General features: G+C 36.3%; 1 protein-coding gene across 1 annotated transcript; it reads right to left on the reverse strand.

Annotated features, from left to right (window-relative positions):
- Positions 1-21,883: 21,883 nt before the first annotated feature.
- BLTP3B (bridge-like lipid transfer protein family member 3B) lies at positions 21,884-116,275 on the reverse strand (the record flags this gene model as incomplete). The annotated part of the gene is given in 22 exon segments (XM_079714798.1): positions 21,884-22,451; positions 22,453-22,560; positions 24,255-24,448; positions 32,971-33,079; positions 33,397-33,650; positions 38,446-38,596; positions 39,274-39,416; positions 43,745-43,917; positions 44,227-45,725; positions 47,106-47,299; positions 54,926-55,067; positions 57,780-57,898; positions 58,428-58,610; positions 60,125-60,208; positions 65,093-65,273; positions 69,793-69,963; positions 71,855-71,995; positions 72,838-73,027; positions 76,877-76,968; positions 78,128-78,166; positions 79,648-79,810; positions 116,232-116,275. Coding segments are annotated over 22 exon segments (4,416 nt in total). The 3' UTR covers positions 21,884-22,409.
- Between the last annotated feature and the right edge of the window lie 1,621 nt (positions 116,276-117,896).

Below are 117,896 nucleotides of genomic sequence, written 5' to 3' on the forward strand. Positions count from 1 at the left end.
GGAGCACAGGCTCCGGACGCACAGGCCCAGTGACCATGGCTCACGGGCCCAACCGCTCCGCGGCATGTGGGATCTTCCTGGACCGGGGCACGAACCCGTGTCCCCTGCATCGGCAGGCGGACTCTCAACCACCACGCCACCAGGGAGGCCCAAGAAAGATCCTTTCTTGAGATGAGCAGAAGACTTGTCTCCAGAGGAGATACTTAAACTGAGACTTGAGAGATATATGGCAAAGGGAAGCAGGAGGTGGAAAAAGAGTGTTCCATGAAGAACACTGTTTGGAAATCTGTACACTTTGCTCTTTAGAAGGCAGTTGGGAATTATACTCTCAGAACTAAATCCCTATGTTACCTCCTGCCATCTTTTTCTTTACCTCTGCTCGTATCTTGTAATAATTCACTCACATCTCCCAATCATGTTTGTATTGTTTATGGAATTTAAGTGTATTATTGTTATTGAATGTTCTTAATTTCAAAATTATATAAAGTATTATACAAATACTTTTTCTAAAAATGAAGTTGCTTTTTCACTTGCATATGTTCTCTGATTCTTTTTTTTTTTAAATAGGAGTTCTTTTCCCATTTTTTTTAAAGTCTTTATTGAATTTGTTACAATATTGCTTCTGGGTTTTTTTATGCTTTGGTTTTTAGGCTGTGAGGCATGTGGGATCTTAGCTCCCCCACCAGGGATTAAACCCACACCACCTGCATTGGAAGGCGAAGTCTTAACCACTGAACTGCCAGGGAAGTTCTTCTGGTTCCTTTTTTAATTGATGATATTTGCCCACTTCAATGGAGCTTCCCTCTTTCTTCACATGAAAAAAAAAACTAAATAAGTAAACCATGGCCTATACGTTTTTTAATGTCTATGTATACTTTTTGGATCAATGAATAAGAATGGGAGTTAGCTGCATGAAACAACTTGAAAATAAAGCTAAGCTGAATGAGAAAAAATGAATAGTTAAGTCTAACTATAATTGTCCAGCATACATATGCTTTTTAATTCTCTTACACTAACAAAGAAACATGTGCAACTAATTCTCTATTTATTTACCACAATCCAAAGTCCTCCCACCTTCCATATTCATGGACCATCTTCTTCCTATTACCCAGCTGATGTCCAAGCCTGCCAACTGGGGGACCAAGCTGGGCTGGATTTGCAGCCAAGAACAGAAGGGGAGTAATTGTGAGATTTTCCTGGACTCAGTAGCTAACATTATCTGACTAAATGTGTCTTCTTCTACATTGGTACCTAAATGCTTTCCAAAGCACTTTTTCTGTTATACCACAAATTACGGTTTTGTAATTTAAACACACACACGTACCTAGAACTGTGGTCAGAAGACCTGGGTTTCAATCCTGGTGTGACCTCTTCTTAGCTTAGAAAACTTCTAGAGCCATCAGTCCATAGACAAGTGTAATACATACCTTTACAAGTATATCAGTTTGCTATGGCTGCCATAACAAAGTACCACACACTGGGTGGCTTAAACAACAGAAATTTATTTCTTCACAATTCTGGAGACTAGGGTCTTCAAGTTGAAGGCAGGGTTGGTTTCTTTTGAGGCATCTTTCTTTGGCTTATAGATGGCCACCTTCTCCCTATGCTTCACATAGTCTTCCCTCTATGTGCATATGTCCTAATCTCTTCTTATAAAGACACCAGTCTTATTGGATTAAGGCCCATTCTAATAACCTTATTTTAACTTAACTACTTCTTTAAAGACCATATCTCCAAATACAATCAGATTCTGAGGTACTGGGGGTTAGGACCTCAATATATGAATTTAGAAGGGACACAATACAGTCCATAAGAGGGTTGATGGATGTTTTGTGGATCAGATTAAATGAGATTTTAAAAGTGAAGGCATTTGACTCTTAGTAGATATGCAATAAATGCCAGTTAAATCTAAACAAGTAATTTTTTAAATATCCATTTTATATTATTATTTACTACAATTTTTATAGTATCCATATCTAATGTAATGTTATCCAGAAACATTTGATGTTGAAATTTTAAATAAGAAATCTGTACTTCCTATAGGGATACACAACTACAATTCTGTAATAAAGTAATTCAAAATACTTGAGTTAATTCCTTCACCGCCTTTGAGAGTCAACAGTAATCGGGGAGAAATTACTTCCCTTCAGTATCCATGTGATCATATTGTTTATGAGGATCATAAAAATTTTCTCTTTGGGGGAATTCTGAGTATTTTAAACATCCTAGTAATTGGAATTAATTTTACTCAAGGCTTTGTTTCTAAATTAGAGTCAAACTTTTAAGTTTCATAGCTTGATGCAGAAATCCAAAATGTGTATAAACATGTATGTGTATGTATGTGTTTCCCACGCATGTAGAAAAACAGTAAAATTAGAAAAATACTGTGGTAGTATTAATAAATACATTAATAATCAATACTACATCAATAAATGCATTATTACTATAATTCATACATAAAAGTATATGAAACTCTCAGTACTTTTGCAGGGACCTAGTCTAAACAGGAAAGAGGAAAGATAAGGACCTCTGCAATACTCTCTCAATCATGGAATTGCTTTTCTTAAAAACTATCAGCCCGGTTTTTTTTGTTTTTTGTTTTTTTCTTGTGAAACATAAACATTTAAAATATGTTATAATTTTGTAACTATGGTACAATATTTCTTCATTTTCAACACTCTGAGAGCTGCAAACCAAAAGCCAAATACAGATGGCTTAGCCTTCTCTTTTCTCTGAAAGACCATGACAAGTGGCAATTTCTATGTGTTCAGAAACTTAGGAGCCTGAGAAGTCTGTGGCAGCCCAGTTTTATGATGATTTTCAGTAGCTATGAAGTGTCCATTTAATAAACAGGATCACATGCACTACTAGAAAAGTATAGATATTTACTTGACTCAAATATGTTTGCTCTAAGAATATGAATGAAGGAGAACAAAGAATTAAACCATTTACAGAATAGGCGAACTGAAAGAAGTATTTTACTTGTATGTTTCCTGGTTGGAATATGTTGTTTTAGGTGAAGGAACCTATAAGCAAAGATGATTACTGCAGCCCAACTTGTTAAGAAAAACATTGTAAACACCTAGAGTCTAGAAAAAAGAAAAAAATGAAATTATTTTCTAGTATCTATAATTATGGAAGCGGCATAGAGAAAATTCCAGAGAGTCCAGGGAATTTGGGAAGGATGGGGAAAGAAAATACTGAGACATTCAAACTGCTAGGGTAGGTAGGGACTCAGTGAACTACTTCTCTTAAAACACTATGAAATGGGCTTCCGTGGTGGTACAGTGGTTAAGAATCCACCTGCCAATGCAGGGGACATAGATTCGAGCCCTAGTCCGGGAAGATCCCACATGCCACAGAGCAACTAAGCCTGTGCGCCAGAACTACTGAGCCTGTGAGCCACAACTACGGAAGCCCACACGCCACAACTACTGAAGCCCGCATGCCTAGAGCTTGTGCTCTTCATTGAGAAGCCTGCGCACTGCAACAAAGCCCCAGAGCAGCAAAATTTAATTAATTAATTTTAAAATTAATTATTAAAATAATTAATTAAAAAAATTATTATTTTAAAAATTATTTTAGTAATTATTATTTTTAAAATAATAATTATTAAAATAGTTAATTTTTAAAAACACTATGAAAGAGATCAACACATTAAAAACACCCCCCACATAAAACATTTAAAACTCACTCCACTGTATAACCTTCTTCTCTAGATATACACCACTTCATACTTGTAAGAATGTGGTAAGGTAAAACAAACAAACAAAAAAATCCTCCTCTCCCATTCCCTTTTCCCTTTGTTCCTCACCTTCAGCAACCCATCTCCCATGATAAATAAATAAATAAATAAATAAAGTATCCCATTGCTCAAAGGAGGTATCTGGTAAATAACCTCAAGTTCTCTTCCTGGCTTTTGGCTTCCAAAATCTTAGGCCCTTAAGAGAAGGATGAGGCATTTCAAATATGAAGAGAGGGGGAATTGAGGATAACAGGGTTCCTCACCTCACCCCCATCCTGGGATAGAAAATTGAGACCACCCACACCCATACAGCTTAAATACTGGTACTGGGAACTGAGGTCACCTGTGTCAACATGACTTTTAAATTTACTCCAGGGAATTCTTTCCCAGGAAGACAATTCTATGAACCAATGAATAATTTCACTGTTTCCTTCAGGAACTTCCTTAAAATGAATTTATCTGAACAAAATCTTTGCTCATCTGGGTAAATATCCCCTTCTTAGGATTGTAGAGGGGGGATTGTGTTTTAATGGAGAACTTTGCACTGTTTAGAGCATACTCTTCTGGGTTATGTTATTCCAATTATGTGGAGGTTCTGTTCCTTTTGTTGCCTGTAAGCTATTTCAGATCTCTGTAACTTCTAGATAACTGATAGCAACGCAGAATAATTCTTGCCTATATACCGGCAAGTAAATTGTCCAATGAATGTCCACTAATGTTTTGGAGTAAAGATCTAGCAGAGGTGCCATCTTATAGGACTAAAGAGGTGTAGTATTTCATCTTCCCATTTTCCTATATTCCTCCTAATTCTTTTTTTAAATTAATTTTTATTGGAGAATAGTTGCTTTACAATGTTGTGTTAGTTTCTACTGTACAGCAAAATGAATCAGCTATACATACATATACATATATCCTCTCTTTTTTGGATTTCCTTCCCATTTAGGTCACCACAGTGCATTAAGAAGAGCTCCCTGTTATTATAAAGTATGTTCTCATTAGTTATCTATTTTATACATAGTATCAACAATGTATATGTGTTAATCCCAATTTCCCAATTCCTCCCAACCCCCCATTCCCCCCATGGTATCCATACATTTGTTCTCTATGTCTGTATCTCTATTTCTGCTTTGCAAATAAGATCATCTATACCATTTTTCTAGATTCCACATATAATAAATGCTGGAGAGGGTGGGGAGAAAAGGGAACCCTCATGTACTGTTGGTGGGAATGTAAATTGATACAGCCACTATGGAAAACAGTATGGAGGTTCCTTAAAAAACTAAAAATAGAACTACCATATAACCCAGCAATCCCACTACTGAGCATATACTGAGAGAAAACCATAATTCCAAAAGACACATGCACCGCAGTGTTCATAGCAGCACTATCCAAGTGAAGATGTTAAGAAGTTCAGAATAGTGGTCTGAGCAGGAGATATATTTTTGGAAGTCTTGGCATATAGAAGATATTTAAAACTACAGTGAATGAATGGCATTACCTAAGAAAAGAAAAATGAAATTCCAGCACACAAAGGTGGGATAGAGAAGAAGAAAACAAAGGAGATATAAAAGAAACAAGCAATGAATTAAGAGGAAAACCAGGAGAGTGTTGGAATCACGGAAGCCAAGAGCAAGAAGGGAGTATTCAGTTGTGTCAAAAATTGCAAAAATTCTCATAAGTTAAAGACATGCACATTTTCATTAGATATAGCAACATAGAGGCTAATGATAACAAAAACTGTTGCAGTTGACTAGTGTTGGTGGGGGTGGAACTTCAGGTTGCAGTGGAATTGAGAATAAAGAGAATGTGAGGAAGTGGAGACAGCTTGTTTTAGATAACTCTTCTGAGAAGTCTGGCCATGAAGAAGATTGGAACAATATCTTGGAGATAGACTGGAGAGACACAAAGGCTCAAGAGAAGTTTTTTGTTTTTTAATTTAAGGATGGGAGATGCAAGTATATATTTTTTTAAAGATGTATCATTCATTCATTCATTCATTCATTTATGGCTGCATTGGGTCTTAGTTGCTGGCACGTGGGATCTTCATTGAGGCATGTGGGCAGGATCTTTTGTTGTGGCCCACAGGCTCTTTGTTGCTACACGCGGGCTTCTATCTAGTTGTGGTGTGCAGGCTCTAGGGCACGTGGGGCTCAGTAGTTGTGGTGTGCGGGCTTAGTTGCCCCACAACATGTGGGATCTTAGTCCCCTGACCAGGGATTGAACCCTTGTCCCCTGCATTGTACGGAGGATTTTTTACCACTGGACCACCAGGGAAGTCTCCACAAGTATATGTTTGAATGCTGATAAATGATCTAATAGTAAGAGTTTGAAGATGTGAGGGAGATGGGGTTTAATTGAAGGAGTGTCTTCAGAAGGCTTTAAACCCATCATTAGATTGAGAGAATGGAATTTTGATATTTTCACCAGTAGACAGAGTTATTGAGTGCTATGTGCCAAGCTCAGTTCTCTCAGTGCTGTGAGAATGAAGAAGACAGCCAATAAACCTGCCCTCAAAGATTGTAATTTCTAGTGTGGAAGAATGAAAACATGTAAACAAGCAAATGAATACACAAGATTATTCTGAATATTGATAATTGCTATAAAGCAGTCAAGAGAGAGTCCATGTGTTAGAGCCAGACCATGCTCTGCAAGCCTCCGTGTATTATCCATCAGCCAAAATCAAATGGGAGCTTACAAATCTTATGGGATCCAGGCAAGACTACACTTCTCTTTCCTTTAAGACTCATAGCCTCACCACTGCCTTTATCTCTGGGACCAAAAGAACAAACATCCTTATACCCTTGATCCCTATTTATGTCATTCATCACAAGCCATGGTCTCCTTACACATCCCTCACTCTCCAGCCATTAATCCCTATACTGATCTGTACATCACCTTTCCTGATTCAATCTTCCATCCCTCTCCAGCACCCAAAACCTTTCCCCCGTGAGTCCTTCTGGAACTCAGTTATCAGCAAAATCATATTTCCTTAATGTCTCCTTTAAATATTCCTTTTACTGACTTTATCTTACTGAAACCCTTCTCTCTCCTAAGGCCCCTGCTTCAAGTAGTGGCAGTTTTTCCTTCCACAGTCTTCATATCACAGAGCCTGGAGGTGGGGTAGGTGTTCTGTAATTTATTAGTGCTTCTAGAACATTTTCCCTCTCTCCTCTTTTGAAAAAGTCACCTTTGAATCTTGTACCATCAGACCACAGCATCCATTACCCACTCTTGTTGACATTACCTTCCAACCCCACAGTTTACTCCTCCTTGATCCTTGAACATTTTAGCTCCTGGATCACTTCACTCTAAGACTCCTCCCGTCGTTAATCTTGGGGATTTTAAGATTCTCCCTGATGAACCATCCAACGCCCTGCCCTTTCAGTTCTCTGGTCTCCCCTCTTACAATGACATTGCATTTCACTCTTTGTTAGCTACTCATTCCTAAAATCATTTTATTAATAGATCTTTCATTACCATTAATTAATCTCTACATAATCTCAATTTCAAACATCCCATCCTCCAATCATTACCTTATTTCTAGAATCCCAACTCCAAACACCCTTCAGTACTATTGGGATCTACAATCCATTGATCCTACCACTATTTTATCGTCTCTTACCCCCTCATGTCCTTACTTCTCTCTCTCTACTCAGGTATTACAGGTTGAATTGTGTCCTTTCTAAAGATATGTTCAAGTCCTAGTACTCCCCAGTACCTGTGAATGTGATCTTATTTTAATATAGGGGCTTTGCAGGTGTAATCAAGTTAAGATGAGGTCATTAGGGTGGGCCTTAATTCAATATGACTGTTGTACTTACAAAAAGAGGGAAATCTGAACACTGACACACAAAGGGAAGACAACCATGCAACGACAGAGGTAGAGATTTGAATTATGCTACCACAAGCCAAGGAATGCCTGGAGCCACCAGAAGCTAGAACAGGTGCATGGCCATGCCAACACCTTGATTGCACACTTCTAAACTCCAGAACTGTGAGACGATACATTTCTGTTATTTTAAAGCACGCAGTTTGTGGTATTTTGTTACAGAAGCCCTATGAAACCAATATCCCGGGTTAAACTATTGATATATATGGTCAGATGATGACATCATGATAAAAGTTATTAAATGGCCTAATGATGAAATCATTCCCGTGCATACACTCTGAGTTTCATTCCCTTTCTCTTACTTTATTGTACTTGGCTAAACAATAAACCCTGATTAAATCCCATTTTCAGCTTTCTTCATGACCACAGTTGCACAGTAAAGTGTGGCTTAAGAAAAACACACAACCATGTTGATCGATCTTACTTAAAACACATGGTGATTAAATGCAACTGGACCTGAATGGTGCTTGCAATCATATTGTCTTTCTCTACTCCATTCATTCTTTCTCCTATAAAACTATTTCAGGGACTTCCCTGGTGGTCCAGTGGTTAAGAATCTGCCTTCCAATGCAGGAGATGTGGGTTCGATCCCTGGTTGGGGAACTAAGATCCCACATGCCGCAGGGCAAGTAAACCTGTGGGCCACAATTAGAGAGCAGCCTGTGTGCCGCAACTACTGAGCCCGCGCACTCTGGAGCCCGTGCACCACAACTAGAGAGAAGCCTGAGAGCTGCAACGAAGACTTGAGGCAGCCAAATCAATCAATCAATCAATCAATCAATCTTTTAAACACAGAAACAAAAAAACAAAACTATTTCATATCTCTCTCTCAAAATCTCCAATAACTTCTCCCTAATCCTCATTCTTAGTAAATGTGCTCACTATTACAATAACCTTCATAAGAAAATTTCCACAAGCTCCCATGACATCATCTCATCTACGTGAGTTTGTCCCCATGTTCTTTGCCTTCTATCCATGCTCTTGGCTAAAACCAGCCTTTCCCTTTACACAATATACTATCCCCTCTTCCCTAATCAAAGAAATTGCTCTAAAAATGTCCTTTCCCTCCTCTATCATAAAACTTTCCCTCCCTACCAGATCATTTCTATTAGCTATTATTTCTCCCTTCTTAAAAAAACTAATCAACCACCACTTTTTCTTCCACTTCTCTTCCAGCCATAGCCCTCTGTCTCTCCTTTTCTCCACAAAATAACATTTATTTCAGTTTGCCATGACAGTTGCAGTTTACACTTAATTATTTAATTAAATCTTGGTTTAATTATTAATAGTACACTTTTCAAATGTGTTCGTTTGGATTGTAAATTACATAGCTAGCTTACCTTTTGATGTAAAACTCCTTGAAAGTGTTGTCTGTGCTCATTCTATCCAATGTTTCACCTTTCATTCTCTCTTGTGCCCCATTTCAAAAAGGTCTTGTCCACACTACTCCATTGAAGCTGTTTTCAAGGTCACCAAACATGTCCTTATCCTTAAATCTGATTGTCAGTTTTCACTCCTCACCTTTTTGAGCTTTGGGCAGCATTTAACATAGCCAACCATTCCCTCCTTCTTAAACAATTTCTTCATTTGTCTTTTAGGGCACCAATTTCCGGTTTTCCTTCTGTCACTGCTTCTTGGTCTCCTGTCCTGGTTCTTCCCCACCTCTCTGAACTCTGAACAGTGGATCGGCAAACACCTCAGTCTTCAAACTTCTTCTGCTTTTTATCTATAATCATTCCCTCTTTACTCTTCTCCTAATCTACTTAGCGAAGGAACTAAAACCCATCACACCTCCCCCACAACACACACTCAGAGTAAAGAGATGATCAAGCCACAGTAGATGGTTCTTAACTTTGTGTAAGGAAGAGAGTTATCTTCAGGGATTTCATTTTGCTGAATGTGGGTGTGCATCACAGCTGAATGGTTCAGGTGCAGAGACGCTGAACACTCCACTAGACGTTTTGTTGTTGTTGCTGTTGTTATTTGTGGGCAACAGTTACTTTATTATAGAAGAAACATGTAATAAAACAATGTTATTATACAATGACAACATCACCATTTTAAAATCTCTAATGAAATAATGGATATAGGCAGGGACCACCAATCACTACGAAAGCCATTAGGTGAAAAGTCGATGAGAAAGTATAAATTTGAGAGATTAGGCTATGAGAATTTTAATCCACTAAGGAAAGTAAGTATTACTAAAAGTGGGGTAAACAGGCTTTATGTGCATTTGCTATGATATAATATGAAGTATACAGAGCCACCTATAAAATATTCTTGCCAAAAAAGAAAAAGAAAAGAAAAAAATAAAAACAAGGACCCGAATTCAACCAAGATTCTATCACTGACTTCCAGTATTTTTTAAAAAAATCCTTATTGGACTATAATTGCTTCACAATGGTGTGTTAGTTTCCACTGTATAACAAAGTGAATCAGCTATACATACACATATATACCCATATCTCCTCCCTCTTGTGTCTCCCTCCCACCCTCCCTATCCCACCCATCTGGGTGGTCACAAAGCACCGAGCTGATCTCCCTGTGCTATGCGGCCATCTCCCAACAGTTATGGTAGTGTACATATGTCCATGCCACGCTCTCACTTAATCCCAGCCTACACTTCCCCCTCCCCGTGTCCTCAAGTCCATTCTCTACGTCTGCGTTTTTATTCCTGTCCAGCCCCAAGGTTCTTCAAAACCAATTTTTTTAGATTCCATATATATGTGTTAGCATATGGTATTTGTTTTTCTCTTTCTGACTTACTTCACTCTGTATGACAGACTCTAGGTCCATCCACCTCACTACAAATAACTCAATTTCGTTTCTTTTTATGGCTGAGTAATATTCCATTGCATATATGTGCCACATTTTCTTTATCCATTCATCTGTCGATGGACACTGAGGTTGCTTCCATGTCCTGGTTATTGTAAACAGAGCTGCAATGAACATTGTGGTACATGATTCTTTTTGAATTATGGTTTTCTTAGGGTATATGCCCAGTAGTGGGATCGCTGGGTCATATGGTAGTTCTATCTTTAGTTTTTCAAGGAACCTCCATAATGTTCTCCACAGTGGCTGTATCAATTTACATTCCCACCAACAATGCAAGAGGGTTCCCTTTTCTCCACATCCTCTCCAGCATTTATTCTTTGTAGATTTTTAGATGATAGCCATTCTGACTGGTGTGAGGTGATACATCACTGTAGTTTTGATTTGCACTTCTCTAATGATTAGTGACGTTGAGCATCCTTTCATGTGTTTGCTGGCAATCTGTATACCTTCTTTGGAAAAATGTCTATTTAGCTCCGCTGCCCATTTTTCAATTGGGTTGTTTGTTTTTTTGATATTGAGCTGCATGAGACGCTTGCAAATTTTGGAGATTAATCCTTTGTCTGTTGTTTCATTTGCAAATATTGTCTCCCATTCTGAGGGTTGTCTTTTCATCTTGCTTATGGTATCCTTTGCTGTGCAAAAGCTTTTAAGTTTCATTAGGTCCCATTTGTTTATTTTTGTTTTTATTTCCATTCCTCTAGGAGGTGAGTCAAAAAGGATCTTGCTGTGATTTATGTCATAGAGTGTTCTGCCTATGTTTTCCTCTAAGAGTTTTATAGTGTCTGGCCTTACATTTAGGTCTTTAATCCATTTTGAGTTTATTTTTGTCTACGGTGTTAGGGAGTGTTGTAACTTCATTCTTTTACATGTAGCTGTCCAGTTTTCCCAGCACCACTTATTGAAGAGGCTGTCTTTTCTCCCTTGTATATTATTGACTCCTTTATCAAAATTAAGGTGACCATAGGTGTGTGGGTTTATCTCTGGGCTTTCTATCCTGTTCGATTGATCTATATTTCTGTTTTTGTGCCAGTACTATACTGTCTTGATTACTGTAGCTTTGTAGTATAGTCTGAAGTCCAGGAGCCTTATTCTTCCAGCTCCATTTTTCTTTCTCAAGATTGCTTTGGCTGTTCAGGGTCTTTTGTGTTTCCATACAAATTGTGACATTTTTGTTCTAGTTCTGTGAAAAATGTCATGGGTAGTTTCTTAGGGCTTGCATTGAATCTGCAGATTGCTCTAGGTAGTATAGTCATTTTCACAATGTTGATTCTTCCAATCCAGAACATGATATATCTCTCTGTTTGTATCATCTTTAATTACTTTCACCAGTGTCTTACAGTTTTCTGCATACAAGTCTTTTGTCTCCTTAGGTAGCTTTATTCCTAGGTATTTTATTCCTTTTGTTTCAATGGAAAAGGGAGTGTTTCCTTAATTTCTCTTTCAGATCTTTCATCATTAGTGTATAGGAATACAAGAGATTTCTCTGCATTAATTTGTACCTTGGTACTTTACCAAATTCATTGATTAGCTCTAGTAGTTTTCTTGTAACACCTTTAGGATTCTCTATGTATAGTATCATGTCATCTGCAAACAATGACAGCTCTACTTCTTCTTTTCTGATTTGGATTCCTTTTATTTCTTTTTCTTTTCTGATTGCTGTGGCTAAAACCTCCAAAACTATGTTGAATAATAGTTGTGAGAGTGGACAACCTTGTCTTGTTCCTGATCTTAGAGGAAATGGTTTCAGTTTTTCACCATTGAGAAAGACGTCGGCTGTGGGTTTCTCATATACGGCCTTTATTATGTTGAGGTAACTTCCCTCTATGCCTACTTTCTGGAGGGTTTTTATCATAAATGGGTGTTGAATTTTATCGAAAGGTTTTTCTGCATCTATTGAGACCATCCTATGGTTTTACTCCTTCAATTTGTTAATATGGTGTATCACATTGATTTATTTGCATATATTGAAGAATCCTTGCATTCCTGAGATAAACCCCACTTGATCATGGTGTATGATCCTTTTAATGTGTTGTTGGATTCTGTTTGCTAGTATTTTGTTGAGGATTTTTGCATCTATGTTCATCAGTGATATTGGCCTGTAGTTTTCTTTCTTTGTGACACCTTTGTCTGGTTTTGGTATCAGGGTGATGGTGGCCTTGGAGAATGAGTTTGGGAGTGTTCCTCCCTCTGCTATATTTTGGAAGAGTTTGAGAAAGATAGGTGTTAGCTCTTCTCTAAATGTTTGATAGAATTTGCCTGTGAAGCCATCTGTTCCTGGGCTTTTGTTTGTTGGAAGATTTTTAATCACAGTTTCAATTTCTGTGCTTGTGATTGGTCTGTTTATATTTTCTATTTCTTCCTGGTTCAGTCTCGGAAGGTTGTACTTTCCTAAGAATTTGTCCATTTCTTCCAGGTTGTCCATTTTACAGGCATATAGTTGCTTGTAGTAATCTTTCATGATCCTTTGTATTTCTGCAGTGTCAGTGGTTACTTCTCCTTTTTCACTTCTAATTCTATTGATCTGAGTTTTCTCCCTTTTTTTCTAGATGAATCTGGCTAATGGCGTATTAATTTTTTTTATCTTCTCCAAGAAAGAGCTTTTAGTTTTATTGATCTTTGCTGTTGTTTCCTTAATTTCTTTTTCATTTATTTCTGATCTGGTCTTTATGATTTCTTTCCTTCTGCTAACTTTGGGAGTTTTTTGTTTTTCTTTAATTGCTGTAGGTATAAGGTTAGGTTATTTGAGATGTTTTTTATTTCTTAAGGTAGGATTGTATTGCTATAAACTTCCCTCTTAGAACTGCTTTTGCTGTATCCCATAGGTTTTATGTTTTCATAGTCATTTGTTTCCAGGTATTTTTTGATTAACTCTTTGACTTCTTCGCTGATATTTTGGTTATTAAGTAGTGTCTTGTTTAGCCTCCATGTGTTCGTATTTTTTACAGGCCTTTTCCTGTAATTGATATCTAGTCTCACAGCTTTGGTGTCAGAAACAATACTTGATATGATTTCAATTTTCTTAAATTTACCAAGGCTTGATTTGTGACCCAAGATATGATCTCTCCTGGAGAATGTTCCATGAGCACTTGAGAAGAAAGTGTATTCTGTTGTTTTTTGGATGGAATGTCCTATAAATATCAATTAAGTCCATCTTATTTAATGTAGCATTTAAAGCTTGTGTTTCCTTATTTCAATTTGGTTGATCTGTCCATTGGTGAAAGTGGGGTGTTAAAGTCCCCTACTATGATTGTGTTAACTGTTGATTTTCCCTTTTATGGCTGTTAACATTTGCCTTATGTACTGAGGTGCTCCTATGTTGGGTGCATAAATATTTATAATTGTTATATCGTCTTCTTGGATTGATCCCTTGATCATTATGTAGTGTCCTTCTTTGTCTCTTGTAATAGTCTTTAAAGTCTATTTTGTCTGATATGAGAATTGCTACTCCAGTTTTCTTCTGATTTCCATTTGCATGGAATATCTTTTTCCATCCCCTCACTTTCAGTCTGTATGTGTCCCTAAGTCTGAAGTGGGTCTCTTGTAGACAGTATATATACGGGGCTTGTTTTTGCATCCATTTAGTCAGTCTATGTCTTTTGGTTGGAGCATTTAATACATCTACATTTAAGGTAATTATCGATATGTATGTTCCTATTACCATTCTTAATTGTTTTCGGTTTGTTATTGTAGGTCTTTTCCTTCACTTGTGTTTCCTGCCTAGAGAAGTTCCTTTAGCATTAGTTGTACGGCTGGTTTGGTGGTGCTGAATTGTCTTAGCTTTTGCTTGTCTGTAAAGTTTTTAATTTCTCCATCAATTCTGAATGAGATCCTTGCTGTGTAGAGTTATCTTGGCTGTAGGTTTTTCGCTTTCATCACTTTCAGTATGTCCTGCAACTTCGTTCTGGCTTGCAGAGTTTCTGCTGAAAGATCAGCTGTTAAGCTTATGGAGATTCCCTGTATGTTATTTGTTGTTTTTCCCTTGTTGCTTTTAATATTTTTACTTTGTATTTAATTTTTGATAGTTTAATAGGTGTCTTGGCATGTTTCTACTTGGATTTATGCTGTATGGCACTCTTTGTGCTTCCTGGACTTGATTGACTATTTCCTTTCCCATATTAGGTAAGTTTTCACCTATAATCTCTTCAAATATTTTTTTCAGCCCCTTTTTCTCTTCTTCTTCTGGAACTCCTATAATTCAAATGTTGGTCTGCTTAATGTTGTGCCAGAGGTCTCTGAGACTGTTCTCAATTCTTTTCTTTTTTCTGTATTCTGCTCTGCAGTAATTATTTCCACTATTTTATCTTCCAGGTCACTTATCTGTTCTTCTGCCTCAGTTATTCTATTGATTCCTTCTAGAGAATTTTAAATTTCATTTATTGTGTTGTTCATCATTGTTTGTTTGCTCTTCAGTTCTTCTAGGCCCTTGTTAAACATTTCTTGTTTTCTCCATTCTATTTCCAATATTTTGGACCTTTACTATCATTACTCTGAATTCTTTTTCAGGCAGACTGCCTATTTACTCTTCATTTGTTTGGTCTGGTGGGTTTTTATCTTGCTCCTTCAACTGCTGCATATTTCTCTGTCTTCCCTTTTTGCTTAACTTAGTGTCTTTGGGGTCTCCTTTTCGCAGGCTGCAGGTTTGTAGTTCCCATTGTTTTTGGTGTCTGTCCCCAGTGGCTGATGGTAGCTCATTGGGTTGTGTACGCTTCCTGGTGGAGGGGACTGGTGCCCGTGTTCTGGTGGACGAGGCTGGATCTTGTCTTTTTGGTGGGCAGGTCTGCATCCAGTGGTGTGTTTTTGGGTGTCTGTGACCTTGTTATGATTTTAGGCAGCCTCTCTGCTAATGGGTGGGTTTGTGTTCTTGTCTTACTAGTTGTTTGGCATAGGGTGTCCACTCTTGCTTGCTGGTCATTGAGTGGAGCTGGGTCTTAGCGTTTAGGTGGAGATCTCTGTGAGAGCTTTCACCGTTTGATATCACGTGGAGCCAGGAGGTCTCTGGTAGACCAATGTCCTGAGCTCAGCTCTCCCACCTCAGAGGCACAGGCCTGACACCCGGCTGGAGCAGTAAGTCCCTGTCAGCCACACGGCTCAGAAGAAAAGGGAGAAAAATAGAAAGAAAGAAAGAAAAAAACAAAACAAAATAAAATAAATAAAAAATAAAAAAGTAATAAAAAATAGGAAAGAAAAAAGGAAGACAGCAGCCAAACCAAACAACAACAAATCCACCAATGAAAGCAAGCACTGAAAACTATACTAAAAAAAAAAAGAAACAACAACAACAAAAAACCGAACAGACAGAATGCTAGGACAAATGGTAAAAGCAAAGTTATACAGACAAAATCCCACAAAGTAGCATATACATACACACTCAGAAAAAGAAAAAAGAAAAAATATATATATATATATATAAAGGAAGAGAGCAACCAAATCAATAAACAAATCTACCAATGATAATAAACTCTAAATACTAAGATAAGCATAAAACCAGAAGCACATTTGATGCAGAAAGCAAACCACAAGTCTACAGCTGCTCCCAAGCTGGGAGAAATTTCCTTCTCTTCTTTGTTCGCACAGCTCCTGGGGTTCAGCTCTGGATTTGGCCCCACCTCTGCCTGTAGGTCACATGAAGGCATCTGTTCTTTGCTCAGACAGGATGGGATTAAGGGAGCAGCTGGTTCGGGGGCTCTGGCTCACTCAGGATGGGGGGAAGAAGGGGTACGGAATGCAGGGCAAGCCTGTGGCAGCAGAGAACAACATGACATTGCACCAGCCTGAGGCGTGCTGTGTGTTCTGCCAGGGAAGTTGTTCCTGGATCATGGGAACCTGACAGTGGTGGGCTGCACAGGCTCCCAGAAGCAGAAGTGTGGATAGTAACCCGTGCTTGCACACAGGCTTTTTGGTGGCTGCAGCAGCAGCCTTAGCATTTCATGCCCATCTCTAGCATCTGCACTGATAGCCACGGCTCGAACCCATCTCTGGAGCTCATTTAGGCGGTGCTTTGAATCCCCTCTCCTCCCACCCCAAAACAGTGGTCTCTTGTCTCTTGGGCAGATCCCGACTTTTTCCCAGACTCCCTCCCGGCTACCTGTGGTGCACTAGCCCCCTTCAGGCTGTGTTCACGCAGCCAACCCAACTCCTTTCCTTGGGATCTGACCTCTGAAGCCTGAGCCTCAGCTCCCAGCCCCCATCCGCCCTGGTGGGTGAGCACACAAGCCTCTCAGGCTGGTGAGTGCTGGTTGGCAGCAGTCCTCTGTGCGGGAATCTCTCCATTTTGCCCTCTGCACCCCTATTGCTGCGCTCTCCTCCGTGGCTCCGAAGTTTCCCCCCTGCCACCCCGTCTCCGCCAGTGAAGGGGCTTCCTAGTGTATGGAATCTTTTCCTTCTTCGTAGCTCCCTCCCAGAGGTGCAGGTCCCATCCCTATTCTTTTGTCTCTGTTTCCTCTTTTTTCTTTTGCCCTACCCAGGTATGTGGGGGAGTTTCTTGCCTTTTGGGAAGTGTGAGGTCTTCTGCCAGCATTCCGTAGGTGTTCTGTAGGAGTTTTTCCACATGTAGATGTATTTCTGATGTATTTGTGGGGAGGAAGGTGATCTCCATGTCTTACTCCTCTGCCACCTTGAAGGTCTCTCTTTTATTTTTAAAATTCTCAGTCTTGATGGTTGTAATTCAGTATTTGAGTTTTTTGTTACATCAATAAAACAATTCTCCTAAGTGGTTGCAAGAAGAAGGTTAATCACCTCACTGTACTCTCTTAAACTCCAAAATGCTCAGGTATATTTCTTCACCTAAACAATCAAATATGTCTTCAGTAAAAGTGAAGAATTAAAGTCAAGAATGAGAAATTTTACTTACCATTCAATCAGCTTAATATAAGTTATTGGAAAGAATGAATTGACTTTTGATTGGTGACACAAGCAAAGTGAAAATAAAACCTAATGTATAAATTATTTACTACTGCCTTTTAGTCTAAATGGTTTCAAAATCTTTTAAAACCCCGATTACTCCTCTTGGTGATTTAGTGATACATTTTTTTTTCTAAGACTAGAAAAAACTATCATACTATACAAATAGAAAAAAAAAGACATTTAATTGATTTCATATGTCTTAAAATTTTTTTCATAAGAGTTTCAAATCCTCAGACCCACCAGCCCAGTAGTGTAGGCAGCACTTATATTGAATTTCAATATTGTAACATTAACATGAATTTCCTTCCAGTGTACAATAATCTATTAGATAATACCTAACAGTTTAAAAAAATCATCATGCTTACATTTTTGCTTCATGTTACCTTAATTTTTGTACTTCTCAAAAAAGCAGCAAAATTTTTTTTAAATGTGAAGTATTATAATTTAATGAAGAAATCAGTGTTTAAAAACATTACTTCTTTAATGTTTCTATATATATCCTGCATAATTCCAACTTTGGGTATTTTATTCTAAAAGGAAATTGAAACATAGCTCAAAATTTATTCTCTTTAGCATCCCTGGGTGCAAGGTAAAATGAGACTGTTAACACCTTAAGGAATTAGGCACAACTGATCCTGTGTATCAATTTCTCAATATTGAAAACTATTTCAGCCACTACTTTTTTGGCCTTATTTCCATTCTGTTTAGCTGACAGGACCGGCAGATCTCAACAGCCGCAACACCATATGTTACAATCAAAGCCAGATGACATTCTGGCACTGCAGTGGCTGTATGAATCGATGTGCTAATTTTCTCTTTTGTGATGATTTGTGATAAATCATCTAGAATTTCAGGTATTTAAAATTCAGAAGGACATAATATGGCAAATTTATCCATTCTCCATCTTTTTCTTTCCCTATGGACTCAAGGAGTCTGCCACTTTTAATAAATACCACCTCCAACTTTTATGCCTATGTTCCATTTCCCCTCAATCCAACTGAGAGGAAGAACTCAATATCTGAAAAACATCTTTGATACCCCATCCATTCATTTTATTCTTTCAACAACTTTACTGAGAACCTACTATGTGCCAGGCACTGTATAGGCACAAGGAATACAAAGTTGAACAGTGGCAACAAAAACACACACAATTCCTGTCCTCATGGAGTTTACAATGTAGAGGGTCTACATTAATCAAAAACATATAAAATTACACAGGTGTTCAATGCTAAGCAGTGGTATGTGTTTGCGTGATAATGTATAACAGTGGGTCTTACTCTGGTGAAAGAAATTAGGGAATGCTTCCCTGAGGAAGTGATGAATGAGCTAAGATCCAAAAGACAAACAGGAATTAACTAAGCGATGAAAGTACTTCAAGCCAAAGGAATAGAATGAACAAAGGTTCCTATGGTGGAAGAGGCACTTTGATTCTCACTTATTCCAGACAGTTAAAGTGCAATGAGGGTAGAACACAAAGAAAGTGAAACATGGTGCAAAATGAAACTAAGAAGTAATAATAATAACTAACCTCTATTAAATGCTTTTTAAGGTGATGTGCCAGTCATTGTTTTAATGTTTTGAGACATTAACTTTTTCAACGTTCAGAATTATAATATAAATAGTGGCCCTAATACATAATCTCATAGGCAACATATTTTTGTTTTAATCATAAGAGCAATGAAATGCCATTAATGTTTTTTAAGCTAGAGGTGAATCTGGGGGTAGGTGGATTGCCTTGATTAAAACTGCACTTCAAAAAAGAGAATTCTCCCTGCCTATTAAAATAAATCAGGAAGGCCAGAGTAGCTTAGGAAGCCCAGTTAGGAGTCGACTGCAGTAATGCAGGTTAAAAAGTGCTGATGGTAGCTTAGATTAGGAAGGTGGTTAAGTGAAGAGAAGTAGACAAATTTACAAGGTAAAATGACAGGACGCAGTAGTGAACTGATTTGGGGGTCGGGGGTTGCAGTTAGGGAGAGGAAGGTGTCTAAGAGGAGTTCTAGGTTACCAGCTTGGAAACCAGGGTGATGGTGGTACCTCAGATTGGATACGTTAATAAAAACTTAAAGAGGAAGTTTTAACCCCTGTATTGACAAGTACTGAATAACAATAACTACAATAAAAATCCAAAAGGAGCTTCTGGTTAATTTTTTCACATATATTTGCCTGCAATCTTATATAGCCATTCTTACATGGCTTAAATAAAAATAATGTTTCATTACAACTAGTGTCACATGGTGATCTTTTGAATTCTAGGATAAAATGAGAAAAGAAAAAAAAAAAACAAGATGCCAAGAAAATGTTTTTCACATATGTAAAATTAAAAAGGAAAACACAAATATCATTTTCTTCCCCTGATTACTAACATCTCTGCTAGGGATTTAGCAAAGACATGGCAACTTTATATCTATTTTGTGGTCATTTAAAAACTCTGTTAAGTTTATTACAGGTTGATTCCTATATTTCTCACACAGCTAAAAAGGTTGTGGTTAACTTAAAAAAAATTCTCCCCTTATCTTTTAAATAGTTTGAATAATACATACATCACACACACACACACTTTAAAAGTATTATTATTTATGTTTAAAAGAAAAGCAGATAAAAGACCAATAAGTGATTCCTTTCCCCACCTCAGTAAAAATCTGTGAAATAAGGAATAAGATAAAATAAAAGCATATAATTTGGATTTAAGTAAAAGAGCAGGTTATTGTGATTTCAGTCAAGTCACTTGTTCTTTCTGAGCCTTAAGGTTTTTATTTAACTTTTAAAATGTGAATAATACCTACCTCCCAGGTTTGCTGTGGGAATTACATAATGCTTTTGGAAGTGTTTTATTAATTTTAAATCTCTATAAAAATAGTAATCACTATAAATTTTTAAAAATCTAACAAAGCATACAGAATATTCAGATCCACATTAATTATCATCTCTACTATTTATATGATTTTCTTGAGAAGGCCAAATAAATTGAAAATAAGAAAAACATTCAGCATCTATAACACTAAATAATTATAATACATCATAAATTTAAAATTCATATAGAGCAAATAGCTCAAGTCTGAGAAACACTGAAAGCTCTGAAGAAGTTAATGTCCCATCAATCCTGCTTTTCTATAATAGAGACTGCTTTTGTTGACTATATACCTACAGATCAAAAGTACTCTACTAAGGATATAAACTATACATTTAAAATATTTAATTAGACCTTTGCTTTTTTTTTGTGTGTGTGTGGTACGCGGGCCTCTCACTGTTGTGGCCTCTCCCGTTACGGAGCACAGGGTCCAGACGCGCAGGTCCAGCGGCCATGGCTCACGGGCCCAGCCGCTCCGCGGCATGTGGGATCTTCCCGGACCGGGGCACGAACCCGTGTCCCCTGCATCAGCAGGCGGACTCTCAACCACTGCACCACCAGGGAAGCCCTAGACCTTTGCTTTTAATCTAAAACTATATAATAGTCTTAGATTAAAATGGTTTAACAGGATTTTTAAAACACTCTGAGGTAAAATAATAACAATTTAACTTGTTCTTTGCTGTATCCTTAGCTCCCAAAACAGGGCCTGTATTTTAAATAATGTAAATTAAAATGGACATTATAGGGAAAAAAAAAAGCCAGTACCATTTTCAATAAAATCTAAAATCACTCCAACACTTAATGTAAAATGAAACATGTATTTCCTTCCAAGTACTTAGATAGAGGGATGGCTATATAAGTCATACCAAACAAGCAAAGCACCATAAAGTGTCCGAACGTGGTTGAAAATTAGAAAATTTTCAAGTATCTTAAAGAAAGAGCAGTCCAGCTATTTCATGTTCTATCTTGGATATATTTATGTTTAAGAATGTGAATTTTAAAATAGACCCCACTTAGTTTAATTCTATCAGAAATATATTTTAAATTGTTAAAAGCCTCTGTTTCTTAAGTACTCATAAACTTTTATTTCATAATGCATGATTGAGATTCTCTCTCATGTTGGTTTCAAACTTAACAATCCCTAGAAAATAAAATTCAAAATTTACCAGTTTTTCCTATTATAGAAGATAATATATAAGTCACATAGAACTTTAATCAAAACTAGCATTATAAATTTGACATGTGCAAACATCCACCTGTTGTGATACTACAGGAATGGTATGAAATTGCTTTATGTATGTGAAAAGAAAATTCTCTGAAAACATACCCTTCCTTAGAGGAAAGATGAAGGTGAAGAACTAATATAAATAGTATTAGTTAAAATTCTTATAGTTACAAATGCTGCTAAATTTAGTAGGATAGTTAAATTACTCTTTTACTTCTAACAATAAATGTTTAAAGGAATGTACAAATAATGCTTTTTAAATCAGCTGGCCATATACTCTAATGTCTTGCTTTTTTACAGTTTGTGCTTTTTATTTTAACATTTGTGCCATCTTCTTTGTTGAAAATTATAGCTTCAACTTACACAGTTTACCCATCACTTAAAATGATTCTTTTTCACATTTTCAAGTTACTTCATAAGTGCAGTAGGGTGATGATTTTCTAGAATTTTCAAACCGAGCCATTAGATATTTATTAATTTGATTGGACTTTTTTTTACAGTAATTAAATATAGATTTAAGTACATAATTTTAATAACATTTAAAATGTAAGCCTCCTTTTATTTTACATTAGCCCTAAAAGCATCTGAATCTTTGTAAATAATAGTAAATTATTAACAAATAGTGATAAATAGTGGGAACACATAGATTTTAATTTTTCTTTTTAAAAAATGCCTATAATGTAATATCAAAATTAGGAAATGACATCTTCTATTCATTAGGCAGGTAATTATTTTACAGTATGCGTCGACTTCCCTATATCACACCAGTTTAAAAGAGGGTTTAAACTCCAAAACACAAAACAACCAAAAGATTGTAATGCCCGTACCTAGTATTTTCTAAACTGGCTTTGGAATAGTCACCACTGCATCACATTCTATTTCATTTTATTGTCTTTTCATGAAAAGGAAAGTCTTCCACTAATTGGTAACATCACAGTATAAATATAACCACCATACTCCAGAGCTATAATTTGAGTTTCTGACTGCCACTCCTGCTATTCAACTGTCATCTTCTTTATATGATGGAGAAGAGCATCTTTTTCCAAGTGAGCCTCTGCAAGAGCTGTTTTAGCTTTAGCCAATTCCTGTTTAAGAGATTCATTCTCTTCCATGAGCTGAAATGATAAATTTGGAAAATAAGAAAACTTAACCATTTTCAGAAAACACAAACTATTTATACAGTATCAAAGGTGTGACACATGAGTCAGTAAAATTACCCAATGCTGGTGAGGATGCACTTAAGCCGAAAACTGCTTTGAGAAGTTATTTGGAAACTCATACCAAGCACTTAAAAATGTCCGTAAGTTTTGACCCAGCAATTCAAAACACTAATTAACTTCTAATTTCCAAATCTAATAGTGATTTTGTTTAATTTCAATTTCTCTTAAGATGCTGCTGACTTCACCACTCCTTGCTAAGCCTCTCTCCTCTTTTGCCTTTTATGCTACAGTTCTTTCTTGTTTATCCCTCTCTACCTATGGACTTTTCATCTCTTCCTCAGCTGTTTAAGAACCCTTAAATTTTTCATATTCTATTAAATTCCATAATTGGTCGCCTTCTCTTATCACTGGAGCCACTCTCTTAGATGATCTCATCTACTCCTGTGGCTCCAATAACTATAAATAGCCTGATCCAGCACAAGCCTCTCTCTTGAGCCCCAGACCCACATTCTGAATATCTCATTAGACATTTTCATCTAGATGTCAATAGGTCTCCCCTCATTAAGACTTGGTTCAAGCATTTTATCCTCTTAGAACCACTCCCTAACACCTAACCAGGAAGATGTGATAAAACTTTCTCCACAGGAAAACACATTTACACAGATATATTAAAATAAATTCGTTCAATTTCAAAGAGTTCTCAGACCTTTTAGTACCAGCTTAAGAATGCCTGCCTTACAGACCAAGTTGGGTATTTCACTATACTTCCCAAACTCTAGTACATATAACACATAAAACAGTATGTTCTGACTACCGTTTACATGCTCCTGTCTTTCCCACTAAACTTTGAGTTTCTTAGTAGACAAGGAGTGGTATACTGTTACAATTCTATAGCCTTAGCTTAGAGTTGACATCCAACAAATCCTGTTAAACAGATGAATGAACTCATTCTGTGGTTCTGTTATAGAGAATTAAAATTCTGCTAGACAGAATTTGATAACAGCAAAAAATAAGAAGCAACTCAGATATTAACAAATGTTAAGAGGAACCTTTAGAAATGACAATACATCCACACCCATATTAATCTGTCACTAACAATAAATATGAAGCATCGACTATACTTGAATTAAAAAAACAAATAAAATACATATACGAAGCATACATAGCAATATGGAAAATATCTGTTAAACAATGTTAAGTAAAAAAAAATAGTTATATACACTAGAATAGTAATTGTTTAGAAAAATTATGGAAAGAGCCTGGGAGGAAAAATTTAAAAATACTGACAGCACTGTAGGAGGTTACAATATGATAGAGTTGTTTTAAAATATTTTTCCAAAGTTCTGAAATATAATACTTTCGCAACTTAAAAATAAGACATCAAAATGAATATATCTTCCAAGAAGCCTTCGTAGATTCCAGAAACTGGCACTGTCCCACATTTACTCCTTTATCTTCCATCAGACTACAAACTCTGTGAAGGCTGGGAATGTCCATACCTTGCTCAACATTGTATCAACAGCATCTAACACAGTGCCTGGCATATAACAAGCACTCAACAAACGTTAAATAAGTAAATAATGTCTTAACTATTTAATATTTATTTTAATTGCTGAAACTGAATGAGAATGAACTAGTTTTTCCATTACCTGTTCCCTAGTAAAGTCAAAGGAGCACTCAGGAAAGTTGACTGACCGAGAAGGCCAAGGAACCTCTGGGCTCGTCTGAGTGGCTTGAGTGACACTGTGTTGTTTTTTCAGATCACACTTTCCACTGGTAAGCAGCACTGAATCACTTCTGACATCTTCTTTCAAATCATTTCTAGTGTTAAGCATCTGAGAATCTAATACAACAAATAAATACTCAGATAACATTTCTAAATACTTGATAAATCTTAAGTTCTCTTGTGAAAAACTAATTTAAAAATGAGTATCTCTATTAGTAGGAAGACATTATGAAACAGAAAAACAATAAAGTCAATAAAACAAAAAAGCTCATTCATTGAAAAGATGAACAAAATCAAAACCAAAAGCTCATCTGTTGAAAAGATGAATAAAATTGATAAAACCTTAGTTAGATGGACCAAAAAATAAAAAAGGAAACAAATTACTAGAATCAGAAATGAAAGAAGGGACGTTACTATCAACCTAACAGAAATTAAAATAGTAAAGGAATACTGTGAAGAACTGTATACCAATAAATTAGATAGCTTAGATGAAAGAGAAAAATTCCTACAAAGACACAAGCTACCAAAATAGATTCAGTAAGAAATAGACACAAATACAACACATAAAGAGATTAAATCAGTAATCAAAAACAAGTGATGGTGCTTCAGGTAGAGCCAGATACTGGAATTCATATGATGTCCTCAGGAGTGTCAATTTAGGAACTTGACTCTCTCTACTTCTCAGGTCCACTTTTCTTCTCTTCTGGGTTATTTCAGTCATATGATGGCAAAGGTAGCCTCTGGTGACCCCAAACAAGTAAGTTTTACAGCCTGTGACCCCTTCTCTCTCAGTGTCCTTTTCAATTTACAAAAAAAGACTCAGAATGCTTGGGTCACAGTCCATTCATATATCACTCAGTGTCCCAAGGGCTGAAGTCTTTTCATTGGCCCTGCTGGGTCCCATCTCCATTTTTGTGATAGGGTCATATGATTGCTAAGTCCACCAAAATCACATGCAACAGTCATGATAGAAAGGCAGTTCACCATATCAAATTATACTGAGCAGACAAAAGAGTAATACTGCTCAAAATAATTTTTCCCCTTAAAAAGATTTCCAGAAGGGGTTAGCTAAGTCAAAGAACAAAAATATTTTTTAAAGCTTTTGTTCATATTGCCAAATTACCCTCCATAATGGTTCTATCAATTTTACCCCTATTCTGTATATATAAAAATGGAATAGTTCCATCAACATGGATAAATGACATCTAGTTGAGTTTTGGTCTGTTCTTGGGTTCATTATATTACAGTGGTCTCAAATCAGAAACTACTTTTTACAATATTGTCCTGTACTGATTATGTTTTTAGTAGTACTAACTAGGAAAAAAACTACAAAAACTGTTGTATTGGTTCAGACTAGCATACGATTCAGCTTGGCAGTGACTGTAAGAGAAATCCTGCATGAAAAAGCCAAATTCTCCACTCTTTCAACCTCAAAAAATTAATAACACCCCTAAAATTCTACTTGATTACAAATTTATAACATACTTTTGGTTTTCAAACTTTTAGAGGAGCAAAACTCTTCTTTTAAATGAAATCTGACATAGAATGCTAATATGAACTTAAAAAAAAAAAAGCTGAGTTACATAGGCTGTAGTGAGGAAAATAGAGGGCCCAAGGCCCATTTTATTTAGCCTATATCTCACTACTCATGGGATCCTAAGAATAATGAAAAAAACACTGACCAAACTATTCTGAAACCCATTTTATTTTAATCACTGGGAGGTGGAATGAGGAGAGAAAAGGGAAGGAGAGGGAAAGAAGAGAAGAGGAAGAAATATGGGAAGAGAAAAAGAAGGAATGAAATAGAGGAGGAGGGAGGGGAGAGAGCTAGAGAGTGGAGGAGACAGAGGAGTGAGGATGGGAAAAGAGGAAGAGGGATGTAGCTGTAACTGGAGATAAAGACAGAGAGTTAACTGTGAGTCTGTTTTGCATATGCACTCATTTGTAGTACCTTTTAGATTCCACATATAAGTGAAATCATTAGTATTTCTTTTTCTCTGTCTGACTTATTTCACTAAGCTTAATATTCTCTAGGTACACTCATGTTGCTGTAAATGGCAGAATTCATTCTTTTTTATGGTAATATGAGTAATATTTTTATGAGTAATATTCCACAGTGTGTGTTTATATATATATATATATCTCATATCTTCTTTATCCATTTGGGTTGCTTCCATATCTTGGCTACTGTAAAGAGTGCTGCTCTGAATAGAAACAGGCTCACAGATATAGAAAACAAACTAGTGGTTACCAAGAGGGAGAAGAAAGCAGGGAGGGGCAAATGAGGAATATGAGACTAAGAGATACAAACTACTAGGTATAAAATAGATTAAAATAGATGAACAACAAGGATATATTGTATAGCACAGAGAAGTATAGGCATTATCTTGTAATAACTTTTAATGGAGTATAATCTATAAAAATATTGCATCACTATACTGCACACCTGAAACTAATATAATATTGTGAATCAACAATACTTCAATTAGAAAAAAAAAAGAGGGAGAGATAAGTAGGGAGGAGCAGGTAGGAAGGGAAAAGGAAGAGATAAGAAGGGGAGGAATGGGGAGGAAGAGGCAGGAAGAAGCAAGGGTAAAGATCGGAGAGACTGGAAAGGGATAGGAAAGGAGAGAACCTGTAACTGACAATGGGGAAATTATAGTCTATTACTACAGAAAGACATATTTCCTTTTATTTACTTTAAAAGAGCTCCTTTCTAGTTTTTAAGACAGATTTTGATGAACAAATCCATGCCCCTCATGGATGAAATGTGCATCTTATGACAATGTACACTTTTCCCCTCGCATAGGCTCTGCTAGTTACTTTCTAGATCTTGTACCTTGGACAAGACATTCAATTTATCTAAACTTTAATTTCTTCATTTGCAAAAAGGAGATGATAAGAATACTTGCCTTAATTATCTCAAAGGGTTATGGTAAGAATTAAGTGAGTTAATATTTAATATAAAAGAACTTTACAAACTGGAAAGCATTATTCAAATATTAATTGCTGTTAGTACCACAGTAGGTGTTCAATAAATATTTGACTTTATTTTTTTTTTTTTTTTTTTTTTTTTTTTTTTTTTTTGCATTACGTGGGCTTCTCACTGCTGTGGCCTCTCCCGTTGCGGAGCACAGGCTCCGGACGCGCAGGCCCAGCAGCCATGGCTCACGGGCCCAGCCGCTCCGCGGCATGTGGGATCTTCCCAGACCGGGGCACGAACCCGTGTCCCCTGCATCGGCAGGCGGACTCTCAACCACTGCGCCACCAGGGAAGCCCAATATTTGACTTTAAATCGAGGTTTTAACAGTTCTCTGTTTATTCAGACAGAAGATGTCTATTCATTTGTCTTCTCTGAGTGTCAATAGGCACTCTTCCAGGTTTAGGTTTTACACTTCTCTTTAGGTTTAGTAATTTAAAAATTCTTCCCTCATTCCCAGTGAGGAAGTATTATGGCAATGATTCTAAGGCTGTATATGTCAAAGAGTTGTTCATCACAGACCGTTAAATATACAGTGTCCCATCCTACCCCCAACATTCCAATATAATCTATTGGGAGGTACTCCCTCACAACACTTTTGCTGGGAGTCAATGCCACAATGGCCACTGCCTCAGATGGGAGTATGCCAGGTACTAGGTGTGTTGGGTGCAAGACATGTTGAGAGACAGGACACTACTATTAAAAGTAATTAACAACAGATGGCATAGGATATACACACATACCATATATATATATATATATATATATATACACACACACACACACACAAACACATACACAACAAACATTTTCTGTCTTTTTCTCTTATAACAGTGTTATTAAGTTACTCAATTAGTCATATTTCACTGGAGCAACAAGAAATTGTAGTATACCTTTGTAATTTTCTGAAAAATTATTTTAACTTTCTCTGTACTGAAAAACTAGTCTTTCCCAAGAAGTGTGGAGTACTATGATAAGTAGCAATAAATAAATAAATACATACATACATACATACATACAAAAAACACCTATTCCTTCATGATGAACTTTATTTAATCACATCCAGAGCAGCTGTAAGTATACCTCATAGTACACTAAAAGAACAGGAAGGAGTAAAGAAAAATATTAGGTAAGCTGCTATTATCACAGCAACAAACACCTAAAACTAATTTTTGAAACACCTACTAGTCAGATTATTCTGAATGCTCCTGTTTGCTAAATAAATTTGTTTTAAGGGAGAAAAACTCAGCATACCTTAAAATTTCTTTCCTTATTTTTCTTTTTTGGCTGTACCACGTGGCTTGCAGGATCTCAGTTCCCCGACCAGGGATTGAACCTGGGCCACGCAGTGAAAGCACCGAATCCTAATCACTAGACCACCAGGGAACGCTCATACCTGAAAATTTCTTAAAGAGCTACTTGAGAAAGTAGGGCCATTCAAATTATTTACCCAAAGTGCTTCAAAATTCTAAGAAGCAGATAAAACTGTTAAATACTTGTTTATCATGGCTAATACATTAATTTGAGTCGCAATTATGATACATTATCATACAAGCTTTATGTGCGGTACATTAGACTATGTGTTACATTACGTACATCAAACACTAAAGACCCTCATGCAATTCATTTCCACATAAGAAAAATAACATAATGTAATCTGCTTCATGATATTGCTCTTAGGTATACACTGAAATAAAACATGAGACACTCTGTATAAAACAAAACATACTTGCTTATGCTTAAAATATGTTGTTCTTCCCAGAGACAATGGAAAACTACTTTAAAATAAATTGTCTTAAATTTTGTACAATGCTAATATCGTGAATAACACAGCAAAATTTTCCATCATCTCAATGAGCTTTTGAAAGGTACATCAACAATTTACAGGACTTCCCTGGTGGCGCAGTGGTTAAGAATCCGCCTGCCAATGCAGGGGACATGGGTTCAAGCCCTTGTCTGGGAAAATCCCACATGCCGCAGAGCAACTAGGCCCATGCGCCACAACTACTGAGCCTGTGCTCTAGAGCCTGCGAGCCACAACTACTGAGCCTGCGTGCCACAGCTACTGAAGGCTGTACGCCTAGAGCCCGTGGTCTGCAACAAAAGAAGCCACTACAATGAGAACCCCGCACACAGCAACAAAGAGTAGCCCCCACTGGCCACAACTAGAGAAAGCCTGTGCGCAGCAACAAAGACCCAACGCAGCCAAAAATAAATAAATATATTTTTAAAAAAGTAATGCTTAAAAAGAAAATTTTATGTACATGAGTACTGCTGCTAAATTTAAATAATACCGAGTTTTGATGCCCACTTAAAGAAAATCTAGGATAAGCTTTTCTCTAATATTTCATCACTACCTAAATGGCTTTGCTGAAAAGATCCAAGTGTCACTGTAAAAACATGAAATAAGAAAAATTATATTCCTAAAATGTAAAACATTTGATAAGGAGCAAGAGTTTTCAAAAATGTAAGAAATGAAGTGTATAAATATGTGACATATTCTGAAAAGATAAATATGTGATTTTTTTTTTTTTTTTTTTTTGGCCACACCATGGGGCATGTGGGATCTTAGTTCCCCGACCAGGGATAGAACCTGTGCCCCCTGCAATGGAAGTGCAGAGTCTTAACCAATGGAACGCCAGGGAAGTCCCTCATGTGTGATTTTTTTTTTTAACCCATACAACTTTAAAGACAAATCCAAATGGAGTTTCCATATTGAAATGATCTTCATGCAAATATATGCCCTTGCTGGACCATTGATTCACTTTTGCCTTAGCTACTACATTAAAATACAGTTCACAATTGGTAAAATATGTATTGATATTTGACTAATTGTAAAATATAGGTAAGAAATATAGGGGAAAATACAGAGAAAATTTTTTCAAAGCACCTTGATTTTAAATTAGTTTTTACTCATTAAATTATGTTTATTTGATTCTTTATTTCTCCATTATATGTATGCAAGTAGATATTTTTCTTCAGATATTATAAACCTCTCATTTAAAAGAAATATTTGTTTTTGTTTTCTTTAGCAAATAGTAGTTAATCTCACTCAGTTGCCAATAAGTCCCCAAGAGTTAGAGCAAGGATTGTTTTAAATTTTGTCAAGTATAGATATTTTATTTGGGACTTCCCTGGTGGCGCAGTGGTTAAGAATCCATCTGCCAATGCAGGGGACACAGGTTAGAGCCCTGGTCTGGGAAGATCTCACATGCTGCGGAGCAACTAAGCCCATGCACCACAACTACTGAGCCTGTGTGTCACAACTACTGAAGCCTGTGCGCTTAGAGCCCGTGCTCTGCAACGAGAAGCCCACGCACTGCAACGAAGAGTAGCCCCCACACTGCAACGAAGACCCAATGCAGCCAAAAATAAAATTAATTAATTAATTTAAAAAATATTTTATTTTCTGCTACATTTTTATGTCAATGACAAACTTTATTGAATTGATATCAGAGAAATGGCCTGCATGAACTCTATGTTTTGGAATCTGTTGATATTTTCTTTGAGACTGAATTAATAGAGAAGTTTTATGGGTATATGAAATTACCCATTTGTTGAATTCAAATATCTATATATATATACACACACACATATTTATATTTATGTATCTATACTTGTACTCTGAGAGGCATGTAAAAGTTTCTCTATGATTGTAGCATCTCAATATGATATGATTCCATTTCTCTTTACTTCAAATAGGTTTGCTTTATATTTTTCAGTTATGTTGTTAGATGGATAAAGGTTTATGACTGAGGTATGTTTTGGGGGATCTTTTATCAATATGAAATCTCTTTCTGAGGCCAATGACTTTAAGAGGGACCTCACAAAAGAAGATATATAGATGGCAAATCAGCATATGAAAAGATGTGTACATCATATGTCATCAGGAAAATGCAAATTAAAACAACAGCATACCACTACACACCTATTTAGAATGGCCAAAATCCAGAACATTGACAACACCAAATGTTAGCGAGAACACAGAGCAACAAGAAATCTCATCCACAGCTGGTTAGAATGTAAAATAGTACAGCCATTTTCTTACAAAACTAAACGTACTCTTAACCATAAGATCCAGCAATCACACTCCTTGGTATTTACCCAAAGGAGCTGAAAACTTATGTCCACACAAACACCTGCACTTGAATGTGTACAGGAGTTTTATTCATAACTGCCAAAATATGGAAGCAACCAAGATGTCCTTCAGTAGGTGAAATAAACTGTGGAACATTCAGACAATGGAATATTATTTGGCTCTAAAAGGAAATGAGCTATTAAGCCTTGAAAAGATATGGAGAAACCTTAAATCATATAACTAAGTGAAAGAAGCCAATCTGAAGGCTTCCCTGGTGGCACAGTGGTTGAGAGTCCACCTGCTGATGCAGGGGACACAGGTTTGTGCCCCAGTCTGGGAAGATCCCACATGCTGCAGAGTGGCTGGGCCCATGAGCCATGGCCGCTAAGCCTGCACATCCGGAGCCTGTGCTCCGCAACGGGAGAGGCCACAACAGTGAGAGGCCCGTGTACCACACACACACACAAAAAAAGAAGCCAATCTGAGACAGCTACATACTGTATGATTCAGGTCTGACTCTGGATATCTCTTGAAGGTAGAGCTGATAGATTTTAGGTGACCTACTATTTTTTACTTCAAAGATCAGGCTTTTAATTTTCAAGGATTTCTAACTGGTTATTTTCCATAAAAGCTTGTTCTTGTTTTGAGTTCAAGATCCTATCATCTGTCTGAGGATATTAATTATATTTCTTTAAAAGTCTCAACTTTTCTTCAGCACTCTGAAGCACTGGAGCACTCTGTTCTGCTTTTGTGTAAGACAGACCTGCAGTTTTGGGATCTAAAGCATCTGGGAGCAAGAGCCATACAGCAAACCGAACTTCTCACACCTGAGCTATCTTTACCTGAGTTTCTATCAGTAATTAAGATGACATTTTGATCTTTGTTGGCCTGACTTCTATGTTTGCTGTAGCTGTTCCCCAGCTCCAGAGAGGAAGGACTCTTCAGTCAAGAGTGCCCCACAAACTGCTTCTACCTCAGCAATAGTCTTCTCTTTCATGGTTTCTGGCTACAGATTTTTCTGGTTTGCCTCTTATCAGTCCCTCACATTTCACCCTCAAGTAGCTACTAACAAAGTTAGGACTAGAATACCTAGGTCTACCAACTCAAGCTCTTTCCACTACTCCACACTACCTTAGAAGACACAGTCCTTACATTAGAGACCTTAGAAATCTTGCTAGAATGGAGATACAAGCACTAAAACAGAACTAAATACATAGCAATATACTATAAGTAACTAATGTATGGAGAATAAGTACTCAAGAATATTAAGAAGTCACATCAAGTTATAGAGAAGGGTTCATTGAAAAGGAGAAGATTGAGATAACCCTGGAAAGACTTCATTCAAAACACATTTGTAGAACAGATACTAAATCAATTGTAGATGAGTTATCCCTGAGCGTGAGGTTCATACATGGATGATATTTTATCACAATGTACTCACAGTGTCCCTAAATCATCTACTACTACATATGCATACACATATAAAGTAGCATATAAAAAGTATGAGTGAAAAAAAATAATCAGCATACTAATAATGACATATTTCAGTTAAATGTTCACTTAAACTGTTTTCATATATACCTCTGATATGAAAAGAGCCATCATCATTTCTCTCTACCACAAGATGATCAATATGAACAGTTACGGGAGCTGGTTCAAGGGATACTGTACTACTACGAGGACTGTCATCCTACAGGAAAGAGAAATAGTATTGCCATGTTGTTATTAAAGTAAAAGATAAAAATAATCATCTTCAATTAATCATTTTCTTATACATTACTTCACCCAATAATATTCTTAATGAGTTTGAAATATATCTTTAACATGCTTTAGTTCATACAGTGAGAAAACTGCTCATTTTATTTTGATATTTTCTAATTTCTATGAAAAACCTCTACATCATCACCACAAAGACCAACAAGTTCATATTTCTAGACATGAATCAAAGTCCAGGTAGGCAAAGTGAACATTTATAACACGAAAATATAAAAATATTTGTTAACATACTTTTAAATTTATTTTTGTGTTAGAAACTTGTATCTTCATTGGCATCACTGTTGCAACAGTTTCATCTTCCAAAAAATGTTGAATATTCATAAGAGAAGATATAAGAAACTCAGTGCTAAAGTTTTCTATATGGCACTGCAGAAAGCCATTCTTTTCTGCAAGCAAAGAGTGTATTACAGCACCAGGCCCACTTTCAAATCTCAGAGTAATCTCAGGAGAAGATTTAGAATGAATTACAGCTTTATGATCTGAACCTATGAAAAAAGAACAAATAAAAATTATAACTTTGTAGCACTACTCAAAAATGTCACTCTCAATTATTGGTCATTAAGAGGTATTGTCACTTTGTATAATGTTAAAGCAATAATAAACTTTTAATATTTGCTCTTAATTTAAGATATTTACAACAGTACATATACCACATGTACCCAACCTTAATTTTCCCAATTTCCATTTTTATAGACAATCTTCTACTGCAATAACGCTGTCTTGTCTATACTTTTCTAAAATATTTATTTATTTATTTATTTATTTATTTGTGTATGTCTGCATTGGGTCTTCATTGGTGGGCATGGGCTTTCTCTAGCTGTGGCGAGCGGGGAGCAGGGGCTACTCTTCGTTGTGCTGCGCAGGCTTCTCACTGCGATGGCTTCTCTTGTTGCGGAGCATGGGCTCTAGGCATGCAGGCTTCAGTAGTTGCGGCACACAGGCTTAGTTGCTCCACGGCATGTGGGATCTTCCTGGAGCAGCGCTCGAACCCGTGTCCCCTGCATTGGCAGGCAGATTCTTAACCACTGTGCCACCAGGAAAGCCCTGTCTTGTCTATACTTTTATATATTTTTTTATTTTTTTGGTTACATGGAAAAACATGCCATGATATAAATCTGATGATGCATAACTCAGATATGTTGAGTGTGTACATATCTATACATTTATAATATAATGGACAACTGTGATGAAGAAACAGTCATGGCATTTAAAGTGACTCAAGCCATTTCTCAAGTAGTGACAAAAGTCTGAAGTTTTGTACATTCTTCACTAAAATTGGGCCCTTAAATAACTGGAAAGGTAAATAGAGAAGACCCCATTAAAATGTTACTACTAGAAGACAAACTTGATACTAAAATTACAGCAAAGGAAATATATATATACATTTATTTATGCCTTGGCCTTGTTCCAAAAAAGAACTTGAGGTGGCTTACAGAGCTATAAATCATCGAGTTCAAAACAAATTTCTTGAATTTCAATAAACACCCATATAATATCTTTAAAAATAAAAGTTCCTAGTGGAACTTCTTAAGTGAATTGGCCCTCATTGTAACTATTTTGTTTATTTTACATTACCTAGCTCCAAAAAGAATAGGAGAAAACATGCACATGGTATGTGCAAGAGGGAGACGCAAGAGGGAAGAGATATGGGAACATATGTATATGTATAACTGATTTACTTTGTTATAAAGCAGAAACTAACACACTATTGTAAAGAAATTATACTCCAATAAAGATGTAAAAAAATAAAATAAAAAAATAAGTAGGGAATGGAAAAGTAAAGATAAGTGGAAAGATTATTAACTCAAAATACATTATTTAATTTTCTGTGCCAAAGGTAGACCAAAAATAACTTCCAAGCAGCAAAAAGAAAAATACGATCAGTTTCACACACAATTCATAGAACACGTGAGTTAAAAACAAACTGTTCTGGAAAGGTGAAGCTGCTTCAGTTATTGAGGGTCAAAGTTATCTGTCCCATGGGCACTCATAAGAAGACCCCATTTATCAAATTCATGATGGAAAGATGTTTAATTTTCCTCAGTATGCATGTGAATCCTCTAGTCTTATAGAAGTCAAATGTATATATATTTGTGAAGGGGAGAAAGGTGCAAGAAATTAAAGATATGTATATTTATGCACCAAGGATAGATCTCCACACGCAACATAAAGTGGAGAGTTGTTTTCAAAACTTTTATTTCAGGTAAAAATTGATATTTAATTAATGTTAGCACTATTTATTAACAATTCAAACTAAATAAATGGTATAGATACTAGAAAAGATCAAAAATACTCCTAGGGAATTCCCTCGTGGTACAGTGGTTAGGACTCGGTGCTTTCACTACCGGGGCCTGGGTTCAATCCCTGGTCGGGGAACTAAGATCCCACAAGCCACGTGGGACTTAGCTGCCAAAGGGAAAAAAAAAAAAAAAGACTCCCAAGGAATTCTTTAAACAACTAAGAACTCGATATTTTAATTTTTTAAAATAGAAGGTAAAAGAAATGGTCACAAACTGATGATGGTTAGTGTTCTTTCCTGTACCAAGAAAAACAAGAGTTAACTAACTTGTCTACTTAACAGTAAGAGCAACTGAAAACAAACAACTTGGTAAATGTGATTTTATTTTGCCTTTTATCTATATATATATTTATATGTCTATCTACACACACACACACACACACACACACACACACACACTACTCACTCCAGGGAGCTGACAGCCATAAATAATTTCAAACAAAAAAGAGTATTTAGAACAGAGATAAAACGAAACAAAATTCTCTTTAGTCAAAAATCACTCCTGCTTATTACCTTTTATGCCATGAAACTTACATTAAGGTCTTCCTATTAAAGGAATCCAAAGTCCACCCATTATAGAAAAACAAAAACAAACAAAAGCAAAAACAACTTTGCAATTTTTTTTTTCTTTTTTTTTTGCGGTACGCGGGCCTCTCACTGTTGTGGCCTCTCCTGTTGCAGAGCACAGGCTCCGGATGCACAGGCTCAGCAGCCATGGCTCACGGGCCCAGCCCCTCCGCGGCATGTGGGATCCTCCCGGACCGGGGCACGAACCCGTGTCCCCTGCATCGGCAGGCGGACTCTCTACCACTGCGCCACCAGGGAAGCCCCAACTTTGAAATTTTAACTGTTCATGTCAGAGTGACAGTGTATATAAACTGTAGATCAAATACAATCTTTGTTCATATGGCTTATTAATGTCTTAAATGTTCAAGCTATTCTTTTTTCCTTTTCCCTTTATTCCCTTTCCCTTTCCTTTCCTTTCTTTCTTGTTATTTTGTTTATTTTTAAACAACCAAGACAGCTGTGAAAAAATAAGGTATTAGACAGCACTGACTGTATAACCCATACATATAAGGTACTTCAAAATGATTTCTTCGGGCTTCCTTCATGGCGCAGTGGTTGAGAGTCTGCCTGCCGATGCAGGGAACATGGGTTTGTGCCCCGATCTGGGAAGGTCCCACATGCCGTGGAGCGGCTGGGCCCGTGAGCCATGGTCGCTGAGCCTACGTGTCTGGAGCCTGTGCTCCGCAACAGGAGAGGCCACAACAGTGAGAGGCCCGCATACCAAAAAAAAAAAAGATTTCTCCAGTCAGGAACAACATGAAACAAAGTAATAAGTGGACATGGTATAAGTGGGCTATAAAAAGAAGTAAAAAACTGTGAAAAAAAGTGTTTGTGTTGGGTATAGAATAGGGTCTAGATTTTGAAATTTTACGTTCAATCATTTTTGGTTGATTTTCCATTGACTACAAAACCTTTCCAACTATATACTTATCTTCCTCCATTTTGTATTCTATTGGGATTTACACTTGCTAATATGAAATTCTTGAATTGTTTTTTAGGAGATACATTGTAAACTGCAAGGCCTACACATAGAAAAAAGCCAGGAGCCAATTTTTTTCTATGATGCTGGTTTATAGACATATTACTTGCAATTCCCAGGATGTGAGGTGATAGCATACTTATTTGATATCATGCAGGACTATATGTATTTCAACATGTTATATATCAGATATAGCATTCTGTGTATATAGCAAAGAAAAATATTCCAGTTCAGTGACTTTTCAAAAGAACATTGTCATTTAAATTTCTTAGTATAACTATTTTAATAAATTCATTTCTTTAAATAACTGAAAACCGTGAGTGATAATTCCACATAAAGTTCGAGAAAGGGATGGTTTAATGTGGTATTCCTCGTCATACACTGTGTATCTTGTTGCTTATATCCCTCTATGTCTAAGTGAATGTGTTGATTTTAGAATGAAAAACCACAAGAACAGGATATGTGATTTTACCAAATATCAAGTAACGTGCCAGACTCAGAAAATGTTTGCTTATAAGCAAGATAATGGAATACAAAAATTGACACTTATTCTAGTGTGGAACTAACTTTGACCTTTTAGGATTACTTTATCACTCTATTTTATTTTATTTTATTTTTTTTGCAGTACGCGGGCCTCTCACTGCTGTGGCCTCTCCTGTTGTGGAGCACAGGCTCCGGACATGCAGGCTCAGCGGCCATGGCTCACAGGCCCAGCTGCTCCGCGGCATGTGGGATCTTCCCAGACCGGGGCATGAACCCGTGTCCCCTGCATCGGCAGGTGGACTCCCAACCACTGTGCCACCAGGGAAGTCCCTATCACTCTTTTAATACAGAAAAGATTTTAGTTTTCTCAGACCTATCATCTCAAAGAATGGGACGACTGAAAAAGTAAAAGATGGAACTTAACAGCAGAAACAAAAAGAAATGAGGGAGTACCTCTTCAACAGGTTATGTTTCTAATAACTTAAAGTACTTTACTGAAATATGGTAATCTAAAAGAACAAATCTCTTGCATTATAAATAAATGTCATTTTCTGTGAATTCATTTATATCAAAGACAGAATTGCTGATGCGTCATATGGGTAAAAAACAAAACAAGTTTAGGCTTCCTTGGTGGCGCAGTGGTTAGGAATCCACCTGCCAATGCAGGGGACACGGGTTCAAGCCCTGGTCCAGGAAGATACCACATGCCGCGGAGCAACTAAGTCCGTGCTCCACTACTGAGCCTACGAGCCACAACGACTGAAGCCCGCATGCCTAGAGCCTGTGGTCCACAACGAGAAGCCACCGCAATGAGAAGCCCGCACACCGCAACAAAGAGTAGCCATTGCTCGCCACAACTAGAGAAAGCCCCCACGCAGCAACAAAGAGTCAACTCAGCCAAAAATTAATTAATTAATTTTAAAAAAAAGTTTAAATTATGTTAAAGTCTTACCTACTGGACGATTACAAAGGTAATGCCGTAGACTGATATTGCCTAACTGATCTGGTGTCACTTGGTCCACTTGAAGACAGATTTCCATATCTTCCCCTCGGATGTCAATTTCTCCATTAACACCAATAATTTTAAACACCACAACTGACATCTAATAAGGATTGCATAAATAATATTAGTATACCAAATAATTCAAAACAAAATTTAGGAAATAAGACAGGAAACTACTATAACCTCTGAAAATACAATTGTGACTTAATAAACCAAAAATATATTTGTGATCAACAGAAAGCAGTTATTGCACTACAGTGATAAACTTCCACTTCCTTTCTTCCTACTTAGTCAAGAGAATATTTTTAGGTCACAAAGATTAATTATATGACATTTCTGTGTGAAACTATTTTCACTAAATGCTGAACTTATTTTCCAAGTCATCCATAAGAATATTTCACTGGGTGAAGATGGCTTAAAATAAACCAGTAACATTTCTTTTGTAGACAACCCCTCATAAGGACTGACCACCATCTTTACTATCAAACTTTTTCAAAGTATATTTAAATTGAACTAAGATCAAAATATAAAGAATTGAAAAAAGAAACATAGAACCATCCCTCCTCAATACAAAAAAAAAAAAATTTAGAAAAGTGAAATTCAGAGAAAAACGATTCAGTAAGAGCAAAGGAAAAATTTCAAGAGTAGAAAGAGCAAAGTAAATCACCCACAATCTAAGTCAATTCATTTTACATATTAATGTCTTTAAATGTGTACATATTGAATATGAGATAAAGTTGGTGGCATTTCTCTTCATAGAGTGTCTCAAAAGATTACCAGGTCGTCATGATTTTCTTGAGCACCCTCTGAATTTGTACTGATGGCATCTGGAGAGGTTTCACCATAATTCTGTAGGTTTGCACTGGCATTTGCCTGATCTGCTGGGCTCTGGTAATTTGTAGTTGAGTTCTTTTTAATACCTGAAATAATACAGAAGTAAACTACTAAATTAAAATCAGTTTACACATGGTCCAACAATGTTACATTTATCTAACCAAAACAGATTATTTCTTCTACACTTTCTCAAGCACAGCCATGTTTAAAAGACAATAAGCAAAAAAAAATTAAACTGTGCCTAGTTAGCAAATAATAAGAAATAACTTTCCACAATAAAATGTTAGAGATACTAAGCCCTAAACTTAGACGGTATGAAAAGAAATCTACCACAGCCAACCACAATCTGTGTTCTTCCCATTGCAGGTGTGGTGCTGGTGTTACTAGCAGGTTCCTGGTCAGCCAGCTTTGCCTCCTCTATTCTACCTGACATTCAGTGGTCCCAGTCTGACCACTTCATTTCCCTTTTCAGTATCCTACGGTTCATCTACATGAAGTTAATGCTACTACTGTCAATATGATTGTTCTCCATCCTTATCGACCTGCCTTAATTTCTCAACATGCTATATTTCAATATTTCTCAAACTGTCTGTGGTAAAAGGCAATTTAAAAAAAAATTTGTGTCCATAACACATCAATACTTTAAAAAAATACTATAAAAATAATTATTGAAAATGAATCTAGAAAAATCAGAAGAACCAAAGACACAAAACAAAGCCTCAATTTTTTTTCACTTCAATCTTGCATGGATTCTGACTTTATATTAAAAAAAAGCTAATAATTCTGAAAATGATTTCAAAATGATTAATTCACTGAATGATACAAGCAATCAAGTTACTCTTTCACTAAATCCTTTTCCTTAAGTGATAGTATTTTACAAAGCTTTCCTTTGTTGCTGTTGTTGTTGTTAAAAACAGCTTTAGGGCCTCCCTGGTGGCGCAGTGGTTGAGAGTCCGCCTGCCGATGCAGGGGATACGGGTTCGTGCCCCGGTCTGGGAGGATCCCATATGCCGCGGAGCGGCTGGGCCCGTGAGCCATGGCTGCTGAGCCTGCGCATCCGGAGCCTGTGCTCCGCAACGGGAGAGGCCACAACAGTGAGAGGCCCGCGTACCACAAAAAAAAAAAAAAAAAAAAAAAAAAAAAACAGCTTTATTATGTCTTCATAACACAGTGCATGCATTATAGAATGAGTATCACTTCCATTCACTGAAAGAACACTCTGCTGAATGCAGCTTCCAAGTAGCTGGTTAAAAATTTCTTTCTTTTCAGATGTACATTATAATTTGATATCTGTATACACTACAAAGTGATCACCACCAAAAGTCTAGTTTACCCTCCATAACCATACAATTGATTCCCTTCATCCATTATGACCATTCCCCTACTCCCTTACCCTCTGGTAACCACCAATCTGTTTACTGTATCTATAAGCTTGTTTTTATTCTGTTTTCATTTGGGTTTTTAAAAAAATATATCTCACGTATGAGTGACATCATATAGTATTTGTCTTTCTTTGTAATAATTTTTATTATTATATTTACTACTATATAATTAGGTTCTAACCCAGTGCCTGACAAAACAGTAGGTGCTCAATAAATTATTTATTGAATGGATGAATAAAATTATCTTTAGGGCCAGGGAAAATGCATAAATACAATTGTGGTATGAGGAGATAATAAACTCCCATTTCACAGGGAGTTCCTAACATTGTCAGAGGTTAAGATTTCACAGATAAAGTAATATTTAAGCAGATAAAGTAAATATTTAAATATTTAAGTAATATTTAATATTAAAAAATAATATTTAAGTAATATTAAATATTTAAGTAATATTTAAGATAAAGTAATATTTAATATTTAAGTAATATTTAAAGTAATTTAAAGTAATATTTAATATTTAAGTAATATTTAAAGTAATATTTAAGATAAAGTAATATTTAAAGTAATATTTAAGTAATATTAAAGTAATATTTAAGTAATATTTAAGTAATATTAAAGTAATATTTAAGTAATATTTAAGCTAAAGTAAACAGAAAGAAAAAAGAGCACTCTAGGCACAGGTACAAAGGCTAAAGAAGTTTGTCAGAGTGAAGAGATTGACAGAAAGACTAAAATATACTATAGTATAATTAAAGTGTAGTAAGCACGTGGGAAAACAGCAGAAAAGGTAATCTGGGGCCATATCACATGGAGCAACTGTCAGCAATGTTAAGTTTTTTAAACTTAATAGCCTTATAGTTGTTAGAAGTTATCAAGACTGAAATGGAAATTGACATGATAGTATATACTTTTTTTTTTTTTTAGTATATACATTTTTAAAAGAATATTCTGCCTGTGGGATGAAGTATGAACAAGAAATTGACAAGAAGAGAATTGGGGAGACTAGTTAGAAGCCTGTGGTGGAGTGGTACTCCAGCTACACATTTGTTCATTTATAAATATGCATGTATATTCAAAAATATGTACTCACAATATACCTGTGTACGTGTATATATGTGTGTGCATTAGTGTGCATATGTATAAACATACATGTATATAAAAACACAAAGAAAAAGGTATGGAATTATGTCAATATATACCAAAAGTCAATGGTAGTTACTTCCGGAATGGGGAATGGTATCAGGGCAGAGTAAGGGTGGTATTAAAGTGATATTCTAGATATTCCCATGACACCTGATTTCTTTTAAAAGAGAAAGTATTCATATATTTCTTGTAAAATTAAAACAAAACAAAAGAGAACTCAGAAAAAACAAGTCTTTTCCCAATGAAAATCAATTCCTTTGACAGAAAATTATTACAGTTCAGGAGAATAACGAATGTACAGTCACATATCGTCTAAGTGTTACACATAAAATTAATGCCCTTGTATTTTTCAAGATCCTAAAAACAGCCTACTGCTGGAATCTATTCTAAGACAGCTATTAGAAATGAAGACAAAAATTTATGAACAATGATATAATTATAGCACTTTATAGCTGTGAGAAAACTATAAACAATCTAAACATCCAGTATCAGGGAAACAATTAAAAGGTCAGGGTACATTCTTATGACAATTTAATATAGACAAGTGATAAAAAGCAGGTTGAATACCAAATATACATATATGTGTGTATATATATATATACATATATATACATTTATAAGATAAATTATAATTGATCTCTCTAGATTGTGGGACTTTTGGGTTATTTTATTTTCCAAATTGTAGTTGTTTATATTTTCCAAGTTCTCCACATTGAGTGGTAGTCACTTTTATTAATTATTTAATTTTCAGAAATAAGAAGAAAATCACTGACGCTTTTTACGAGTAAGTAGAGATATTTTCTACAGGAACACTGTTTTTGAAGCATCATTTGATCACAAAACAGAAATCCTCTATTAAAGTAGAATTTTACACCATAAGGGGGCAAGGGAACTAGGCAATAGAGCTATCAGTGAATCTAGAATAGATTTTTATGACCCATATCAGTAACTTGTCTACATTTAACTGGTAAAGTATGCTGGAAAGGGGATTGCTATGAATTGCCTATAAAAGTGTTGGGTTAAGGCTTTTAGTTTACATATAGTAATCATTTCCCAAGTCTGGAGTACTAGCATAGCATACTGGTTGGTTAAAAACTGAGGTTCCTGAGTCAGACTAGCTGAGTTCCAAATCTGCCTCTATTACTTCCTGACTGTATATTCATTTCTCTAAGCTTCAGTTTCTAAAGCTATGAGCCATTCCTTACCTAAGCTGTTTTCAACTACATCAATAGGTTTATTACTCTTCATATAAAAAGTAATTCACATTTGCCTCTGGTCTGTTATGCTTTAGGGTCTGTGGCAACTATTCTCTGGCTATGGTCCATGGTTTTATTCCTGTTCACAAAGTCCCGAATGCCTTAGTGATGGGGATGCATCTAATACTAAGTCATTCCTAGTGGTCTGTACTAGGGCATTAGTTGCTTCTGAATAAAATAGGGGAATCATGTAGTTCCATCATACACTATCATGTATGAAAGAGAATTCTGGTTATGGGAATCAACAGATCCAGTCTGGAAAAATTCCAGTCATAGGACCACATAATTGAGAATTCATCATGCAAATTAAGCCTACCTAATCAAAATTCCAGATATAGGAGTCCCTGTGATAGAGGCTAGTAGAATTAATGTTGTCTGCTTTGTGATCTAAATGACTGTATATAAATAATTGCTGGATGTCGTCCATAAAAAGGAAGGAGTATCTGGTTAAAAGAAGCAACGAAACAACCATTAGAAAGTTAGGTACAATGCTCTTTGTATTGTGCATGTATGTGTGTATAAATAAATAAGTCTTTTTGGGCTGTGATTGATTATTGAATATAAATAAAAAAACTTAAACACCACTTCTAAGATTTGTGTATATATAATATGAATTCTTAAACTGTATTGCTTTACCTTTTTCCAAAAATATATGACTATCACTTCCATCACTTTCTAACAACTGTTCTTCCAATATCATGCTGTCAAGTGAAATGGTATCCAGTGAGGTTTGTGAGGGGCTTCTTATGTTCTTATAAGAAACAGAGAGTGGAGCCATGCTGGGTGGGCAACGTTCCTTAGGCTTTCTACTGTTAACAAACAAAATTATCAGAAAATCATCACATAAAAGGAAAAGAATTCTTTCTAAAGAATACTTCAAACAAAATAAATATATATTTATATAGTATACACAATTTTTAAAATTATATAAGCTTAAAGTATTTTCATATTTTGAAAACCCTACTCTTCCATGTGTTAACTCTAACAATGCCACATTTATCATGGTTTTCTGTCCAAAGCCCAAATATACTCATAAGTACATGCACATGTGTGTGCACACACACACACACGCAAATAAAACAAACCCCCCACCCCGAATTCTAATAGTCAGTTGTTACCTTAAAGATGACTGTGATGTAAGTGTTCTGACTGTGGGTGCTTCTTCTTTACTGATTTCCATGGTCTCAGAGAGTGAAACTGTTTCTGGAAGCAAATCTTCAGCTTTAAAGATCGACTCTATGGTTTCATTTCCTTTACTAGTTAAACTATTTGAAAGTATGTTCTGATTACCACCATTATCAAATGACAGGATACTTGAGTCTTCTCTGTAGTTTAAGACACTATTTGAATCTGTATAAGACGAATCCTTTTTGCCATTTGTTTCTGATCCAATTTCTCCTGAGCCATTTTTGCAAACAATTCCACTACTTTCATCTTCGCTTATTTTCCCTAAATTTTTATCCAATAAATAATCCAGAAAAGAAATACCTTTTTGCAGATTTGTATCACTAGCTGATTTAAAAAGCAAAGAATCCTTCAAAGGGACATGGCTAAGGTCAATACTCATAGATCTGTTGTCTGACATATGATTAACAGTTACACTTCTAATTTGTTTTATACCACTATTAACTTGTTTTCTTTTTGAAGACAAAAATTCTCCATTTTCTGTAGGCAAATAATCAGGAACCACTGGACTCACACTTTCAGAAACAGGAGACTTAAGACTATTTGCTTTATCTACTGGATGAAGCAAAAGAGCCACTTCCGCACTTTTAAGTAAAATTCCAATGCAAATGGATGTCTGACTAGCTGGATTGCCAGTCACAGCTTCTACATCTTTCCTTAAATTCTCTGAAAGCAAAATAAGTGACTCGTGGAGGAAAAGCAGGAGCAGATACTGGTAGTGATTGATCTGCATACTGACATGTTTATGAATGTGAACCAGGACATGAATATCTGCATCTGATGATGAAGAGGAAAATCTTAAAAATGTATCTGAAGGTTTCTGACTACCATTTGTCAAGGGATCAGACTCTGTACTATAATACTCCTTCAAGAGCTTTTTCCGCTTCCATCGGCCAGTCAGATCACTAGACTCACTTTGTGATGTATTTAGAGATATCTGATTACAAGTCTGCAGCAATTTTTGTGACAATGCGTACCTTTTTGGTTGACAAATCCAGATGGAAAGAGGGAAAGAATCTACAAAATTTATTGGTCGTCCTTTTCCACTTTTCATCCCTTCATAATCTATCCAAAATTGAGAAAAATACACAGCCCAAACATCCGTGGCAGCAGAAGTTTTAAGAGTGTATTTATTCAACTTAGGAGTAACATTTCCTTTATAAACTTCATGCAGTTTGCTATCTTGTTCATGAGCATGTCTCTGGAAGATTGGATGCAGAAGATTAAAATTGTCACCAGATTTGGGGAAACTGGTATATGTTTTACTGAAAAAATCACAATCTTTGAAGTCTTGAAACAAAGCTTCTAAATCAGAATGTCGACAGTTTGAACAGTATCTTGTATTTGTAGCAATCATTTCTGAACTCTGAATAGAAATTGCATGTGGTTGATCTTGATGACATTCAGATTTCATTTCAGAAGGAATGACAAACTAGAAGAGAAAAAACATTAATCTAGTCTGACTTACAAATCCATATATCTTGAAGATAAAATAATCAAAAGCATGACTTGGTTCAGGAATTCTTTTGGACATTGCCCCAAAACACTGATTTTCTATCTTGACATAAAATACTCTCCCTCCCAAATCTTATTAAACCAAATGAAAAAGGCTTAAATGATTAACAACTAAGAAAAGAACCAAAGGAAAAAGCCCCATAAATAAAGAATAAAGTACATAACACACATATACATATTTTTAGACAATATATCACAAAATAAAAGGAACAAAACTGAATTAAATCAATTATTAAATGCTTACTATGCCCTGAGTATATATACGCCCTGAGTAAATAAGAAAGCACAAAGTTTGGAAAAGATTATTTTTTGTTACGATATTTTAAATCCAAGCGATTTGGAGGATGACTAGATAAGTAAATGGAATGACTAGATAACTGTCATTAGAATCACTTTTCTGGGAGAAAACTATTAATAAAATAAACTTAGGAGTATAGGTCAAACGATTTAGTAAAATTATTTTCTACAGATGATTAAGCCCAGTCCTCAAAATATTCACAACAAAGAGTTCAAACTGACTGGTTTTAAAACTGAAACTTCCCATATTCACAAAATGTAAAGATCATTATGTAATTGTGCTTTAAATCATAATTATAAATGTTATAAAGTGTGTCTCTTTATATTGAATATTTTAAGGTCTTTGAAACGATCTTTAAAACATTTCTGCAATGCAACTGTTGGGTATTCTTAATCTCATTTTACAGAGAAGAAATTAAGGGTATGTAAATTTAGTCTACCAGCAACAGAGCTAGAAACTGAAATATTCATCCATGCCCAAATCTTATTCTATTTACTACACTATACTGTTTTTTTTTTTTAGCTTCCTTCCTTTAAAGTTTAAATATCCATGGAATTCTGATTATCAACTGCTTGGCTATAATAAAACACAACTTTCTATTATCTTTGGATATTAATAACAGAATAAATGTAACAAATAAAACCCAGATATAAGTTAAAAGTGTCACTGTATTATTTACCCTTCTTAAAAAATTTTTATCAGCTCCAGTAAGAAGTAGAAAAAAAAAGACATTTAAATTTATTTCTACTGCTTACCTCCAAATGGATGAGCAGGGGGGAAAAAAAGAAGAAAAGTAGAGAAAGAAGGGGTGGGGAAGGGCGGGGAAGCAGCCTCTTAAAGCTTCCATAATTGAAAACTGAAATTAAAATTCAAATTTCAAAATCAAAATTAATATTGCAATGAAGTTGACTTATATTTGAGCACCCATCTTAAATCCTGGAAGTAACTTTTCTTCTGTAAAAATGGTTTTGTTCTCACAGCCACTTGTTTATATGGTACCTTTAGCATTAAGCCATCGACTCGAATATCAACATGCTCATCAGATTTTGAATTGTCATTCAACTTGTACACAGCCATAAACTGATTAAGACTCTGCTTCAAATCCAACAGAAACTGATTTAACCATAGAATACTTCTTTCATCCACAGTAAACTGTAGAGCATTCAGCTGGCTATAAAGGTTGGGAGATGGAACTGTGGAGAAAAAAAATTTTTTAAGATTTTTAATAAAATGATAGTTCTAAATCTTCCCTGAGAAAAGAAAATACATTTTAACCAAGTTTTAATCTTCTTAAATTAAGATTAAAAGGTTTTGCAATGTTATTTACAAGATTAAAGTGATACTACATGTAGATGATAGCAAACACATTTGGAGAGACAGAAAAAATCTTTCATTGCTTCACTAATGGAAAAATATGCAGTTTAAATGCAAATCAATTAAGAAAATGGTAATAGGAACTAACATATCGATAACTACCTTAAATATAAATAGATCAAATGCTCCAGCCAGAAGACATAGACTGGCTGACTGGATACAAAAACAAGACCCAGGGCTTCCCTGGTGGCGCAGTGGTTGGGAGTCCGCCTGCCAACGCAGGGGACACGGGTTTGTGCCCCGGTCCGGGAGGATCCCACATGCCCTGGAGTGGCTGGGCCCGTGAGCCATGGCCTCTGAGCCTGAGCGTCCAGAGCCTGTGCTCCACAATGGGAGAGGCCACGGCGGTGAGAGGCCCGCGTACCGCAAAGAAAAAAAAAAACAAGACCCATATATATGCTGTCTACAAGAGACCCACTTCAGACTTAGGGACACATACTGACTGAAAGTGAGGGGATGGAAAAAGATATTCCATGCAAATGGAAATCAAAAGAAAGCTGAAGTAGCAATTCTCATATCAGACAAAATAGACTTTAAAATAAAGACTACTACAAGAGACAAAGAAGGACACTACATAATGATCAAGGGATCGATCCAAGAAGAAGATATAACAATTGTAAATATTTATGCACCCAACATAGGAGCACCTCAATACATAAGGCAAATGCTAACAGCCATAAAAGGGGAAATCGACAGTAACACAATCATAGTAGGGGACTGTAACAACCCACTTTCACCAATGGACAGATCATCCAAAATGAAAATAAATAAGGAAACACAAGCTTTAAATGATACATTAAACAAGATGGACTTAATTGATAGTTAAAGGACATTCCATCCAAAACCAACAGAATACACTTTTGCCTCAAGCACTCATGGAACATTCTCCAGGATAGATCATGTCTTGGGTCACAAATCAAGCCTTGGTAAATTTAAGAAAATTGAAATCATATCAAGTATCTTTCCTGACCACAACGTTATAAGATTAGATATTAATTACAGAAAAAAATCTGTAAAAATACAAACACATGGAGGTTAAACAACACGCTACTAAATAACCAAGAGATCACTGAAGAAATCAAAGACAAAATCAAAAAATACCTAGAAACAAATGACAATGAAAACATGACAACCCAAAACCTATGAGATACAGCAAAAGCAGTTCTAAGAGGGAAGTTTATAGCAATACAAACCTAACTCAAGAAAAAAGAAACATCTCAAATAAACGACCTAACCTTACACCTAAAGCAATTAGAGAAAGAAGAACATAAAAAACCCAAAGTTAGCAGAAGGAAAGAAATCATAAAGATCAGATCAGAAATAAATGAAAAAGAAATGAAGGAAACAATAGCAAACATCAATAAAACTAAAAGCTGGTTCTTTGAGAAGATAAATAAAATTGATAAACCATTAGCCAGACTCATCAAGAAAAAAAGGGAGAAGACTCAAATCAACAGAATTAGAAAGGAAAAAGGAGAAGTAACAACTGACACTGCAGAAATACAAAGGATCATGAGAGATTACTACAAGCAACTATACACCAATAAAATGGACAACCTGGAAGAAATGGACAAAATTCTTAGAAAAGCACAACCTTCCGAGACTGAACCAGGAAGAAATAGAAAATATAAACAGACCAATCACAAGCACTGAAATTGAAACTGTGATTAAAAATCTTCCAACAAACAAAAGCCCAGGAACAGATGGCTTCACAGGCGAATTCCATAAAACGTTTAGAGAAGAGCTAACACCTATCCTTCTCAAACTCTTCCAAAATATAGCAGAGGGAGGAACACTCCCAAACTCATTCTACGAGGCCACCATCACCCTGATACCAAAACCAGACAAAGATGTCACAAAGAAAGAAAACTACAGGCCAATATCACTGATGAACATGGATGCAAAAATCCTCAACAAAATACTAACAAACAGAATCCAACAGCACATTAGAAGGATCATACACCACGATCAAGTGGGGTTTATCCCAGTAATGCAAGGATTCTTTGATACATGCAAATCAATCAATGTGATACACCATATTAACAAACTGAAGGAGAAAAACCATAGGATCATCTTAATAGATGGAGAAAAAAGCTGTCAACAAAATTCAACACCCATTTATGATAAAAACTCTCCAGAAAGTAGGCATAGAGGGAACTTACCTCAACATAATACAGGCCATATATGACAAACCCACAGCCAACATCATTCTTAATGGTGAAAAACTGAAACCATTTCCTCTAATATCAGGAACAAGACAAAGCTGCCCACTCTCACCACTATTATTCAACATAGTTTTGGAAATTTTAGCCACAGCAATCAGAGAAGAAAAAGAAATAAAAGAAATACAAATTGGAAAAGAAGAAGTAAAACTGTCACTGTTTGCAGATGACATGATACTATACATAGAGAGTCCTAAAGATGCTACCAGAAAACTACTAGAGCTAATCAATGAATTTGGTAAAGTAGCAGGATACAAAATTAATGCACAGAAATCTCTTGCATTCCTATACACTAATGATGAAACATCTGAAAAAGAAATTAAGGAAACACTCCCATTTAACAATGCAACAAAAAGAATAAAAAACCTAGGAATAAACCTACCTAAGGAGACAAAAGACCTGTATGCAGACAACTATAAGACACTGATGAAAGAAATTAAAGATGATACAAACAGATGGATATATACACCATGTTCTTGGATTGGAAGAATCAACACTGTGAAAATGACTATACTACCCAAAGCAGTCTACAGATTCAAAGCAATCCCTATCAAACTACCAAGGGCATTTTCCACAGAACTAGAACAAAAAATGTCACAATTTGTATGGAAACACAAAAGACCCCGAATAGCCAAAGCAATCTTGATAAAGAAAAACGGAGCTGGAGGAATTAGGCTCCCGGACTTCAGACTATTCTACAAAGCTACAGTAATCAAGACAGTATGGTACTGGCACAAAAACAGAAATATAGATCAATGGAACAGGATAGGAAGCCCAGAGATAAACCCACACACCTATGGTCACATTATTTTTGATAAAGGAGGCAAGAGTATACAATGGAGAAAAGACAGCCTCTTCACTAAGTGGTGCTGGTACAACTGGACAGCTACATGTAAAAGAATGAAATTAGAACACTCCCTAACACCATACACAAAAATAAACTCAAAATGGATTAAAGACCTAAATGTAAGGCCAGACACTATAAAACTCTTAGAGGAAAACATAGGCAGAACACTCTATGACATAAATCACAGCAAGATCCTTTTTGAAGCACCTCCTAGAGGAATGGAAATAAAAACAAAAATAAACAAATGGGACCTAATGAAACTTAAAAGGTTTTGCAGAGCAAAGGAAAACATAAACAAGACGAAAAGACAACCCTCAGATTGGGAGCGAAAATTGTTGTAAATGAAGCAACTAACAAAGGATTAATCTCCAAAATTTACAAGCAGCTCATGCAGCTCAATATCAAAGAACAAAAAACCCAATTCAAAAATGGGCAGAAGACCTAAACAGACATTTCTCCAAAGAAGATATACAGATTGCCAACAAACACATGAAAGGATGTTCAAAATCACTAATCATTAGAGAAATGCAAATCAAAACTACAATGACGTATCACCTCACACCAGTCAGAATGACCATCATCAAAAAATCTACAAATAATAAACGCTGGAGAGGGTGTGGAGAAAAGGGAACCCTCTGGCACTGCTGGTGGGAATGGAAATTGATACAGCCACTATGGAGAACAGTGTGGAGATTCCTTAAAAAACTAAAATTAGAACTACCATATGACCCAGCAATCCCACTACTGGGCATATAACCTGAGAAAACCATAATTCAAAAAGGGTCATGTACCACAATGTTCACTGCAGCTCTATTTACAATAGTCAGGGCATGGAAGCAACCTAAGTGTCCTTTGACAGATGAATGGCTAAAGAAGATGTGGCATATATATACAATGGAATATTACTCAGCCATAAAAAGAAACGAAATTGAGTTATTTGTAGTGAGGTGGATAGACCCAGAGTCTGTCATCTAGGGTGAAATAAGTCAGAAAGAGAAAACAAATACCATATGCTTACACATATATATGGAATCTAAAAAAAAAAAAGATTCTGAAGAACCTAGGGGCAGGACAGGAATAAAGATGCAGATGTAGAGAATGGACTTGAGGACACAGGGTGGGGGAAGGGTAAGCACGGATGAAGTGAGAGAGTGGCATGGACATATATACACTACCAAATGTAAAATAGATAGCTAGTGGGAAGCAGCCGCATAGCACAGGGAGATCAGCTCAGTGCTCTGTGACCACCTAGAGGGGTGGGATAGGGAGGGTGGGAGGGAGACGCAAGAGGGAGGAGATATAGGAATATATGTGTATGTATAGCTGATTTTTTTTGTTATGCAGTAGAAAGTAACATACCATTGTAAGGCAATTATACTACAATAAAGATGTTAAAAAAAAGAATGCAGTTTAATCTAAAACTAACTGTATAAATAAGAGGTATTGTTTTGATTTCTTTTCCTATTGTTACAGTTACCAAGAAGCAAACTTCAAAAACTTTACCTTCTTGGGACTTCCCTGGTGGCGCACTGGTTAAGAATCTGCCTGCCAATGCAGGGGACCCAGATCCGATACCTGGTCCGGGAAGATCCCATGTGCCATGGAGCTACTAAGCCCGTGCACCACAACTACTGAGCCTGTGCTCTAGAGCCTGCGAGCCACAACTACTGAGCCTGTGTGCCGCAACTACTGAAGCCCATGCGCCTAGAGCCCATGCTCTGCGACAAGAGAAGCCAACGCAATAAGAAGCCCTCACACTGCAACGAAGAGTAACCCCTGCTCGCCGCAACTAAAGAAAGCCCACGCACAGCAATGAAGACCCAATGCAGCCAAAAATAAATAAATAAATTTAAATATATATATTTATATTTATATATATAAACAGAAACATCTTATTGGGATGTGGAGGTGCTTATCTCTGAGGATAGTAAGGAAGTGGGTTGCTGAAGCAATCATGTCAAGGGAAGAAAAGGGAGGGAATCTCAAATATAGATTGAGTGATGATGGCAGCCACAGAGAGAACTAGAGAGCAAATGTAGTCCAGGATAGAAGAACCCTGACTGCATATCTGGGATAGAGGAAGAAACCTGGTACACTAAGCAGTAGAAAGATCTACTTGCAGTTTCTAACAGGGGTCTACTTATGAAATAGATTATTATATAGCTATTAAAGATATTTAAAATGAACTTGTAGAAACTAGGATCATTAAGGGAAAAGGACAGGATGTAAATCAAATATGTTAAAGAAACGCATACATTAAAAACAGGACTAACAACACTATACTTATTGTTATGGTCTGAAATGCATCCCCTCAAAATTGATATGCTGAAGTTCTAACCCCTAATACCTCAGAATTAGCTGTATTTGGAGATAGGGTTTTTAAAGAGGCAATTATGGTAAAAATGAGTTCATATGGGTGGGCTCTAGTCCAATATGACAGGTGCCATAAGAAGAGCTTAAAAAATGGACACACACAGAGGAAAGACCATGTGAGAAGACAGCCATCTACAAGCCAACGAAAGAGGTATCCGAGGAAACAACCCTGTCAACACTCTGACCAAGAACTTCTAGCCTCCAGAACTGTGAGGAAATAAATTTGTTTTTAAACCACCCAGTCTGTGGTATTTTATTATGGCAGCCTTAGCAAACTGATACACTTATGTTAGTAGAAGTTGTCTCTAAATTGTAGGCTCATAGGCATTTTTAAAATTTTTGGCATTTTCTTTTTTTTTTTTTAATATAATGAATGTATGTTACATTTACAATTATAAAAAAAGGTTATATATTTTTAAAGTTGGATCGCTTAACAGAAAGACAAAATGTGAGGACTGAAAATGGATCCCTATACACGGGGATTCAGTATACTATGTTCTTTACTTTTATATCTGTTTGAAAATTTCCATAATAAAAAGTTGAAAACAGTTAAACGTAAGCAACCAATTTCACTCCTAGGTGGCTAAGATTTAAATTGCTGGGAAGGAGTTTTATATTTTTATCAGAAAAAAACATATAGATTATAGAATGGGATTATAATTCCCTTGGTGCATGTTAACAAAACTGATAGAAATAAACCTAGATTAGAAGTCTGAAATCCTGGAAACTATAGGCTTTAGACTGAAGAAAAGTTACTAGTTCAATGAATGAGACATTATTTAAGGAAAACAATTTGGGGGGTGGGTGTTGGAAACAATGGGATTATCCAATTACAGGTAAATAGTTGTGAATAACCTGGGGAGGCAGTGAAATATAGTTGGGGGGGAAAGGTAGGAAGAATTTTGATTTAGAAGACCTATACTTGAGTTTCAGCTGTGCCATTTTATTTTTCATAAGGTGCTGAGCAAATGCCTTAACCTATCTTAATTTTCTCACTGTTTCAGTCAAGGAGGTAGAAGAGAAAACAAATTTGAAATACACAAAAGAATACTGAAAAGCATGAAGATGGTGAGGAGATTAGATACTAAAAGGTCATTACAAATGAGGATTAAAATGATAAAATAGTTTGACATCTCTTTCTCCAAAGTAATTTCTTTCTCCAAAGGATATATATTTTTTTATTTAACAACAAAGGCATGAGCATCAGAAATTCCCTTTGAAACTAAAAACCTATATTAACTGAATATTAAACAAATGAGCTAAGTAGGTCAAAGAATCTGAAGTTCCACTTTAAAAAATTTTTTCCCTCCAATAATATAACCTATTTCGTTTAAACACTTTTTCTCAACTATGATTTTCAACCAAAATAATGAAAAAGGTACCACATAAACAAAGGTAAATTTTAGTTTGAAGAATTAGATGAACTGAGACAATAGCAAAGAATACAAATGTATAATCATAAAGTAGCTTACAAATAAAAATTCATGTAATTCAATGTTTCTAACAAAAGACAGTGCCAAAAGTTGTCCAAGGTATACATTTGGGTATCAAAACCTAGCCTCCCAAATTCTCTATAACTAAAAGGATAACTTCACTATTCATTTTTTAATGAAACAGAGTTTTATGTAGCTGAAAAATAAAGTTTTACTGAAGAAAAAAAAATGACCTTATTCTACAATAACCTAACCCTCATTCATTCTTTCATTTAACAACAGCTACTAAGAACAAAAATGAGTCAAACCTCAGGGATAAAATGAAGCATGAATACTACATGGTTCCTGATATCAAGGATGCTACAAGCTAGTAAGGGAAAAGAACATATGAACAAATAATAAGTAAGTAAAAATGCTATACTAGAATTATATACTAAACACAATGATTACAAGGGCAAAGAACAATGGACTTTTTTCTTTTTTCACATTTATAATACTTGAAAACTTAGCAAGAAAAAATCAACTTCCCAAGTAATGGATAAACAATAACAAAAAAGGAAACTCTCTTACTTGGAAAATCCTTTCCATCTGGATAGTAATATTCTGTGAATTCTATATAGACAGCTGACATTTCTTGTGGAAGATACAGGGATTTTTTATTGCAAGAAATCATACTTTTGGGGGAAGAACGACATTGTTCTGCTGTAGAGACCTGAAAAAATAAAGTTTATTGAAGTAACACTAAACAAAGCCCTTTCCAAAGAATTTATGCAACATGGACAGTACTTCAAACTCTTAAAACTACTTCCAATAATTAATTAATTGCCAATGTAATCTTTATCATATATTTAATTTCATATTAAATTATTTTAAAATAATACCAATTAACTTATTCATAAAACTATAACCTCTTTGGATTCTTATTAATTACAAAGTCAACTCTGTACAATTTTCTTTGCAAACTTACTACTTTGAGCCTTACAATAACAGAATATTTCTGTAAGACAATACAAATAAGTTAAGTGGCACAGTCAGGACACAGATACAAGTCCTCAAGACTAGACTGCTTCCCAACTATGTACTTTATAATAGTTCTTTACCATAATTCATTATTATGAAAAATAATATAATTATATACAGAGTTTTAGTTTAGAATAACAGAAAAATTACAGAGACAGACAGTGGTGATGGTTGTACAACAATGTGAACATACTTAATGCCAATGAACTGTATACTTAAAAATGGTTAAAATGATAAATATTATGTATATTTTACCACAATAAAAATTAATTTAAAAATAACAGTACACTATAAATGCTCCTGTCAAATAGTTTGAGCTCTTAAATTATTTTTCCAAAAAGACTATTAGTTTTAAGATTCATGTTACACATTTTTCACTCTCTGCCCAAAACAGCTAATCTATAATCACATCAAAAACTTGTATACTAATTTCTCCAAAGTTCAACCAATAGCATTTTATCAGTTTCATTTATTTATGCTTGTTTAGCAGACCCAGGGATATATCTCAAGGTTATTTTTTTTCATTCACTCAACAAACATGGATATTTCTCATGTGAAGTGGAATGACTCTTCAATGTTTTACTTGTTTCCCCTTGAATAAATTGCTAATCAAACCTTTGATCATTTGTACAGTCTTCATAAATTGAAGTCAGTTCCTTACATTGTCTAATAAGAAGCTTTTCTCTGCATACATGGAAACAAATTCTTTTCAACTCCAGAGTGTCAAGTTATTTTATATAGTAGACAATAGCTTTTTTCCTTTTTCTTTTAATAGTTAAAAAGTTATTCAAATTGGGATGAACATACTATCTTATTTTCTTCCAGTTACTTTTGTTTGTTTTGTTCTGATGTATTCGTGTATGTGGGATTTCTTTATTATATTTCATTCTCAATCATATGGGATTATGGGTGATTCCCCTTCCCCATTTCCATATGAATTTATTCAAATATAATGCATTATATAGAGAACATAAAGAAAGAAGCAATTTCACAATAAGAAAGTAACTCTTAAATCAGGGTATCTCAGAATTGGCACTATTGATATTTGGGGCCAGATAACTTTGTTATGGGGGCTGTCCAGTGCATTGTAGAATGTTCAGCAGCAACACGGATCTCTACCCACTAGATGCCAGCAGCAACCCCCTCCAGCTGTGACAACAAAAATTGTCCTGAGACATTGCCAAATGTCCTCTGGAGGGCAAAATTGGCCCCAGTTGAAAACTACTGAGTAAAATGAAAACTTTTCAGATAAAACTAAGTCTCAAAGACACAGACATCAAAATATACAAGAACAATTCACAAATGATAATACATACTTGAAATCCTTTATTTAAAAAAAAAAGGGGTCATATTTTTACCGTGTTGGTCTCAAAGATTGTGATGTTAGACCATGTTGTACCGATTATAGCCTGAATAAGAATGTTAGTATAAATAGGACAGAGTTCTTAGCTATAAAATTATGTTCACAGTATAGTCAATACTTAGTAGTTAATTAAGCAAAAATCGTATTTTAGTTTATTCCACTAAGCCCTTTGTGAAATAAGGAATCTGGCCTACAAAGAGAGGTCTGGCCTTTGTCCCTACTCTTGGGAGGTAATTCTTTTTTTTTTTCATGTTTTCATCTTAAATTTTTTTTGGCTGCATCGCATGGCAAGTGGGATCTTAGTTCCCCGACCAGGGATCGAACCCATGCCCCCTGAAATGGAAGGCAGAGTCTTAGCCACTGGATTGCTGGGAAAGTCCTGGGAGGTAATTCTAAAACCTTGGAATTTCCTATTCATGGTAGACCCCTGAGACCACAGCTGATAGTTTATGCTCACAAGATGACTCAGAATGGGACTGACCACACTTGATAGTCTTAGTAGTGTTTAAGACCACCTGTAGAGACTGAGTTCAACTACGTGGGCAATATTTCATACATATTGTTACATGTTCATTCTGGGAGGCTAATGTGTCCTAGGGACAAGGAAATCCTGAATTTGGAACCCTTTGAAACTCCACTCTGTTCTCTCTTCCTATGGCTGGTTCTAACTTGTATTCCTGCCTTGTAATAAATGTGACTCTGAGTATAACTGATTTCAGCGAGTTCTTTAAGTTTTTCTAGTAAATTCTCGAATCTGAGGGTAGTTTAGGGAAACCCCAGAAACTACAGTTGGTGTCAGAAGTCTTGTGCAGACTTGGCAGTCTGGCAAACTGTGCCCTTAACCTCACAGTTTGCCTAATTCTGGGTAACCATATAAGTGAAAATTAATGAACTGGTATTTTCTATTCTGTCTAATTTAGCCATTTCACAAAACTGTTCAAGATGTTTTTAAATAAAATGGTGGTACTGGTTTATAAGAGTTGTTTGCAGGAGATTCTAAAGGTGTTTATCAGAAGATTTAATTTAAGAAATAAAACATACCTGGTATATATTGAAATCTGCAAGTCTAACCACAACAGAACTAGACATTAACTTAACTTTGGATTGTTGAGGTAACACTGTAGGCGTTTTGGAAGTCCCTTTCAGAGTTGAGTCTTTCTCTGTGGGAAACAAAAATTCCTTTTAATTTATAGTAAAATTATTTTTACCAGTCACTCTTTTATTACTAAGACAGCTACTAGAAATATAGATGAACCCTAATTTCTCAAACAAGGTAACATATGTGGAAATACTTTATATATAAACTGATATAAGAACATAAGTTATTATGATGATTACTCTTTTATTTTGTGATAATTATTCTTTAAATGGGAATCATACTTATATCACATTGAAGAAACTCTCATACAATAACTTTTGGGTGGAATTCGTGTTAAAAAGAGAAATCACCTGTCATTTAAGAGTCTGAATTATTCTACATGGGTATTACTTTTATTAGTAATATTAATTTAAAAAGTGCTTTGATCTATAAGCCTATGATCCGAATGAGGTACAGGCTTTTTAGACATTAATTAAACACCATATTTATTTACAGAAAATATCATATGGGGAACACACACACACATTCACACACATAACACACCCAATTAATATTAGGGGAATGACATAATGTTGTTAGAGGTAAAATACCTGTTTGTGTGTGCTGGGGAGAGGCATGTGTTGGGGATTTAGGAGGTGAACCTACATCATGATCCTTTACAGCCTGTTTAAGCATTTCAACGTTGCACTCAAATTCATGTAACAACTCGTTGGCCCAACCATTTTTTATTTTCGTTGCATCACTAAAATACATCCAATGATTACAACTATCTCCTGTAAAATGAATAACAAGTATTTCACTGAAAAATGCACACTTTTCATTTACTCCATTATAGCAGAGCTTCTAATGATAAATATTCATTTTCTCAAGGGATTCTTTAATCTTCCAATAAATTTGAAGATTTCACCTACCACAGACATTAATCTTCCTAGAAAATATGAGTAAAACATTTAGAATGGAGGGAAAGAGTGTCAAAAGCAAATAACCTGGGAGGGTTTCTGTTTAGAACCCATCTTAGGTAGAACATCACTCGAAGTTTCAATAAGAAGCAGCAATGCTGGTCAACCTTCACTGAATGCTCAACCCCTGGCATGCCTCCATTGAATAGAATCCCAGTAAATACCATACAGGAAAAGGTCTCTTCATCAGAGATTTGTTGTAAAGTGAGTAACTGCAGCCATATATATATATATATATATATATATATATATACACACACACACACACACACACACATATATGTATGTATATGTGTATATATATCACATATAGGATTTTTGGAGGAAAAATTTTAAATCAGGATTATTAGGTTTATCTGTAGCAATTAAGAAAAGGAGTATCTACATAAAAGGTTTAAGAAAATAAAACCTACTTTATGACTAAAAGTTTTACCTTCTAAATAGGAATGATTTCTAAGGTACAAATTATTTTCAGTATATGTAAGTCACTTATGAATCAGGAGGTCAGACTGTAAGACAAAGCCCTTCAAACAAAACTCTAAACAAATAGTACAACCTTTAAATTCTACCAGGTACTGACACAGAAATGACAAACACTGAGAAATTGAAATTTGTGAAGAGAAAAATTTTATCATATTTTAAAAGTTCTAGAAAACTCATTATAGTTATTTGTTTTTTCTTATTTGTATGAATTAAAAAATAAAAAGACACATATCACCAAAATGCAGAGATGGGTATAAAGTCCAATTACTTAATTTGGCCATAAACATCCATATTTTTGTTTTTATTATTTTGGGGGGAAAGTGCCTATCAATATGTGATTATTAAAGAACCTATTAACTCTTAACTATAGATGAAATTTACAAAATACAAAAAAGTTTTTAAAAAAAGGTTCCTGGAATCCTACAATTGAACTAAAATCACTGTTATCCTTTTGCTTTATTTTCTTTTTTGATTTTTGAATATATATAATTAAAAAGTTCAAAACATTAATAACTTGCTTTTGTCATAATTAACAAAATAGCACAAATATATGTCTTCTATATTCTAATTTTTTAACGTTTTAAATCAGTTTACAATATTTTCAATTTCTAACAATTATATTTACTAATAATCTATATAAACCTCAACATAAGATGCATGAATATTTTCCATGGCAATTATATTTTCTTGGTAAGATACTGCCGGGGGGGGGAATAATAAATGCCTTGATCTCTTTTCTCCTTAAAAAATTAAAACAAAATAATAAAATAACAACAAAACAAAATAAATTGGCTATATAATTTAAAAGCAAGATTTACATCTTTTAAATAAACTGTTATACAAACCTGCTTTGTGATAAGGATAATAATCTATAGTTAGCTGTGTAAAAGACAGTTGCATAGCCCCTCCAGTAATACGTCTGTTTGACTCTGGGAAAAGAAAAAGATGAAATTGAAAGAGAGACAGAGAAAGAAGTATTAAGCAAATATAAGAAACATTTCATTTACCATACCTGCAGTCCAAGCAGTGATAACTGTCTCTCTGTTACCAAGGTTAATACAATAAGGATTTTAAGAAATGCAATTCAGGGATTTCCCTGGTGGTCCAGTGGTTAAGAATCCGCCCTGCAATGCAGGGGACGCCGGTTCGATCCCTGGTCCGGGAACTATGTTCCCACATGTTGCAGGGCAACTAAGCCCTCACGCCACAACTAGAGAGCCTGCATGCCACAACTACAGAGCCCACGTGCTCTGGAGCCTGCATGCCACAACTAGAGAGAAGCCTGTGCACCACAATGAAAGATCCTGCGTGCCACACCAAGTCCCAATGCAGACAATAAATAAATATTTTTTTTAAAAGGAAGAAATGCAATTCAACCTAGTAAGTATTTATTGAGCCCCTATCCCCTGCAAGGTACTAAGCTAAAAGGTGAGGATACAAGAATAGCAGAACTTTTATATTTACAGATCTAACCATATGCCAAACATTGTTTTATATTTTTTAAGTGTACTTATTCATTTGCTCTTCATGGCAACCCTATGAAATAGATACCATTAATATTATGCCTATTTTCTAGATAAGAAAATTAAGTAAATAGGCCAAGGTCATACAATCAGTTGGTGTAAGGCTGGTTTTGAAACCAGGAAATCCTAACCACTGCCTTATATCATCCTGCCTCTTGTTGAAGAAGCAATTGAATCTACTAGGTTAGGTAAGTTTTCTAAAGTCACATAGTTATGTTAAGATTGGAAGTATCTAAAAAAAAATATTTTTTTCCATTTCAAATGTTCTAATTCTGTAAATATTTATTGATATAATCCACGTAAAAAAAGCTCTTGGGGTTCTTAATAGTTTTTGAGAGCGTAAAGTGGTCCTGAGACTAAAAAGCTTGAGAATTACTAAGCCAGGCTTATCAGAAAAACTTAAGATTGCTAGTTTTTTACTGCCATTTAATTATGGATATATTATAATAGAGCAAAAGCATGGATCCTCGCTCTTAGAATAAGCTTCTGTCATCTAGTTGGGCAGAAGCTTAGATAATTTCTTAGATATGGTATTTGGAATAGAATCTATGCTTTTAGAATCTATCAGACAAAAAATAAAACAACCTCCCCAAAACACCCTTAAGTAAATGTAGTTGGTCTTATTTAAATGCCACTGAATAGAATGTGTCATTAATGTTTGCCCCTTTGTTTAAAATGTGATTCTTCAAAATAAAATTTAGAGATCACGTCTCTCACATTTTTGAAATAAATGCTATTTGGCAGGGCTTCCATTTGTCCTAGTCTTTCTATTGCTTTTTGGGATGTCAAAACACCCTTAAACAGCTCTTTAGGGTTAGAAGTTCTCTTTTTTTGGCACTTTGCCTTCCCTTCTAATGCTACTAAAGGTTGGATCATTAGAAAGTTGACCGATAGATATATTCCACCCAAGGTTATCACCTCAAGGTGAGGCTATGAAACTCCTTATATGGATAGCCATATTCCTTCTACCTGAAAATAAAGCTTTAGAAAAATAAAACTTTAGGGCTCTGTACAACAAGGTTTGTACCACTTATTATATTCCAAGTAATTTTCTAGATGCTTTACAAATGTTGACCCATTTAAATCTTGTAACAATCTTATGAAGGGCCAATGAAATTGAAGAACATAGAGGTTAAGTTACTCATTCAAGGTCACACAGCTGTTGCATGGTAGAGAGTCCAGACAATCTGACTTCAGACATGTGTCATTAACCAGGATAGTATGCTGAAATAGTCCTTTAATTGGGGATAATTTTAAAAATAATATTTCAAATTAAGAGTTCCTTGATTTTTGTGGACATAATCTTAATTAAATTTACTTGTGCTTTGGACAAATACGCTTATGCTTATAAAACTTCTGAGAAGAGATTCAGGAGCAACTGAAGGCACAGTGGATAGAAGTTGCAAAGATTTGGAGTTGCCAGAAATCTAGTTATGCTGCTCAAACTCTGCCAGTAAAATACCCAAGAATGGCAGAAGTATGAGAACCCTGGTTCTCTGGTACTAGTGACAAATACCTTTGAAATTTCATGCTTTCTTTTGTAAATGTTCTTGAATTCTGCAAACTATAATACTATATTTTAATACAAAAATCATGTTTTAAATGACTCCTCATTGAAAATAAATGATGCTCCAAGAAGAAAAAAAAAAAAAAGATTGGAATTATCTAGAACTCAGTTTCTGTTTTGTTATGTCTGTTCGTTTATTTTGTTTTTTAGATTCCACATATAAGTGAAATCATACAGTATTTGTCAATAGGTGATTGCCAGAGGGCAGGGGGATAGAGGAAGAAGAAAAATAGTTGAGGGAGATTAAGTGGTACAAACTTCCAGTTGTGAAATAAATGAGTCATGGGTATGAAATGTACAGTGTGGGGAATATAGTCAATAATTACATAGTATCTTTGTATGGGGACAGATCATAACTAGACTTATCACGGTGATCATTTTGAAATGTACAGAGATAACGAATCACTATGTTGTGTAATAGGAACTAACATAGTGCTGTAGGTGAACTAAACTTCAAAAGCAAACAAACTCATAGAAAAAGAGACCAGATTTGTGGTTACAAGAGGCAAGGGGTGGGGGAAGGGAGAATGCGATGAAGGCAGTCAAAAGGTACAAACTTTCAGTTATAAGATAAATAAGTACTAGGAATATAATGTACAACATGATAAATGTAATTAACACTGCCGTATGTTGTACATGGAAGTTAAGAGAATAAATCCTAAGAGTTCTCATACAAGGAAAATTTATTTTTAATTTCTTTAATTTTGTATCTATGTGAGATGATGATGGTCACTAAACTTACTGTGATAATCATTTCATGATGTATGTAAGTCAAATCATTATGCTGTCTGCCTTAAACTTATACAGTGCTGTATGTCAATTATATCTCAATAAAACTAGAAGAAAAAATAAAAATAAAAAATAAAAAGGTAAAAAAGAAATCCGAAGTAGATGAAAAGCCAGTGTAACTCCAACAGAAAAATCAAACATTAAAACAACATAGACAAATCAAATACAAATTAGTATAGAGCTATGTACACACTCTCTATATTAATTTGTTAACTGCAATTTATCTCAACTGGCAGAATTTCTAGTACAGATCTATAATCCCTTATTTAAAACCCTTGGGGCCAAATGTTTCAGAATTCAGAACTGTTTTAGATCTTATTAAAGTAATGTACGTACATCTGTGTATACATACATATATATGTATGTATAAAAACACAACACTGCCAGCAGGTTCTGAGGCAGCACTAAGTAACAAAAGATAGTAATTCTGCAGCAAAACTCAAGTATTTACACTAAGTGGGTATAAGAAAGATGATAAATAGCAACGTGCTCATTTAGATGAAGTTTTGCCAGCAAATGAATTCTTTACAACCTTATGAAAAAGCATTTCAGACCCTTCCGGATTTTAGAATAGCAGAGAACTGATTATAGATCTTTAAGATGAGGAAGCTATTTTGGTGGAGGGGTTTTCTCCTTAAATAACATCATTTAGCTTATTCTATGAGGGAATATAGAGGGAGGAATATAAAAGAGCTGAGAAAACACTTTTCTGGTTTTTTGCTGATCACTTAACCTTGACCCCTCATTTTGTTATTTTGGTTTAACTTTTTTGATTTTCCTTTCAAATCACTAAAGCAGAAGATGCCAACTACAAGCCAAATGACACAAAGGTAGACAAACAAAAGACAGCAAATCTCTCTCCAAACTCCAAATCTTCCTTACCTTTTCTGCTCCACCCTTTTATTTGGTCACTGATATCTGGCTGCCCTTTCTGAGAAGGCAAGGTAACTTCTATTGCTAAGTATAGGAGCAACAGAAGTTACAGGAGTTGGTCTCAATATTCACTCTCTCAGCTTTAAAAATTCAGAGCAACAACTTTCATAGACATAGATTCTGATTCAGGTCTGAGGCTCCAGGTTGGATGTCTCCATTTAAAAAAGATTCTCAGCTTGATTCTCATGCTCACCAAGGTGTGAGAAACACTGTCCTAGAGGCAGGACTACCTGACGAATCCTTCCAACACTTATGGGCCAGAGACACTCTCTGGAGGAGAAAAAGAAATGCCCAGCACCTAGAGTATGGAACCACAGATTTTCAAAGTGACCAAGAGCAGCTCGCTGTTAACCCCATTACCTGTATTTACTAAATAGGGAAAAATAAGAGAAGCAAAAGCTAAAAGGAAAGAAAAAACCTTCTTAACTGGGATTTAGCTTTCTGACCAAATTTAGGGAGGATCTGGAGTAAGGAGACACAAGAAATGTTAAACAGCCACATAGTTGTGTTTATATGCACATAGGGTCAGAAAAATGTAGATAAACCATCATGCTGAAAATACATGTGCATTGCTTTTTGGCCTTTTGGCTAAGATCAAGTGAAAATACATGTGCAAATAATTATGAATTGAGTATGGACTAAAATTTAATTTACAGACAATTTCAAAATTATGAAAAAGTTAATTCAAAGGCAAGTCTAATTTTTCATCAACCTCTCAGGATGTCAGTCGTGGAAAAAAAAAAACGAATTTTACCATTAGCATTGACAGCTAACAATTAATTATGCTGAGGTACTAACTATTAAAGCAAAATAAAATTTTATACCAATATACAATGCTTAAAATTACACCTATCATCTACATACCTCAATGAATGATAAAATTATGACTAGTTATCTTAAGAGTACAGACTACATATTGCAGATGACAAACAATCCAGATGTGTAGTAAGTTCTAGAAAAACCAAAAATAGTTTCAAATAGCAGCTTTTATTATTTATTACCTTTCTCTTTAGCATGAATATCATCACATATGTGTAGATCTAGATGAGAAATCACTAAATGATGGGAGGTTTCTTTAACATCAAAGTCACTGAATAGTTTCACAATTGCATCATTTAGATCAGGAGCATTTGAAGTCTGTGGTGTCTTCACTTGCTGGGCAGATGGGGCTACTGTAGAGCTCTAAAAGATTCAAAACTGCCTTAGCACTGCAAGTTAAATATTTGACATTCCCCACTCAAAAAAACTTAAATATTTTTAGTAATAAAGTCATAAAAAATAAGCAAATACATTTTCTTTTGTATCAGTAACTCAGTTTCCTAAAATATTTTCTGAATTATGTAGGAATAAAACTAAAACCTAAAAACTGGAGAACTGTAAATAATTTGAATATAAACCCAATACGTTTTAATAAATATTTGAATAGCTATATTTATAGCCCTTCCTGTTTTAGAAAATATATTTTTAACTATTAAAGGAAGCTTATTTAAATATTATTAGTTTTATATATTGAAAAAGAAAACAAATGTGAGCCCTGTATACATCAGCTATATACACTATTGTATGTCCTGTAGAAATAAATCATTACTTTGTAAAAGCACTTGTGATATTATTTAGTACTATACGTGCTCTCATGCCTCTTAAGAGGTGTGGTATGTCCTCTGAACTTGGATATCTGAAGAAGCCAGAAAGCAGAAAAGATTTATAACAGATTGTGAATTCACATTCTTTTCTCCCCAAAGAGAAAAAACAGAATACTGTTGAAGTATAAAGGCATCTGTGAACCTCCAACAGCCTAAAATAACTCTGCATACATAAGAATACTGTGAGATGATATGTACATGTTAGCCATAGAACTATACATGAAACTCTGGTAACAATTAACAAAATGAAGACAAGATTTTTTATTAAAAATATTTTAAAATTTTCTAATTAAGAACAGTTCATTAAAAGTATAGTTATTTACAGAAAATTAAACTACTATATACATATAGCTTGTACACAATATACATATTCTTTTTTTGTTTTGCCGTACGCGGGCCTCTCACTGTTGTGGGCTCTCCCGTTGCAGAGCACAGGCTCCGGACGCGCAGGCTCAGAGGCCATGGCTCACGGGCCTAGCCGCTCCGCGGCATGTGGGATCTTCCCAGACCGGGGCGCGAACCCGTGTCCACTGCATCGGCAGGCAGACTCTCAACCACTGCGCCACCAGGGAAGCCCATATATTCTTAATAGTAAGAACTATGGTCATACTGTAAAAGAATTTCAAAGTGTACTCGGTAAATGAGAATCTATCAATGAAAATGATCGGGGCCCACAGTATTTAAAGAAAAGCAAAGATGAAATATAGTTGTGAAGGCTTAAATTCTAGGGGCTCAAGTAAGCTTTTTTACCAATTAACTGTTAAACTGATTTCCATCAGAAAAATCACTTTTTCTTATGTTTTCCCCCATCTACTTTCAAAGCCTTCCAGACTATTATTTATGTCTATGATGGTACTCTTTTGAAAGAAAACACTCTCCTGTATTTCTTTAATCATGTATCCTCTTTTTCATCAAGACAAATACTGATACAAATAAAAACATAAGCATTAATCTCCCTACAAACACTCTTCTTCATACTGAGGTAGATTTAGGTTTTTGGATGCCATTTGTGGGGGGAAAAGTGGGCCACTATAAACTCTTTTGCCTCATGAATAATCTTAAAAAACTCTTAATTTTCAAGTTTGTAGAGCTCTCAAGTTATAAAGTTGAGCAAAGGAAAACTGTCACCTACTTCACTCTCTAATGCACTCTCTTGGTACCTCAAGTGATCAGGACATTCTGTATGATAACTAAAGTAGTGACGTGACAACTACTACCCAAGAAAGAAACTCCACAGTAATGTGAATGGTTAAGTACATCTACTATAAAATATTATGGTGTGACAAAAAATACTAATTACAAATACTAATGACATGGAAGAAAACTCTAGCCATTTGCTACTACATCCTTACTAAAACTAGGAAAAAATGCAGATGCTTAGACAAAAAATCTGTAAGGAAATACCTCAAAATGCTAACACTGGTTTTGTTATGGTGGTAGGATTACAGAATTTTGTCCTTGTTCCTAGTTTCCTAATCTGTATCTTTATCTAGCTTCCTAATCTACATTCTATTTTATATAAACATATCCACATATTGCACAAGGAAGAGCTACAGTAACATCAACACTTTGTCTATTGGTCTTTAATTTCAATTACCATCTCTGTTAATGACATCCTAAGCTACATAAATCCATATTGCAAGCCTTAACAGACTAGTGTTTATGTTTATGACGGTAATATTGTAAAATATTATCTCCCGTACTTCTTTAATTATTTTTCCCACTCCAAAATGGAACTCATTATTACCTTTTCTCAGCCTTACCTCCCCTAATCAAACCTGCTTCCTTCTGCATTTACTCTATTGGCTAATGGAATTACCAATTATTTGAAAAGTTCTCAATTCTTCTCTCTTCTTTATCCTCAACTGGTGAAAGACTCAGATGTCTTTCCCCAATTTGGCTTGTTTTTTCTTCTTTCAAACCATTACCAGAGGTCCAAGTCCACCCCTCCCCCAGAATCGCAATCTTCCTACTCTTCAGTCTACCCTCTATAATACCACCATGTCATACTTGACTTTTGTTTCCTATTTAAAAACTTCCATTGGCTTCTGCATGCCTATAGGAAAAGTAAACATATAATGCTCATCATGTCTAGTTGCCACTTACTTCTGCTTAAACTCAGGCTACCTGCCTAGGAAAACTCTATTCTACACTATGGTCCAGTATTCTGTTCATCAAACTTTTAAAATTAGGTTCCCTTGAAGAATTATGAAGACATCTTATTGGATAAATATTAATTATTGGTAGAATGATACAGGGTTCACCATCAATTCTCTGTTTTTATCGTTTAAAGCTCTGGGAAACTTTGTTCACATAAATAAGTAGATTAGAATGAAATGGATTTTGTTTTAGCAATGTGACACGATTCTTTGAACTCTTTCAAGTTACATGCCAGGATTCACAAAGTGATCTATTGTAAAAAATTATTTTTAATAGTCTAGCAGCTGACATTTACTAAACTTCCTTCAAATGTGTTGAAAGCAAAGAAGTGGGAATCACCTAATTTTTAGTCTGTCATGGGTCATTCACTTCCAACATGGACAGCAATATTTCAAATTGCCTGTCTTATTTTCCAGAGGTTTTTGAGTCAAAACCCTCCCTTCCCAACCCCCCACCCCCAACAAATCCATCAGAGTAAGAATGAGGATGAGTAAGAAGAATGCCTTTCATTTGTAAAGTAGGATACTAGGATACGAGTAATTATGGAAAGGGAGAACCAGTCTGACAACTTAACACACGAACATTCTCAGTAGCCCAAATTTAAGAAGCGTACACATCAAAATGGAAGATGTGAAACAATTTCTTTAAAGCTTGGAAAGTTGTCATATATTCACAAGGCATGTGCACCTCACTCTCAAAAACAATGCTCTAGGAACACCAAACCCCTTATTTTTATCAGAAAATACCATGCTCCTTAACACCATCATACTTTTGCAGATTCTATTTCCTCATCCAAAATACCCTTTCCCTCACCTGAAAACTTCTACTCATTTTTAAGACTTAACTTCATTATCCTCTTTGTGAAACCTTTCCAAACTCCACAAGCAGTTGATTAAAACTTCTCTGTGCTTCTATAATCTCCTCATCCCCATTTTTAATTCTGCACTCTAGCATATACATTGAACTGCAACGATTTGTTTTATATTTGATTCCCCATTACACTGAGATCCTTGAGGGCAGGATCAGACAATATTTATTTTTACATCCACAGCATATAGCCCTGCACCTTATGACAAAGCAGACAGGCAGTAAACAATGCCAATTTGATAGTAACAGGAAAGCCCATGCACCAGCCAGATCACCAAGTTATATATCTAAGATGTAATTACTCTGTTTCTAATGAAATAATTCATAGAAGTATGATTTCACAATATCCTTTAAGTCTTTATTGGATAGATATAAAAAGTCAATCATACTTATAAAATTATCAAAAGACGCTACACATTGGGATTTTCAATGTCCCTTCTACAAAAATCTTCATGTCAAATTCTCAGAATTTACTACTAGGAAAGATTAGAAAATCTTTTTCTTTTAAGAAAAAACTAGTAATGCGTCTGATTTTAAGAAAGTGATCAATAAATAGCTTCCCCCACTTTCGTCCCAGCCATCAGACAATTCTAACAGTTTTGTGTTCAACTTCAGCAATTCCCTAGGGCTTTAGTTTCCTATTTTAATATTAATCTTTACATTCTTTCCCTTGACTATAACTACCCAGGTTTTTACCTTTTGCACTTACTTTAGTAATTTTTAAATTGTATTTTTTTAACTTCCTGAAAAGAAGTATTTATAACATCAAAATACTTTTATGTTATCAGTAACTCTGATGCCAAGCACAGACCTCCAAACAAGATAAGCACTATATAGACAGAAATACATTTAATATATGCTTTTGTATAGATACCATGTAGGTAAAATTAATATAATAAGATATATAAGAAGATTCTTGGACTCAAAGTATTATAATCTATTTTGCATAAAGAAAACAACCAACCATTCTGATTTTTAAACCATTTACATATAAACTGAAGTGTTTTTCCTATTAACATATAATAGCATACCTGTGTAGGTTCAGGAGCCATACTCTTCCTTTGTTCTGTTGATTTTTCTATTGCTTCACTAAGAGATTTTGCATACTGTACCATAGCCTTCAACTGGGAATCCGTTAAAACCCATAATAAGTCATCCAGCATTAGAACTAACTTTGTTGCAATGACATTGCAGTCCTTCAACTGTCAGGAAAAAAATGATTCATAAAATTAAGACAAGAAATAAAACTTATAATGCACTTGTATCTTTTAAAAGTTTTAAATTTTTCAATGGTTTAAATATGAATCCTTCCTTATTCACCAAATATTTATTGAGTTCCTATAATATGGAAGGAATATCTCCTAGTATTGGAGATACAGTGGTAAAAAAGACTGACAGATTCCTGTACTTTAACAGGAACAAGTTATATAGGTACAAGTATTTATATAATTTAATTTTTCATTTATAGCTAATAAATCATATAATTACCTATGTTAATTCAACCCCAGTTGACCCTTGAACAATGCGGGGGTTAATGCATATAACTTATAGTCGGCCCTCTGTATCCAAGGTTCCTCCATATCCAAGGTTCCTCCACATCCACAGATTCAGGCAACCTCAGACCACGTAGTACTGTACTATTTACTATTGAAAAATATCCACATATAAGTGGAACCATGCAGTTCAAAACTGTGTTGTTCAAGGGTCAACTGTAATTCTAGTAGAAAAACGGGAATTAAAATTAATTAAAGGGACTTCCCTGGTGGTCCAGTGGTAAAGAACCTGCCTTACAATGCAGGGGACGCTGGTTCGATCCCTGGGCGGGGAACTAAGATCCTACACGCGTGGGGCAACTAAGCCCATGCACCACAACTACCGGGCTCGCACGCCTCAACTAGAGCCCACGTGCCGCAAACTACAGAGCCCACGTGCTCTGGAACCCACAGGTCACAAATACAGAGCCCACGCACCCTGGAGCCTGCGCGCCACAACTAGAGAAGAGAAAACCCGCACGTCACAACTAGAGAGAAGCCCGTGCGCCACAACGAAAGATCCCATATGCCTCAACTAAGACCTGATGCAGCCAAAAATAAATAAATCTTAAAAAAAAAAATTTAATTAAAGACTGAAATGCTATTTTAACCATATTTCACATTTTAGAATATCTGTATTGTCATACTCTGAAAAATTCTTTTCAATTTAATTTAGTACAGTGATTTGTGTCTGGTACTAGAAAACATATTGTTGAGATTTTAATTGAGCCAAGTTTTTTAAAAAGTCATTACTCCTCCTCATTAAATTTCATCACAATCCACAGTGGACTCTCAAATACTGACATCCTTAAGTAGCTATCGTCCCTATTTATCTAAATTACCAGTCATATCTTAACCTTCTAAAACTAGTTGTTTTGGTTACTAATAGTGAAGACTTTACCGTTTACCCACTCCTGAGCAAGATTCAATAAGGAGAAATAAAATTATAAAACAGTTCATGTTCAATAAATATTTGGTAACTGAGAAATCTATTCAGTTTATCAAAAATAAAAATCTGCAGGCTTCCCTGGTGGCACAGTGGTTAAGAAACTGCCTGCCAATGCAGGGGACATGGGTTCGAGCCCTGGTCTGGGAAGATCCCATATGCCACGGAGCAATTAAGCCCGTGCACCACAACTACTGAGCCTGTGCTCTAGAGCCTGTGCTCTAGAGCCCGTGCTCCGCAACAAGAGAAGCCACCGCAATAAGGAAGCCTGTGCACCGCAACGAAGAGTAGCCCCCACTCGCGGCAACTGGAGAAAGCCCACATGCAGCAATGAAGACCCAACGCAGCCAAAAATAAATAAATTAAATAAATTAATTTTTAAAAAAGACCCTATTTCCAAATAAAGTCACATTAAAAAAATCTAAATATTAAACTTAGAAACCTAAAAAATGTTATCATTACACTAGATTTCTTCAAATATTGCTTGAGGCACTATAGTTCCTTTTATTTTGCACTGTTTTAATATGCCAATATTTCAGCTAAAAAATAATTTTAAATTTCTCATCAATTCTAATAGTTACCACATAAATCATAAAGGTAACCCTGTTGACTTACTCTTCTTTTAAGTGTGACTCTGATTTTTGATTGGTTGGTTATTAATCGAACAGGAGCACACATAATTTCAAGATGTGAGCTTTGGGTAGCATCTGCCTCTATTCGAATCATCTGCCAATTTATTTCCTTAAAGGTCAAAACCTAAAGAGAATATAGAGATTAGCTTCACTTGCACAAAATAGAATAAGAAAAATGTAGATTTGTAAAAACAAAATTATTATAAAAATGTATCTCTTCACTAATTTTCATATGACATTCTAGATCTATTCACTATGCTTTAATTTTTTTTAATTGTAGAATTCCAAATTCAGTAACACATCTTCATAATTATATTCATCATCTGTAAAGCTGTTAACAGTTTTATTCTAAGTAATTTAATTTTAATATAAAGCACAAAGAACACTTGAATTATGTAACCAAGAAGACTTTTAAAAACATATTTTAGTTATGTATGTTTAAAATTCAATTCTGAGAAGCTAAGAAGTTAAAATAGGACTCATTAACTCTGTAAGTTGAAATATTACAGTAAAAACATTAAAATATGCACATTATATAATTAAATGATTAAAAGCAGTACAGAGAAAAGTATAGTTAAAGGGCAAAAGTAAATCTAGTAGTATGTGAATATAAGCAACCATAAAAAGTAATTATTTTAAATATACTTAAAAAAAAATTATTTATTAAAAAAATTAAAAAAAAAATTTTTTTTACATTTTTATTGGAGAGAGTGGTATGGACTTATATATACTACCAAATGTAAAATAGATAGCTAGTGGGAAGCAGCCACATAGCACAGGGAGACCAGCTAGGTGCTTTGTGACCACCTAGAGGGGTGGGAGGGAGACCCAAGAGGGAGGAGATATGGGGATATATGTATATGTATAGCTGATTTACTTTGTTATAAAGCAGAAACTAACACACCATTGTATAATCAATGACTAAAACATTTTTTAAACAAAGAAACAAAAGGAAAAAATCTTTACCTCTCCTCTCTGTGGATCCTGAATACGAGCAAATCTTAAATCTCCATGTTCCCAGTTCGCATTTACACTATAGATCCGTAGCTGGGAAAGTTCAAAGGATGCATTGAAGGCTTTTGCTCCAATGCGGATGACAATGGAATTTACAGAAACAGTAATTCCCTCAACTACTTTTTCAGCAAAACCGTATTCACTGGGAAAACAAAGCAGAACAAAATATAATGCACTAAAACCAAAATAAAATCATTAGAAGTGAAAAAGTTTTGTTAATATTCTCACACAAGTATACAAACTGCCATAATAGTATTCATTTTTGTTTAACAAAACACATTTTTGTTAAAACAATAATCTAGTCTGGTTACATGTAAGTTACAAAAAAAAATGTTCTTCTCAAAATGATAAAAGGTTTTTAAAATTGGAAGTTACTCTCTAAATTATTATAATCACCTTCCAAAGTTGCCTATTCTCAAAAAGCATTAGTGCAGACAACTGGCATCAACGAAGTAAGTAAGAGGGCTAAATTCTTGACACAAAGAAGGTTGCAGAGGCCAAGTGGAATATAATCTCATAATTTAGAAATAAGGTCAGAAAAAGTTCACATTCTCTAATTCAATTCAGCAAGTATTGAGCATCTACAATGGGAATGATGCTAGGACATAAAGAAAACCAAAGTAGAGTAGTGGTGTTACAGGGTTTGCAAGTTACTTGGGTAGGAAAAAAAAAACACATATCCTAGCAACTGAAGCATGAGGCAGTCTGTAATTAAGTGTTTTTAAAAAGGAATCATCAGGGGCTTCCCTGGTGGCGCAGTGGTTGAGAGTCTGCCTGCTAATGCAGGGTACACGGGTTCGAGCCCTGGTCTGGGAGGATCCCACATGCTGCGGAGCAACTAGCCCCGTGAGCCACAATTACTGAGCCTGCGCGTCTGGAGCCTGTGCTCCGCAACGGGAGAGGCCGCGATAGTGAGAGGCCCGCGCACCGCGATGAGGAGTGGCCCCCACTTGCCGCAACTAGAGAAAGCCCTCGCACAGAAACGAAGAGCTAACACAGCCATAAATAAATAAATAAAAATTTAAAAAAAAAAAAAAAAAAAAGGAATCATCAGTACACTTGGTAGAGGAAGAAACTGTTTATAGTTAATGAGAAATATATCCAGGAAAGAAAGATGAACTTTCCTCAAGGAGGGATTAAAAGGAAGGGAAATCTTAGAATAGGGAAAAGCATGAGCAAAGACATGGAGAATAATAAAGTAAAGGTCACATTTCAAGAATGGTAAGTACAGTATGACTTGAATATAGAATATCAGTATATTTTGGCAGGGGGGTGGTGAAAGTTTGCCAAATTGGCACCTTACTTCAATTATGACCATTATTCCTAAATCTATATCACTATCCAGATCTCTTGCTGTAACTTCAGACTGTAAAATTCAAATGTCCACCAGACAGCTCTACCTGGCTGCCTCTCACACATTTCAAAGCCAACACGCATAAAAGTGAGGCCATCATTTTTAATGATCATGCACACTGCTCCTCTATACCTGCTGCTATGCTTCTTGATTTACTATCTTAATGAATAAATAAAATTACTCATCTTTTCTAAAATTTAGATGACATCTTTTAAATCAGGTACACTTTGTAGGTTATATGTAGATTGCATGAAATAATGCATATGAACCACATAGCCCATTTCTGGACTTATGATACTGAAAAAGATATAACTGTTATTTATAGTATTATAAATAGTAGTATATTATTATTAATACTATTGGAAGTCTCTGAGCCTCAGTTTCATCATTTGTAAAATGAAAATCATACCTATTTCAAAAGGTTGCTGTGGTCCTTAAGTGAAGTGGTATATGTGTAGTAATTTATACGGTCCTTGGCTTGACTGAGGTAATTTTGTTATTAAAAAAAAAAAGGTGGTTGTCTACCTGGGGTTTAGAAAATTGAGAATTGAAGAGGAAGACCTCATCAGCATCCTAGGGAGGAGTTGCTGTGATCCTAAGGACAAATACTGGTCACTTAGACAGAAATATTCCTGGAGTTGGAAGAATATTTCTATAATAATTATCTGGGAATACCCTTTGGAATATCCAAATCCATCTACTCTAATCTATGCACATTAAAAAGTGCTACAATTGTACTGGACAATTTACCATCAGAAGGGTGAAGGCGGACTCAATGACTAATGTCTACATGTTTCTGGTTTATGTCATCCATTATAAATGAAATTTCAGTTTACAAATAAGTCTCTTCTGAGTTTGGTTAATCTTCACATAGATGTTTATCTCCTTCATGTGAAGTGATAAAATCAAATTTCTGAATTTACAAAGTTTCCTAGACCATCAATCTGTGGGAGCATTGTTAGCCTACAGGTTCTGCACAGAAGGAAGGGCCACCCTATTAATTGTTAATTTCCCTCTATTTTTAATCTCTTAGCTAGAAATAAAATCAAATAGATCAGTGTTTCCTTAAATTGCATGACTATAAAGAATTGTTGAAAATACATATTCATATTCTTGATAACCATTCTAGACCTAATGAATCATAATTTTAAAAGAGGAGCCTAAAAAACTCTGTGAATTTCATAAGCACCCTAAATGATTGCTACAATTAGGCAAGTCTGGAAAACATAGAAATAGATTAACATACTACCATACAATATAAGGATTACCATCATATGATTACAAAGCCAAAATTATAAAGCTTGTTGATACTATAAAAACATGAATTGGGAAGAACACTATCAACTACACTTAGCATACAATAAGAAAATACCTAATTTCTGCCACACCTAATTAAAATAAATCATTTGTTTATAGCAACTTTCCTGATCTTCTTTTGCCCTTTTAATAGTCTTATAAACATCTCAACTTTTTTTCCAATTTTTCTGAGTCTAGCCAATTTTAAGATCAACTGCTCCAACCTACTCTATCTAACCTGAAATCATAATCTAAATTTTAAAATCTCAAATTGCTGGAAAATATGTAAACTACAAAGAAGTTCATGTGAAAGCTCTTTTCCCCATCACTACTACATATAGTCCAAATATAAACTGTATATCTGATAAATCTGGCCTTCAGTCAACTCTCAGCAGTGGATGGATCACCATTTGATTCCCACACGAAAAGCCACTGATCAGACTGCAGGTATTCTCACAGAATGCATTAATAAATGGTGGCTCAACCTTGGTGAAAGAGGAGGGAAATATGAGAGTGCAAGAAAGAGAGTATGTGTGTGTATCTGTATGTGCATGTTCATTCTCAAGAAGAGTTTATCACTGGTTTTATACAGCACCTAGAATACTGTAAATGTTCAGGGCTGCCATGTTGTACAACTTGAGGAGGCACTAATCACATTACAATCAATGTAAATGTTTTACATGAATAGCTGCACCATCCAAAAATAGTGCAGAAAACCTGTTTTGAGGAAATGATATATAATACAAGATCCAAATTTACTGAATGCAAAGATTAATAGGCAAGTTTTTGAAGATCTATTTTTTAAGAACTATTCTAACTTCTCAAGGCAGCTTTGTGAAATGCTCCCTATGCTCCTACTTTATTAACATCTGATTTTTATCTATCAAAATTCAATCTGTGTAAAGTGTGAGCATTCTATATTTAATGAATTTTAGAGTAATCCGAAAGGTCTATAATTTTTTAAGGCATCAACTTAACTCTTAAGAGTCATAAAAATTCCACTGATGCATAGAACAAATGTTATACAGAGAAAGTATTCAGAGACCAAGTAAGAGACTATCTGATTTAGAATGCCTAAGCTCTTCTTTCATTTTCTGCTACTGCTCTGCATTTGACTGATCATTAGTATTTAATATCAAGGAAAGCAAGATGAATAAAAGAGGCTAAAAATCAATTCTGCTACTTTTGCAACGTATTTACTGAAACTGTAAAATGTTTGATGGGAGAAGTGACTAAAATAGAAACTGAAGTTAGGAAATTTTACTTTATGTCCCATTACTGCAGATAACAGGAAAAAAAATTCCCTTTGCCAGTCATACAGATTAATGGAAAATAGCTTACCTTTGTCCCGAAGCAGTTGCAATGGGTGATGGGCCATTTGGGTTTCGTGGTTCTTCACATGTACTCATTTCCATTATTACTTTATCCAAGGACTAATAAAAATATATTAAAAATGTAAACATTAAATATTTTATTTTATGTATATTATGTAGATATTATTTAAGACTATTTTCTCTTTCATTTCTTTAGGAGCAAAGAAAACAGTAAGTAAGCAGAGTCATTTTAAATGTTTCTCTAGAGGTCTAAAAAGAGAAATACTAAAAAAAAAGTGCTTAGTCTTTTCTCAAGGCACTTATTATCTGGTGGAAAAGCTTACTACAGGAGTACAGGAGAAAAAAACTATAAAAAGTAGCTATATACTGCTGAGATCATCAGGTTTTACAGACGTATAATCGTTAATCCCAGAGTGTACTACATTATTAATTGATAAATTAGATTATTTATTAATAAATAGGACTAAACCACCTCTAAAAGCTTAAACCTGAGCTTTAATTAAAACCTGGGTTAATTAAAATAAATAGAACCAATCTAAACCCTGAGATTTAAGATGTGTAACTATGAAAAAATGAAAAATGCAAGGAATATGAAAAAGTAAATACTCTCATAGTAAAAAACTTTCTTTCTCAGTCTAAGGTTTTCTTGAAGGAAGATCAAATGTCCTTAGTAGTCATCACTAACGCATCTCCAGTCATTCTTCATTCTCTATTTAATATTGTACTTATTATCTGAAACTGTCTTGTTTTGTTTACTTGTTCATTGTCAGTCACCTTGTAAAAATATGTTCCCTCAGGGCAGAGGGGAGGTGCTCAGTAAATATTTGTGGTATGAATGAATCAATAAATGACCAAGTGATCAGTTTTCCTTAAAAAGTAAAGTATATTAAAGCATGTATTATATTAGATCAGTAAAAGCAGAAACACAGAAAGTCTGGACCAAACTTTATTAAAAGAAGAATCCCATAAATAGAGTATAATATATCAATAAAAAGTTTAAAAATGCAATAAAATATAACAACTTACAATATAATATTCTAGACCTGAAAAACTTTAAAGACCCTCTCATTTTAAAGTTCAAACTTCTCATTTAAGGACTGAGAAAACTAAGTACCATCAAAATGGAATGAAAGTTAACTAGCAGAGAAGCCATGAGATTATGTTTCTATGAAACAAAATATTAATATTTTGTTTAATATTAGATTTGTTAGATTATATGCATATATAATGTTTATTTCTGAAGCAATTCAGAACTTACCAAACAGATGGGATGTGTTTTCAGTTTTGTCCATGGTATCTACAAAAGAAATTTTTTCTTTCTTTAAAATGAATCATTAAAAAAATAATGTAAAACAGTAATCAACACAGATACTCTCTTAACATAGTGATAGACCAAATTATATTATATAAATTATAATACCAAATTATATCAGTTGACTTTTTTCTTAAATTGCAAAACAATAAACTGAGCAATTCATTCATACTCTTGAAATCAGTTGCACCTATTTTATATTAAAAAAGACTACTAGCCTTATTTTCTTCTTTTTTTTTTTTTTTTTTTTTTTTTTTTTGTGCGGTACGTGGGCCTCTCACTGTTGTGGCCTCTCCCGCCGCGGAGCACAGGTTCCGGACGTGCAGGCTCAGCGGCCATGGCTCACGGGCCCAGCTGCTCCGCGGCATGTGGGATCTTCCCGGACTGGGGCACGAACCCGTGTCCCCTGCATCGGCAGGCGGACTCTCAACCACTGCGCCACCAGGGAAGCCCCCTAGCCTTATTTTCTTGGTCATCTTTTTAAATAAAAATTTCAGGTTCTCTTAATATCTTTTTTCCCCAGTTCTGAAAACACATTTTAATTTTGTAGCTGAAGAATTCCCAGCAAAGCATAATCAGTGTTTTGTTCATTTAACAATTTTTTAAATTCTAGAATTCCAACCAATCTCCTTGTAGGTATTCAAGACAAATACAAAAGTGAGACCATTAATGTTAAATGCAAGTAACGTCAAATAAATAATGTTCAAATATATCCTGCACTAAAAATGTCATGTTTTTGTAGACATTTGGGTTTATGGAGGATAGAACAAAAATTAAAGGTTACCATCAAAGGATACAGCAACTTTTCTACAATCTTCTCTTTGGAGCCCAATTTTAATTTTATGAAAAGTTAGCATGCAGTATTTCTACTGAGTAGGCTCCCAAACTAAGCCTAATCTTTAAGAGAAGGAAATGATATGACGTATGATTAGAGCCAAAGATAATAAGAAAGCTTAAGTTTTAATAAGCAGAAATAGTACTAAAAGAAAGCTTTAAAAACCTCAAAATAAAAAACAAATGAGGAAAAGAGACAGAATTTCAAATAAAAGTATAATGTCCAGAATAAGATAACTTATCAGTCCTTATGTCTTCATTTGAAGTAGTGTTTACTAACTACAAATTTAAATTGTCCCTTTTGACAACAAATTGTGTGAAAAAAATTAAAATATGTACCAAATTTAACAAATTATTTTATTAATAAAGCATCAACAATTTTATTTAAAAATTAATATTAACTTTTAATAAAAATTAAAACCTATAAATTAATAAATATATATTAGCATTCAATTAAATTCAAAAGGCACACATTCATGCAATTATTTATACAAGGTATCTGTCTTTAAAATTATGTTAATAAAAATGCTTCTTTTCAGAATTACCTAAAACAAAGTATTTATTTTAAAAGATAGGGATGAAATAAATAAAATGAAAACAGAAAATGCTTTGCACAGATATCAAAGTCTCACCCTAATAGATGCTTTATTACAAAAAACTTTGTTGATAGCAAGCCATGTTGGCAAATCCAACATATTCTGGAGCACCTCTTCATCCAACTCCAAATTCTTCAGTTCACCTTCTCCTTTAAGGGTACTTAGATTTATCTTGTCAGGAGATAAATTTTTGGTAAATCTGAAAGAGAATATACATTGACATTTATTTTAGTGTTAGTTACTGTACCCCTGAGTTGTTCTTGCAAATATACAGAGCATTAAGAATGTAATAGCAGCACTAAGAAACACAAAACCACAACGATAGGCTCTACTCTAATCCGTGTTTTTCAATGCGGTTTTGTTATTATTGTTTTGATCTCCCTTGTCCATAGCTCTCTTACACAAAGTCTACAGTATTTTTGGTATACATTTAAATATCTTATAACCAGACACAACCAAGCTCTAGTTCTTACTGTCTTTCAAATTTATGAATACTTAGTATCCACTATTTTTCAGGAACTATGCAAGGTTTTGAGTCATCCCCTACAACATTTTGTTCACTTCGCTACAGACAATATCACAGAAGTGGATATTCCTATTTTACTAACCAATATACAAGTAAGGTAAGGAAACGAGGTGGCCCTTTAGAAATAGTAGCAGCAGCAGCTGCTACCACTGCCATTCATCATGCCAAGAGCTTAATGAAAGTGCCAAAAGTCACATAGGAGACTGGACCCTGAATTCTAATTAAAGAACTCAAATTCTCTATAATGATTTAAAAAGGAAAGTTCTTAAACTCAAAAGAAAAGACTGAAAATAATAATAGTTAAAATAACAGTGAACATTTCCCAAGGGTTTATTGGATACCAAGCTCTTCTCTTTGAGTGCATGAGTTACTAATTTTCATGATAACCCATTAGGGTCAATACTATTTTCATTCCCACTTTTTAAAAAAATATTTATTTATTTATTTGGCTGCACTGGGTCTTAGTTATGGCAAGTGGGATCTTCGTTGCCGTGTGCGGGATCTTTAGTTGCATCGTGCGGGATCTTTTAGTTGCAGTATGCAGGCTCTTAGTTGCAGCATGTGGGATCTAGATCCCTGACCAGGGATTGAACCTGGGCCCCCTGCGTTGGGAGTGTGGAGTCTTAACTGCCAGACCACCAGGGAGGTCCTTATTCCCACTTTTTACAAGAGTAAATATAAGGAGAAACTAACTTATTTGCCCAATGTCACAACTAATAATGATGATAATGGTAATAATAACAATAAATTACACGTGCACTTTAAAGAACTTTCATATATATTAATTCTTAACACAACCCTACAAAATAAAAAATTGCTGACTTTACCCAGCCTTACTTTTTCAAAAGTGAAACTACTGAAAAAGTTAACTACTTGCTAACAAAGGAGTTATTAGCTAGTCTTCTACCATTTTTTGATATTAAATATTAAAGTAACAAAATGTACTAGGTTATTTACATGCCCTACACATCAACAAGAATCAATATGCACATGCTTCTGCACTGACTCTAAACCAGAATTTCTTGAGCCAGATCTTATCTGGATTCATATCTTCTCACAAAATGTCAACACACTTACTTTCTCAATATAAAGTTCGTATTTAACCCATATTTGACCAAAGATGCTGAGTTGTTTCACACTTACTACCAATCATGTTTCATTTAATAATATGAAGTTTCCTGAGAGGCTGCCATTTCTAATCATATAGGAATGACCTGCCACTGCCTCAAGGCAGAATATTAGTGCAGAAGGGAACATTCAATAAGTACTTACTGAGGATTCACTATTCCGACACATACACTGGCAAGCAGTATACTCAAGGTTTTTGCCTTTCTGAAATGTTCAGTTTAGTTGGTGAAGAGTGAATACAGTAGGGGTTCTTAATCCAGATCTTCTTTGAAATAGGGACTTTTGAGCTGATATCTAAAGGATGAGTAATAGAAGTTAACTAGGCAAGGAAAAGAAGGGGGCAGGAAAGAAAGCATATTCCAAGTAGAAGGAATAAAACATATAAAGGTTCTGAGGCAGGAGGGAGCATGGTATAAAGTGGAAGTGAAAAAGATCAGCATCTGGCATGTAGCAAGAGAGCCAGGGGAGCAGAAGATAACTCTGGAAGGACAAAGAGAGGACTGATTCCACAAGGCCTTGACCATTTTATTCATTCATTCATTCAATAAATTTTAACTGATTACCTATAATTTAAAAGGCACTAGGCAGGGCGGGCTTTCCTGGTGGCACAGTGGTTAAGAATCCACCTGCCATTGCAGGGGACAGGGGTATGAACCCTGGTCCGGGAAGATCCCACATGCTGCAGAGCAACTAAGCCCGTGCACCACAATTACTGAGCCTGCACTCTAGAGCCCACGAGCCACAGCTACTGAGCCCACGTGCCTAGAGCCCATGCTCCGCAACAAGAGAAGCCACCACAAAGAGAAGCCGCCGCAAAGAGAAGCCGGCGCACCGCAACGAAGAGTAGCCCCCACTCACCACAACTAGAGAAAGCCTGCATGCAGCAATAAAGACCCAATGGAGCCAAAAATAAATAAATAAATAAAATATTTTTAAATAAATAAATAAATAAAAGGCACTGGGGACTTGACAATAAACAAAATAGATAAAAATCTCTTCCTTCATGGAGCTTAACTGGGGGGTGGAACACAGAGAATTAAGAAATAAGTTAAATATATAATAAGTCAGATTCAAAGTAAAGAGGTACTCCTTATAGTTGAAATAAGAAATACAAATTTAAGTATATTATTTAACCTCACAAATGTAAGCAATGGAAAAGCTAACAATAGTGATATAATTTATTAGGTATTGTAGGTCGGGAAAATTTGGAGTGGTTAATTTAGTAAAATCCTTACCTATCTTAGCAGAAAGTGAGTATGCAAGATCTAACACTGATACATCTAGAATGAACAGCATAAATATATAATTTAGAGCTAGTAGGGTAACAGTGAGGTAAATGCGACTGCCACTGGGGAACAAGATTGGAGGGATCAGGAAAGCATGGGTTGGAGGCTTGTTGCTTTTTGTGTTCAGCTCCCTTGAATCCATTCATTCATTTATATAACAAATATTTGTTGTGTGCCAAAAATGTGCCAGACACATAAATGAAACAGATTAGTGGGGGAGACAGGGTATTTTCTACCACAACAATGCCAAAAATTGAAACTGAATATTAGGCAGCCTTGTTCTTAAAATTTTTTATTAGGCAATTGATGCCAACATTTTGCTCCCCTCTTCTCTTACCCTTCCTCTTACATTGTCATTCTGTAACACAAACTTTTCAGTCATCTGGTGCCCACACCCAGTCTTGTTTTTTGGTGTTGTGGGGAACTTATGAATGGGGCAGTAAAGGAGAACTCTTACCTGTCCTACCTTTCCCCTCCAATGGCATGGCTAGGAGAGGTCCCAGGATTTCTGTGGAGGGGGTTTGTGGTTGTTGAGTTCCAGGTAGTTATGAGACACTGCGGTGAGCTGAAGCAGCAAGGATGATAAGCATACTGAGCAGACTACTTTGGAGCCGGAATGAGAAAAGCTGTCTCTTTTTTAATATATTCAGGTACCAGAGTAGTGCATATAGAACCACCTGGGAGCGCTTAAAAAACTCAGTGCCCAGGCACAACCCCCTCCCTTCCCACCCCCACCACTACCAATTAAATTAAAAAGTCTCTGGCAAAGGCACCTCAGGCACATGATTCAAATCATTAACATACAGTTCATAAGTGATTTCTGCACAATTGATTGAGTTAAAAAATTAGAGCTTCAAACCACTTTTCCTTCTAATATTCATAATATAAAGTCCAAGAAAGAACAACACTGACTTCCTTGACTTTATAATACATAGTTATAGTGTAAATAGGAAATGTGTAGCTTTTATTTCATGAACAAGGTTAATTCTGTGGTCAAAAGGCCCCCCCCACCAACAAACATACTAGTTTTACAGTTCTAATCTCACCTCTTACCCTCAGTGTCCCCATGCTGTTCTCCAAACATACCAGGCAAGCTCTCTTCCTTAGAATTTTTCATTGGCTGCTCCTACTGCATGCAACACTATTTCCACCATATCCATAAGGCTAAGTCCCTCACCACCTTAGAGTCTACTCAAATATTACCTCCTCAATGAGGCTGCTGATGAAACAAAATTATTTTAAGGCAGGAAAAAAAATTTAACATGAAATTTTCTCTGCTGTTTGAGCCACTATACCTTCTCCTTAGTGTGCACTGTGCATCTGCATTATATATTAACTAGATTCCCTAAGAAGATGCAGGAATGTCTACACACACACACACACACACACACACACCAATTTCCTGCTGGCACCAGCAAGGAAACTCCTTAGGAGATAGCATTCCCTCCTTAATCATGTAAGGGGTTATGATGACCCCACTACTCACTTTGTTGAACTATGTAAGCTGTCAATGTCACCTTGATGTTTAACCCTTTGATGTATAACCCTTTGATGTATAACCCTTTGATGTATAACCCTCTGTCTCAAAAACTTATATAACTGTGCTTTGACCTCTAATGGGCAGAACAGTCCTCAGAGCTTTCTGAAAGACTATCTCCCTAGTTATAATTTTCAGATTGGCTTGAATAAAATTTTCCATTTCTTTCTTGAAAAAAAAAAAAGTCAGATTCTGATAACTATGGAAAAAACAAAGCAAAAGTAAGATAGGAGGTGCAAGCAGAGGACCTTTTAATTTTGAGAAGAGTAGACAGGAAAAGCCTCATTAAAAAGATGACATTTGGGCAAAGATCTGAAGAAAGCCAAGGAGCTAGCTATGCAAATATCTGGAGGAAGAATGCTCTAGGCAGAGGAAAAGCTAAGGGCAAAAACTGAGGTAGGAACATGCTTGGCAGGTCTGAGGAATAGCAAGGCCAATGTGAGTAGAGGAAATGAACAAGGGCAAAAATGAAAGGAGATGAGGTTAGAGAAATAACAAGGGCCAGATCACGTGAGACCTTTTAAGCCACTCTAAGAACTCTCTGGCTTTTACTCTGAGTAAAAATGAGAGTGCTTGGAGATGGTTTTTGACAAGAACAGGGATTTTTAAAGGATCGCTCTATTGAGAATCGATGAAAGAAGGACATGGACAGAAGCAGGAAGCCCAGACAGGTTACTGCAATAAGACAGGTAAGAGAAGATGTTGCCTTGGACCAAGATGGAAGAGTAGGAAGTGGTGAGAAGGGAACAGTTCTAGACATATTCTGAAGCTGAAGCCAACGGGATTTGATAGTACAGACTGAAGTCAAGGATGGCTCCAAGATTTTTGATCTAAGCAAACAGAAGGATAGAACCACCATTTATTGGGGTACAGAGACATAGGGAGAAATAAGCTTGGGATTAAGGATCAGAATTTAGGCTTGGAATAGTTTAATTAAGAGATGCTTATTAGATATCCAAGAGGAGATACCAATTCAGTAGCTGGATATTCAAATCTTATTCAGTAGCTGCAGATACAAATTTAATAATCACCAATGTCATATATGGTATTTACAATTGCAAGATGGAAACAAAAAATGAAATGGCTCAAGGACTGTGGTCAAGGACCACTAAGAGGCCAAGTAACCAATAAAGGTGATTAAGAAGGAAGGGCCAGTGAGGTAGGAGAGAAATTGTTTTTGTTTTTTTCCTTTTTTAGGTGAGAGAAAATTCAGCAGGCTTTTATGGTGACGACCATGATGCAGAGAAAAGAAAACTACTGATGGACAGACAACGGATGGAATAAAATCCTGGATTAGAAGACAGCACATAGAGTACACAAGAAGAGAGACTGGCTTTGAACAGTTTTGATTTTGGAAAGCATATTAATACTCTATATATGCAAAAAATAAAATAAGAAAGAACGTGAAGAGGGGAAATACCTAAAACTGAAAGCGACCTGAAACAAATGAACCTAATTGTATTAAAAAATACTGTAACCATATTCAAGGGGAAGATAGGAAGAAAGGACAGAGGGACAGATGGACAAAAACTAATCTGATTAACTCATGAATACAACATTTGACTATATATCCTTAGTGTTGGACAAGGAGGGGTGATTAGTGGAGAAATCACGCAACATCTTAATGGGCTATGGCACAAGAATGTTCACCTCAATGATATTTACAAAAGGAAAAAAGTGAAAACACCTACATGTCCATAATAATCCCTTTAATTATGATACATTATGCCTACATATATATCAAGCAATACGTGTTGAGAATTATATAAAGAAATGGTTATACTATAGTGCCTGGTGAAAATTCAAGGTTCAAAATTATATACTGTGATTTCAATACGCAAAAGTGGAAGACGGAAAGATTAAAATGTTATTCACAAGAAATTCTATCTTCAATTTAGTTCATACCAAAGGGACAACATGTGCAAGGAGCACGGACCTTAATTAAAGTCAGACAAACAAATCTGAATTCTAGTTTAGCCACCTACGGTGACACCCCTCTGCCTCAATTTCCTCATCTGTAAAATGGAGAAAATAATACCAACTCAAAAAATTTTAGTGAGGATTAAAGATAATATGTAAAGTATCTGATACAAAACAGATATCCAATCAAGAGTTCTCTTTCTCCTGACCTGCTTTTTATTGAGTTTAAATTATGAAGGCATTGATTATAGTTTTAACAGGAGCAATATCAAAAGTTCAAGCTTGGGGGGACTTCCCTGGTGGCACAGTGGATAAGACTCTGTGCCCCCAGTGCAGGGGGCCCGGGTTCGATCTCTGGTCAGGGAACTAGATCCCACATGCATGCCGCAACTAAGAGTTTGCATGCCACAACTAAGGAGCCCACATGCAAGGAACCAGCAAGCCGCAATTAAGGAGCCCTGGAGAGCTTCCCTGGTGGCGCAGTGGTTGAGTCTGCCTGCTGATGCAGGGGACACGGGTTCGTGCCCCGGTCTGGGAAGATCCCACATGCCACGGAGTGGCTGAGCCCGTGAGCCATGGTCGCTGAGCCTGTGCGTCTGGAGCCTGTGCTCCGCAACGGGAGAGGCCACAACAGTGAGAGGCCCGCGTACTGCAAAAAAAAAAAAAAAAAAAAAAAAAGGAGCCCTGGAGCCGCTACTAAGAAGCCTGCCTGTTGCAACTAAGACCCAGCGCAACCAAATAAATAAATAAATAAATATTTAAAAAAAAAAAAAAGTTCACGCTTCGGAATTCCCTTATAAGCCAGTGGTTAGGACTCTGCACTTTCACCACCGAGGGTGTGGGATCAATCCCTGCTCAGGGAACTAAGATCCCGCAAGGGGTGCAGCCAAAAAAAACCCAAAAAAGTTCAAGTTTATCCAAACAGAACTTTAAAATGGCAGAGCTGTGGAGCTAATCTTGAAAACATATTAATACTGCTCATCTATGAAAATATTTTAAAAAAGAAGCTGAAGATGTATTGGTAACTGTCACATCCACAGCTATTAGAAAGTTTGTTTCTTATACTGGGTAGGCCGTGGACATGTCAAATTATTTATCTTCTATTATTCATACATGAGGCTTTCATTTAACATATATTTCAGTTTTGCACAAATATTTCCCAATCATTTATTAATATAATTATGTTTCTTCCAAAAACAGAGACAGGAGGATGGTTTTTCAGTCACATTTGTTAACTTAACTGATAGAGGAAAAGCACACTTTCAATAAGTGTACACTAGGTAAACAAAGGGAATAAAACCCACAAAATAACATTAAGGCATGGACTAGCTATGTGTCTACCTATGCTTTGTCCAAGTGTTGCTATAGGCTCTTTGGACTAAATTGCCACGTGAAATCTCCAGATAATTGTATTATTCTACTAAATATTATAATTGAGAAGGGTTATAATACTGGGCCTGATCCTAAAGAGAATAAATAATTATCCGAAGTAAACCTCTTCAGTTCACTAAAGACTCATTTAAAGCTCTAAAAGTTATATAAACATTTTAAAACAAACTTTTAAAAAAATGGTAGAAATCTAGGTCAATGAATTAAACTTCTAAGTAATTAATTATTTGGTGGAGATAGGAGTGGGGTGGGAGAATGGAAGCATGAAATCTATATAAAACCAAAGTAGACATGTTAAAGACTGAAAATGAAGATAAAAAGAAAGCTGATTGACTTGAATATGTCAAAGTCATAACAACTGTACAGAAGAAAGTCATAACACATAATAAAGATAAAATTGGCACAATTCTTACTGAATTTTTTATTTTTAAAATTCAGAACACACAATAATGTTCCATTACTATGTACATTATGGCATGTAAAGAGGATTATTTTAAAATAAACGTGTTCTTTATTTTAACATTAGTATTATATGAAATAAATTTTAAATGTGGATGTATATATTTTATTGGTTAACTATATTTTTAACAATGTAACAATTTTAAAGCTAACTTAAAACATGCAAACAGGCTTCCATTTTTCCAAAATCTTCTTTAATTACATGTAATACATGAAAATAAATTTACTAGGTTTTTCATTAGTAACAACAAAATAGCTAAGTAGAGGAATAAAATTTCCAGGCAAATGGAAAGGAAAGGTTTGATTTAGATTACACATTTTACAGTTAATACATAATTAGAGTCTAAATTATGTGCAGAGCACTGTACACAGTAAAATTTAGGGCAAAACAAAGTAAGTCAGTCCATATAATCAAGATTTATAATTTGCTTAAGGGAACACAGCACAAATGCACGAAGAGTCAAGAATCGCAGCTCTGCAAGAAGAAAAATGCCGCTTAACACTTAACCTCTCGTGGATGGACCTAGACTCTGTCATACAGAGTGAAGTAAGTCAGAAAGAGAAAAACAAGTACTGTAGGCTAACAAATATATATGGAATCTAAAAAACAATAAATTAAACAAAATGGTTCTGTAGAACCTAGGGGCAGGACAGGAATAAAGACGCAGACATAGAGAATGGACTTGAAGACACGGGGAGGGGGAAGGGTAAGCTGGGACGAAGTGAGAGAGTGGCATGGACATATATACACTACCAAATGTAAAATAGATAGCTAGTGGGAAGCAGCCGCATAGCACAGGGAGATCAGCTTGGTGCTTTGTGACCATCTAGGGGGGTGGGTAGGGAGGGTGGGTGGGAGGGAGACGCAAGAGGGAAGAGATATGGGAATATATGCATATGTATAGCTGATTCACTTTGTTATACAGCAGAAACTAACACAGTAATGTAAAGCAATTATACTCCAAGAAAGATGTTAAAAAAAAATTACACCCCCCCCCAAAAAAAATACTTAACCTCTCAGACTTCCCTGGTGGCACAGCGGTTAAGACTCTGCCTGCCAATGCAGGGGACACAGGTTTGATCCCTGGTCCAGGAAGATCCCACATGCTGCAGAGCTACTAAGCCTGTGCACCACAACTACTGAGCCTGCGCTCTAAAGCCTGCAAGCCACAACTACTGAGCCCGCGTGCCACAACCACTGAAGCCCACGCGCCTAGAGCCTAGAGCCCGCAACAAGAGAAGCCACCCCAATGAGAAGCCCGTGCACCACAACGAAGGGCAGCCCCCACTTGCCGCAACTAGAGAAAGCCTGCGTGCAGCAATGAAAACCCAATGCAGCCAAACATAAAATAAATAAAATAATAATTTATTTATTTATTTATGGCTGTGTTGGTTCTTGTTGCTGCGTGTGGGCTCTCCCCAGTTGCAGCGAGCAGGGGCTGCTCCTCGTCGCGGTGCGTGGGCTTCTCACTGCAGTGGCCTCTCCCACTGCGGAGCACGGGTCCCAGGCGCACAGGCTTCAGTAGTTTTGGCACCCGGGCTCAGTAGTTGTGGCTTGCGGGCTCTAGAGCTCAGGCTCAGTAGTTGGGGTGCCCACGCCCAGCCGCTCCATGGCATGTGGGATCCTCCTGGACTAGGGCTCAAACCCGCATTCCCTGCACTGGCAGGTGGATTCTCAACCACTGCACCACCAGGGAAGGCCAAAATAAATTTTTATTAAAAAAAAAAAAAAAAAACTCTCTATGGCTCAGTTTCCTCATCTGTAAAATGGTGATAATAATAATACCTGCCTCATGGGGCTGTTTTGAGGATTAACTGAGTTAGAACATGGAAAATGCCAGGAATTGTCTCTAACACAGAAAATTCACTGATGTTTAAAAATAAAACAAAACAAACACCCCCCCCAAAACCAGAGCCTTTCTAATAAACAGACTTGTTTAAAAAAAAAAAAACAGAAAAGAAAATTCAGTGAGTGTTACCTACTATTAATATGAAAATGCAGGTTAAATAAGAATATGAACAACACAGAGACATTACATAACCAGTGATCAAAATTTTCTAAAAAAGATTTCTGGCTCGATAAATCACTAAGTATACAGTAGATCATAAATCAGAAAGGTATAAATTATATATCTGATGTTACTGTAAATTTTAGTCATGATTTATTTGAACTTTCATCAGATCATTTTATAGCTGTATCATAAAGACAAAGATCATAAAGTTGTTTTATTTGCTAAAGCAAACTGCAACAGATTTGTGAAATGAACTATCTCTAGATTAAATATAGTATTTGGGGGTAGAATCATAAAATCTTAGTGCTAAAAACAATCTTAGAACATAGCTTATAAACCCTTTTCTGACCTACTTACCTTCTTCCACCGTTACTTCTTTGTATTCAGATAACAGCCCCTCCCTGGGACATTCTTTTAAAACTTCATCAGCTAATATGCATTTCTTGAATTATTCACCTTGTCCTGAAAGTATTTATGGTTCCTATTATTGTACAGGTTGTTAGAGATTCACATCAATGCCTACTATTCTTCTAAACTTAAGAAGTGGCAAAAAAAAAAGAAAAAGAAAGAAGGAAAAAGTAGCTATGCTACTTGATAATAATTTCCTCAAATAACAGTTGTAATTAGAAATAATCATTCTCATTCTGATATTTCATGCTATAGCATGAAAAACTAGATTTTACAGGGAATTTTAAAATGCATGTTAAATTGTTTAATTTAAAAGTTTAAAGTAGGCACACTTAATCTGAAGTTCTTGGATGGGCTTCAAGGGGTCCAAGATACTTCATAATATTTTCAAAGTGGGTTTTTGGACACTGAAAAGGCTAAGAACCATTGCTTTAATGTAATAGGATTAATTGTAACCATCCAGAAAATAAATTACTTCAATACTGTAATTTGATTATTAATATCATTGTTGTTTGATTTAATTAACTTATTATAAACAAACACCTCTCAGGGTGCCTACCCAGTTACCACTGATTCTGTCTTCCCAGAGAAAGGCTATAAACATAGGGGAAAGGTGCATACCTAAGACATGTTATATACATCCTTGGTTACAGCTGACTTGATCTAGGGAATAACAAGGCATTTAGACTCTTCAATCAGATTTCTTCCTTCAGAAATTTAAAACTAGAACACTACCTTAGGATCAACTGACAAACAATAAAGGAGAACTGAAAAACACAAATCCAACATTTAAGAATTTAAAGATACCATAAAGATTCTTAACCCATCATTGTTCCATTCTCTCCAGTTGGGCCTAACTAAAACCGTTGAAATGAACTGGTAATTGAAATCACTAGCTAGTATCTCAAGACTGTGCACCCCTACAAGGATTATGTTCTTACTGCAATGAAAAGATATGAAAAGAACCAAAATCTTTATGTAAGCAAATCTAACAACAGCTTCAGCTTCACTTTATTAAAAACAACATTTCTAGAAGAGAAAATACCTAAAGACCATATGGTAAAGTTGTACAAGAGAACATGTTACTGGAGCATGTTCCCAAAATCTGATAGTCTGCCAAGTCCTTTGGCTAAAAACATTAAGTTATTAATCTGCACCTAATTACACCCTTTTACAGACCATGGGCTTCATCATGCAGCCATAAAGATTCCTCTACTTAAAACTAAGAAACAAATGAGGTTTTTCTAAAGAAACTCCTATTTCCTTTCTGCCTTACCCAACACCATTTTCTCACCCCAGTTGTATCTCCTTTAACCTGGCAACCTCCTCTTAAGGCTAGTTGCCTTCTTGCCCCACTCTATGCCTCATTGTCTTCAGGTTCAAGAAGTGAATTAGTTATTTTCAAAATTTTGGATATGAGATCAAGAAATAGACTTTACAATCCAGTACACACATATGAAACAAAAATTTCTCAAAGTGATAGCTTAATATACTCTGATATTTTCCATTCTATTTCCTCCTTTCAAAATGGTGATTGACTACACTATTTTCACAAGGCAAGCTATGACCCACAGTTTAAGAAACAATACATAAGAAGTACATACATCATGACCAAGTATTTATTCCAGTAATGAAGGTTGGTTTAACATTCAAAAATAAACTAATGTAATTCACCATATGAAAAGTAAAATCACATCATGATCTCAATAGAGGCATAAAAAAGCACTGGACAAAAGTTAACACCATGCATGGAAAAATAATTCTCAATAAACTAGGAACAGAAGAGAACTTCCCCAAAACTACAGGGACTTGTCCAAAAACCCTACAGTTGCGATCATACTTTTAATGATGAAAGACTAAAATGTTTTTCCCTTAAGACAGAGACAAGGCAAGGATGTCTGCCCTCACCACTTCTATTCAACATTGTACTGGAGGTTCTACCTGACACAGTAAGGCAAAAAATAAAATAAAATAAAATAATAAAAATAAAAGGCATCCAGTTCAGAAATGAAATAAAACTGTGTTATTTCCCAGATGACATTATCATCTATGTAGAAAATCCTATGAAACTTAAAAAAAAAAAAACCAAACTACCAGAACTAATAAATGAGTTTAGCGAGGTTACAAGATATAAGACCAACATAAAAAATAAAATTAATTAAAGACACAAGAGCCATATGAAAGAGCTCCCAATGGCCAAAGCTGGAAAAATCTGGGCAACAAAATAAATTAAATATTATTGGATTATAACTCAAAGTATAAAATAAATATACATGAGTCTACACAGATAAAAAAACATGATTGAATAAGTAAATAACTGGGAGAAAACAGATTAATCTCCCACACAGAAAATTTTTAAATAATAAGATATTCAAACCTTAGGGAACTGCAGAACTCCTCAGTCATTTTGTGTGTGCTGCACATAGTACTTCCTTCCTTCCAAAATGTACAGTATGAAAGTGGGGAAGAGAGTAATTTTATAGTGGATAACCTGACAAACACTACATCAGCCAGGTGATCAAGGTCAATGTCAACAATAAGAGATCTAAAGACACATACAGACTGAAAGTGAGAGGATTAAAGAAGGTATTCTATGCATATGGGAATCAAAAGAAAGTCAGAGTAGCAATAACTATAACAGAAAAAATAGACTTTAAAACAAAGACTGTAACAAGAGACAAAGAAGGACATTACATAGTGATCAAGGGATCAATCCAAGTAGAAGACATAACAACTATAAATATATATATGCACCCAACATAGGAAAACCTAAATATATAAGCAAATATTAACAGACATAGAGGAATAAATTTACAGTAACACAATAATAGTAGGGGACTTTAACACCCCACTTACATCAATGGACAGACTATCCGGACAGAAAATCAATAAGGAAACACTGTCATTAAATGACACATTAGACCAGGTGAACTTGATTGATATTTAGAGAGCATTCCAACTGAAAGCAGCAGAATGCACATTCTTTTCAAGTGCACATGGAACATTCTTCAGGACAGATAACATGATAGACTACAAAACAAGTTCATTAAATTTGAGAAGACTGAAAACATATCAAGCATCATTTCCAACCACAATGCTATGAGACTAGACATCAACTACAAGAAAAAAAAAAAAGCACCATCGTGGAGGGTAAACAATATGTTCTAAACACCAATGAATCACTGAGGAAGTCAAAAAGGAAATTGAAAAAAAACCTGGAGACAAATGAAAACAAAATGATCCAAAATCTATGGGACTCAGCAAAAGCAGTAATAAGAGGGAAGTTTACAGCTATACAAGCTTACCTCAGGAAACAGGAAAATCTCAAATAAACAACCTAAAGAAACTAGAAAAAGTAGAACAAACAAAACCCAAAGTTAGTAGAAGGAAAGAAATTATAAAGATCAGAGCAGAAATAAATGAAATAGAGAAAAAAAATAGAAAAGATAAATGAAACAAAGAGCTGGTCATTTGAAAATTTAAACAAAATTGATAAACCTTTAGCCAGACTCTTCAAGGAAAAAAAGAGGGCCCAAATCAATAAAATCAGAAACAAAAAAGAAGTTACAACTGACACCACAGAAATACAAAAGATCAAAACAGATTACTACAAACAATTATACATCAATAAAATGGACAACCTGGAAGAAATGGACAAATCCCTAGAAATGTACAATCTCCCAAGACTGAATCAGGAAGAAATAGAAAATATGAACAGATCAATTACCAGTAGTGAAACTGAGTAAGTAATTTTAAAAACTCCCAACAAACAGAAGTCCAGAACCAGAGGGCTTCAAAGATGAATTCTACCAAACAGTTAGAGAAGAGTTAACACCTATCCCTCCAAATTATTGCCAAAAATTGCAGAGGAAGAAATACTTTCAAACTCATTCTACAAGGCCAGCATCACCCTGATACAAAAACCAGACAAAGATACCACAAAAAAAAAAGAAAAAAGAAAATTCCAGGCCAATATCACTGATGAACATAGATGCAAAAATCCTCAAGAAAATATTAGCAAACCAAATTCAACAATACATTAAATGTATCACACATCATGATTGAGTGGGATCTGTCCCAGGGATGCAAGAATGGCTCAAAAATCCACAAATCAATCAATGTGATAAACCATATTAACAAACTAAAGAATAAAACCATAAGATCATCTCAACAGATAAAGAAAAAGCTTTTGATAAAATTCAACATGTGTTTATGATAAAAACTCTCAACAAAGTGGGTATAGATGGAACAGATCTCAACATAATAAAGGCCAAATATGATGAACCCACAGCTAACATCATACTCAGTGGTGAAAAGCTGAAAGTATTTCCTCTAAGATCAGGAACAAGACAAGGATGCCCACTCTCCCCACTTTTATTCAGCACAGTATTGGAAGTCCTAGCCACAGCAATCAGACAAGAGAAAAAAAATAAAAGGAATAAAATTGGAGAGGAAGAAGTAAAACTGTCAGTTTGCAAATGGCATGATACCATCCATAAAAAAATCCTAAAGACACCAAGAAAAAAATACTAGAACTCATTGATGGATTCAGGAAAGTTGCAGGATACAAAATAATATACAGAAATTTACTGCATTTCTATACACATATATCAGAAAGAGAAATTAAGGAAACAATCCCATTTACCATCGCATAAAAAAGAATAAATACTTAGAAATAAACCTACCTAAGAAGGCAAAAGATTTGTCCTCCAAAAACTAAAAGACAATGATGAAAGAAACTGAAGACAACACAAACAGATGGAAAGATATACTGTGTTCTTGGATTGGAAGAATCAATATTGTTGAAATGACCACACTACCCAAGGTAATCGACAGATTCAATGCAATCCCTATCAAATTACCAATGGCATTTTTCACAGAACTAGAACAAATAATTTGAAAATCCGTAAGAAAACATAAAAGGCTCCGAATAGCCAAAACAATCTTAAGAAAGAAGAACAAAGCTGGAGGTATCACACTCACTGATTTCAAACTACACTACAAAGCTACAGTAATCAAAGCAGTACAGTATTGGCACAAACACAGACACATAGATCAATGGAACAGAGCAGAGTCCAGGAATGAACCCACACTTACATGGGCAATTCATCTACAACAAAGGAGACAAGAATATACAATGGGGAAAAGACAGCCTCTTCAATAAATGATATTGGTAAAACTGGACAGCTGCATGCAAAAGAATCAAACTGTACTAATTTCTCACACCATGCACAAAAATAAATTTAAAATGGATTAATAAAGACTTAAATGTAAGAACGGAAACCATAAATAAAACTTCTATAAGAAAACATAGGCAGTATGCTCTTTGACATTGGTCTTAGTAATATGTTTTGGATATGTCTCCTCAGGCAAGGGAAACTAAAGCAAAAATAAACAATGAGACTACATCAAACTAAAAAGCTTTTACAAAGTGAAGGGAACTATCAACAAAATGAAAAGGCCACCTACTGAACAAGAGAAGGTACCTGTAAATGATATATCCAACAAAGGGTTAAAACAGAAAACAAAGAACTCATACAACTCAAAAACAAAAACAAAAACCAATTAAAAACCAGTCAGAAGGGCTGAATAGATATTCTCCCAAAGAAGGCAGACAGATGGCCAGAAGGCACCTGAAAAGATGCTCAACATCACTAATTATGAGGGAAGTGCAAATCAAAACCACAATGAGATATCACCTAATACCTGTAAGAATGGCTATTATCAGAAAGACCACAAATAACAAGTATTAGAAAGGATGTGTAGAAAAGGGAACCTCCATGCACTGCTGGTGGGACTGTAAATGGGTACAGTTGCAATGGAAAACAGTAGGGAGGCTCCTCAAAAAAATGAAAAACAGAACTACCATACAATCCAGCAATTGCACTCCTGGGTATTTACCCAAAGAAAACTGAAACACTAATTATAAAAGATACATAAACACTAATTATAAAAGATACATGCATGTTCGTTGCAGCATTATTTACAATAGCCAAGATATGGAAGCAACCTACCTGCTCATCAATGGAAAATTACTCAGCCATAAAACAGATACTGAGAATAAACAGGTGGTTGCCAGAGGGGAGAGCGGTAAGGAAGAAGAAAATAGGTGAGGGGAATTAAGCGGTACAAGCTTCCATTTGCAAAATAAATGAGTCATGGGTATGAAACATACAGTGTGGGGAATATAGTCAATAATTATGTAATATCATTGCATGGGGACAGATGGTTAACTAGACTTATGGTGGTGATCATTTTGAAATATATAAAAATATTGAATCATTACGTTGTGTAACAGGAACCAACATGGTGCTGTAGGTCAATTATACTTCAAAAACAAACTCACAGAAAAGAGACCAGATTTGTGGTTACCAGAGGGTGGAGGGAGGGGGAATTGGATGAACGCAGTCAGAAGGTACAAACCTCCATTTATAAGATATATAACACTAGGAATGCAATTTACAACATGATAAATATAATTAACATTGTTGTATGTTATATATGAAAGGTGTTAAGAGAGTAAATCCTAAGATTTCTCATCACAAAGAAAAAATTATTTTTCATTTCTTTAATTTTATATGCATGTAATATAATGGATGTCCACTAAACTTATTGTGGTAACCATTTCATGATGTATGTAAGTCAAATTATTATGCTATACACTTTAAACTTATACAGTGCTGTATGACTTCAGCACAATTATATCTCAATAAAACTGGAATAAAAAATGATAAAATATGCTGATAAGATATACCCTTGAAATGACAATAAAAATGCCACTTTACCTTTGTGGTCCTCTTGCCAAAAACCCATAACCCATTCAAATTAAGAGAAAAAGATTATACAAATCCTGTTTGAGAGACACTGAGCAAAATCTCTGACCAATACTACTCATAACTCTCAAGATCATCAAACACAAGGAAAGTCTGAGAAACTGTCACAGCCAGGAGGAGCCTAAGAAGAAATGATGACTATATACAATGTGGTATTCACAATGGGTTCCTGGAACAGAAAAAGGACATTAGGTAAAAAACTAAGGAAATCTGAATAAAATATGCCCTATAGTAAATAATAATTTATAAATATTGATTCATTAATTGCAATAAATGTACCATACTAATGTAAGATGTTAATAATACAGGAGATGGAATATGGGATGTATGAAAACTCTATACTATCTTTACAACTTTTCTACAAATCTAAAAGTATTCTAAAATAAAAATCTTATTTAAAAATCATTGAGCTGCATATGGAAGGTTTATCTCAATAAAAAGTTACTGCAATAAAAGTGTTGAGAGGGGGGATGGGCGAGGAGACTGTGAGGGCGGGAAGACTGATTTTGTAGTTTAAAAAGTTATATCCTGGAAGCGCAGGGAGAGGACTGGGGCTGGCGGCGGTAAGAGAGCCTGAAGGGGTTAGTGCACCACGGCTAGCCCGGAGGGAGTCCGGGGAAAAAGTCTGAAGCTGCCGAAGAGGCAAGAGACTTTTTCTTCCCTCTTTCTTTCCTGGTACGCGAGGAGAAGGGATTAAGAGCGCTGCTTAAAGGAGCTCCAGAGACAGGCGTGAACCGCGGCTAAAGGCGCGGACCCCGGAGACGGGCCTGTGTGCGAGCGCAGGTCACTGTCCACACCCCCTTTCCGGGGAGCCTGTGCAGCCTGCCACTGCCGAGGTCCCGGGATCCAGGGACGGCTTCCCCGGGAGAGCGCACTGCACGCCTCGCACTGGTGCAACGTCACGCTGGCCTCTGCCGCCGCAGGCTCGCCCCGCGCTCCGTGCCCCTCCCTCCCTCGGCCTGAGTGAGCCAGAGCCCCCAAATCAGCGGCTCCTTTAAACCCGTCCTGTCTGAGCGAAAAACAGACGCCCTCCGGCGACCTACACGGAGAGGCAGGGCCGAATCCAAAGGTGAGACCCAGGAGCTGTGAGAACAAAGAAGAGACAGGGAAATCTCTCTGTGCAGCCTCAGAAGCAGCGGATTAAAGCTCCATAATCAACTTGATGTACCCTGCATCTGTGGAATACATGAATAGACAACGAATCATCCCAAATTGAGGAGGTAGACTTTGAGAACAAGATTTAAGATTTTTCCCCCTTTTCCTCTTTTTACAATGAATTATCCCAAATTGAGGAGGTGGACTTTGAGAGCAAGATTTAAGACTTTTTCCCCTTTTCCTCTTTTTACAACAAATTATCCCAAATTGAAGAGGTGGACTTTGAGAGCAAGATTTAAGACTTTTTCCCCTTTTCCTCTTTTTACAACAACTTATCCCAAATTGAGGAGGTGGACTTTGAGAGCAAGATTTACGATTTTTTCCCCCTTGTTCTCTTTTAGTGAATGTGTATGTGTATGCTTCTGTGTGAGATTTTCTCTGTATAGCTTTGCTTCCACCATTTGTCCCAGGGTTCTATCTGTCCTTTTTTTTTTTTCAATTTTTTTTTAAGAATTACTTTTTTATTTTAATAATGCTATATATTTTATCATACTTTATTCTATTTTACTTTATCTTCTCTCTTTCTCTTTTTCCTACCTTCCCTTCCTCCCTCCCTCCCTCCCCCCTCCTTTCTTTCTTTCTTTCCTTCCTCCCTCCCTCCCTCCTTTCTTTCTTTCTTTCCTTCCTCCCTCCCTCCTGTCTTTCTTTTTCTTTCTTTCTTTCTTTCTTTCCTTCCTCCCTCCCTCCCTTCTTTCTTCTTTTCTTTCTTTCCTCCCTCCCTCCCTCCTTTCTTTCTTCCTTCCTTCTTTTCTTTCCTTCTTTCCTTCTTTCTTTCTCTCTTTCTTTCTTCTACTAATTCTTTCTTTCTACTTTTATTCTGATCTGGGTAGATGAAAGGCTCTTGGTGCTGCAGCCAGGAGTCAGTGCTGTGCCTCTGAAGTGGGAGAGCCAACTTCAGGACACGGGTCCACAAGAGACCTCCCAGCTCCACATAATATAAAGCGGCGAAAATCTCCCAGAGATCTCCATCTCAACACCAGCACCCAGCTTCACTCAACGACCAGCAAGCTACAGTGCTGGTCACCCTATACCAAGCAACTAGCAAGACAGGGACACAACCCCACCCATTAGCAGAGAGGCAGCCTAAAAACATAATAAGGCCACAGACACCCCAAAACACACCACCAGACGTGGACCTGTCCACCAGGAAGACAAGATCGAGCCTCATCCACCGGAACACAGGCCCTAGTCCCCTCCACCAGGAAGCCTACACAACCCACTGAAACAACTTTAGCTACTGGGGACAGACACCAAAAACAATGGGAACTACGAATCTGCAGCCTGCAAAAAGGAGACCCCAAACACAGTAAGATAAGCAAAATGAGAAGACAGGAAAACAAACAGCAGGTGAAGGAGCAAGATAAAAACCCACCAGACCTAACAAATGAAGAGGAAATAGGCAGTCTACCTGAAAAAGAATTCAGAATAATGATAGTAAAGCTGATCCAAGATTCTATTTCCCAGATCCAAAATCTTGGAAATAGAATAGACAATATGCAAGAAACAGTTAACAAGGATCTAGAAGAACTAAAGATGAATCAAGCATCGATTAAAAACACAATAAATGGGGCTTCCCTGGTGGCGCAGTGGTTGAGAGTCCGCCTGCTGATACAGGGGACACGGGTTCGTGCCCCGGTCCGGGAAGATCCTACATGCCGCGGAGCGGCTGGGCTCGTGAGCCATGGCCGCTGAGCCTGCGCGTCCGGAGCCTGTGCTCCGCAACGGGAGAGGCCACATCAGTGAGAGGCTTGCGTACCACAAAAAAAAAAAACAAAAAAAAACCACAATAAATGAAATGAAAAATACTCTAGATGGGATCAATAGCAGAATAACTGAGGCAGAAGAACGGATAAGTGAGGTGGAAGATAAAATAGTGGAAATAACTGATGCAGAGCAAAATAAAGAAAAAAGAATGAAAAGAACAGAGGACAGTCTCAGAGACCTCTGGGACAACATTAAACGCACCAACATTCGAATTATAGGGGTTCCAGAAGAAGAAGAGAAAAAGAAAGGGACTGAGAAAATATTTGAAGAGATTATAGTTGAAAACTTCCCTAATATGGGAAAGGAAATAGTTAATCAAGTCCAGGAGGCACAGAGAGTCCCATACAGAATAAATCCAAGAAGAAATATGCCAAGACACATATTAATCAAACTGTCAAAAATTAAACACAAAGAAATCATATTAAAAGCAGCAAGGGAAAAACAACAAATAACACACAAGGGAATCCCCATCAGGTTAACAGCTGATCTCTCAGCAGAAACTCTACAAGCCAGAAGGGAGTGGCAGGACATAATTAAAGTGATGAAGGAGAGAAACCTGCAACCAAGATTACTCTACCCAGCAAGGATCTCATTCAGATTTGATGGAGAAATTAAAACCTTTACAGACAAGCAAAAGCTGAGAGAGTTCAGCACCACCAAACCAGCTTTACAACAAATGCTAAAGGAACTTCTCTAGGCAAGAAACACAACAGAAGGACTATACCTACAATAACGAACCCAAAGCAATTAAGGAAATGGGAATAGGAACATACATATCGATAATTACCTTAAATGTAAATGGACTAAATGCTCCCACCAAAAGACACAGAGTGGCTGAATGGATACAAAAACAAGACCCATATATATGCTGTCTACAAGAGACCCACTTCAGACCTAGAGACACATACAGATTGAAAGTAAGGGGATGGAAAAAGATATTCCATGCAAATGGGAATCAAAAGAAAGCTGGAGTAGCAATTCTTATATCAGACAAAATAGACTTTAAAATAAAGACTATTAGAAGAGACAAAGAAGGACACTACATAATGATCAAGGGATCAATCCAAGAAGAAGATATAACAATTGTAAATATTTATGCACCCAACATAGGAGCACCTCAATACATAAGGCAAATACTAACAGCCATAAAAGGGGAAATCGACAGTAACACACTCATAGTAGGGGACTTCAACACCCCACTTTCACCAATGGACAGATTATCCAGACAGAAAATTAATAAGGAAACACAAGGTTTCAATGACACAACAGACCAGATAGATTTAATTGATTGATATTTATAAGACATTCCATCCCAAAACCGCAGATTACACTTTATTCTCAAGTGCACACAGAACATTCCCCAGGATAGATCATATCTTGGGTCACAAATCAAGCCTCGGTAAATTTAACAAAACTGAAATCATATCAAGCATCTTTTCCATCACAATGCTATGAGATTAGAAATGAATTACAGGAAAAAAAATGTAAAAAACACAAACACATGGAGGCTAAACAATACATTACTAAAAAACCAAGAGATCACTGAGGAAATCAAAGAGGAAATCAAAAAATACCTAGAGACAAATTACAGTGAAAACATGACAATCCAAAACCTATGTGATGCAGCGAAAGCACTTCTAAGAGGGAAGTTTATAGCTATACAAGACTACATCAAGAAACAAGAAAAATCTCAATAATCTAACCTTATATCTAAAGGAACTAGAGAACGAAGAACAAACAAAACCCAAAGTTAGTAAAAGGAAAGAAATCATAAAGATCAGAGCAGAAATAAATGAAATAGAAACAAAGAAAACAATAACAAAGATCAATAAAATAAAAGCTGGTTCTTTGAGAAGGTAAACAAAATTGATAAAACTTTGGCCAGACTCATCAAGAAACAGAGGGAGAGGTCTCAAATCAATAAAATTAGAAATGAAAAAGGAGAAGTTACAACAGACACCGCAGAAATACAAAGCATCCTAAGAGACTACTACAAGCAACTCTATGCCAATAAAATGGACAACCTGGAAGAAATGGACAAATTCTTAGAAAGGTATAACCTTCCAAGACTGAACCAGGAAGAAATAGAAAATATGAACAGATGAATCACAAGTAATGAAATTGGAACTGTGATTAAAAATCTTCCAACAAACAAACTTCCAGGACCAGATGGCTTCACGGGTGAATTCTAACAAACATTTAGAGAAGAGCTAACACCCATCCCTCTCAAACTCTTCCAAAAAAATTGCAGAGGAAGGAACACTCTAAAACCCATTCTATGAGGCCACCATCACCCTGAAACCAAAACCATACAAAGATACTACCAAAAGAGAAAATTACAGACCAATATCACTGACGAATATAGATGCAAAAATCCTCAACAAAATACTAGCAAACAGAATCCAACAGCACATTAACAGTAACATACACCATGATCAAGTGGGATTTATCCCAAGGATGCAAAGATTCTTCAATATATGCAAATCAATCAATGTGATACACCATATTTACAAATTGAAGAAGAAAATCCATATGATCATCTCAATAGATGCAGAAAAAGCTTCTGACAAAATTCAACACCCACTTATGATAGAAACTCTCCAGAAAGTGGGCATAGAGGGACTCTACCTCAATATAATAAAGGCCGTATACAACAAACCCACAGCAAACATCATTCTCAATGGTGAAAAACTGAAAGCATTTCCTCTAAGATCAGGAACAAGACAAGGATGTCCACTCTCACCACTATTATTCAACATAGCTTTGGAAGTCCTAGCCATGGCAATCAGAGAAGACAAAGAAATAAAAGGAATACAAATTGGAAAAGAAGAAGTAAAACTGTCACTGTTTGCAGATGACATGATACTATACATAGAGAATCCTAAAGATGCCACCAGAAAACTACTAGAGCTAATCAATTAATTTGGTAAAGTTGCAGGATACAAAATTAATGCACAGAAATCTCTTGCATTCCTATACATTAATGATGAAAAATCTGAAAGAGAAATTAAGGAAACACTCCCATTTACCATTGCAACAAAAAGAGTGAAATACCTAGGAATAAACCTTCCTAGGGAGACAAAAGACCTGTATGCAGAAAACTATAAGACACTGATGAAAGAAATTAAAGATGATACCAACAGATGGAGACATATACCATGTTCTTCGATTGGAAGAATCAATATTGTGAAAATGACTATATTACCCAAAGCAATGTACAGATTCAATTCAAGTCCTAAGAAACTACCAATGAAAATTTTCACAGAGCTAGAACAAAAGTGTCACAATTTGTATGGAAACACAAAAGACCCCGAATAGCCAAAGCAATCTTGAGAAAGAAAAACGGAGCTGGAGGAATCAGGCTCCTGGACTTCAGACTATACTACAAGCTACAGTAATCAAGACAGTATGGTACTGGCACAAAAACAGAAATATAGATCAATGGAACAGGATAGAAAGAGATAAACCCACACACCTATGGTCAACTAATCTATGACAAAGGAGGCAAGGGTATACAATGGAGAAAAGACAGTCTCTTCAATAAGTGGTGCTGGGAAAACTGGACAGCTACATGTAAAAGAATGAAATTAGAACACTCCCTAAGACCATACACAAAAATAAACTCAAAATGGATTAGAGACCTAAATGTAAGACCGGACACTATAAAACTCTTAGAGGAAAACATAGGAAGAACACTCTTTGACATAAAACACAGCAAGATCTTTTTTGATCCACCTCCTAGAGTAATGGAAATAAAAACAAAAATAAACAAATGGGTTCTAATGAAACTTAAAAGCTTTTGCAAAGCAAAGGAAACTACAAACAAGACAAAAAGACAGCCCTCAGAATGGGAGAAAATATTTGCAAAGAGATCAATGGACAAAGGATTAATCTCCAAAATACATAAACAGCTCATGCAGCTCAATATTTAAAAAACAAACAACCCAATCCAAAAATGGGCAGAAGACCTAAATAGACATTTCTCCAAAGAAGACATACAGATGGCCAACAAACAAATGAAAGGATGCTCAATATCACTAATCATTAGGGAAATGCAAATCAAACTGCAATGAGGTATCACCTCACACCAGTTAGAATGGGCATCATCAGAAAATCTAGAAACAATAAATGCTGGAGAGGGTGTGGAGAAAAGGGAACCCTCTTGCACTGTTGGTGGGAATGTAAATTGATACAACCACTATGGAGAACAATATGGAGGTTCCTTAGAAAACTAAAAATAGAACTACCATACCACCCAGCAATCCTACTACTGGGCATATACCCAGATAAAACCATAATTCAAAAAGACACATACACCCCAATGTTCACTGCAGCACTATTTACAATAGCCAGGTCATGGAAGCAACCTAAATGCCCACTGACAGACAAATGGATAAAGAAGATGTAGTACATATATACGATGGAATATTACTGAGCCATAAAAAGGAACGAAATTGGGTCATTTGTAGAGACGTGGATGGATTCAGAGACTGTCATACAAATTGAAGTATGTCAGAAAGGGAAAAACAAATATCGTATATAATGCATATATGTGCAATCTAGAAAAAGGTACAGATGAACTGGTTTGCAGGGCAGAAATTGAGACACAGATGTAGAGAACAAACATATGGACACCAAGCGGGGAAAGTGGCTGGGGGTGGGGGAGATGAATTGGGACATTGGGATTGACATGTATACACTGATGCGTGTAAAATAGATGACTAATAAGAACCTGATGTACAAAAAATAAATAAAATAAAATTTAAAAATTAAAAATAGAATGTCTATATGTAAATGTAAAACTGAGTTATTCTGCTGTACAGCAGAGATTGGCACAACACTGTAAATCAACTACACTTCAATAAAAAAAGGTAATAATAAAATATGGAAAGAGAATGCAGTGCTAAAACTGGTCTGAACTCTTACAAAAAGTAATCAGACAGAAAGTCTGAGTGTGGGGCAGAGAATACTCCTCTATATTAAAAGAGACTAAAAAGACCTAACGACCAAACATGTGAACTTTGCCTCCTGAACTGAAATAAAAATGCTGTAAAGACATTCTTGAGACCAGTAGGGATGACACGACTGAATGGCTGTTTATTTCCTTGGATGTGATGTGTGGTGCTCTAATGGTGTAGAGTGGGGTCTCTCAGCCTCAACACTTTGGAGACAGAAAATTAATTCTCTCGTCTGGGACCTTAGCAGCATTTCTGGCCCCTGCCCACTAGGTGTCAGGAGCACCCCACCCGTTCAGGAGCAATAACCTGAAAAGTCAGTGCTGGTTTAGAATTAGGAATGAAGGTTGCATCACATCATGAATTTACTAAAGAAACACCTTAAAGTGGTTAAATGGCGAATTTTATGTTACGTGAATTTTTCTCAATAAAAAATGTAATTAAAAAAAAAGAGAACACACAGGGCTTCCCCGGTGGCGCAGTGGTTAAGAATCTGTCTGCCAATGCAGGGGAAACGGGTTCGAGCCCTGGTCCAGGAAGATCCCACATGCCAGGGAGCAACTAAGCCCGTGCACCACAACTACTGAGCCTGCCCTCTAGAGCCCCCGAGCCACAACTACTGAGCCTGCGTGCCACAACTACTGAAGCCTGCGCGCCTAGAGCTGTGCTTGGCAACAAGAGAAGCCACCGCAAAGAGAAGCCAGAGCACCACAACGAAGAGTAGCCCCCACTCGCCGCAACTAGAGAAAGCCCGTGTGCAGCAACGAAGACCCAACACAGCCAAAACTTAATTAATTAATTAATTTAAAAAATATTATACTTAACATTAAGTACACAAAATAAACTCTTTAAGTCCTTCAGTGAATTGATCAAAACATCCTCTTTATCAAAAGAGCCTTCATACCTCATTAATTAAATTAGACTATGATGCCTAACCCATTGAAGAGTAAATAATGCTAATTACTATTTTCAAATAGCTGCCTGTAAGTAATAAAACTCACTCATGCAACATCAGAAAAAACTGGTTATAGTTTTAAGTGCATTGCCAAACCTTATATACTAGAAGACATTCTAAGAGAATTGCATGAGCCTGTAGCTACATGGTAAAAAAAAATTTAAAAATTTAAAAAAATTTAAAAAAAAACATGAAGTCGGTGCCTGACGAAAAGAAGAAGAATCAGAAAATATTCTCAAAGTATCTTTATGTGGGGCATAGTAAGTGCTTGCATCTACAGAAAGAAAAAAAAAATGGGGAATAGAAGAATTACCTGAGGGCAGGAAATTCAGACAAAAGGTCCCTACTCGTGGTGAAAGCAAGTAGTCAGTTGCCAGGGTTTCTTAGACTCCTCTGGTACTCATTTGGGTGATTATGAAATTCACAGCACACCAATCTCCACCACAGCCAGCAGGGATCGCTGCAGGGAATGGGTACACAGGGGACACAGAAGGGAGCAAGTTTAAGGGAAGGAAGAGGAAAGGAATGATATGATAAAAATATTTAGCTCTGATGCACTTTAAAGAAAATACAATTGTATTTCACACTGGATTAACTAAAGGCAAATGCTGGTTAAATTCTAAGATAAATTATCATTTATGATTTTCTTCATTCTCTCTACCACTGGTAGCACTACTACTCTATTAAATCAGTATTTAAAAATTTTTATATTAAAAATAATATTTAACAAAAATGAGATAGCTATATTGTACAAAAGTTATAAAAAGACTGAACTGTACAATTCAACATTAAATGAAACCAATTAGCACAAGCACTCTAAAAGACAAGCAACCTAGAAATACAAATTGTCAAAATTTTAACTGCCAAAAGGCCCAGTTAAAACTATAATCCTCATTCATTTCACAGAGAATATTAAAGAGTAAAGTTACCTATGAAAAATAACCCACAAAACCAAGCGATCCAGCAATAAACTACGTCTATATACTCAAAAGTAAATTGGAGAACTAAAGTATTAGAAAAAAGTTTTAATTTAAATTTTTTGGATATGAATCAACTTTTTAATCCTGCCAAAAATGTATTCAGTTTTATGAATACATGTATTTATACCCTATGTGTTCTATGAAGGCCTAAGTACTATAAATCTATTTCTCCAGTCAGCTAAAAATGTTTCTGAACAACTACTATGTACCACAGTACTGTGGCAGATGCTAAAGATACAATGGTGAATAACACAAGCATAGTTACTGCACTCAGAATTCAAAGCCTATCAGGGTTATTCTACCCTTAAAGAGATGACAGTCTATGGAACTAATAAACATGAAGCTTTTGTTTTAATAAATAGACAACAGTAGAGGAAAACAACATGATGCTATGATAGCAATGGCAAAAAGGAGCCAGAGATTCCTCTCTTAATGGTATTCTGGGGTAGAAAAAGAGTACATTATACACATAGCTAAAATGAAGTCTTAAAGGATAGACTAATAAAGAGATTCAAAATTTATACACAACATTCTCTTTGACTGGGAGAAGTCTCAAAATAAGTCAGTGAATTATGAGACAGATCAATAGTAAGCCTAATACCTGAAAAAAAAAACCAAACAAACAATAAATTACCATATTCTGAGTCAAATTTGCTCAGCTCTTAATTTTGTTTTAATAACTTGGTATTGATATGATAACTGCTCATATTTTACTCGTGGAAATAGTCATAAAGCCTTTCACTTGTAACTTACGTTCAATGTGAGCTAATACCAACTTGTAAATACCAATCTTTGATAAATATTAAATTATGTATCCTAAGTAACATAATATGCAGACTTTAAAGCATATAAACTGATAAGAGATCAACTTACTAAGGAAACGTTTAGACTGGAAACTGCAGTATTAAGGCAAAGTGCAATATTGCAAAAAAGTGATATTGCAAAAAATTATGCAAGTAAAAAGAAATAAATGGAGAAATTGTCCTTCCCCAACTTTAAAGAATTGCTGAGTCAAAAGACTATGTTTCCCAAGCTTCAAAGGACTGCAAAGTCAAAGTATTCCCAAGTAATAAGAGAATCTCCTAAGGGATATTGCAGGAGGATGATAAAATACCATAAAAGAGTAATAAGGGAAATGCCAAAAACTAAAAGAAAAGCAAACTGTTAGGTGGGAACAACAGCCTGAACAGGTAGTATAGAATAATCAAATTATAAGGGTGCTGGATCAGTGACTTAACCACTCAACACTATCTGTTAAACCTTGGGAAAGTCAAAAACCTCAATGTTTTAATAACCTCTTTCTAGGAGACAGGAACAAATACCTTCTGATTCTAGGATTATAATACTACAACATCCAATGGACCAAGCATCCAATCTCCATTTCACCTGAAGTTTTCAAATCAATCTCCTAAAAGTAACTTTTCCAAGAATCAATATCTGGTTATAGTTGTAAATTAATGTGAAAGAAATGGGCACCTTGCTCAATTTCAGATGCTTCCACATAGTGTACATAATAGAAAAAAAGAAAAATCCACCCCCTAAAATTCAACTCACAATTCACTTTTCTGTAATTATCCATTGCATAAGCCAAAGGATAACCACACACAAAAAACACTGACATTGTTGTTGCCCGACTATAAGAGGTGCAGTCTAAATTAGCTTACAAATAAAAGGGACCTCCATTAAGATATTTAATAGGCATCCAAATTAATGTATCCAGAGCCAAACTCCCGATCTTCTTCCATAAGCCTGCTCCTCCTGCATATCTTCTCCAGCTTAATTAACAGCAACTCCATCTTGGCAGTTGCTTATGTCAAAGTCATCCGTAACTGTTCTCTTTCTCAATGCACATCTTATCAGCAAATCCTGTGGCTCTGCCTTCAAAACACATCTAGAACCTATGTATCCCAACAACTCTACCGCATCCACCTAGCTCCAAGCCAATGTTTTTCTCATCTGGATAGTTATCACTTTTCATTGGGCTCCTTCTTCTGCCCTTGCCCTCCTATTATTTATTTCCCACTTGGCTGCAGTGATCAATGGCTCAAAGCCTTCCAGTGGCTTCCAATCTCACTCAGGGTAAAAGCCAAAGTCACTACAAGGTCCCACAAGATCTGGCCCTTGTTTTCTCTTTGATCTCGTCTTCCTCTACTCACCTCACTCCTCACCTCACTTCACCTATATTGGTGGCCTCGATATATTTGCCAAAAAATGACAGGTAAGCTTCCACTTCTGGATCTTTGCATTTGTTCCCACCCCCACTTTCAGGTCTCTTCTCAAGTAACATCTTCTCAATTAAGCCTTCTCCATCACTAGATTTAAAATCGCAAACTCTGTCCCCGCCTCCTTGCACTTCCTATCCCCTTTCTGTGTTATTTTTTTCAACAGCACTTACCACAAATTGATATAATGTACTTCACTTATTCATTTAATTACTCTCAGCCTTCTCTGATTAAAATGTAAACTCCATTGAGGGCAGGGATTTTTGCCCAGCACTATGGACCAGTACCTAGTACAAAGTAGCACTCAGTAAATATTTGCTAAATAAACAACTAGTATATATAGCATTATTGGAGTAAATCAGCATTATTGGAGATTATTTTTAAAACAATACAATTTAAGTAACCAAACACTACTTCAAAAAATCCCCAAACTTATAAAAGTAAATTTATTTATAATCCTAAAAGGTAATATTTAACTCACTCTTCTCCCAGTTGCCTCATCCAAGTAAACCAAATCTCACAAATTTGATATGGCAGTACAGTTCTAGAAATAGGTTACATTTAGTGATCCTATTCATGCTTCTTATGCCAGAAGAGGAATCACTGAAATTTTCCAAGAGCTGAGACCATGTATCTCTAATGCCCAGTTCTCAATAACCTGGTACATATAAACTCTCAAAAATTATTTATTGAACTTTAAAAGGGAAAAATGTAAATAATTAGCCTGTCAATAATTATATGAAATTATAATTTGAGAAAATAATTTCTTTTTTTAAAGCTTTTTATTTTTAGAATATTTATTTATTTATTTAATTTATTTATTTTTGGCCGCAGTGGGTCTTTGTTTCTGCGCACGGGCTTTCTCTAGTTGCGGCGAGCAGGGGCTACTCTTCATTGCGGTGCGCAGGCTTCTCATTGGGGTAGCCTCTCTTGTTGAGGAGCATGGGCTCTAGGTGCGTGGGCTTCAGTACTTGCAGCACGTGGGCTCAGTAGCTGTGGCTCACTGGCTCTAGGGCACCGTCTCAGTAGTTGTGGCGCACCAGCTTAGTTGCTCCGCAGCATGTGGCATCTCCCCAGACCGGGATCGGACCCGTGTCCCCTGCATTGGCAAGCGGATTCTTAACCACTGCGCCACCAGGGAAGTCCTGAGAAAGTAATTTCCAACAGTCTACATAATCTATATTGTATTTCTTTTTAAGAATGTCCGAGGGGCTTCCCTGGTGGCGCAGTGGTTGAGAGTCCGCCTGCCGATGCAGGGGACACGGGTTCGTGCCCCGGTCTGGGAGGATCCCACATGCCGCGGAGCGGCTGGGCCCGTGAGCCATGGCCACTGAGCCTGTGCTCCGGAGCCTGTGCTCCGCAAGGGGAGAGGCCACAGCGGTGAGAGGCCCGCCTACCGCAAAAAAAAAAAAAAAAAAAAAAAAAAAAAAAAAAAAAGAATGTCCGATACAAGAACAATTATAGACCCAGTAGTATTCATCTCCAATTACATGCACCTTAACTTCTCTTCAGCCATGCACTTCCATGGCCTTTTCTGATACCTTGCCCTAAACTAGGCTTACTCTAAAATCTTAAGCTTTAACATATATGACACTTTCAGACAAAACATCTAATCCTTCCAGTTTTCTCATTTGTTCTTCTCAACTGCTCTTCTAGTAGATAAAATTTCCAATCTTTTGAGGGTTTTTTTCCTTTTCTCCCCAGGCTATCATCGGCTGCCCCACCCCCCTTCTATCCTTATACAGCCTAAGCCATCCCATCAATACACTGTGAGGCACTCGAACCTTGCTTCACTTTGCCATTCAGTCACAAGATCATGCAAGCCCTCAACCCTTCCTAATCTCCTTAACAAATATTCCAAATATTTAACAATCTTCTCAGGCCACCCTCCCTTTCTACTTGTTCCTTCCCCTTTGTTTAGGGAGCAAGTTTTGTTGAGACTGTCAAGTAGTTTCTCTTACCTAGATCCTTGGAGCTGACCTGTATCCAAGCCCTTCGCAAGTCTGTTTCTCTAACCTTCCCATAACCTCTGTGGTATACTGATATCCTTCTACATTACTTTTCTACTTAAGTTAATCAGAGCCCCTCTAGAGACTCTATGTTTCCACCTCAGACAACTGCTCCTGAACCCTGGACTCCAAACCAAACTGATAACCATGCATCTTTAGTGATCATGTCCCTCTTTTGTCAGGAACTCTTTATTAGCAGTCACCTCCTGGGATGAAGTTCAATTTCAATTTCCTTAACATAGCAAATGAGGCCCTCTGAAATCTAATTAAGTTCACTGCCTATTAAAGACACCAAATGGAGCAGCAAAGCCTGACTCAAAATAGTTCTCCCCATGACCATATTTTTGCTCTATAACCCTTTGCCATTGCTAATTGATCCATGGATAAACAGAACTGGGCCAAACAGATTCTCTCTCCCAGGAATCTGAAACTTGACAGGAGATCAGATTGGGAGTTATGAGAGATGGGACAGCACCCTAAAGCAGTGGTTCTCAACCAGGAGCAATTTTGCCTTCCAGGGGACATTTGGCAACGTCTGGAGACATTTTTTCATTGTCAAGACTGTGGGAGTGCTATTGGCATCTAGTGGGTAGAGACCAGAGACGCTGCTAAACATCCTACAATGCACAGAGCAGCCCTTTACAACAAAGAATTGTCTTGTCCAAATGTCAATAGTGCTGAGGTTCAAGAACGCTTCCAATTAGGCCCTAGGAGTTGTCTAGTTCCAGATTCTGTGACCCACCCCAAGAGCTTTCTGTTACATTTCCTTTTTCAGCCTAAGTTAAACAGAACAGGTTTTTGTTGTCTGCAGACAATATAGTCTTAACTGGCATAGTACCCTAGTTTAATAATCTGACATACATGTGTATACTTTAAACCAGTTTCTCAACCTCAAAACTATTGACACATAGGCCAAATAATTCTTTCTGTGGGGGACTGGGCTGTGTACTGTAGGATGTTTAGCAGTGTCCCTGGCCTCTACCCACTAGTCACTGCCCCAACCCCACCCCTGCCAAGTTGTGAGAATCAGAAATGTCTCCAGACATTGCCAAATGTCCCCTGAGGGGTAAAAACACCCATATTTGATAACTACTACTTAAAACTATACAAAGACTGTACCCAGGTGTGGTGTATGTCTGTCCTGCCAACCCCCCAGTAAACCTTGTGCCCAGCATAATATGCCTTGAGCCAAAGGAGTAGTGGGGAGCATTTGTATCTAAATCTTCCCCACCCCTTTTCAGGTCCTGGCTTAAATATACCCCATCTTCGAGCTTCTAATCCCCCCCTCTGCCTTTGCTGGAGCACGCATGTACACATACCACAGTAACAGGTAATGAGGCCTTGAGCTGAAAGGTAGCTCCTGCTCTTATTTCTTTTCTTACACTTGTTCTAACTTTTCTTTAGAAGTTTCCATTTCCTTCTGAAAAAAATACTCTCCTAGAGAAGCCTCCAAAACATATTTTATGCTGGTGATAGTATGAAAGATCAGGGTAAATTCTCCTTCAAAGGCTTTTCCTGTTTCACTTCTCTTAAAATGCAACTACTCCAACCCCCACATCCAACACACACACACACTAACTCTCCCTCTTCAGTACTGTTTTCATTAACAATGAAGGAGATGCTTGGAATACAAACTAAACAATTAGGCAGGGAACAAGTATATAGATTTACACTTCTCAAATAGTTCAGCATTTGCTTAAAGCACTTGTTAATCTCTTAAGAATAATTCCCCTTTCATACTTTTCCAATACACCAGTTTCTTAAGCCCCTATATCTAAGTAAACCTGGTTTTAACCTTACAATTTCACCATACTTCAATCTCAAGGCTCACAGTAAGCACTCTCTTTCTCCCGTTGCTTCCTAGATAGTCTTCCTTACTGGAAGACCCCTTATATAAAGGGTCATTTTCCTAGTCCTTCCTTTCCAGGACACTGGCACCACATTTATTCAATGATTCAATTGCCCATTATTCCCTAAAACCACAGGAAAATAGGTCATGCCAAATATCTGCAATAATATTGGTGGCTTATAGTCTTGCCTTAGTTAAAAAAAACAGCAATGTGAGGGAGAGGCAGTTCATTGTTGTCATTCATTCATTCATTCAAAAAATAGTCGTTGAGTGCCTACATTATTCTAGACTCCAAAAAACAACAACAGGGCTTCCCTGGTGGCGCAATGGTTGAGAGTCCGCCTGCTGATGCAGGGGACACAGGTTCGTGCCCCGGTTCGGGAAGATCCCACATGCCGCGGAGCGGCTGGGCCCGTGAGCCATGGCCGCTGAGCCTGCGCGTCCTCCGCAACCGGAGAGGCCACATGAGAGGCCCACGTACTGGTAAAACAACAACAACAACAACAACAAAAATCCCTGTCCTCATGGAATTTACGTAAATACAGTGGAGAAGACAAACGAACTGCAAATAAATAAGCATATATCATGACAGATGAGAATGAGCGCTACAGAGAAGAGTATGGTCAGGTAAGTCCTCCGTTAAGAAGGTGCCATGGGGTTTCCCTCGTGGCGCAGTGGTTGGGAGTCCGCCTGCCGATGCAGGGGACACGGGTTCGTGCCCCGGTCTGGGAGGATCCCACATGCCGCGGAGCGGCTGGGCCCGTGAGCCATGGCCGCTGGGACTGCGCTCCGCAACGGGAGAGGCCACAACAGTGAGAGGCCCGCGTACCGCAAAAAAAAAAAAAAAAAGAAGGTGCCATGAGTTCCATTCACTGGCCATAAGAAAGGTATTGGAAGGTAATATGTTCTAAGTATTTCCTATCAAACTGTGTTCCAGATGATTAGATCAGTATAGTGACATCTTCATTACTGAATAACCTGTAAAATTAAGCTTGACCCAGGTATTTTCAAAAGTTCATTCCTATTTGAGTAACTATAATTTATCACAACATCCACCTCGTTTCTTCTACTGTCATCCTTTATGTTTATAAATAACTGTATTTTTCTTAGGAGATGACAAATGACAGCAACAGCAGTAAGATTAATATTTTAATCAAGAATATGAATTTGATGCTCTTCAGTTCATCTGACTTAAATGTGAAATAACTGAAAACTCAAGTGCTTCAAAAACTCATCTCAAAAAAATCATTGTTATTTACAACACAGCTATTGAAAATCATACAGATTAAAAAGTAATCCTCGAGAGTAGCACTGACATATATACACTACCAAATGTAAAACAGATAGCTAGTGGGAAGCAGCCGCATAGCACAGGGAGACCAGCTGGGTGCTTTGTGACCACCTAGAGGGGTGGGATAGGGAGGGTGGGAGGGAGATGCAAGAGGGAGGGGATATGGGGATATAGGTATACGTATAGCTGATTCACTTTGTTATACAGCAGAAACCAACACACCATTGTAAAGCAATTATATTCCAATAAAGATTTTTAAAAAATAAAACAAACAAAAAAGTAATCCTCAAGGCTCAATTCTGAATGTGTCTGTTTTGTGAAGTTAACCATTACCTTTACAACTAATTTTTAAGAGTCCTTCCAAACTGGAGTTCTACAAGAGAATTAAACTCTAATGCCCTAAGGCGCTCAATGACTGAACAAACTTTTCTCCTATGCATCTAGAATGGAACTAGCTAAGTACTATCATCCTAGGGAGAGTGAGAAAATAGAAATTCAAATCATTTTCTATAGGTCTGAATTTTCTTGTGGGAACTGTGTATGAGAAAGGCTGGAGGACATCTGATAAGTCAGATCTTACTTAAATCATAAAAAATAATAATAAAGATAAAATCTTCCAAAGTGAGATAATTCATTATTGGACTATACGGACAATTTTAAAAGAAACTTTCCAATTAGTGATAATGTTAAGAAATGTAGATTCATAAATGCTGCTATAATTTGTTACTTTAAAAAATATATCTTATTCAATGTTATAAGTGAGAAAAATATTTGCTGAATCACAGAAATAATGATTTTGTTCCCTAATATATATAACCTATATATAGGTTCCCTATATAACCTGTGGTATACAACGATTTGGAAAATCAAGAATTGTCTGTACTACGAAAGTATATCATCACACCCAAGTGTTTTCCTAAAATCAGTTAAAATTAATCATTAACTTACAGACAAATAACAGAGAAAAGGGTCATAACTAAGCACTTTGAATTCGCTGTTAACAACTTGCAAACAAGATCCTACATTTAGCCTGTGTCTTGAGACAAATATGGAGAAGTCAGGGGCAGTAACAAACTGCCAGCTTTACTGAGTCATGATTCTGACTAAAACCGCGTTACGAAATGGAAAGAATGACAAGTCTTGGGTTTATTACCACAGATGTTGACTCCCTGAATTTATGGGTCTTAGATTAAAATAAAGCAAAAAACAAACAAAAAACAAAACAAAAACAAAAAAAACTGCTTTGTACGAATGATGTGGGGCTAAAACGACTCCAGAAAGAACTCGCCAAAGCTGGTAACTCTGACTATTTATCTAAAACAAATCCTAACTGTGAAAACAGGCACACCCTCTAATGCATCAGACTGGGAACGGCGAGGTAAGGTGAATTCAGAACAATAACAAGGTTAACATTTCAGTGAGAAAACAATTCTCAGTCCTAACAGTCCACACTGCGCCAGACGCCCTCGGTTAACGGAACCACTCAGCTCCGAATGGAGGCGAGCAGACACCGGGCACCTGGGTGACAGACCATCTGCAGCCTCCGCACAGGACCGCCCGAGAGGGGTCCTCCAAACGCCCCCAGACGCCGTGTCGGCAACGATCCCAGTCCGCAGCCTCCCCCGGCAGCCCAACACGCTCCTCCGCGAGCCAGCCGGGAGAGAGAACCCGTCTAGGGGCGAACCCATCCAGAGGCGAACCCATCCAGGGACGAACCCGTCCGGGGGCGAACACGTCAGGGGACTGACTCGTGAGGCCAGTCTTGGACGCCACAGGCGACGGGAGGTCCGGGGCAGCGACGTCTGCCCGGACTGGAGCGGGGAGCCCGAGGGTCGCCTCCCGCTCAGCTGCCAGTCCCCGCCGCCCCCGAAGCCGCAGGTTGCCTCTGATAACCGACTAGGGCGGAAGCGGACTGGCGCCCACGCCCGAGGCTCTGACTGACCTGGAGAGATGCTTCAAGATCTGTTTCTTGATGAGCCCAGCCATGGTGCCGAAGCGGGGGGCGCCGCGCTCTCTCTCCGTTCCTCACTGCCTCCTCTCTTCGTGGCCGTCTCCTCTTTGTCTGGGTTAACCCGGCCGGAGGAGAGGCGCGTGAGCACTCACGCCCGGGACAGACCTGAGGCCCCGGCCGAGGCCACAGCCGCCACCGCTGCCGCCAGAGACCGGGAGCATTCCGCTCAGGCAGCCGCGGCCGCCGCCGGCGCCATCTTGGCTGCAGCATCACCTAAGAGATCTGGGGGAGGGTCGGAGCGGGGCGGGCTTGGAGCGGGGCGGGCTCGGAGCGGGGCGGGCTCGGGGCGGGCTCGGGGCGGGCTCGGGGCGGGGCGGGGCAACGCAGGCTCCTGACGGGCTCTTGCTGCGCCGCCTCCCTCGCTGGGACTAGTGCGCTGGTCGTCTGCTACCCTGACGGTGTTGGGTGATTTGACTCCCAACCCCAGAAGCTTCTTGGGTTTTAGACCTCTGTCCCCACGCTCTAGTCATGTTCCCGTCTCCATCACTGAGTTCTTCATACACATCTTCTCTTTTTCATTTCCCTGTCAGAATTTGCTCCACAAACGGCTCTAATTGCTTTGCTTTCTTTACCTACTCAGCTTTCTTCATATCCTCGCCTCAGTGTCTTATCATTTGCTTAGATATTCTGCTTTTCCCCCGGCTAAATGCTATAATTTGATGTTTCCTCTAGAAATTCTAAGAGAAGTAAAAGTTGATAATGTGCCTTAATAGAACCCAGGACCTGGGAATTAGAAGGCCTAAATTTAAGTCCTGGCTCTAGTATTTTCTAGCTGTGTTAAGCTGGAGAAAATAATTTACTTACTTTTAGCTTCAGTTTAATCTTCTATACAATAGATTAATAATATCAGCCTTACCCAACTCACTAGGTTGTTGTATCTAAAGAAATAAGGATGTAAAATTTCACTTAAAAATTTCTATGTAAAGGAAGGAAATCGTTGAAATAGCAGGGAGAACTATTACAGCTCTTCACCTTCACCCCACCCAGCCCCAAACCAACATTTTACAGAGGTGAAAATGACCACCCGGTGACATCTAAAAGTGGGGGAGGGGAAAATAACACTACCTCTGAGGGATGTATCAGAAAATGCTGTGGGTGTCTATGGGGATGGCCAGGGGATAGTTTACACATATAGTCCAACACCTGACCCTTTTCAAGCAAGGGAAAGGAGATATATGTGGATTGACTGTTTACTCACTTAACATTTATAATGTACTATAAATTAGGCACTATTCAAGTAACTAGGTAGCCTAAACAAACAAAACCTGTTCCTGCCATCAAAGAGTTAACAGCCTCAGAGGGAAGGTAAATTCCTAGTGCTAGGACCTTGAGCTCTATCATTAGACTCTTGTTCAAAGCCTTGCTCGACCATTTTGTAGCTGTGTAAACTTGGGCAAGTTATTTCACTCTCAGCCTCAGTTACCTCATCTAGTGGAGATAATAGTACCTAACAATTTTGTGAGGATTAAATGAGATTATGCATATATAGTGTTGAACAAAGTGCCTAGCATATGTCAAGCTCTTAATAATGCTATTATTATCCTTAGCATAATTGAAAATAGAAGCAAAGTGCTATGAAAACATAAGGGATGGAGT

The sequence above is a fragment of the Hyperoodon ampullatus genome, assembly GCF_949752795.1.
Source record: "Hyperoodon ampullatus genome assembly, chromosome: 11".
Classification (NCBI taxonomy): Eukaryota; Metazoa; Chordata; class Mammalia; order Artiodactyla; family Ziphiidae; genus Hyperoodon; species Hyperoodon ampullatus.